Here is a 144,179-nt window from a genome sequence, read left to right as displayed (position 1 = left end):
CTTGTCACGTCCAGGAACTTTATTAACTGGATCTGTAAGTTAACTCTTTTTCAGAGAGAGGTGGTGGGGGACAGCCCCCATAAAGTCAGAGGTGTAGGTGAGACCACAAAGCAGTAAAGTAGGCAGACTCTGGTTTTGGGGGTAGGTGCTCTAGAATTTCCAGGGGGACTCCTGAGGCTCGATCCCACCTTTGCATATGCCGAGCCTCCTTCCTCATGACCTTTGCCATGGGTGGAGTTCCTCACACTGGCTCCCGGCAGTAAGTCAGACAGCCAAACACTGTATGATATTACTTACATATGAAATCTAAAAAAAAAATACAAATGAACTTTTTACAAAACAGAAACAGACCTACAGACATAGAAAACAAGCTTAAGGTTACTGAAGCGGAAAGGTGAGGGAGGGATAAATTAGGAGTATGAAATTAACAGATACACACTACTATATATAAAATAAACAAGGATTTACTTGCACAGCACCAGACCACCTGACCTGCCTCTTGAGAAACCTATATGCACGTCAGGAAGCAACAGTTAGAACTGGACATGGAACAACAGACTGGTTCCAAATAGGAAAAGGAGTACGTCAAGGCTGTATATTGTCACCCTGCTTGTTTAACTTATATGCAGAGTACATCATGAGAAATGCTGAGCTGGAGAAAGCACAGGCTGGAATCAAGATTGCCAGGAGAAATATCAATAACCTCAGATATGCAGATGACACCACCCTTATGGCAGAAAGTGAAGAGGAACTAAAGAGCCTCTTGATGAAGGTGAAAGAGGAGAGTGAATAGTTGGCTTAAAGCTCAACATTCAGAAAACGAATATCATGGCATCCAGTCCCATCACTTCATGGCAAATAGATGGGGAAACAGTGGAAACAGTGGCTGACTTTATTTTTCTGGGCTCCAAAATCACTGCAGATGGTGATTGCAATCATGAAATTAAAAACGCTTACTCCTTAGAAGGAAAAGTTATGACCAACCTAGATAGCATATTGAAAAACAGAGACATGACTTTGCCAACAAAGGTGAGTCTAGTCAAGGCTATGGTTTTTCCTGTGGTCATGTATGGATGTGAGAGTTGGACTGTGAAGAAAGCTGAGTGCCAAAGAATCAATGCTTTTGAACTGTGGTGTTGGAGAAGACTCTTGAGAGTCCCTTGGACTGCAAGGAGTCCAACCAGACCATCCTAAAGGAGATGGACCAGTCCTGGGTGTTCATTGGAAGGACAGATGTTGAAGCTGAAACTCCAATACTTTGGCCATCTGATGTGAAGAGCTAACTCACTTGAAAAGACTGATGCTGGGAAAGATTGAGGGCAGGAGGAGAAGGGGACAACAGAGGATGAGATGGTTGGATGGCATCACCGACTCAATGGACATGGGTATGGGTGAACTCCGGGAGTTGGTGATGGACAGGAAGGCCTGGCGTGCTGCAGTTCATGGGGTTGCAAAAGTCAGACACGACTGAGCAACTGAACTGAACTGAACAGGGGAAGTATATTCAGCATCTTGTAATAACCTGTAAGGGAAAAGAATCTGAGAAAGACTATATATGTAGGTATATATACCTACATATACACAGAGGAGCCTGGCAGGCTACACTCCATGGGGTCGCAAAGAATCAGGCACAATCAAATACCTGAGAAGTATATGTATGTTGTTTATTCACTAAGTCATGTCCAACTCTTATGACCCATCAGGCTCCTCTCTCCAAGGGATTTCCCAGGCAAGAATACTGGAGTGGGTTGCCATTTCCTTCTCCAGAGGTTCTTACCAACCAAGGAATCAAATCCATGTCTCCTGCACTGGCAGGCAGATTCTTTACCACTGAGCCATGAGGGAAGACAACATGTGTGTATATGTGTGTGTATATACACATATACATATATATGTGTGTGTATATATATATATATATACACCAATCATTTTGCTGTACAGCCGGAACACAATATTGTAAATCAACTATACTTCGTGTTTTTAGTTGTATTACAAAAATGACAGAATGCCCGTTACCTTCAATAGTGAAACCCTAGGTTCCTATTTTTCTTCAAAGTTGCAACCAACATCCACACATCTAAGACTGAGTAGATCATTATCATATTAGTCTAACACCATGGCAAATGGAGATTACTTTGGCAATAATGAAATAAAACAAACTTCGGCATGTAAGTCCATAATGCCTTCTCTTTCACACAGAATAGAAAAGGATTAATTTGATAAATGCTTGTCTAAGATATTAAATGGAGTTAGACACTATACAGGAACACCACAGAATCAAAAACCTTGGAACTACTTTTGACTCTAGTCTAAGGAAGATTTTCTAAGATAGTAACTTATATGGTTGCTTAGCCTCTAAAGAGAGCAAAGAATTTCTCTCCAAAAAGAATCAATTTTCTTGGATAATTTCAATTTCATTGAGGTTGATACGAATCTGGAAATTCTTGGCTATCACTTTAATTAACATTAAACTGCTAATTAAAATACATTAACATATTTCAAGTGACTGATTTTTTTTTTCTTTTTTTGCCAATAAAACTTTGTTAGCTCTTTGTTAACATCATGACTCAGCATTTACTACAGGTTTTTACCCAGAAGAAGAGAACATGTTTAGAAACAGCTATAGAATTAAAACACAATAAATAAATGGAAAATAGATGGGGAAACAGTGGAAACAGTATCAGACTATTTTGGGGGGCTCCAAAATCACTGCAGATGGTGATTACAGCCATGAAATTAAAAGACGCCTACTCCTTGGAAGGAAAGTTATGACCAACCTAGATAGCATATTCAAAAGCAGAGACATTACTTTGCCAACAAAGGTCCGTCTAGTCAAGGCTATGGTTTTTCCAGTGGTCATGTATGGATGTGAGAGTTGGACTGTGAAGAAGGCTGAGCACCGAAGAATTGATGCTTTTGAACTGTGGTGTTGGAGAAGACTCTTGAGAGTCCCTTGGACTACAGGGAGATCCCAACCAGTCCATTCTGAAGGAGATCAGCCCTGGGATTTCTTTGGAGGGAATGATGCTAAAGCTGAAGCTCCAGTACTTTGGCCACCTCATGCGAAGAGTTGTCTCACTGGAAAAGACTCTGATGCTGGGAGGGATTGGGGGCAGGAGGAGAAGGGGACAACAGAGGATGAGATGGCTGGATGGCATCACTGACTTGATGGACATGAGTCTCGGTGAACTCCGGGAGTTGGTGATGGACAGGGAGGCCTGGCGTGCTGCGATTCATGAGGTCGAGAAGAGTCGGACATGACTGAGTGACTGAACTGAACTGAACTGAAATAAATGTCCAAGTAAAAAGGCTTGGTTTGGTTTGGCCACACATCACACAGCATGTAAAATCGTAGTTCCCTGATCAGGTATCAAACCTTGGGCCCCCCAGTTTTACATCATATATTTTTTAAAATTCTTTTTAAAGGGACAGCACAGGTCTAAAGTTAAAATGCAGACAGCTTATAGGGTTCACATCCAAAATCTTTTCCATACATTATGAAAGTGTATTCTTTGGAATTTAATCCAAGTTCACTTAATTTAGTGTTCAAAAAAGAAGAGAGTAACTGACAGCTGCTTTTCCTCACTAGCAAGTTAACTTTATGATCAGCCATCACAAAAATGCCATTATTTAGATCACCACTTGTGTTACGGTTTTACACGACACACTGGTTAGAAGGGGTGGATATTTGATGAATATTTGTTTTCATCTTTGGACTATTGTGAATAATGTTTCTGTGAATGTTAACATACGAATATTTGTTTAACTGTTTTTACTTCTTTTGGATACATAACTAGTAGTAGGGTTGTTGGGTCATACAGTTATTTTCTGTTGAATCTTTTTAGAAACGGCCAAACTATTTCCCATGGCAGCGGAACCACTTTGCATTCTCACCAACAAAAGTTAAGAGGGTTTCAACTTTCCCACATCCTCGCCAACACTTGTTATTTTTCATCTTGCTTTTGGTTTCCGCTTTCAATTATAGCTATACAAGTCGATGCGAAGCAATATCTTGTTGTGGACTTTCCATTGTTTTGGTATAAAGCTTGTGTGTGTGTGTGTTTTATTCGCTCAGTCATGTCCAACTCTTTGCAACCCCGTGGAATGCAGCCCGCCAGGCTCCTATGTCCACAGGACCTCCCGGGCAAGAATACTGGAGTGGGTTGCCATCTCCTTCTCCAGGGAATCTTCCCAACCCAGGGATCGAAACTGCATCTGCTATGTCTCCTACATTGCAGGCAGATTCCTTACCACTGTCACCCAGGCAGTCATATTGTCCGAAATATTAAGACTGAATGATTCTGTATTCTATGCATATATCATATTTTAACATTTATTCCTTTATTTATTTGGCTGTGCTGGCTCTTCATGGCTGTGCAGGCTTTTCTCTAGTTGCGGCAAGCAGGGATGCTCTCAAGTTGCAGGGTCCAGGCTTCTCATTGCAGTGGCTTTTCTTGTTGTAGGGCACAACTCCATGAGGTGGGTACTACTATTTGCTCCGGTTAACAGATGAGGCAACTGGGGCACTAAGATCTCAAGTGACTTGTCCAAGCTCTATAACCAGTAAATCCCGAAGCTGTGACTCAAACCACGTGGTCTGACAGTAGAATTTATTTTATTCTTATGTTGCCAGCTGTGCCCCAAAGTATTTGAAGCCCCGAGGCCTTATAGATTGATATAAAACTGGTGAAGGTAACTTAATTACAATATAGAATTCAAATTCAGGCACTCATGCTGTGTTTAAATTATAAATGTGTGATTAGGCTTTTAGGTCTTTGTTTTTTAAGGACTGTTGTTAAGTGAATTTATTTACAAAACAGGAACAGACTCACAGACTTAGAAATAACTTATGGCTACAGGGGGTGGGGGGAAGATTGGGGGGAAGAGATAGTTTGGAAGTTTGGGATCAACATGTGTACACTGCTATATTTAAAATGGATTACCAGCAAGGACCTACTGTCTAGCACAAGGAACTCAGCTCAATGCTACATGGCAGCCTGGATGGGAGGGGAGTTTGGGGGAGAATGGATACATGTATACGCATGGCTGAGTCCCTTTGCTGTCCACCTGAAACTATCAAGACACTGTTCATTGACTCTACTCCAATATAAAATTAAAAGTTTTGTGTGTGTGTGTGTGTGTTTTTAATGACTGTCATTATATGTGACCCTGAATGCACTTCCACTTTTAGTAAGAGTAAAACACCCTTCATCCCTGCTGGGTGGGTAATGCGTGCTCAGTCATGTCTAGTTCTTTGCGACACCATGGACTGTAGCCCACCAAATTGCTCTGTCCACAGGATTTCCCAGGCAAAGAATACTGGAGTGGGTTGCCATTTCCTTCTCCAGGAGATCTTGACCCAGGAATCGAACCTGTGTCTCCTGCACTGGCAGGCAGACTCTTTACCGCTGAGCCACCTGGGCAGCCCCAGATAGGTCATGAGAGAGCTTGATGGTCAGGCTCTAGGTAGCCCAAGTGGCTTTCTGCTATCGTAATGCTGCTACCTCCTACCTGTAGGAGGCACCATTCCACTCCACCACCCAGTAAGGACAGCTCTGACACTCTGAATGTCTCCACCAACCTCGCCGCCCCTGGCCCCATAAACAGAGGCAAAATCTGAGCAGGGCAGTAAGAAACTATAACCTTTAGCTTTCCTAGTTAGACTTACTCCATCTTCCCCCAGGCCTCTGAACACTGGAAGCAAATTCCATGTCTCTGTGCAGAGGGGAAAAGAGTCCATTTCTCCTCTGCCTTTGGAACACTTAGCTTCATTGGCAGTTCCCAATTCAGCTCCAAACTGAAAGAACCTCCTCTCCTTGACCTCATAGCACATGCAAAATTTCAGGTAAAAAGAACATTCTTTTCAAACACCTCCTCATTCTACCCAAACCACAGCAATCAGTCTTCGATTGGTTAAGAAAAACTAGTTTTTCAAAAAAATGTTAAGAGTTAGTAACAAAAATCATGAACTGCTGCTAAGGATGTGATCAAGAAATACCACAATATGACAAAGAGTGACTCAGAAGGTTATATAATGTTCTAGAATCCCCCAGAGGGTTCAGAGAGCTCTGCAGCCTTTGCCCTCCTCATGCTTATCATTCCAGTCCAAATGACCAGTGTCCAGGCGGTGTTCGTGGTGTGTGGCCATCCCACCAGACAAGAGACAGCAGGCTTTGAAAGTACCATAGACATGTATACACACTGCCATGTGTAAAATAGAGAGTAGTGGGAAGCTGCTGTACAGCACAGGGAGCTCAGCTGGGTGCTCTGTGATGACCTAGAGGGGTGGGATGTGGGAAGTAGGAGGGAGGCTCACAAGGGAGAGGATATATGTATGCATATAGCCGACTCACTGTATTGTACAGCAGAAACTAACACAACATTGTAAAGCAACCATATTCCAATAAAATTAAAAAAAAATAAAGAGCAGTCTTGCCCTTCCAGCCCATCACCACCCAGAAACGAAGGACCATTCAGTGAGCATCTATGTGCCAGGCGCTTTATCAGGCATTTTTACAGACACAGCAGTAGCAACTGGATTTGAGGAGTCAGGGAGTCAGGGAGACCAAGGTGTGACACTCAAGGTCAACTCTCATCACCTGAGCAACTCCAGGCAAGGTACCTAACTACTCTGCATCTCACTTTGTATGCTAGTCACAGTTGTGTCCGGTTCTTTGTGACCCCATAGACTGTAGCCCACCAGGTTCCTCTGTCCCTGGGATTTTCCAGAGAAGCAAGAATACTGGAGTGGGTTGCCATGCACTCTTCCAGGGGATCTTCCTGACCCAGGAGTCAAACCCAGGTCTCCCACCTTGCAGGCAGATTCTTCACCATCTGAGCCACCAGGGAAGCTACATCTCACCTGCATATCTGTAAAATGTAATGGCTCAAGTCTCCTAAAGACCATGATGAGGACTGCATTACACACCACTGTCCAGGGCTCTGCACACAGCCTGGAACAGAGGGATGGCTCAGTGAGCATTCGCTATCAATAGCAGCACTGTCATTATTATTGTTCCATTAGTTCACATTCTCTCCCTAAGCAAAGTCAGAGAAAGCTCAGAATGGGAAGAACTCTAAGATCTAAGTTAGCTCTTCCCAGTTAGTCCCAAGAGACACTCTGGAATGTAAAGTGTTCCTTTCTCTTGGATGTCCCTGCCATTAGGAAGCATCAAAGCAGGCAGTAGGATTCAGTGCCTTGCTCTCGACCTTAATAAAGTCTATCGCTGCCAAAAGCATGAGTCCTTATAGTTCTTTCTAAAAGGACTTATGAAGACAGGGTTATACGCCAAATGTGGATTTATGCCCCTCACAGCAACAAAAAATGCCATTTCAATTGTTGTCACAGGTCAGGGGTGGGACTAAAATGAAAGACCAGCACCTCACTGCAAGGAAAACCAACTCCTTCCTGTTAAGGGTTTCCATCGCTAGTGAATGGATGAAAAGTCTTCTTTAAAATACCTCGTGCAAGATGGGTCTGTTGAAAACTTTTGCCCATTTTTAGAACAAAATTGGAATTGGCCTTTTATGGTGATTCAAAAGCAGGCCGATAGTATCTGCAATTATTTGCTTCTTTGCATTTATGGAATTGCTCTTCCCCCCAAAGCAGGTGGCCTGAAGCAAACTGTGCCAGCTGTTTCCAGAATAATCCATGTTTGTACATTCACTTCCCACACACACACTCGAAAAAAATCAGACAGGAACTAAACAGAAACAGGCCCATGGGAAAAACAGGTCACTGACGCATGCACCTCCTCAGCCCACGGTGGGCCAGACTTCTTGTCCTCCCTTTTTGCTCTTGGACACTTTTTTAGCTCTAGTCTTCCTTGACTCTTTGAATACTTTCTGAAGCACTTACACTGCTATGTAATGGAGACTTGACAGCTTTCTGGCAAGTGCCTCATCCCAGTCCTGGTGGCATCCTGCTCCCCAGGCTCTCCTGACATCTTTCTGCTCCTCTGTCTCCTCCTCTCTGGGTGCATCTTCCTGGCTTCCCTACTCATTTTGTTGTGTCTCCTGAGATGTCCACCTCTGTGTCCCCCTCTTCTCAGTGTGCATGAGTTGTGTTGTGTGTGTGCATGCACACACACTCAGTCATGTCCAACTCTTTGTGACTCCATGGACTGTAGTCCACCAGAGTCCACCAGTCTCCTCTGTCCATGAGATTCTCCACACAAGAATACTGGAGTGGGTTGCCATTTCCTGCTCCAGGGGACCTTCCAGAAGCTGGGATCAAACTTGTGTCGCCTGAATCTCCTGCCACGTGGATTCTTTACCACTGTGCCACCTGGATTCTTTATCACTGCGCCACCTAGGAAGCCTTGTGGTACATATAATCGCAGGGCACATATTCCTACTACTGGGAGGAATGGCATCTGAATAACACATTTTATATAGAGAGAACTCTAAAATTACAATCTTCCTTTTTTTAAAATAAAGTAGGAGCTCATGCATTTTTCAAAGGTACTTGTATGCCTCCCATAAAGCAGCTTAACATAAAGCTCTAGATCATGTGCCATTTACAAGAAGGCTGGGACACAGGCCTGCTAGACATAGCTAGCAGGAAAATTAAACTGCTATAACCATCTTGAAAGCAATTTAGCAATAATTAACAAAAAGCCATTACAGGGACTTCCCTGGGGGGTCGAGTGGTTGGGACTTCACCTTCCAATGTGGGGAGTGCGGGCTGGATCCCTGGTCCGGGACTGGGATCCTACATGGCTTGAGGCCAAAAGACTAAAGCATAAAACAGAGGCAGTGTTTTAACAGGGTCAATAAAGGCTTTAAAAAAATGGTCCACATCAAAAATAAATCTTAAAAAGAAATGCTGTTACAATGTCTGTACACTTTGATGCAACAATTCTATTTCCACATAATAATTAGGAATATATACTAATATTCTTCTTAAACAAAGCTCGATTTGAAATAGCTTGAAATGTGAAAGTAATCTAAATAGTTTGATAAACTATGGCATATCCATATAATGACACTATAAAATCTCCCAAATATCAGGAATTCCCTGGCAGTCCAGTGGTTAGAATTCTACGCTTCCATTGCAGAGGACCTGGTTTAATCCCCAATGGAGGAATTAAGATCCCAACAGTGGTGGAGAGCCAAAAAACAAATAAATAAATAAAATCTCCAAAATAAATTCTTACACAAAAAAGTTAAAAATAACGAGTAGAGTAAGACCCCAATTCTTAACATATGTATATATATTTGAACAGACATATAGAAAACAAGAGAGGGAATATGGAAAGAAGTCACACCCAATACTGATAAAGTGTCTTTCTTGGTATAAGAAAAATGGATGACTTGTATTTTACTCTTAGGGTTTTTCTATATTTTTTAAATACACTGAAACATCATGGATTACTATTATAATAGGAGGAAATAAACTTTTTAGGAAAAAGTTTAAAAACTTCTGAGAGAGGTCATATAATGAGAGGAAATAAACTTTTTAGGAAAAAGCTTAAAAAACTTCTGAGAAAAGAGAGAGGCCATATAAATAAAGATAATATAGTAACTATTCTCCTAGAACTTGTAACTCCAGTAAGTTATATGTTACATGTAAGAAAACCATAAAGGAACTTCCCAAGTGGCTCAGCAGTAAAGAATCCACCTGGCAGTACAGGAGACAGAGCTTCAATCTCTGAGTCAGGAACATCCCCTGGAGAAGAAAAGGGCAACCCACTCCAGTATTCCTGCCTGGAGAATTCCATGGACAGAAGAGTCTGGTGGGCTACAGCCCATGGGGTCATAAAAGTGTCAGACATGACTCAGCAACTAAAACAACAGCAAAGAGCGTTATAAGAAGTTGTAGATAAGAAAAGTTCATGCCCCGAGACTATTTGAAATGGAATATGTATTTCAGAAGAGACGTATTTGATTTAACAGACTTTAAACCCCACTTGAGGTTGGTCTAGGGATAAACATCTAAGGGGAGATGTCTCACCACAACTCTAAGTAGGGAAGATAATAGCACCTGGCTGACTTCAGAATTTGTCTAGAATTAGCTCAACTTTCTCCAATGAAGTGAGATACAAAGTGTAAAGATGGAAACGCTGCCTTTGGAATTAGAGTAACGTTGTTCATTGTCTACCCACCCACTGACTAGCTGGCTAGGTTTATAGAAATGACTCAGCAACCTTAAACCTCAGAGATTTTTTAAATTAGTGAAATGAAGATAACTCCTACTTCACACAATCTAAATAAAGAAATCAGTGGATTCTTATTGTCCATAATTCCCTATTTGTGATTTCCCTGCCAGCTAAAATTTATTTGGAACCTCAAAACAATACCCACATGACTTTTCCTGATCATTTGTGAATATGCCCTAAGCAGGAAACATTTTGAGGTACAACCCACACATTCAGGCTAAGGTGGAATAAGTAACTAAGACTGTGAACAAATGTCTTTTCCATGGTCTATTTAAGGCCATGCTTTTCACATTTTTGTGCTCTTTGTTAGTAATTTCACCATTTAAACTGGCCACCTAGAATGGAAATTGAAGAACAGCCACTATGGAGAACAGTACAGAGTTTCCTTCAAAAACTAAAAATATAGTAGCCAAAGGATCCAGCTACTGGGTTTATATCCCCAAAAGATGAACACACTAACTCAAAATGATACATTTTGAACATATAAGTGGAAAAACTGTGACCCAATGTTCACAGCAACACTATTAACAATAACCAAGACATCAAAGCCACCTAAGTGTCCATCAACAGATGAATGGATAAGATTCCATACACAGTGGAATATTGCTTAGCCATAAAAAAGAACAAAATATTATAAAAGGAATCCAAATTGGAAAAGAAGAAGTAAAACTCTCACTATTTGCAGATGACATGATCCTCTACATAGAAAACCCTAAAGATTCCACCAGAAAATTACTAGAAATAATCAATGACTACAGTAAAGTTGCAGGATATAAAATCAACACACAGAAATCCCTTGCATTCCTATACACTAATAATGAGAAAACAGAAAGAGAAATTAAGGAAACAATTCCATTCACCATTGCAACGGAAAGAATAAAATACTTAGGAATATATCTACCTAAAGAAACTAAAGACCTATATATAGAAACCTATAAAACACTGGTGAAAGAAATCAAAGAGGACACTAATAGATGGAGAAATATACCATGTTCATGGATTGGAAGAATCAATATAGTGAAAATGAGTATACTACCCAAAGCAATTTATAGATTCAACGCAATCCCTATCAAGCTACCAACAGTATTCTTCACAGAGCTAGAACAAATAATTTCACAATTTGTATGGAAATACAAAAAACCTCGATTAGCCAAAGCGATCTTGAGAAAGAAGAATGGAACTGGAGGAATCAACCTACCTGACTTCAGGCTCTACTACAAAGCCACAGTTATCAAGACAGTATGGTACTGGCACAAAGACAGAAATATTGATCAATGGAATAAAATAGAAAGCCCAGAGATAAATCCACGCACATATAGACACCTTATCTTTGACAAAGGAGGCAAGAATATACAATGGATTAAAGACAATCTCTTTAACAAGTGGTGCTGGGAAATCTGGTCAACCACTTGTAAAAGAATGAAACTGGACCACTTTCTAACACCATACACAAAAATAAACTCAAAATGGATTAAAGATCTAAACGTAAGACCAGAAACTAGAAAACTCCTAGAGGAGAACATAGGCAAAACACTCTCCGACATACATCACAGCAGGATCCTCTATGACCCACCTCCCAGAATATTAGAAATAAAAGCAAAAATAAACAAATGGGACCTAATTAACCTTAAAAGCTTCTGCACATCAAAGGAAACTATTAGCAAGGTGAAAAGACAGCCTTCAGAATGGGAGAAAATAATAGCAAATGAAGCAACCGACAAACAACTAATCTCAAAAATATACAAGCAACTCCTACAGCTCAACTCCAGAAAAATAAACGACCCAATCAAAAAATGGGCCAAAGAACTAAATAGACATTTCTCCAAAGAAGACATACAGATGGCTAACAAACACATGAAAAGATGCTCAACATCACTCATTATCAGAGAAATGTAAATGAAAACTACTATGAGGTACCATTTCACACCAGTCAGAATGGCTGCGATCCAAAAGTCTACAAATAATAAATGCTGGAGAGGGTGTGGAGAAAAGGGACCCCTCTTACACTGTTGGTGGGAATGCAAACTAGTACAGCCACTATGGAGAACAGTGTGGAGATTCCTTAAAAAACTGGAAATAGAACTGCCTTATGATTCAGCAATCCCACTGCTGGGCATACACACTGAGGAAACCAGAAGGGAAAGAGACACGTGTACCCCAATGTTCATCGCAGCACTGTTTATAATAGCCAAGACATGGAAGCAACCTAGATGTCCATCAGCAGATGAATGGATAAGAAAGCAGTGGTACATATACACAATGGAGTATTACTCAGCCATTAAAAAGAATACATTTGAATCAGTTCTAATGAGGTGGATGAAACTGGAGCCTATTATACAGAGTGAAGTAAGCCAGAAGGAAAAACATAAATACAGTATACTAACGCATATATATGGAATTTAGAAAGATGGTAACAATAACCCGGTGTATGAGACAGCAAAAGAGACACTGATGTATAGAACAGTCTTATGGACTCTGTGGGAGAGGGAGAGGGTGGGAAGATTTGGGAGAATGGCAATGAAACATGTAAAATATTATGTAGGAAACGAGTTGCCAGTCCAGGTTCGATGCACGATGCTGGATGCTTGGGGCTGGTGCACTGGGACGGCCCAGAGGGATGGTATGGGGAGGGAGGAGGGAGGAGGGTTCGGGATGGGGAACACATGTATACCTGTGGCGGATTCATTTTGATATTTGGCAAAACTAATACAATTATGTAAAGTTTAAAAATAAAATAAAATTAGAAAAAAAAACAAACAAACAACCTTGATCTGAAACACACACACACACACACACAAAAAAGAACAAAATATTGCCATTTGTGCCACAGGGATGGACCTAGAGATTATTATATTAAGTGAAGTCGATTGAGAAACACAAATACCATATATTATTTACCTGTGGAATCTAAAAAAAAAAAAAAAATCAACTTATTTACAAAACAGAAACAGAGTCACAGATACAGAAAACAAACTTATGGTTATCAAAGGGGAAAGCGGGGGAAATAAATTAGAAGCATGAAATTAACAGATACAAACTACTATTTATTTTTTTTAATTTATCGATTTATTTATTTTGGAGGCTAATTACTTTACAATATTGTATTGGTTTTGCCATACATTGACATGAATCCACCACGGGTGTACATGTGTTCCCCATCCTGAACCCCTCTCCCACCTCCCTCCCCATCCCATCCCTCTGGGTCATCCCAGTGCACCAGCCCCGAGCACCCTGTCTCATGCATCGAACCTGGACTGGCAATCCTTTATATACATGTTTCAATGCCATTCTTCGAAATCATCCCACCCTCACCCTCTGCCACAGAGTCCAAAAGACTGTTCTATACATCTGTATCTCTTTTGCTGTCTCGCATACAGGGTTATGGTTACCATCTTTCTAAATTCCATATATATGCATTAGTATACTATATTGGTGTTTTTCCTTCTGGCTTACTTCACTCTGTATAATAGGCTCCAGTTTCATCCACCTCATTAGAACTGATTCAAATGTATTCTTTTTAATGGCTGAGTAATACTCCATTGTGTATATGTACCACTGCTTTCTTATCCATTCATCTGCTGATGGACATCTAGGTTGCTTCCATGTCCTGGCTATTATAAACAGTGCTGCGATGAACACTGGGGTACACGTGTCTCTTTCCCTTCTGGTTTCTTCAGTGTGTATGCCCAGCAGTGGGATTGCTGAATCATAAGGCAGTTCTATTTCCAGTTTTTTAAGGAATCTCCACACTGTTCTCCATAGTGGCTGTACTAGTTTGCATTCCCACCAACAGTGTAAGAGGGTTCCCTTTTGTCCACACCCTCTCCAGCATTTATTGCTTGTAGACTTTTGGATCGCAGCCATTCTGGCTGGCGTGAAATGGTACCTCATAGTGGTTTTGATTTGCATTTCTCTGGTAATGAGTGATGTTGAGCATCTTTTCATGTGTTTGTTAGCCATCTGTATGTCTTCTTTGGAGAAATGTCTATTTAGTTCTTTGGCCCATTTTTTGATTGGGTCATTTATTTTTCTGGAATTGAGCTGTAGAAGTTGCTTGTATATTTTTGAGACTAAATATTTGTCAGTTGCTTCATTTGCTATTTTCTCCCATTCTGAAGGCTGTCTTTTCACCTTGCTTATAGTTTCCTTTGTTGTGCAGAAGCTTTTAAATTTAATTAGGTCCCATTTATTTTTGCTTTTATTTCCAATATTCTGGGAAGTGGGTCATAGAAGATCCTGCTGTGGTTTATGTCAGAGAGTGTTTTGCCTATGTTCTCCTCTAGGAGTTTTCTAGTTTCTGGTCTTACGTTGAGATCTTTAATCCATTTTGAGTTTATTTTTGTGTATGGTGTTAGAAAGTGTTCTAGTTTCATTCTTTTACAAATGGTTGACCAGTTTTCCCAGCACCACTTGTTAAAGAGATTGTCTTTAATCCATTGTATATTCTTGCCTCCTTTGTCGAAGATAAGGTGTCCATAGGCACGTGGATTTATCTCTGAGCTTTCTATTTTGTTCCATTGATCTATATTTCTGTCTTTGTGCCAGTACCATACTGTCTTGATAACTGTGGCTTTGTAGTAAAGACTGAAGTCAGGCAGGTTGATTCCTCCAGTTCCATTCTTCTTTCTCAAGATTGCTTTGGCTATTTGAGGTTTTTTGTGTTTCCATACAAATTGTGAAATTATTTGTTCTAGCTCTGTGAAAAATACCACTGGTAGCTTGATAGGCATTGCACTGAATCTACAGATTGCTTTGGGTAGTATACTCATTTTCACTATATTGATTCTTCCAATCCATGAACACGGTATATTTCTCCATCTATTTGTATCCTCTTTGATTTCTTTCACCAGTGTTTTATAGTTTTCTATATATAGGTCTTTTGTTTCTTTAGGTAGATATATTCCTAAGTATTTTATTCTTTCCATTGCAATGGTGAATGGAATTGTTTCCTTAATTTCTCTTTCTGTTTTCTCATTGTTAGTATATAGGAATGCAAGAGATTTCTGTGTGTTGATTTTATATCCTACAAATTTACTATATTCATTGATTAGCTCTAGTAATTTTCTGGTGGAGTCTTTAGGGTTTTCTATGTAGAGGATCATGTCATCTGCAAACAGTAAGAGTTTTACTTCTTCTTTTCCAATCTGGATTCCTTTCATTTCTTTTTCTGCTCTGATTGCTATGGCCAAAACTTCCAAAACTATGTTGAACAGTAATGGTGAAAGTGGGCACCCTTGTCTTGTTCCTGACTTTAGGGGAAATGCTTTCAATTTTTCACCATTGAGGATAATGTTTGCTGTGGGTTTGTCATATATAGCTTTTATTCTGTTGAGGTATGTTCCTTCTATCCCTGCTTTCTGGAGGGTTTTTACCATAAATGGATGTTGAATTTTGTCAAAGGCTTTCTCTGCATGTATTGAGATAATCATATGGTTTTTATTATATAAATAAGCATTCACTGTACAGCACAGGAACTGTATGCAATACATTGTAATCAACTGTATTCAATATCTTATAATCATCTTGTACAGATCTAAAGCTGTACACCAAACCTAACACAATACTGTACATAAGCTATAGTTAAATTAAAAACACAATATTTTACATCAGCTATAAATAAAAATAATGAATTAATTAAATTAAATTAAATGGCCAGCTAGTGTAGTGCTGAAGTGTCACCTAGTACAAGAAAGCTGTGATGTGCCTTAAGGGAAAAATACATGTGTTAGATAAGTTTCATGGAGACATGAGTTACAGTGCTGCTGGCTGGAATGTTAATGCCTCAACAATATATGTTAAATAAGGTGTTTTTAGACAGAAATACATATAAAATGAGATGACATGTATTGATTAACTGATCAAAAACTGCATGACCAGAGGCTTCCAGGAACCTAACCTTGTATCTCCCCTAGAAGCAGTGTTGTTGCTAATGTGTTAGCCACCCAGTCCTCTTTGCAACTTCATGGACTATAGCCTGCCAGACTCCTCTGTCAACTGAATTTTCCAGGTAAGAATAGTGGAGTGGGTTGCCATTTCCTTCTCCAGGGGATCTTCCTAACCCACGGATCAAACCCACATCTCCTGCATTACAGGCAGATTCTTGGCTATCTGAGCCACTCTATATGTGTCTATCAGTTGACAAAAAATGTATGACCAGAGCTTCCTAGGAACCTAAACTTGTAGTTCCCCCCAGGAGCAATGCTGTGGTATATGTGAATTTACTGTTCACAGAAACCTTATAAAGACCATAACTACCACAAATAATGAGAACCAACTGAAGATAGGATTGGCTCATGCTTTCTACAAATATCATCTTAAATGCATCATGAGCTAGACTTAACACAATATCTAGGTGAAGAAAAATGGGTAATAAATATCTGTTGAATAAACTTAACGTTGCCTTAAATAGAAATAACAAATGTCATAATACATCTGTTTTTAATCCAACATTTACATACACTTTCTGAAAAACCTCAAGCATAATAACTTTATAAACTTCCTTTTTCTGGGCTATCTTTGTTTGCAATGGCAATTAAACCTCCATTTCTTACGAGCCAATCCAACACTTTGATAACCAAATATTCTTACAGAGGAGAACATCCAAAACAGCTTCACAATTACATCCTGCCCTAAAGGTAATTGCTGATTCTCCCTGAGGAGAGCTTTCTATTCATTTAAGTTATTTTTTCAAAAGGCATTTAGTTTTTCTTCAGCCCAATCTATTCTCCTGCAGAGGGATACAATTGCAATGTCCTTTTCATTCACTGATGGAAGTACAATGATTCTACAACACTCAATATCCATATTTCCAAAAGAAAGGGAAGAAGGAAACAAACTGTTTAAAGAGAAAAGGAAATATCCATGACCTCAATCTAACCATGATGAAACATCAGAAAAATTCAAACTGAGGCACATTCTACAAAATACCAGTACCCTTGAAAAGTTTCAAAGTGACAAAAGACAGAGGAGTTGCCACAGACTTGAGAAGACTAAGGAGGAAGGACATGTAAATGTATGATCCTAGGTTGGGTCTGAAAACAGAAAAAGACATCGGTGGAAAACTGAAGAAATATGAATAATGTCTTTAGCGTAGTTAAGAATATTGTATCAGTGTCATTTCTTAGCTTTGCCAGTTACATCTCAGTTATGTTTAGTCTTAACATTACAGGAAATCAGGTGAAAACTATGAGAAATCTCTGTAGTCACTTTGCAATTCATCCCTGAGTCTAAAATTAAATTTGAAAAAACATTTTGAAAGAGAGAGAGAGAGGAGAGAGTAAGAGAAGAAAGAGATGGCTCATCCTATAGTCCAAGTATAAATGTTGAGTTGAAGCCAGGATGGGGAGGAGGGAGGGACCGACTAATAGTTACTCTGATTAATCGGGCAAGTTCCCTGGAGCCCATAGTGGCCCGTCATTTTCTGAAAGAACTGACCAGAAGTAGTTCCTTACTAATATGACACGGGAAGCCACTTTCTCCAGAGCCCTTAACTTCCTGTCCCCCAGAAGATTTCTCCAGGCACCCTGAGTGCTAAGACATGTTCTGGACTGGAATGATCCAGACAGAGGAGAGACATGGAAAGCTGGAACTCTGCAAATTCAGGGCACTTTGGGAACCTGTATCTCCCCTGAAACTGTAACATACAAGGCTCTTCATGGCCTGGCAGTGTTTCTCCTGGGCATGAACTCTATGTCAGAAGGATAAGTGTCTTCAGATGTCCTGAGAAAACAGAGGCCCTTAAGCCCCAGTATCATCCCATCACAGGACCTTGACGATTCTGGTTCTTTAATCATCACAGGCTACAATTTCCCCCAAGTTCTTTTGAAAGTCTGTTGCTGTGTAAACCTTTGCCTTGGTGTGATTACTAAAATTCACAATGGACATGATCCAAAGAGAGGGTAGGGAACTACACAGTCCCTTCCTGAAAATATATCAAAGCTGGAAAGTGTTCATCTGCAATACTGGGAAATTTCTTAATTTTCATGAGTTATATGAGCCCTGATGCTGGGAAAGATTTGAAGGTAGGAGGAGAAGGGGACGACAGAGGATGAGATGGTTGGATGGCATCACTGACTCAATGGAGATGAGTTTGGGTAAACTCCGGGAGTTTGGACAAGGGTGACGGACAAGGAGGCCTGGCGTGCTGCAGTCCATGGGCTCGCAAGGAGTTGGACACGACTGAGCAACTGAACTGAACTGAACTGATATGAGCCAGTCTTTCCTGACAGTCAGCTCGTGAGTAAAAGGCACTGATCCCTGAGACTAGAGATCTGACTGTCCATGGGGCATCTTTCCAACTTTGGAACCATCTTCATGATCATAACCTACATCTAGCCAGGAAACAGGAGAGCTCAGAGCTATACACCAAGGTCAGTCTATCAGATGCAGGAAGAAATCCAAAATACTTGCCCGAGTGTCTGTTCATGAGATTCTCCAGGCAAGAATACTGGAGTGTGTGGCCATACCCTCCTCTAGAGGATCTTCCCAACCCAGGAATCAAACCCAGGTTTCCTGTATTGCAGGTGGTCTTTACCATCTGAGCTACCAGGGAAGCCCAGGAAATAGCAGAGCTCAGAGCTACACCAAGGTCAGTCTATCAGATGCAAGAAATCCAAATACTTGCTTAAGAGTGTCACACTTCCATTCCCCAGAAAATTTCAAGGCCATAGACTTTGAGTCTGCTTGGAAGAAATGCTTAAATTCTGGGATACATCGAGGCATAGATGGCCCAAATGTCACGGCAGTGATGACAGGGTAGAACTGTAACACAGTAGCAGTAATAATAATGATGGGGACTTCTCTGGTGGGCCAGTGGTTAGGAATCCACCTTGCAATGCAAGGGACACAGGTTTGATTCCTGCTCGGTGAACGAAGATCCCACATGCCACAAAGGAACTAAGCCCCTACTCCACAACTACTCAGCACGCACGCTCCAGAGCGGGCACACCACAACTAGAGCTCATTCGCCAAAACTAGAGAGTTGGTGCATCACAACAGAAGGTCCCATGCGATGCAACAAAGATCCCGTGTGCCACAACTAGCACCCAATGCAGCCAAATAAATATTAAAAAAAGAATGATGGTAACAAAAATGCCAACATTTACTGAGCATGTACTATGTTCTAGGCACTGTATTACACACTTGATGTGTGTTATCTCATATAATCCTCTCCATAACCTTCTGAGGTCAACTTGATTATTGTCTGCCATTTGAATGTAAAGCAACTAAGGCTTTATGAGATTAATAAACAGTCAATGATCGCAGAGCTAGTAAATGAAGCAAATGAACAAGACTGCTGTGACCCAAAGACTACCAGCTTAACCACTACACTGCACTGAACATTGTGTCCATGATAAACTCCAGGGTATCCTGTCAACCTAATTTCTGTACCAACACGGCCTCTATAAGATGCTTCTGGGAAGAGTGAAATGCTGAGAAACCAGCTTTGGTCCCTTCCCACTCCCTTCTGCCTCCCCACAGACACATCTTACTCAGGCACAGAGGCTTCACTCCTGAAGCCGTCTGTACAGCCCAAGAGGCTTTGACTCACAAGGGAGTTTCCTACCCAGTGTTTGAACGCTCCCTGGTCCTCAGGAAAAGCTCTCCTCTAGCTGATAGGGGAAAGAGCCAGGAATAAGGCCTGTTTTCTGATCCTACCTCTGTCCCTAACCATCTCCTTGGTCTTTATTAAATCTCTATTTCTGTGGGTTTACCTCTGGGTGCATGTTTCACATTTACTTCATGGAGATGTTTCAAGACAGAATTTATCTTCTCAAGAGGGAGGGGATATGTGTATACATACAGCTGATTCACTTTGCTATACAGCAGAAACACAACATTGCAAAGCAATCATACTTTAATAAAAAAAATTATCTGGGCATGAAAATACTTATTACTAAACCAAAGTGATTTAATACTGAAAAATCCTGAGAGTTTAGAGTCACTCTTGGGGATGTAAAAGTCATCTCACTGCTATATCACATATCTATATCACAGCCTCACATTACAGATGAGGCTCACCATCTACATTACAGATACCACCCAGTCTCTTTAGCGGAATCACTGTCACAGCTGCAGGCGGGCTGGCAGTGTGGCATGGTTTTTTTTGGTAAATTTCCTCTGGCTCTCCAAGTGATTCTGTTGAGTTCATCCATCAAAAAACTCTACATCCCCTGCCATAGATGGTAGACATATCACCCAAGATGACCAATCCAAAAAAATGTATCTTCCTCACTGCTGAACAGCCCAAGAAGGGTTCACCCAAGTCCCTTCTGACAGATTGACATGAATTTCTCTGTTGCACTTTGATCCCAAGCTGTAAGCATGCATATGGCCACTGGGGATGTGTTGCCATAGAGAAAGCCTAAGAATAAAACAGAGTAGTGAAAAGTAACACTTATCACTGAGAGACATGTGAGACAGACAGACAGACTGTGATGGAAATAGCAACAGAGAGCTGATGAGTTGGGTTGAACCCCTGGATTCAGCTATGTCTGAAACCAGACCTATCACTTGAAGTTCTCAGTTAAATAAACCAAAAATGCCTCCTTGTATATTTGGTATTTGGTTTGTGTACGGAATTGTCTCTCACTTGCAATGTATTAATTCAGTCCTAACATACATTACAATGTCATTAATACCACTGTCTCCTTCTAAGTCCTTTTCATTTATTTTTAACTGTTGAGAAAGTAGAAAAGTATACAATAGTAACTTTTCTCTTACAAAATAGAGAATCATTATTTTTCACGGACTAGCAGTTCTAAAGTTGAACGGGAAAAATTACAGTAGTATGTTTGGGAAGTTAAAATAATAAGCTAAAAATGCCCAGATGTTTTTAGCTTCAGAAATAGTAATAATATTACACATAAATTAAATGTGCATTTTAAAACCACATTTAATCTAGAAAACTGTGTGTGTGTGTGTGTGTGTGTACGTGTGAACGTGCTAAGTCACTTTAGTCGTGTCTGACTCTTTGTAACTCTATGGACTGTAAACTGCCAGGCTCCTCTGTCCATGGGATTCTCCAGGCAAGGATACTGGAGGGGGTTGCCATGCCCTCCTCCAGGGGATCTTCCTGACCCAGGGATCGAACCCGTGCCTCTTACGTCTCCTACACTGGCAGGTGTGTTCTTACCACTAGCGCCACGTGGGAAGCCCGTGTATGTGTATATGTACCTATGAATGACTTCCAGCGCCTCGCCCCTAAATGCAAGACTCATCTGTCCATTTGCCAACTGGATATCTCCTCTATGATGTCACTAGGCATCCAGTGTCAAAAAAACAATTCTGGATCCCTCTGCAAAACCCGATCCTCTTCAGAGCTTTCTTTTTCAATAAAAATCTTTAATTAACCTAAATTACAAGCTGGCTAAGGTATAATCTTCAAGTTATTCTTGATTCCATTCCTTCTTTCACCTCACATCTAGTCAATCAACAAATTCTGTTGTTTCTGCTTGAAAACATATCCTGAATCCAACTACTTCTATCTCCACCACTATGAGCCCGGCCCAACCCACACCACCTCTCCTGTGGGTCACTGCCACAGTCTCTTAACTGGGATTTCTGCCTTTACTCACAACCCCTTCAAGCTGCTTGCTCATACAGTAGCCAGAGGTATAATTTTTAAAATATAAATCTTATCATGTCACACCTGTTTAGAACCACCCTCCTCCCACCCACCATGGCTTCCCATTACATTCAGAAGAAAAGCCCGAGTATTTATCATCATCTGCATGATGATTTGGCCCCTTGCAACCTATAATGTCATCTTTATTACTGCTTACCTCATTCATTCTGCTCGAGTAGCAATCACTACATTATAGCCAGCATGCACCCACAGCAGTGCCTTTGCACTTCCTATTTCTTCTGTCTAGAATGCTCTAGCCCTCAGCTATCCTCACGGCTTGTTTCCTCTCTTCATTCAGGTCTTCACTCAAATGCCACCTCAACCAAGAAAACTTCTTGGCAGCCTGAGCAAATGCACCTCTCCTTTCAGAGGTGGCATTAAATTTCCCAACCTCCACCATAAGAGTAGGCTGCATGAGTGACTTGTTCCTGAAGAATAGAGTATGGAAAGTGAAAAAATAATAATTTCACTGCAGAAAAACCTGGCAATCACCACCAGAACACAAAGATCAAGGTTAATATCCCAGCACTAAGTCATGCTGACAGTGTGGCATGGTTTTTTTTGGTAAATTTCTGGCTCTCCAAGTGATTCTGTTGAGTTCATCCATCAAAAAGCTCTACATCCCCTGCCATAGATGGTAGACATATCACCCAAGATGACCAATCCAAAAAAATGTATCTTCGTCACAGGAATGTGAGGAATGTACCTTATGATAGGATGTGATGAAACAGGCATCTGGCCTCCATGGTATTCTTCCCAAACACCCACCTTCCCAATCAAACCGTGAGAAAACATCAGACAAACCCAAAGTGGGAGATATTCCACAAAATATCTGACCAGTACTCTTGAAAATGTCATGGTCGTGAAAAAAATAAGACTGAAAAACTGCTACATGTTATAGGCAACTAAAGATACATGAAGATTAAATGCAATGTGATACCCTGGACTAGATCCTAGAACAGAAAGAGGACATTTGTGGGAAAACTAGTGAAATCTAAATAAAGTCTGAAGTTTAGCTGACAGTGATGTACTAATGTTAGTTTCTTAGTTGTTACACATGGACCACAATGAGGCAAATGTTACATGGGAGACACGGGAATTTTCTGTACCACCTTTGCAAGTTCTCTGTAAATGCAAAATTGTTCCAAAATAAACGTCTGCTGCTGCTGCTAAGTCGCTTCAGTCGTGTCTGACTCTGTGCGACCCCATAGACGGCAGCCCACCAGGCTCCCCCATCCCTGGGATTCTCCAGGCAAGAACACTGGAGTGGGTTGCCATTTCCTTCTCCAATGCATGAAAGTGAAAAGTGAAAGTGAAGTCACTCAATCGTGCCCAACTCTTAGCGACCCCATGGACTGCAGCCCACCAGGCTCCTCCGTCCATGGGATTTTCCAGGCAAGAGTACTGGAGTGGGGTGCCATTTCCTCTAAATGGACAAGGAGAATGAATAGGCAAATCATTAAAGAAATACATATGATCAGAAATCTATGGGGACTTCCCTGGTGGTCCAGGGGTTAAGACCTCTTTCAGTGTAGGTAGTACCAGTTCGATCCCTGGTTGGGGAGTTAAGGCCTCACGTGGCTCGTAGCCAAAAAACCAAGACATGAAGCAGAAGCAATATTGTAACAAACTCAATAAAGACTTTTAAAATGGTCCACATTTTTAAAAAATCTTTAAAAAAAACTATGAAATTATGTACAAAAAAATACAGATAATCAAAGACATTTAAATAATAATAATGAGTTTTCACCCATCAGAATGACGATGATTTTCAAAAAGAATGATACCTAAAGTTCCTTAAAAGTGAGTGGATTATGAGTGACTTATTTTTCCCTCTACAAAGCTTTTGTATTTTCTGATTTTCTGCAATGAAAATGCATAATTCTGATTATGGGAAGCATACAAATCTTTTTAAAGAAAAAATTCAATACCAAAAATATATAATTTGCCAATAGAATCTAATGTCTTTATCAAATACATACCTCAATTCATTCCCCAAGGGAAAAAGCAAGTATTCAATATAATAAATAATAATTATTGAACACTTACAATGTGCCAGACACTGTGAAAAAAACAGTACATAAGCATGGGATCATTTGATTCTGCTGCTGCTGCTGCTGCTAAGTCGCTTCAGTTGTGTCCAACTCTGTGCGACCCCATAGACGGCAGCCCACCAGGCTCCCTCGTCCCTGGGATTCTCCAGGCAAAAGTACTGGAGTGGGTTGCCATTGCCTTCTGATGATAGTTCTATAAAGCAGATACTCTTATGATCATCTACATTTCAAGGAAGAGAAGCCTAAAGTGTAACCTTGCTAGATTATTCATTACAACAATGGCTGTCCCACTTGCCATGCCTCCCTGAGTCTAGGGCCTGGCACCGCCCCTCCCAAAGTGACTCTGGGTTTGGCCATCGCCCTTGTTTGAGCCAACAAGATATAAAGCACACACTGCAAATAGAGGATCTCCCTCTCTCTTTCTGCTTTTGAAATCTTGCCTCAATGTTAAAAAAATTCCCAGCCACTGAAGATTCAAGGTCAGCCAACAGCCACCACCAACCACCAGACATGGGAGAGAAGTCAGTTGAGACCATCCAGCTTCTGGTGAGCACTCACGTGATTTTAGCCATGGTAAGGGACCCCAGGTGAGAGAAGCCAAAGATCCACCAAGCTGAGCCCAGAACACATACATTCATGAGCAAATAAAATGCTTGTTTCAAACCACCAAGTTTGGGAATAGTTTGTTCTCCAGAAATAGACAACTAGTCACCTTATGAGAATTTGTTCTTTCTAGTTTATACCTGAAGAATCTAAGACACAGTAATTTGTCTAGTATGTGGCAGAGCCAGGCTTCACAGAGACATAGTAACTCATTTTTGGGGTGTTTTTTTTTTTGGCCACACCATGCAGCACCCAAGATCTTAGTACCTCAACCAGGTATGAGTCCACATCCCCTGCATTGGAAAGGCAGAATCTAACTACGGGACTGCCAGGGAAGTCAGGGACATAGTAATTTTAATTTTAAAAGTCAGCATTCTTTCACTCTGTACTGATCCTCTCATCACTCAATTTAGTAAAGTTTAAAAATGAGCAATTACAATTGAAGTATTGCAAAAGGGGGTTGTTTCAGTAATCTATGATACAGATACAACAGATGATATAAGAAAGTATCACTAATGACAGAATGGAAGGTAGTTATGCTTCTAGCCATATAAATCTATTGTTGAGATGAGAAGATAATGAAAGCTCACTTTTGCTGGGTGTTACTATGTGTCAGGCATTATTCTTGGAGTTTTTTACATTCTCTATTTCATTTGCTGTTCATGACAACTCTGTGGATAGACTGTAAATTATTCTCATTGATTATTATTCTCAATTATTTCAGGTCCTCATTTCCTTAAAAATAAGGAAATAGATTCAAAGTAATTAAACAACTTGCTGAAGGTCACAGAGCTAACAAGTGGCAAAGCTGAGATGCAAACCCAGGGTCTCCAAAGTCCAAGGCCAGGTTCCTAACCACATCATGCTGTTCTTACCACGATGTGTTTTTCTGTGAGAAAGATCAGATTACAAAAACAATAGGTGCTTCCATTTTGGTAACAGAAAAGAAAGGGTGGGTGGTCGTGGCGTGGATTTACATAGGCACAGAAAAGAATACGAAGGAACTTCTAAACATCAGTGTCATAAACATCTAAACATCAGTGTCAACAGCAGTGACTCCTGAGTGGCTTGTGAGTGACTTATTTTCTTCTATACTGTTTTCTGTATTTTCTGATTTCTGAAGTAAAAATTTATAACTCTGATTATAGGTAACAGACAATTCTTTTTAAACAAAAAATGCAATACTGCAATATTTAAAAATAAGAGATTTACAAATTCACAGAATAACTATCAAGTCCCACATGACCATGTAAAGAAATACAAACAGTTTTGTACCTATGTCTGGTGCCAGATGTTAACCAGACTTATTTTGGTGAACTCTTTGCAATATATACAAATTTGGAATCATTGTACTATATACCTGAAACCAATATAATGTCATATATCAACTATACTTCATTTTTAAAAAAGAAAATATGGTACAAACTAAAACAATCAATTAAAGTAATTCATCAGTTGCAATAATTAACTAATCTTTTTTCACCAAATGGGCATCTTTTAAATGTCAATTCTAAGTGCATGCTAGGGTTCTGGATGCTATCTTCAGCTGCTGTCACTGGGAACATTATTGACAGAACCTTTCTGGAATTAAATTTAGCAATATATATCAAGAAATAATTTGTATCACATGAAACAATGAAGTACTACTTAAAAGGCAACAAATTGGAAAAAAAACCTAAGTCTGAAGATAAGAGAATGGCTCAAAAGGTAATGCAATGTTCATCTAATAGGAAGGAATGTAGCCATTAATTCTTAATTAATATAGCCATTAATCTTGTTTTCAGAAAATATTTGATAACATTCATTATCCCATATTGCTTTACTTATCATATTAAAGAGTAGAATACTGGTAAATATCAATATAATTCACATGGAAGTGAATATGTGTATATGCATGTGTAAATGCCCTCCCCAAAAGACCTTTGAAATTAAATACACAAAATTTAAAGCATTATCTCTGATAGATAACTTCAATTTTCTGCTGCAGAGCTGTCAAGCACCCATGATAAGCCCATGTTGAAAGCAGTGGATACTAAGAGGCACAGGGGTTACTTACATTCAAGGTCAGGCTCTCTGGGCCAGTTGTGGGTCTGGGCAGCCACTGCAAACTTGACTCCTGGCACATGGAAGACCACCACAGGGGCCAGGGCTGGGAGAAACTGTGTGCATGAGCAGAGCCGCCGTGCAGTTAGAGAACCCACATACTGAAATTCTCAAGAAAGGGAACTCACAAAGCTGCAGGTATTTCAGGGGAGTCAGATGTACACTGGATCCCCAGTCAGAGCACAGAAGGGTCTTCTCAAGCTGCTTTGGCTTGTAAGTCATTTTGGAATCGGACCTGTTAAAGAATAGCGCCCTTAGCACCTGCCACTGATACGTGGACCAGTTCAGTCCGTTCAGGCCAGTCGTGTCTGACTCTCTGCGACCCCATGAACCGCAGCACGCCAGGCCTCCCTGTCCATCACCAACTCCCGGAGTTCACTCAGACTCACGTCCATCGAGTCAGTGATGCCATCCAGCCATCTCATCCTCTGTCGTCCCCTTCTGCTCCTGCCCCCAATCCCTCCCAGCATCAGAGTCTTTTCCAATGAGTCAATTCTTTGCATGAGGTGGCCAAAGTACTAGTATTTCAGCTTCAGCATCAGTCCTTCCAATGAACACCCAGGACTGATCTCCTTTAGGATGGACTGGTTGGATCTCCTTGCAGTCCAAGGGCCTCTCAAGAGTCTTCTCCAGCTCTCTATTCGACCCCAGAGGAGTAAGTGTTCGCGTTCTTGTTTTCCTGGCAGCAGGCCTCCGCGATTTCCAGAACAAACGCCCTGAATCTCGTGCCCAGGCAAGACTGCCTGGACCTTCCAGGCAGACAGAGAAGGATCAGGCTTCGCAGCCTCTGTTCTGACAAAGGCAGGACTTTGGTAAATGTCCAGACTCCAAAGTCTGGACTAGAGCTGTTCCCCGTGGCGCATGTTCTTGCCCAGAAGCAGCAGTTTGCAAAAAATCAGGAGGTGTCAGCAGGCAAGGATGAAGATGGACGAGGTGGAGAGAGAGTACAATCCCAGGTAGCAGAATTGTAAACAAATGCAGGCCTGAGAAATAGCCTGCTGACCTTTGCTAAAGTGTATAGCAACAGCAGAATTCAGACAAGACTCCTGGAGGAACAGCAGCTATTCTCAATCTATGGTAATGAAAGCCACTGAGCAAAGACAATTGAGCAAAGAAGACAGAAGGAGCCTGGGAACTTCATGGCATTCTTGACCAGTGGTGCCAGCCCTGGATGATTGACCTCAGGACCTCTTGTTAAATGATATATGCAAACTCCTTTCTGTTTAACCCACTGCAGTAAAATGTTCTTTTGCAGTGAATCAAATTCTAACTGATGATATGGCTAATGTGTGTTAGTACCTGCTTTGGGCCAGTGGACTTCTAAGAATTTTTATGTACTAACTTTTTTTTAAGCACATATATATTTTTAAATTTATTTATTTTTTAATTGAAGGATAATTGCTTTATGTACTAATGTTTTTAATCCACACAGTGAATGACTTTATGAGATAGATGAAAGGAGCAAGCAGCATTAGTCTCACCTGGAAATTTGTTAGAAATGCAGGTTCGGAGGCCTGACCCCAGACCTCCTCAGGCAGAATCTCTGGGAACAGGGCCCACAGTCTGTGTTTTAACAAACCCTCCAGGTGATTCTAGCATCTACTGAAGTTTGACAATTTTATAGAGTATTTTTACTGTCCCCATTTTACAGGTAAGTAGACTGAGCTGAATTTCAGTCACTTGCCCAATGTCACACAACTAGTAAGACTAACTCCTAAGTCTGTGTTTATAGCCACTATGTGACATCACATGTTAAGAATTCCTGCTCTAGAGTAGTAGCCTTCAAAATCTGAAAGCATACCCCTTTGAAAAATTATGTACCCCTTGTACATTTTTAGATCAGCATCTAAAAATTTCAAATCATAAGTTCAAATAGTTGTAAAGAATGTGATTCCCAGTACATTGCAACTTGTGGCATTTTAAAAATGTGTACTCTTCTAAACAAATCTAAATACCGTAGTGAATATTTGGTTAATGGACTATCATCTATTAAAAAAAATAAATTTTCTTTAACATTTGACATTTTATATCCTCTCTTTTGTATTTGAACTTGTATTTTCACTCCCCAACTCCACAAAAATACATTGTATTGTAACATGGTTGTTTTTTTATCTACTCTGTTGTACTTCCTCTCTGTATGACTATATAGCTTTGAGTTAACAATGTTTCCTGCATTGTTATTGCAGTTTTTATTACAGCAAATCACTGTGAGTGTATTAATATCTTGATAAATTATAAACATAAAATAAAATTGAATTGCAAACTCAAAAAAAAAAAAAAAGTTTTCTCCACCACAGTTCAAAAGCATCAATTCTTCGGCGCTCAGCTTTCTCCACTAGATCACCCCAAATCATAACATCACATCTTGAATGCAGCCACAGTAATCAGAATCTTCCATTGAGTACCTCTAATCTGCCAAGCCACCTCATAGGAGGAGCAGAGGAGACCTCAGATCCTTTCAGAAAGACGCAGAGCTACCTCTGAGTCAGTGTTGTTATCTCATCCATACAAATAAATGAACAAGCCAGGATTCAAATTGTCAGACTGCAAAGCCCAGGATAAATTTTAACCTGGGCTTTCAATCTTCTCCCCATCTGCTCCCTATTAAGATCGTGGAAGGAAAGCACTGTACGGATACTTGCATACAGTGTGGGCTTAACCTAATGGAGTGGATGAACTCATGGGTCTGATGGCAATTCCTAAGTTTGATCCAAATTAACTAAATCTTGACTTGTAGTCCAAACTATTACTTGTTAATTTTTAGCCCCACTTCATTACCAAAACACAGCTTAAAAAATGCATAAAGTGTAGCCCAATAAAATGAGTTAGAAGTAGATGATAAAGATAAGTGAACACAGATGGGGGCACAAAAAGGTGCCAAGATTGATGCTAAGACAAAATCACAAAACACAATGTCCTTCTATGTACTTGAGTGCTCATTCTTTTGTAAACTTACATGACATTTTAGAGTTCTGCCAATAAAACTCCAAGTCACATGATTTACCACCTAGTACCTGCTGCTGCCGCTGCTAAGCGACCCCATAGACGGCAGCCCACCAGGCTCCCCCATCCCTGGGATTCTCCAGGCAAGAACACTGGAGTGGGTTGCCATTTCCTTCTCCAATGCATGAAAGTGAAACGTGAAAGTGAAGTCGCTCAGTCATGTCCGACTCTTAGCGACCCCATGGACTGCAGTCTACCAGGCTCCTCCATCCATGGGATTTTCCAGGCAAGAGCACTGGAGTGGGGTGCCATTGCCTTCTCCACCTAGTACCTAGTTACATTCTAAAAAGACAGGTCAGCTTTGGTATAAGTTGCTTTAAGTGAACACTTATCACAGGTCAGAAAAGTTTAGTAATTCAGAATTGCTTTTAGAAACTAAGACATTAGCATGAATTGTGGATCAAAAGACAGTGAGGGACTCATAACACCAGTGTTCCGACTTCTCTATCATACAGGTTGTGGTCACCAGTGCCCACAGGGGATAAAGATTTAATTTAAAATCGGGTAAATGTTAAATTCACCACCTACAGCCTCTATCATATGCTACAACTTTCATTCCCCAAAATAATGATGGAAATGTGCTATCTAGAACAATGATAGAACAGTATACAGCAGTCATAAACATATGGCACTCAACATTTATGGTGTTTAATGCTATTAAGATATTAATAATATCTTGAAAAGTGACTTAACTGATAGGAAACAGAAAACAAATGCAGATGTTCATTTGCACTTTGAAGAGTTATCAATGAACTACACTGCATATCACAGAGCACAAGTAAGTACTTACTTGGAAGCAAGGATTTTTCACTTTAAGATAAAGTCCTAAGATTCAAACATGGTACCCTCTTATGCCAAGAGAGCAAGAAAAAAGGTTTAGAGCAGACGTGTTGCTGTTGTTGTTTAGTCGCTCAGTTGTGTCAGATTCTTTGTGAGCCCATGGACTATATATAGCCCATCAGGCTCCTCTGGCCATGGGCTTTCCCACACAAGAATACTGGACTGGATTGCCTTTTCCTCCTCCAGGGGATCCTCCCAACCCAGGGATCAAATGTGCACCTCCTGCATTGGCAGGTGGATCCTTTACCACTGAGCCACCTGGGAAGCCCAAAGGGATGTGTAAAGAGCTAGAAAAACATTACTCTGGGGTGTTTCTGTGAGCACTTTTTCCAGAAGAGATTATCATCTGAATCAGTAAAACTGAGTGATGATCACCTCTCACCCCTGCAGGTGGCCATTGCCCAATCTGTTGAGCGCCTGGATAGAACAGAAAGGTGGAGGAAGGACAAACTTGCTCTGTGTATGCCAAGACATTCATCTTCTCCTGCCCTCAAACATCAGCCTCCAGATTCCTGAGGCTTTGGTCTCAGACTGGATTCCACCATTGGCTTTCCTGGTTCTCCAGCTTGCAGACAGCAGATCATGAGATAGCCTCCATAACTGTATGAGCCAATTCCTACAAGAATCTTCTCATCTGTCTCCAGCTCTATCTCTTGTCTGTATTTCTCTCTCTTACTTCTATCTCAAGCTCTTAACTCCATCTCTATCTCTCTTTTCTCTATCTCTATTTATCTCCATCTCTAATCTCTACTTCTTGTTGTTCAGTTGCTAAGTCTTGTTCAGCTCTTTGTGACCCCATGGACTGCAGCATGCCAGGCTTCCCTGTCCTTCACCATCTCCCAGAGTTTGCTCAAACTCATGCCCATTGAGTCAGTGATGCCATCCAACTATCTCATTCTCTGTCGCCCCCTTCTCCTCCTGCCCTCAATCTTTCCCAGCATCAGCATCTTTTCCAATGAATCAGCTCTTTGCATCAGGTGACCAAAGTATTGGAGCTTCAGCGTCAGTCCTTCCAATGAATATTTCAGGTTGATCTCCTTTAGGATGGACTGGTTGGATCTCCTTGCAGTCCAAGGGACTCTTAAGAGTCTTCTCCAGCACCACAGTTCAAAAGAATCAATTCTTCGGTGCTCAGCTTTCTTTATTGTCCAACTCTCACATCTGTATGTGACCACTGGAGAAATCATAGCTTTGACTATCTCTACCTCTCTCTCTCTCTATCTCTGTGCATCTCTATCTCTACTTCTACCTCAGTCTGTATATCTATATCTCCTATTGGTTCTATTTCTCTGGAGAACCCTAACTAAAACACTCAAAAACAAACTGGATCTTGTATGCATAACTGACTCACTTTGCTGTACAGCAGAAACTAACACATTATAAATCAACTGTACTGCAATAAAAAATATAAGTAAAAAAAAAACAACAACACTGGATTTCACAGATTTCTCAGATGCTCTTCCCCAGTTATAATCCTCAAATTTGGCTCACATAAAAATTTCCAATTCCTACTCCAAAAAAAAAAAAAAACCATACTAGAAATTGATATTTGGAAACAGTTGGATCTGTACTATGCAATATGGTAAATTCTAGTCTTGTGTGGCTATTTCACTTTAAGTGCAAATGACTTTAGATGAAATAAAATTTAAAATTTAGTTCCTCAGCCACGTTAGCCACATGTTTAAGTGCTTAACAGCCACATGTGTCTAGTGGCCACCATATTGGACAGCGTGGAAGTAAATTTCCATTACCACAGGAAGCTCTATGGAGCAGGTTGAGTTGGTTCAACTGAGATGGTTCAGTTACCAAGCATGAATTTAAAGAATAAACTATCAAGTTCACTCCACTTTAAAACAAATCAAAAAGCGAAATCTTACACTGTCATCTGTAAAACTCCAGCCACCTTTGCTCAGGGGGAAAAAAACAAGCAAGGGTCAGGACGACATGAAACCCATTAAGAAAAGCAGCTTACATTCCTTCTTCCCAGCAAAGAGCAGTACAGCTCAGCCTCAAATGGAACCTGACATTAATGGGCTAAAAGAGAGAGATGGGTAACAGAGACCAACTGAAGCTAAACGGAACATGCCCCAGACTCGGCATGCTTCATTCCAAAGGCATTCTTAACTGTTATCAGTCTATCTCGTGACCTGATGAGGAAACTAATACCAGTGAGAAAGTGTCTAGGTAATGGGGAGCATCATTCTATGTCTGGCTCTCTCTAGAACACTCAACTCTTACACAAGCAACAACAGCCAAAAAAAGAAAAAAGAATGTATTAGTCAGGGTTCTCCAGAAAAACAGAACCCAAAGGAGACAGATAGGCAGACAGATATAAAGATAAAAAGATAGATATAGATAGAATTATATACAATTTTAATTTTATATTATAATTTATTGTTAGAGAGGATTTCTTTTAAGGAGTAGGGGCATGAGATTGGGAGGACTGGCACATCTGAATCCACAAGGCAGGCCCGCAGACTGGAACCCCAGGGAAAGCTGATATTGTACTTTTGAGTTTGCAGACAGTCTGAAGGCCAAATTCCTTCTTCTTTGTCAGGCCTCAGGCTTCTCATGCAAGACCTTCAACTTATTGGATGAAGCCTGCCCACATAGAGAAAACATCTACTTGACTCAAAGGCTACTGATTTAAATGTCCCATCTGAAAAACACCTTCACAGAAATATCTAGACTAGTGTTTGTCCCAACAGCTGGGCATCACAGCCTAGCTAACAAAGGAAATTAACCATTACAGGAGCACAGAGGTGATCAAACCTTTGGCTCCAGGTGCCTAGCATTTAAAGGCTACCTACCCAGAGTCCCTGATGGCTCAGCTGGTAAAGAATCTGCCTGCAGTATGGGAGACCTGGGTTGGGAAGATCCCCTGGAGAAGGGAACAGCTACACACTCCAGTTTTCTGGCCTGGAGAATTCCATGGAGTATGTATAGTCCATGGGGTGGCAAAGAGTGGGACATGACTGAGCAACTTTCACTTCACTTTCTACCCAGATCCTTTCCTTGCTTCTTTCCTCCAACTCAGCAGCCACATCAGTGGAAACTACAATGATATTGATGTTGTAATAAAAGCAGGCTGAGCTGTGAGGACCACTTGTCACCAGTCCCACTTAAGTTTGCTGACAAAGTCACCATGAGCCTTCAGAATGGGACACCTGATGTCAACCCTGAAATTGTTCCAGGACAAGGGAAGAGTGGAAAGCGTTGGCATTTCTCTCTTCCCCAAACTCTCCCTTGCTGAGGCCCACCTAAGATACTGAAAATTGAAACTGCATGTCACTTATTATATGATCCGGAGAAGGCAATGGCACCCCACTCCAGTACTCTTGCTTGGAAAACCCATGAACGGAGGAGCCTGTTAGGCTGCAATCCATGGGGTCGCTAAGAGTCGGACACGACTGAGCGACATCACTTTCACTTTTCGCTTTCATGCATTGGAGAAGGAAATGGCAACCCACTCCAGTGTTCTTGCCTGGAGAATCCCAGGGACGAGGGAGCCTGGTGGGCTGCCATCTATGGGGTTGCACAGAGTCGGAAACAACTGAAGTGACTTAGCATATTATATGATCACTTGGGAAATCTGGAAAATAAATGAGATGTTTGTCAACTATGCTGAATATTTCAAAAAACATGCATGGCTCAAAGGGAAAAGGGGCTTTCATTAAAAGAGCCTTTCTAACCTGCTAAAAACAACTTGAATTTTTCCCTGGATTTGGTAGGTGGAGAAGGTAATTTGCTCATCTTCTAGGAAAAGGAAAAAAAAATTCTTTCAGACCATGGATTTCATGGTCTATGAAAGATTATCAGTTTATACTCCCACTAGAAAGTTCCTTCTGCCTTTCATTATTCCTAACTTTCTATTCAGAACTGATGTATATATATCCTGCAGTGGTGTTATCTGAGTGAGAAGAAATTAAGTTATAAATGTATAGAAAGCCTTCCTCCTCACAAATGATATTAAATATTGAGGGAGAAGGTTTATGGATTGATTTCTTTTAGTACTTATTTCAAACTCTAATCATAAACTTTGTCAGTCACAGGTACTAATATCCAACTATACAACTTGGAATCCAACTGCAGCTCTCTGCCATTGTCTTGGCATAATCCTTGGGGTGTTTTTTTCCTAAGCATTTTGGTCAGAGACAGAGCCCCCCTTGGAATATCACAAGCCACATTATCTGCAGCTGCTTATTCCACAAGACACCACTAAAATCCATGATTACCAGTTTCTCTCAGTTGTTGGTGAGAAAAGATTAGCAAAAACACAATTATTTAAATCCATAAAAATATCAACTTATTTCCACTCCATGCAGACTTTGAAAGATTCCATGGACCAAATGCCTCCATAACTGGGTTTCATGGGAAGTAGAAGGATTCTATATGATTAAAGGGACTTGGTTTCCACAGTCAATGTAAGTTCAAGGAACTAGTAAATTCATTCATATGGGGTGAAAAATTAGAGTGAGAATATGTCCCTTCTACAACTTGGTCTTCTACCCACCTTTCCACACTCTAGAGTTACCTCTTGCTACCCTTACCTACCCTGTCTTAAAATCCCACCTTCTCAAATTCATCCTCCCCTTTGAATTAATCCAATCTATTCCCATTTATTAGACTCATCAAAAGTCTCATTTGAAGAACCTAGAAAAAGCAGTATAGATGTTCTTATTTGCAAAGCAGAAAGAGAGACAAGGATGTAGAGAACAAATGTATGGATGCCAAGGGGAGAAGGGGGGGTAGGAATTGGGAGGTTAGGATTGACACATACACACTATTAATACTACGTATAAAATAGGGGCTTCCCCAGTGGCTCAGCGGGTACAGAATCCACATGCAGTGCAGGAAACACAGGAGATGCAAGCTTGATCCCTGGGTTGGGCAGATCACCTAGAGGAGGAAATGGCAACCTGCTCCAGGATTCCTGCCTGAAAAACCTCATGGACAGAGGAGCCTGGCAGGTTAGAGTCTAGAGAGTTGCAAAGAGTCGGGCACAACTGAGCGACTAAACACACACATAAAACAGATAACTAATGAAACCTAATATACAGCACAAGGAACTTGGCTGAATGCTCTGTGGTGGCCTGAACGAGGACGAGGTCCAAAAGGGAGGGGATATGTGTGTGGCTGGTTCATTTTGCTGTACAGTAGAATCTAACACAACATCGTAAAGCAAAGTTAATTTTTTTTTTAAATCCCATCTGCTAGGTACTTACCATTCAAATCTCACATCTTTCATAAGCCTTCTAGTTCACTTCTCTAAGCACTGAGAACTTATTAACCTCTCCACCTCCGTACTCTCAGAATGCCTTCACCAGAATTAAAGCCTTCAAACATTTCAGACTGGGGTTCCTCATGTATCTTTCTCATTATTTGTGAGCTCTGATTCAAAAATTTACTGTGTATCATTTTTCTAGCATTTAACACAACCATATGCCCAAATAAACGGTGTGTTTATTTCAACAGAATGGGAGAGAAAGGAATGGAAGTAGTTCTAAGGGATAGCTTTGCAGGACCAGGTTGAGTTGCCAAAACAGCTTTTCTGAAGGTCCAGGAATTCTGTAATATAATACAATGTCTTTAGGCCATGGGACCCTAAAAACAGGGGACAAAATGTCCTTAGAGAAACTGGCACAGAGAAGTAGAAAAGGACAGAGTGTCCAGTAAAGGGGATACTTTAGCAAAAATCAAGGTATACTCACTCTTCTGGAACTGTCTTAAATTCCTTCTTTTTGCAAGAAGAATCTCCCAACTCTGCCTCTGAATCTTCCCCCATCAAGGTGAACTATGACTCCCTGCCGCCACCCCAACACCACAGACCACAATAACAGAGTAAGTGCATTTAAAGCTCCTCCGTACACACTTCCACCTTCCATTCCCTGTACCTTGCGAGGGCAGTTTTCCTCATTTTATAGATGAAGAAAGAGAATCACAGAGATTCAGTCATTTTCCTGAGGTCCCATAGGCAGTTTATGGCAGAGCTGGGACTGTCAGCCAGGTCTTTTTTATCCGTTTGAGAGCTGGAGTTGCCGTCTACCCTCCCACTTTATAGGAGTAAGATTACCAAGCCTTGACTACAACTGAACCTTTGGGGGTTGCAGAGGGGAGAGTAGCAAGCAGTTCCAGCTGTGGAAGCATGGGGCTCAAGCAAGGCAAGGTGAGGAGGGAAGAGGGTGAGCCCTGAGGCTGCAGTTTATTGTATGTGGGAAGTTCAGAAGCAGAACCTTCCTCTAGCAGCATAAACTTTGTTCTATTCAGTTACGAGAAACCCTTCAAAGAGAAGCAGTAATTCAAGTCAAGTTCAAGGAAAGGACTCTTATTCCTGCTGACAGGCTGGGATGAGAGAGCGCTTGTGACCCACTCAGGAGTCATAGGTCCAGTTAGGGTGGAAAGGATGAGAAAGGAAAAGTCAGGATCCTTTGAGCCCTGAAAATATGCAAACTTGAGACATCGGATCTTCAGAGACAGTGCAAATACCTCCTTGACTAAAGTCCATGACATTCAGCCACAGGCTGAAGTCGCCACTTCTCATGGATAAGAGCTGCTGACAAGGATGCCGAATTCAATGTTGTGACATTTTATGGCAATTAACCCAACACCCATGGTTATATATTAATGATAGGCTGGATAGAAAAGATGGTCCACAACTCAGGGCAAGTTTCTTTAAGAAAACTTTTTGACTCTTTGACATTTGGTATGAAGCCAACATTAACATATTAAGTCAACACTGAACTAATGCAAAAGATACATCTAGTAATGAGAGGAAAAAAGCAAACCAAGATGATGGAAAGAGATAATTTTAAATGGAGATAGAAAATAAGCAAATCTCTATAAATATGAACATCTGCTTCTCATAAAAAGATTTTACATTTTAACATAGGTTGTATGAGTACTAATTTATAAATTTATTTTAAAAATTATTCCATCTTGCTTCAGTAGGTTTAAGATATGCAAAAAGAATTTGAAATTATAAAAGTGTATGTGTATATACACACACACACATATATATACATACATATATACCTATATCAGAGAAGACAGTGGCACCCCACGCCACTCTTGCCTGGAAAATCCCATGGACGGAGGAGCCTGGTGGGCTGCAGTCCATGGGATTGCTAAGAGTCGGACACGGCTGAGCGACTTCACTTTCCCTTTTCACTTTCATGCACTGGAGAAGGAAATGGCAACCCACTCCAGTGTTCTTGCCTGGAGAATTCCAGGGACGACGGAGCCTGGTGGGCTGCCATTTATGTGGCCGCACAGAGTCGGACACGACTGAAGCAACTTAGCTTAGCATACCTATATACACATGCATATATACATACACACACACACACACACACACATGTATATATATACACATGCACATGCTACATGGCTTCCCTTGTAGCTCAGTTGGTAAAGAATCTGCCTGGAGTGCAGGAGACCTGGGTTCAATCCCTGGGTTGGGAAGATCCCCTGGAGAAGGAAATGGCAACCCACTCCAGTACCCTCGCCCGGAAAATCTCATGGACGGAGGAGACTTGTGGGCTGCAGTACATGGGATCACAAATAGTTGGGCACGACTGAGCAACTAACACTTACTTACTTACATGTATATATACTTTCCTTTAAGATACTGGCAAAGACTCATAAATCTTAAGCAGGTTGTGAACTTTGAGTTCACTAGGCTATACAGAATAATAATTTAGCTAAAGAAACAAATTTTAAATGTCCATCAACAAAGGAATGGATTAAGATGACGTGGTACATATATACAAGAGAAGATTACTCAGCCATAAAAAGGAACGAAGTTGGGCCATTTGCAGAGATGTAGATGGATCCAGAGCCTGTCACACAGAGTGAAGTAAGTCATAAAAAGAGAAACAAATATTGTATATTAATGCATGTATGTGGAATCTAGAAAAATGGTATAGATGATCTTACTTGCAAAGCAGCATAGAGACACTTATGTAGAGATCAAACATAGGGATACCAAAGGGGATAGAAAGGCGGGTGGGTTGGATGAATTGGGAGATGGGATTGACATATATAGACTGTACTTATATTATATATAAAATAGAAACTTCACAACACTGTAAAGCAACTATACTCCAATAAAAATTAACTTTAAAAAATAAATAAATTTCGAGAGGAATGAATGACTGTGCTGATCAGGGAATTTTCTCCTGGCTGATCCAAAAAGCTACAGGGAAAGACTGAAAGTGGGAGCTGTCCTCACTCCCTCCCACACTCACAGCTCCCAGATGTCAGCCACCAGGAAGTGAAGTGAAAAAGAAAAAGACTCAGTAGAGGGGTCCCTGGAGAGCTGGAGACCATGAGTAATTCAAAGAACCAAACAGAAAAACCACTTCCTCCTTTCCTGATGTAGAGGAAGAAATTTAAGACTTGGTTACAGCATTGCTATAGAGTGTGTGCACATGTATGTTCTAATGCAAACTTAAATCAAGTTCCAAATGACTGTCAGATAAGCAGAACTTAGAAGCCTAGTTTTGACTCTGAGGAAAAATCCAAAAGAACTGTATTTTATCTGAAGAAGTAAATCCATTATTATTTATGTATTATGATTTCTTGCCTAATTAAAAGAGGTAGGGGGATTTCATATAGCTTTTTGCTAAAGTCAGGCATAAATACTGTTTGAAGAGAAATTAAAACCAGAAAAGGAGTAAGAAACAAGTATCCTAACCACAAAGGATAATACGGTTACTGTGACTGAACTCCACGCCTGGCCCCAAGCTTCTTGGCAGTCAAGACCAAAAGGAAAACACAGTGAGTTATACAGTGCCAATGAAGGAAAGCATACAAATGCTTCAAGGGGGAAAACCTTTGTTTCTGGTAATAAATTTTCCAAAAAGCATTCATCACTAAATTAAACAATAATTGATAACAGTTGAGGTCTTGCGGAAGGAGCTTGCATTTGTATTTCTGAAAGAGAGCTATTTTTTATTGTGGCATAAATGTATTATTCATCTCTTACTTATGAGAGGTTAATATGTCTGTGACTGATGCTACAATTAATTGTATACCTATACAAAAATGTCTAAGATCATGGACAATATGTTAAAAGTCTCTCTCAGTTTTTTTAATTAGCAAACTTTACCATTTCAATCAAAGCCAAATGCCAGTCCATGGTGGCATCCAGTAGAATTGGTTTTAATCTTCAAATCTACTAAGAGAACAAGGCACCATCTCTAGCTTCATGAGTGAGTGAGCATTCTCGTCCCAATGGGATTTTTAAATAGCTTGGATATCTTACTATAGTCCACAGTTTTTTTGAGTACAGTGGGTTTGTTCTCATTTTGATATCAGAAGTGGCAGAATGGTTTTCTGCTTCTGCCTTGGAATGACGAAGACAAGTGTCTTCACCAAAGCATAACACTGACACATGGAAAAGGGTTATAGAAAAGATTAAGAAGTGGAAAACAAAGTCTCAAAACAAGAGACAAAACAGGAAGGTCAAATATCAAGGGAAAGAGTGTCAGCTATGAAGGACACAAGAAATACTTGCAGGTGGATTTTCAAGGAATAGGGAAATTTTAGAAAGGATTGAAAGTCGCTGAAAATCTGCTTTAAAAGCAGAACTCATGAACGAATAGGAAGAAAAACTTACAAAGACTATAGACATTTTGGAGATCCAAGGGGTTACTTAAGAGTTCAAGGGGCCTTATTCTAGAATATATATCAAGTGTAAGAACAGAAATAATCACATCCACATGGGGATTTAAAGCCTGTGACTATTTCTAGCAGAACTGAACAAAGTGTAAAGAAGAGGGTAGACAGGATAGGAGATTCGGTACAGAAATAAGAAGAGAGAAGGATGACCTACAGAGCAGCAGCATAGAAGGGCCGGTAGAAAGAGGCTGGGCTGGGAGATGACGCACTTGGACGTGACCTTTCCTTTACCACTCACTGGCCTGTCATGTGAGTCAAGTTACAAAACTTCTCCAAGCATCACATTCTTCATTCATAAAAATAAGGATAAGAACAGAGTTATCAGGCAAGGTAGGTGGCATCATACAAAAAACACCGAGCATAGTGCCCTCCACAAAGACTGCTGCTGCTGCTGCTAAGTCGCTTCAGTCGTGTCCGACTCTGGGACCCCATAGACAGCAGCCCACCAGGCTCCCCCGTCCCTGGGATTCTCCAGGCAAGAACACTGGAGTGGCTTGCCATTTCCTTCTCCAATGCATGAAAGTGAAAAGTCAAAGTGAAGTCGCTCAGTCATGTCCGACTCTTAGCGACCCCATGGACTGCAGCCTACCAGGCTCCTCTGTCCATGGGATTTTCCAGGCAAGAGTACTGGGGTGGGGTGCCATTGCCTTCTCTGCCACAAAGACTACTGAGGCATTTACAGGAACTGGAGCTGGCGGATAGAGAAAGAGTCAGAGGTAAAAAAGGAAGGATGGCGGAGAGAGAAGGGGAGGATGAGAGAGGGAGTGGGGAGGGAAGGGAGGAGGGGAAAGGAAGGAGACCCAGAGGAAGAAACGAAGGATGGAAGGAAACGAGGGAAGGAGGAAACAGAAAGAGGGAGAGAGGAAGGAAAAGAGGCAGGAAGGGAGAAAGAGAGAAAGAAAGGCGAGGGAAGAGGAAGAAGGAAGCAAAGAAAGAGAAGAATCTCTACTCAGGGAGCCTGGAAAGAAATACAGACTGCCAAGTAAAATAGCAAAGAAAGCCCATGCTGTTATACACCACTGGACGGAGTATATTGGAATAGCTATGCCTCAGAGACCATGGTCCATGGGGTCGCATAGAGTCGGACACGACTGAAGTGACTGAGCAAGCAAGGTGCCTCAGAGATGACTGAGTTCAACTCCAATTTCATAGAGAGTTAAGTCATGTCCAACTCTTTGTGACCCCATGGACTATACAGTCCATGGAATTCTCCAGCCAGAATACTGGAGTGGGTAACCATTCCCTTCACCAGGAGATCTTCCCAACCCAGGGATCGAACTCAGGTCACCCACATGGCAAGCAGATTCTTTACCAGCTGAGCCACCATGGAAGCCCACAGGTAGTTAAACCGATGCCCAAAGTGGTTCTATCTCAAGATCTCACTGTGAGTGTGCAATATATCTCTTCTCCGGGGGAAAAAAACCTATTATACTCATTTTAGAAAGTTAATGTCAGGCAAGGTTGGGTGATTATTTACAATCATAAACAGGGGATGAGCATAGCCCTGGCTGACCTACATTTCCAAAATTTATTGCCTGAATTTTTTTACTTGCTTTTGGCGTAGTCACTTGAAGACATTCTCCTAAATTTAATGAATAGTGTCTCCAATTCTATGTAAGTATAAATCTAAAGAACCTATTGTACATTTTATTCATTATAAGACCGCCAAGACTGAGCATGTTGCTCTTTGGAGTAAATAATTATTACCTCTTTGTTACTGTAACCACTGTCTCTGAAGACAATTTAGCCCAGACATGTCAATTAATACCAGAATCATTAGTTCTTGGCAGCCAGTGCCCCTTGATACCTTCTTCCTTATTCTAGCCAAATCCTAGCAGCTATAATAACAGAGATCCTTTTCAGTGTCCTGTATCCCTGGTTGTTATTTTTAAATTGTAGCTAGAAAGTGTATTTCTGAAAGATTAAAAAAAAACAAACAACTTTTGTTTTGAAAAAAAATTATATATCCCAGCCAATGAAGCCTATTGTTGAATACTTGTAGGGAATATAGGAACATGTTTCAGTTCTTTCTTTCATTGTTTCAAAGTCCAAACTAAAAAGTCACTAAAAAAAATACTCATTGGAATGGGATTTTGGTTTGTTTATTTTTAACATCAGCATATGCCCCAGGATCTACTCAGGTTGAGTTCATCTTAGGAAAATGGTAGAGGGACTTGGTTCTACCTTTTAATCAGATTTCACTTGGTGACCACTATCAATCTCCTTTCAGTGATCAGACATCAGCTAAATTTTTAGACTCTTACATCTTTACAGGAAAGTATCAGGCAGATCCCCTCATTTCCTGAAGAAGCTTAGCATCTAAAAGGGGAGATAATACTTAAAAAGTTTAAAAGATGATCCCACAAGTTGGTAAACATATTAAAATTTTTATTGAGTTCTAAAAGCAAAGATAATTACCAACACAAGAAAAGACATCATTCTGTCAGTTACTAAATGTATGTGTGCATGCTCAGTCACTTCAGTCATGTCTGACTCTTTGTGACCCCACGGACTGAAGCCTTCAAGGCTTCTCTGTCCATAGGATTTCCCAGGCAAGCATTCTGAAACAGGTTGCCATCTCCTCCTCCAGAGGGTCTTCCCAGTCTCCTGCAGCTCCTGCATTGGCAGATGGATTATTTACCATTGAGCCACTTGGGAAGACCAATTACTAAATGAGTAATTATTAAATGCATAATGTAGTCAATAAATGCTGAGTTGAGAGGGGTAAGACGCTCAAAGAAGACCTACTTTCTCATCATGTCATCATCATCATTATCAAAATCACCGTCATCACCATGTATCTAACACGAAAACTGCTTATCATGTGCCACTGGCTAGTTTGAGTACTTTATGCACACTACCTCATTTAGTTTCTACAACAACTTATGAGATCAGTGATATTATCTTCATGTACAGATGAGGAAAGTGAAGCTCAGAAAGGTTAAGTGACTTGTCCAAGATCACACAATTAGTAAGTACCAGAGTCGGACACGACTGAGCGACTTCACTTTCACTTTTCCCTTTCATGCACTGGAGAAGGAAATGGCAACCCACTCCAGTGTTCTTGCCTGGAGAATCCCAGGGACGGGGGAGCCTGGTGGGCTGCCGTCTATGGGGTCGCACAGAGTCGGACACGACTGACGTTACTTAGCAGCAGCAGCAGGAGCAGAGCTGAGACTTGAATCCACACATTCTGGCTTCACAGTGTAAACCCAAAGGAAGTAAGGTTTGATCTAGGTCTTGAAGGATTGATAAGACTTCACTAAATGAGGAGGAGACTGAAGGGGGAAAGTATGTGCAAAATCAAAAAGCCGAGAAAACTCAGTCCACCAAAGTGGAGAAATATGATTGGAGAGTTGTTTTTAACAACAACAAAACCTCTGAGACTTTTGAGCAAGAAACAGAAAAACCAAAATGACATTTTAGGAAGATAACTCTGACAATAATGTGCTAGATGGATTCAAACAGCTAAAGGACTGGTTGACAGCCCTTCATTATAAGTCAGGTTTGCGGGTATAAAGACTTGGACAAGCAGTAATGAGAAGAAAGAAATGAATGAGAACCATTTCAACAAGAAGTGTCGATCTCAGACACTGAATGAGCCTAAGGGGTCAGAGGAAATGGAGACCCAAGATGGCTCTGAATTCAACCTGGACAAATAGAAATATGGTGTCATTCTGATAAATTTGGAGAGTTGATTTTACAAAGACAAGAATGAACTGAATTGATAATTTCCCTGAAGTCTGGTTTTCCTACACAACTCAGTTCTTTATTGCATTACTTCTGTCTCTGACACGCCATGTTTCTGTTCCCCAAGGCTTAGTCTTTGATCCTCTTGTCTGCTTTCCCATCCTTTACCCTACATTTTCACGATCACTCTGACAGAAGTGTGATAGAAGATCATCCTTCTCACAATCACTCTGAAGGTTTGGATAGGTTTTCACAGGGACAGTTGTGATAATATGGATTGCCTAAAATATTTTGCTCCCCCTTTGCGTGAAGATGGTCTGAAAGTCTGGCATACCCTGTAGCCTGCACACTTCAGGATAGCACCCTTGCTGAGATCTCTACTTGTGTCCAGCTTTGAATTCAGAGGATTTGGCCTGGCTGAATGATGCCTCTAGAATATTGTCATGTTTGCCTTAACGATATTTCCAAACAAGCTGTGATCAGAATGCCTAAAAGTGGACAAAGATTTGAGATTTGTGTACCCTTTTGTGCCTGCTTGCTAGTAAATGTTGCACATGTGTTCAGATGTGTTCCAGAACTTGCTTTCACTGTAATCGGGTAGTGAGGTGGTGAAGGCACGGCAAAACCTTTCTGGCCTCTCTTGATGGCTCTACCCAAAGGAACAGAATAATCATACATAACCAATTAGTCTGGGCTAGTTCATATTCTGTGGATTTAAGAGAGAACAAGGGAAAACAGAAACTGGAGACAGTACGTCCTGACAATTCTTTCAAGACATTTTGTAAATGAAACAGAGATTTAGGACCATGATGTGGTCAGGCTGGTACAGGGGAGAACGGGGTAGTGAAGTCAAGAAAGATTATTGCATTCTTTCTGAGTCGTCAATAAAGTAATCCTCCTTTCTAACTTCTTAAAAAAATATTTTCCCAATACACGAAAAGTATCACAAATAAAAGTAATTGAGAGCATGTGATGCTCAAAGGTGTTCTAAGTTAATTCACATCTTAATAATTATCGTCTATATTTGAATGTGCACATATGTGATCTATTTATTATCCCAAAGAGTTTGGCAAATTAAGCAGTTTATTTAGACCAATAAAATCAGTTTTTAAGCTTTTAACATTTTAACCACTGAGAAAGAGGACAGTCTTGGGCTTTCCAGAAGGCATCTGTTATTCTGTTCCATTTCTGTGGAATGCCATTCCCCTTCAACCACCACAAACAAACTTTCAACAGTATTTGTTCTTTGGAGCATTTTGTTTCCATAACTTCAGGTCACAGGAAGGTTGGACAGAAGAGAGGGACTTCTTGTTAACGAATCCTTCTCTTTTTCCAAAGGCTTAACCCTGATCCATTAGAATGCTTGATTTTCTTCTACAATAAATATACCCCAAGGTTATTTTCCTTGGTGAATTAGCTGGGCACAAATGAATCCTGAATTTTCATGGCCTGACTTCAATTTTTTTTTTCTTTTACAATTCTCTGCCTGGCAGAATTCTCAGGTTGAAGACTGATTCACACATATGGCCAGATTGGGTGTTCTGATTAAAAGAATGAGTCTCTTCAGCTGATGCTAGTAATTGTAAGGAACTAACCATGGAAAGTCTATTCTATCTATTACAATATCTATTCTAGAGAAAAGACTTAGCCAGCCAAAATAAATTAAGTACATTTAGACAAGGCACATTCTAAACATTTCTAACCCACTATCCAGATGTTTCTATGAAAACATCTCCAAATTGGTTCCTTTTGGGAAGCATAATTTTGAAACACTGAAGAAAACAAATGTCCATTTTTCAACAGATCTAATAAACTGTTCAACTTTATTAAACAGGGAACTTATTATTATGCATTTTTCTTCCTATACAAAAGGTCTCATTTTCGTAATCAAAAAATAATAAATACTTGAGTTCAAGTTGTCCTCCACTTGAAGAAAGCCATGAATTTTATCGATCTTAAAAATCCATCTTCGAAGAGATATCATTGGCAAGGTATGAGGACATTAATAACTGACACATTTATTTAGCTTTGATTTCTTAAAGGAACTTCACATTCATTCTTTCACAACCTATGCAATACAATAGGGATGGGCAGGCATTATCATTACCATTTTGCAAATGGGTAAACTGAGGTTCAGAAATTTAAGGGACTTACTCGAGGTCCCAAAGCTTGGAACACTAAAGGCAAAACACAATTATATGACTTCAAACTCCAACTCCACAGCTTTTTATGACATCACTTATGTCTTGTTTGAGTATCTGAGAAGACACTGAATCTACCAGTACAGTCCCTATTTCCAACAGGTTTCATAACAACAATTTCTCAGCTGATTTACTGACTGAATTCCATATGGGTCTTTCTGAAGAGATTACTATAAAGATCATAGCATCTATAGTTTAAAAAAATTTCAGCCACAAAGCTTGTAATGCTCAAATAAGTTGATGGATCAAACATAATAAGGAGTCTAAAGATTCAGAAGTGATTAAAATAAATATTTCTAGTTAATACTGCATTCATACTATAATGTTAAATAATTTTTTTAACTCTAATATTAACTCCTCAACAGTTAGAAAGAGGGAAGGAAAAAGTGTATGTTTGTTTAAAAGGAGACTGAATAAGGTCTAATAAAGTCATAAACAATTGCTATACAGAGCTCACAAAGTTTTCAGTTCAAGGTGGCAGAAGAAACACATATGTTTACTCTTTATTCCTTCCCAAATAGGACATTTCACCCCAAAACAATGAATTTCACCTTTTTCGCAAGCACACATGGAACCTTCTCCAGGACAGATCACATCCTGGGCCATAAATCTAGCCTTGGTAAATTCAAAAAACCTGAAATCATTCCAAGCATCTTTTCTGACCACAATGCAATAAGATTAGATATCAATTACAGGAGAAAAAATATTAAAAATTCCAACATATGGAGGCTGAATAACACGCTGTTGAATAACCAACAAATCACAGAATAAATCAAAAAATGCATAGAAACGAATGAAAATGAAAACACAACAACCCAAAACCTATGGGACACTGTAAAAGCAGTGCTAAGGGGAAAGTTCATAGCAATACAGGCATACCTCAAGAACCAAGAAAAAAGTCAAATAAATAACCTAACTCTACACCTAAAGCAACTAGAAAAGGAAGAAATGAACAAGCCCAGGTTAGTAGAAGGAAAGAAATCTTTAAAATTAGGGCAGAAATAAATGCAAAAGAAACAAAGGAGACCATAGAAAAAATCAACAAAGCCAAAAGCTTGTTGTTTGAAAGGATAAATAAAATTGACAAACCATTAGTCAGACTCATCAAGAAACAAAAGAAGTTCTTTTTAAAGAATAAACCCCTAACAGCAATGGAAACAAGAAATAATATAATCAGTAGACCAGCAACTTTGAGGAAATAAAAAGCAGATGAGATCAGACTGACGGAAAATCCAACCAGAGAAAACTGTAACACACAGTAGGTGTGGGAAAGACAGCCGTGAAAGAGACATTCAGCTCTAAGGACTTGTCACAGAGAAACTGCAAGTTCTGAAGCCACAACTGAGAGGGGCAGAGTGGATGACAAGGAGATTATCAAGACAAGCAACCGAAGAAACACCGATAGAACAGGTGAGCCAGGGGTGGCCCTGAAGCTCCCTATCTATGGAAATTTTCTGGCTGGGTATTGCTTCCACAGGATCTGACTGAGAAGGGCTCCCAGCACAGGGCATGAAATGGAAGCATAGCCAAGGCTGGGTTGCCATTCCCTTCCCCAGGGGATCTTCCTGATCCAGGGATCAAACCTGGGTCCCTGCATTGCAGGCAGATTCTTTATAGCCCGAGCCACCAGGGAAGCCCAGAGGTAACTCCAGACACCCACAATGGACACACACACACACACACACACATGAAAGGAAGCAACTTCCACACCCAAATATTTCTTGCCCTGGAAATCCTGGGGTCTCGGCCTGAACAGCTGCTCCCAGTATGTAGTCTAGAAGAAAGCATGTCTGCTTACACAGAAATTTTAAAATTCTCAATGAAATGCTATGTTCCTAGAAAACAAATATACACAGTTCCAGGAGAAATTGTAAACCCAAACTAGATAATAATTTGGGGGCAAATTAAGTACATATGTGTGATCCCAAAAGGGTACTGGGTCCAGACCATTTTATGGGTGAATTTGTCACACACACACACACACACACAAAAACCCAATAAATTCTATGTGATTTAAATTGCCCCTTGACATTTAAAAAGAGAATAGCCTCCTAACTCATTCTGTGAGGCTGGCACAAATACATACACAAATATACTAAATGCTACTACTGGGTTCTCTGGGCCATGCCTATCTTGCCAATGATCATATTTAGCATTTTTAATGCTGAATATACATGTTATAGGAGAAGGAAATCGCAACCTACTCTAGTACCCTTGCCTGGAAAATCCCATGGATGGAGAAGCCTGGTAGGTTACAGTCCATGGCATTGCAGAGTCGGACCTGACTGAGCATACATATTAAGAGACCCAATATCCATTCTATTACCACACTCACCACTTCTCTTTGTGAGCCTCATCTACTCTACTTAAACTTTTTAGACAAATTAGCTCCTCTAGGCATCTGAGTTTATAGTTCTTACCATAAACTAATTTCACGTGTGGACGGTAATTTTAAATTCTTTCTAAAATATTAGCAAATTAAGACTATCTTAATTCTTTTACTAGAGTAAAAAGAATAGAGCCTCGTAACTAAATACAGCTTTACAAGGCCTCATTTATCATTGGAAACTTAATTCACAGAACTCACTCTGTTAACATAATAAAGAACCATTTGATGGATGGATGCACGCACACAACCCTGAACACTTTATATCCTTTCCTGACTCTTTCATAATTCTTAGTAAGTTAAGAATAGAAGGAAACTATTTGAAAACCATTACATTGATAAAAGAATGTATCTGAAACATGGGGCAAACAACATTCTTAAGGGTACAAGATAAGAAAGAATTAAGAAAAAGACAAATCGTCACTATTACTCAAACTTATCTTGAAGTTACTAGACAAGAAAGGAAATGAAGCATAAATATCAGAAAGAAAATAGAAGTCTATGAATAGTTATAGTTCAAGATAATCAATTGAAAATTATTGGAACTAATAGAGAGTTTCCTGAGGGATCAAGATGTAAGATACATCAAATAATTACATTACCATAAAGCAACAATACTATTCAATGAAATTTAAAAATCATATTTATAATAATTTAAATATTCATATATTTAAGAAAAACCAAAAGCTGTAAGAAAATGTTTAAATATTTCTGAGAAACTTTTTCAAAAGTCTGAATAAATATCAAAATGCATAAATAACTATATCATTATTCTTTTATACATAGGACTATCCTATTGGTAAAAGTATCAATTTTTGGCAAATCAATAGCTACAAATTCCATGTGACTCTGATAAACATCCAAACTATTTTTAATGGAACTTGAAGAGCTGATTTTAAAGTTTATTTGTAAATATGACCAGAAAAAGAACTTAATGTTGAAAAGAACAATTGAGACATTTTTCCCTAGCAAATAATAAAATGAACTATAAAATATGAATTAAAACAGAATTCATAATAAAAATATGTGGAGATGACACAGTAATAAAGAAGCCTGCCCATGCAGGAGACCCAGGTTCAGCTCCTAGGCAGGGAAGATCCCCTGGAGGAGGAAATAGCAACCCACTCCAGTGTTCTTGCCTGGAGAATCCCAGGGACGGGGAAGCCTAATGGGCTGCCGTCTATGGGGTCGCACAGAGTCGGACACGACTGAGGCGACTTAGCAGCAGCAGCAGGAAAAGAAAACACTTGTACTTGAAAACATGTGGACCAAGATTTCTCAGCTGACATTATGGAAATCTGCGGCATCTAATCCTCGGTTGTGGGCATGTCCCTGTGCATTTTAGGATGTTTAGCAGCATCCCTGGCTTCTACCCAGGCCAGAAAAATATTTTTTATAAATAAATCAGAGCACCTTTCTCCCTCATTCAAAATTCCCCAATGACTTCCCATTCAGTTCAGTCGCTCGGTCGTGTCCAACTCTTTGCGACCCCATGAACCACAGCATGCCAGGCCTCCCTGTCCATCACCAGCTCCCGGAGTTCACTCATACCCATGTCCATTGAGTTGGTGATGCCATCCAGCCATCTCATCCTCTGTTGTCCCCTTCTCCAGACCTTTGTTGACAAAGTAATGTCTCTGCTTTTTAATATGCTGTCTAGTTTGGTCATAATTTTCCTTCCAAGGAGTAAGCGTCTTTTAATTTCATGCCTGCAATCACCTTCTGCAGTGATTTTGAAGCCCCCAAAAATAAAGTCAGCCACTGTTTCCACTGTTTCCCCACCTATTTTTTTTCCCCATCTATATCCCATGAAGTCATGGGACCAGATGCCATGATCTTCGTTTTCTGATTGTTGAGCTTTAAGCCAACTTTTTCACTCTCCTCTTTCACTTCCATCAAGCAGCTTTTTAGTTCCTCTTCACTTTCTACCATAAGGGTGGTGTCATCTGCATATCTGAGGTTATTGACATTTCTCCTGGCAATCTTGATTCCAGCTTGTGCTTCCTCCAGCCCAGCATTTCTCATGATGTACTCTGCATGGAAGTTAAATAAGCAGGGAGACAATATACAGCCTTGACGTACTCCTTTTCCTATTTGGAACCAGTCTGTTGTTCCATGTCCAGTTCTAACTGTTGCTTCCTAACCTGCATACAGGTTTCTCAAGAGGCAGGTCAGGTGGTCTGGTATTCCCATCTCTTTCAGAATTTTCCACAATTTATTGTGATCCACGCAGTCAAAGGCTTTGGCATAGTCAATAAAGCAGAAATAGATGTTTTCCTGGAATTCTCTTGCTTTTTCGATGACTTATTACTTTACAGTAAATTCCAAGTTCTCCTCTGCTCCATAGCTGCCAGAAGAATACGCCACACAGGTCTCCAACCCTAGACGCCCACAGAACTCTTCTCCCCACTCACCCACCTTCACGGCTGTGAAACCAGAAAGGTCTCCGGACACCACCAAATGTCCCCTTGGGGGCAAAATTACCTCTAGCTGAGGACCACTACTGTGAACAACTGAAATCAAGTCTCTGCCTCCTCAGGGTCTGAAGAACGCCCCCCGGTGGGTCTGGCCTCATTGCATGAGTATTGTTAACACTCATCTCTGACCCTCCCTTTGTATTGCCTGGACTTCTGACACTGCACCCTCATGGGTCACTCGCCCAGAGTCCAGGACCAGAAACAAGTTTCATCCCTTCTCTTTTCCTCAAATCTCCATCATTCTCCATCCTCATGTTCAACTAATGGCTTTACTTCCTATTTTACTGAGAAAATAGAGGCCACTTTAAAATACCTTTCTCATCTTTCTATTACAAATTCTACCAGCATTCATGTGGCTGTACCTCTACACTCAACCTTTCCTCTTACCAGAGTGGGTGATCCCTCCCTGCTCCTAGCTACACTCACATAATGAGAGGTAGCACACACATTAATTTTCTAACCATTAATAATTCACATTTGCCACCATTAAAGTATATGCAATACTTTAATCAAGATACTACCTTATTCCAGTTGTAGAACTATTGTGATAATGCTCCATTTTTTATATCTGATTTTATAGCCTGGTAACATTATTTATAGATATCAATAAAGTGTGAGGAAACTTGATATCTGATAGCTATTGACAAAGTGTTTGGAGGCCCAGTGTCTTTCAAAGAATGGATGACTCCATCCATCTGGTATCAAGCAACCACATTTATAACTTTGAATAAATTGAGGATGTTGATGCAAGTAAAGGTGAAAGTCATTGGGTGTTATTTTTAAGAACAATTCAGTGAGAAAAAAATATGAAAGCATTTTGTCAGGTTTTTTATTGAGAACCTACTATACTGCTTCTGGACTAGCTCTAAGGTAAGTGGAAGTCTCAGTAAGGTAAGTAACCTCAAAGGTTAACTTTTTCTACTTGGGGGGAACAGGATATCCTTACAATGATTCACCTTATGGTGCAGTTTCCCAAGATACTCCGGTAAGAAAATAAGATTTCCCTATTCCTGTCCCACTTTTCTTATAGGGATGCTATGAGACTTCAAAAATGTTGGTTATATATTCAATTTTAAAAAGTTAAGTGAATTAAATGCAAACTGTTACCCACTTCAAAAAATTTCACTCCCAACCCTGGAAATATCCCATCCTAACATAGGCAGAATGATTGCTCTACATTGCTCTGTAAGCTCCTTTAGCTTATAAAATTTGCAGAACCAGGGACTATTATATTCTTTTCCATTATAAAGCCTAAATAAGGGGGAGGGAGGAAGGAATATAATTAAATAAGCATTTAAGTAATCTAGAAGACAGAGGAAATGGACACATTCTAACTCCTGGAGTGATGAGTATAAATGAAGTCAGCTGGCCACATCTGGAAAGAGCTCACAGGTGAGGTGAGTCAGAGGTTGTGATGGAAGAATGACTGTGTTTCTGAAAAGGACCTGGGAGGGTGCTCTGGTCATGGTGGGTGGCAAGTGCCAAGGCTAGACATCAGGACAGGGCGGAATTGGAGAGCCTTGCTGGAGAGTTGTCAAATATATTTGTCCAACTAAATTCAGAGAACATGTAGGCTCTAAAGTTAGTGCCTATGGAGTAACACATTAAGTGAAATAAGTCAAAGACAAATATCATGATATCACTTATATGTGAATTTTTTAAATGACACAAATGAACAATAGACTCACAGACACAGAAAAAAAACTTATGGTTACCAAAGAGGAAACGGAGGGCAAGTGGGGGGAAATACATTAGGGATTAACACATACACACTGCTGCTGCTGCTGTTGCTGCTGAGTCGCTCCAGTCGTGTCCAACTCTGTGCAACTCCACGGACGGCAGCCCACCAGGCTCCCCCGTCCCTGGGATTCTCCAGGCAAGAACACTGGAGTGAGCTGCCATTTCCTTCTCCAATGCATGTGCGTGAAAAGTGAAAGTGAAGTCGCTCAGTCGTGTCCGACTCTTCGCGACCCCATGGACTGCAGCCTACCAGGCTCCTCCGTCCATGGGATTTTCCAAGCAAGAGTACTGGAATGGGGTGCCATCGCCTTCTCCCATATACACACTATTACATATAAAATAGATCACCAACAAAGACCTACTGTATAGCACAGGAAACCATACTCAGTATTTTGTAATAACCTATAAGGGAAAAGAATCTGAAAAAGAACAGATATATACATATATATTTATAACAATCACTTTGTTATACACCTGAAACTAACACATTGTAAATCAACCATATTTCAATTCTTTTAATGGTTAAAAATAAAGCTTAAAAAAAAGGTAGGGCCTGACCTGTAACAAATTATAAATATAGACTAGTAGGATTTCAGTTTGCAAGGCTGTGGAGAGATAAGACAAGCAACAAGGTGTTTAAGTTTTCCATAGTTCAAGGTAGAAAATAGTGAAATACTGACAGTGTCCTGGCAAGAGAGTGTACGTGTGGCTAAATGTGGTTCTAAGGATGTAAAGTTGGCTCTGAATAAAGACAGGAAGAGGGGATGGAGTGGAGTCATTTATACAACTCTTAAGTTAGTTCCTACCTAGTATCAAGAAAAAAAATTTTTTTTAATGTTTTGGGGAAATATTACCATGTCCCAAAAATGAAAAAAAGAACATCTCCAATGATAAAGTAGGCAATGGCTCAACATAAAAGAGCTTAAAATGCTCTTTTTTAAAAAAATGTCTAAAATGTAATATCCTGGAGGCATGATATATTTTTTTTAATCTTAGGTGGACAGAAATCACAAAACTAGAGCATGAATAAAGTTTCCCTGTAGTGACTAACAGCAACACAGTCCAGCTAAGATGGTGAATAATAACATCACCACATCCTCGAGACTCAGCTAATACCAGCATTTCCTAACATTACTTAACCACAGAACACTTTGTCAATAATAAAATGTTGATGAAACACCAGCCTAGAAGATAGTCTGCACACTTGACTAAAAGGGGACAGCAAAACAGAAGTGCTTCAGGAAGATCTCAAGATGGAATTCATACATTTGAAAAGAAACATTTAAGGAAATCACAAATGAATTCAATACAAAAAGATTCTTACGGGACTTCTCTGGTGGGCTTGTGGTTGAGACTGTGCCTTCCATTGCAGGGGGCGTATCCCACATACCACAGGGAAAAAAACAACCCAAAAACATAAAACAGAAGCAATACTGTAACAAATTCAATGAAGATTTTTTAAATGGTCCACATCAAAAAATCTTTAAAAGAAGAAAAAGTTCTTATAGTTGAGAAATAATCAAATATTTAGACACGAAGCTTATAATGTCTGTGATTTTTAAATATTTCCACAGAAATAAAATATTTCCACAGAAGCACATGCACTCGTGAAGCACGTAAAGCAAAGGGCAGTACATGAAGCAGCAGGTAGGAGCAGACCCTGGGGTGCGGGGCTTCCATGCTGCCATTTAGACCCTGAGTGCACATATGAGATGCAGTCATGGCAAATATCGTATATTAATGCATATATATGGCATCTAGAAAGAGAGTACTGATGATCCCACTTGCCAGGCAGCAAAGGAAACACATCTTGGACACAGTGGGGGAAGGAGAGGGTGGGATGATAAGAGAGCATAGCACTGAAACATATGCATTACTATATGTAAAGTAGGCAGCCAGTGGGAGCTTGCTGTATGTTCCAGGGAACCCAAAGCCAGTGCTCTGTGGGGCCGATTCATGTTGCTGTATGGCAAAAACCATCACAGTATTGTAAAGTAATTATCCTCTAATTAAAAAAAATTATATATATATATATAAAGTTGAAGTCATAGGGGAATTGTATCTCCTCTAAAATGCCTATGTTAAACTCCTAACCCCAATAACTGCATTTGGGGACAGGGCTTTTAAAGTGTTAATTAAGGCAAAACGAGATCATGTGGTGGGCCCTAAACAAATAGAATTAGTGTCCTTGTAGAACATTAAGACTAAAAACAAACATGAACTCACATAAGCAAAGACCGTATGAAGACACAGCAAGAAGGCTGCCATCTACAAGGCAAAGAGAGAGGAAATCTCAGAGCAAACCAAACCTACTAACACCTTGATCTCAGACTTACAGCTCCCAGAACTGTGAGAAGTCAATTTCTGTTGCTGAAGTCACTCAGTCTGCGGTATTTTGTTACAGCACCCCCAGCAAATGAATACAGGTATCTGCCCAAAAATATTCAAATCAGAGAGCTGTCAACAAATGTCCTTGAGATGCTGTCTAATCCACCCATTCTCCTTTAGGCAAAGCCACCTCTAAGTCTTCCAGTTGAGGGATAAAAAGTGCCTGGGAAGGAGACCTCATTCATGGAAGATGGCTGAGCTGTTGGTAATGGCACATTGAGAAAATTTTGAACTCTATATTTTAAGCTCTATAAAGCACAAAATCCACCATCAGTTTTGGACATCTAAGTTGTAGTCCTAAAGCCCTGGTTGACAAATTAATATGAAAAACATTGGAAAGCTATGTTACAGAACTCTGCATTAAACATTACTTAAAATCATCAATAAATATACATGAAAAGCCAGAAGTCTTTATTTTTGTTCTTGTATTTTTTTTGTTTCATTCTTTACATTTAAATTCTTGATTCATCTGGTATTTATTTAGCAAATGAAACAGAGGTAAAGCCCATCCCTAATGTTTAGTCATTCCTCAGATAGTCTTTTTCCCACTGACCAATGTCCTTGAGATGCTGTTACCACTGAGACTTCTGGAGTCAGACTGCCTGGCTTAAATACTTACCAGTGATGGCTTCAGGTAACACTGTAAAATCAAGATAGTAATTGTGCCTATCAGAGAGTCAAAAAAAAAAATAATCTGAGAAAGGGTTCCAGTAGTTGACATGTAAGCCCTCAACAGACGTGAGCTACTATGATTATATTAAGCACTCATACATACACAGCAGTTTATTTCTGGATTCTATATTCTGTTGACTGGTAACTCTCCCACATCTATGTGAGCCAGCCATTAACACTCCATAACCCAACTCCCTGCCCCACCTAAAAGCTCCTCTTCCCTCATTTTGAAACCAAGGAGGACATGTGGGGCTGCTGGGCACAAAGGTCTTTCTGTGTCCCTCATTTCCTTTTTAGACACACTGTGCAGCTTACAGGATCTTAGTTCCCCAACCAGGGATTGAACCCAGGCTCTGCAGTGAAAGCACCAAGTCCTAACCACTGGTCCGCCAGAGAATTCCCTCCAATTTCTTGATTATAGGAAATAGGCGTCCTTCAGCCTCCATGACCTTCCCTGAGTTCCAGTGAGCGGGTTCAAACAGTTGCTAATCAGGGAAGGGAGGCGATGAGGAGACAAGGGGGGAACAATCAAGAAACAATGGTGCAGGACTTCCTTGGTGGCTCAGTGGTAAAGAATCTACCTGCCAATGCAGAGGACATGGGTTCCATCCCTGCTCCGGGCAGATTCTACATTCCTCAGAGCAACTAAGTCCCTGCACTGTAGCTACTGAACCCACACTAGAGGCCATGCTCTGCAACAAGAGGACCCACTGCAATGAAAAACCTGAGCGCCACAACTAGAGACAGCCCGAGTGTGGCAACGAAGACCCAGGGCAGCCAAGAATAAAGGAAGAAACAATAGGTCAGGCTTGGGGCAAGGCCCTGGGTCCCCCTCAAAGGATACACAGAACTCTACCTTCGAGCTGTTTTGCAGATACTGAAACCCCCACCAGGTGGGAGAAGTTAACTGTGTGCTGCCCACAAGCACAGAGACCCCAGACCAGTTGGAACCAGAGGTTGATGATGCTGACTCCCATTTACCGACCACCAACCAATCAGAAGAAGGTCCAGGAGCTAGTCTCAATCACGCCTTCTTTGATCCATTACAATAAAGGCTCCTCACTACCCCCTCCAGGTGGGGACACACAGTCTTGACAGCGTTAACCCGCTGTGGCCCATTTTGTGTGGCAAAGCAAAAAAAAAAAAAGCTATTCTTTTCTACTTCACTCAAAACTCTGTCTCTGAGGTTTCATTCTGTGTCAGGGTACCGAAGTTAGATTCAGCATCCATTTCATCAAAAAATGTCTTATCTCAACTGCCTTTCTAATTGTAACTAGAGCCTGAAACTGTGAACCTGGGTGAGGTCTGGCTGGAACTAAGCCCCTGCTTCACAAGAGAGCAAGAATCAAAATCCAATCAAGGAATCAAACACAGGTAGGGGAAGGGGCCGGGTTGGGGGCAGGGGGTGATGATCAAGTTCTCCTACCTGATTTTCTGGAAGGTCTCAGCCCTCACCATATAACTGAGGTTCTCGGTACATGTCTTCCTACTCTAGCTTGCAGCTAGGCAAAGTCATTCACCTTGGTACCCCAGTGGGCCCTGAACTAGGGGTCACAAGCTTGAAGATCTGGAGCCACCGGCGTGGGGAAGGATTCCTATCTGGGCCTGGGTCCTGACCTGGCCATTTCCTCTTGGCTGACGGTGGGCAGGAGACTTCTAGACCTCTGAAATGTGCAGGGTCCAGAACAATGGCAGGCAAGACAGGACCGCCAACAGAGCCCTCAGAGAAGACGGCGGGAAAGGCGGCAGGGAGGAGAAACGAGGGACTGGGAAGCAACCCTGAGACCTTGTCTAGGGGAGGAGCCAAGGGAGAGCCGCTTCCTGCTCAACTGCGCAGGCGTGACTCTGGTGCCTGAAAGCCAGTGCGGTCCCTGGGCCGTGTGTTCTCTTCAGCTCCAAGCATCCTTGCTGTGCCCCAGTACTCCCATACTTCACTGATCGCTTGCTTCTCCTGCCCTAACCTGCTCACATCCTGTTCATGCGTGTTAAGTCGCTTCAGTCGTGTCCAACTCTTTGTAACCTTATGGACTGTAGCCCGCCAGGCTCGCCTTTCCATGAGGTTCCCCAGGCAAAATACTGGAGTGAGTAGCCATTTCCTTTCCCAGGAGACCTTCCCGACCCAGGGATCAAACCTGGGTCTTTGACATCTCCTGCATTGGCAGGCGGGTTCTTTACCACCAGCGCCACTTGGGAAGACCACTTGCCTCCTACCTCTCTCCATGATTGCTTCTTTCCTTTTTTTAAGTTTTTAAATTTTATATTGGGGCATCATTGATTTATGGGCTTCCCTGGTAGCTCAGGGGTAAAGAATCTACCTGAGATGCAGAAGACGTGAATTTGATCCCTGGATCAGGAAGATCCCCTGGAGGAGGAAATGGCAACCCACTCCAGTATTCTTGCCTGGGAAATCCCATGGACAGAGGAGCCTGACAGGCTACAGTCCATGGGGTCACAAAAGAATCAGACACTACTTAGCAACTATCCAACAACATAATTGATTTACTATGTTGTGTTAGTTTCAGGTGTACAGTAAAGTGATTGTTAAACAAATACATATATCTATTCTTTTTTAAATTCTTTTCCCACTTAGGTTATTATAGAATATTCAGTAGGATTCCCTGTGCTACACAAGAGGGCCTTGTGATGATCTATTTTATATATAATAGTGTGTACATGTTCATGCCAAACTCCTGATTTATCCCTCCCCACAACCTCTCCCCTTTGGTAACCATGAATGTGTTTTCTTAGTCTGTGTTCTGTTGTGTAGATAAGTTCATGTGTATCCTTTTTTTTTTTTCTAGATTCCACAAATACGCTGTCTTTCTCTGCCATAGATCCATCCGTGTTGCTGCAAACGGCACTATTTCATTTGTTTTAATGGCTAATATTCCATTTTGTGTGTGTGTGTGTCATACATATATAATACATATAAATACACACCACATCTTCTTCATCCATTCATCTGTCGATGGACGTTTAGGTTGCTTTAACTCAGCATTCAGATAAAGCCACGGAAAACATCTTCACTTTTTAAAAATGTAAATTAGAAATTACGAAAAGGCTTTGCTTCAAGCTTTGCTTTACATGCAGACTTCCTTGTCACTTGTTCCCCTCCATATAAAAGTAGAAATGGAACTATTTCCCAAGAAAATTATTTTCCAAAAGTTACCAGTCTTGAAAAAAAGCTTAATGTAGCACACGCTAATTGTAGATGGTGTTGATTTTTCCTCCACCTATTACAAAAATAAACGTAACAAAAAGACTTATACTCGCTGCTTAGCAATGTTTTCGCATGTCTTTCTGCACTGTTTCTAATTACTAAGCTATTTTGAATGTGTGTAAAGCAGAAAAATTTCCCTAAAGGCTCGATGTGGCAGCCTTAGAACAATATCCCCCTTATTGCCCATCTCCGTGACCCGTCTCCACTCTTCATTCCCTTTGACCTCTCTTGACCACTCATTCATTCCTGAAACTCTCTTCTTTCTCTGTGCCACCAACACTGCCCTTCTCTGGTTCTTTCTCGGGTATTCTCTCCGTTTGACAAGCTTCTTACTGAATGTTTGGTACGAAGCTCGTCCTTGTTTCTTTGCCCTTTTCTTTTACACATTGTCCAAGTGAAATGCATCCAACTTTTGGCTTCAGTTACTGATTACTATAGTTTTATTTCAAGCCTGAAGCTCCCATATGCCCTTAGATTCAAGCTGTTTAAAAACTGAATTTCTATTCTTCCCACATAAACTCCACTTGCCCCATCAAACCTGGTTTCCCTTTCCAGGCACCCTAATGGATTCACTGTCCGTCTTTTTCACCTGGTCACTTTGCTTACATGTATTCTAGGGCTCCTTTCAAGTGATCACAGCAGAGTTCAGTGGTTGTGATAGAGGCTGTTGGGTTCACAGAGACAAAACTATTTACTAGACATCACTTTACAGAGAATGTTTCCCAGCCCCTTATCTAAGGATATCTAAGACCCAGATAGGTCTAATCCTAACACTAACTGGATTGTTTTTAAGCTGATTGCATAACTTTTCCCCAGTAGACTCAAGACTTCTTTAGGATAGGGTCCTATCTTATTTGTTGTTACTTTTTCAAATCTCTGTTCCTAGCTGAACCTAATACAGTTTTTGCTCAATAAATATTGATGAACAGTTCTGAAGTCCCTCCAGGAAATTTTAGGGTCATTTTTTAGACTCTTCTCACTTCATCCTATAGATCCTATCTGCACTCCTTCATCAAAAAAAAAAAAAAAATTCTGGGTTGCATTAGCTGGTTTGCACAAATGACTAGTGTAATTTCCTTTCTCTTTTTCCATGTCATTGTCTAGTCTTCTTCAATACTGACTCTGGGGCTTGTGTCACTTGCTTTGGCCAATAGATTAATAACAAACATGAAGTTCTTGAAAAGTACTTGTTCATTGGGGCTTACCCTTCCTCGCTGCCCTGGGAACCCTGATACCACTAGATGAATGGGCCAGGAAAGCCTGCTGGATGATGAAAGACACATGACCCTAGTAACTAACCCCTTACTCCAGCCAAGAGCCAAATATGTGAGCAAGGCCATCTAATGCTAGCTGACGGCAGATATGTGAGCACACTCCACTGCATGAAGGAGCCTAGGCAAGACCAACAAAAGGAACCACCCAGATGACCGAGCCCACATTTCTGATGTACAAAATCTTGAGCTAGGAAACCATTGTTGCTTTCAGCCAATATGTCTTTGGTAAGGGGAGGGGGAAGGATTTGTTTATACAGCATAAGCAGCATAAGCTAGCTGCTACACCAGTCTTCTTCATTTTAAATGTCTCCAGGACTTTTGCCTTAAACATTACCTCCAAACCACCAAAGCAGTGTCCATTACCACTTTATTCTCTACCTCCATGCTTCACACTAAGATACACCAACCTAACCTGTCTTCTTGCCCCTATGCTATGCTATGCTATGCTAAGTCACTTCAGTCGTGTCTGACTCTGTGCGACTCCATGGATTGCAGCCTACCAGGCTCCTCCGTCCATGGGATTTTCCAGGCAAGAGTACTGGAGTGGGGTGCCGTTGCCTTCTTGCCCCTAGTTACTATTAAGACATGTAAAACACATTTGCCAAATTAATCTTCCTAAAACTTTTATTTCACATATCCTGATCAATGATAAATAAGGACATCTTTTTCCTAAACACAAGGTCCATTTTATCTCCTGAATATCTATTTTTATATTCAAAATATCCATTTTGATCCTAAAGCCAAGGAGCTTATACAATAAGCTCCATGCAAAAGGAATTGTAGAATTATAAAGCATCAAAAAGCCTAAAGTTAATATGATTTTACAACTTCTTGTTACATATGAGGAGACTGTCTATCCTACAACTATCCCACCATTGTTTTTGTAAGCATATAGCTTGACTGGTTTCACAGGTTCACAGCAGGAGAGAAATTTTGTCTCAGGGTGAATCATACCTTGAGTCTAGTTGTATCTTATTTAGATAATGTTTAAGTGAAACTTTTGGACCTTAGACTTAAGAATTGATGCCGGAATGAGTTAAGATTTGGGAGCTGTTGGACTAGAATGAATGTATTTTGGGAGTTTTTATTAATTTGTCTATTTATTCATTGGCCATACAGTGTGGCTTGTGGGATCTTAATTTCCCAACCAGGGACTGAACCTGGGCCCTTGGAAGTGAGCACGCAGAGTCCTAACCACTGGACCACCAGGGAAGACCAATGGATGTATTTTGCATGTGAGAAGGACATGAATTTTGGTGTGGAGTGACATGAACTGAATGTCTGTATCCTCCCCTCCATTCATATGTTAAAGACTTAGCCTCCAGTGTGACAGTGTTTGGAGATGGGGCTTTAGGAGGTAATTCAGATTAGATAAGGTCTTAAGAGTTGAGCCCTGAGGACGGGATTCAGTTCAATTCAGTCACTCAGTTGTGTCCAACTCTTTGCGACCCCATGAACTGCAGCACACCAGGCCTCCCTGTCCATCACCAATTCCCGGAGCTTACTCAAACTCATGTCCATCGAGTCGGTGATGCCATCCAACCATCTCATCCTCTGTCATCCCCTTCTCCTCCTGCCTTCAATCTTTCCCAGCATCAGGGTCTTTTCCAATGAGTCAGTTCTTCACATCAGGTGACCAAAGTATTGGAGTTTCAGCTTCAGCATCAATCCTTCCAGTGAATATTCAGGACTGATTTCCTTTAGGATGGACTGGTTGGATCTCCTTGCTGTCCAAGGGACTCTCGAGAGTCTCCTCCAACACCACGTTCAGAAGCATCAACTTTTCGGTGTTCAGCTTTCTTTATAGTCCAACTCTCACATCCAAACATGACTACTGGAAAAACCATAGCCTTGACTAGACGAACCTTTGTTGATGCTTTTTAATATGCTGCCTAGGATGGTCATAGTTTTCTATGGGATTAGTGCCCTCATAAGAAGATACCAGAGTACTCTATTTATCCATCATCTATCATCTCATTTTTTCTCTCTGCCATGTGAGGACAGAGCAAGAAGGTAGTAATCTGTAAACCAGGAAGAGAGGACTCTTACCACACCCTGACCATAATAGTCCCTGATTTTGGAATTTCAGGCCTCCAAAACAACAAAATTTCTGTTGTTTTAGCCATCTGGTTTGTGTATTTCATTGTGGCAGCCCCAGCTGACAATATCAGCATCCACAAGGCACTAACTAGTCAGGACACCAACCAATCTTTTCTGTCAATGTCAAAGTCTACCTTGTTTCCCTGTTATATATGCTGCTGCTGCTGCTAAGTCGCTTCAGTCATGTCCGACTCTGTGTGACCCCATAGATGGCAGCCCACCAGGCTTTGCCGTCCCTGGGATTCTCCAGGCAAGAACACTGGAGTGGGTTGCCATTTCCTTCTCCAATGCATGAAGGTGAAAAGTGAAAGTGAAGTCGCTCAGTCGTGTCTGACTTATTGTGCGACCCCATCGACTGTAGCCCACCAGCCTCTCCATCCATGGGATTTTCCAGGCAAGAGTACTGGAGTGGGGTGCCATCGCCTTCTCCGCCTGATATATCTAAATAACAATTAAAACCTAATTGTCTTTCCCTCTCCTGATATGAAGTTACTACATATGAGACCTGCTATTGCCTTGTATGGCCAGACCATTCAAGATGGTTGTTCTCTTGCTCTCTGCACATTCCCTGCTTGTCCACAACCTACTCACATAAGTGACCTTCTCACTTAATCAGAGACCCCAGTCAGCAAATACCTACATATTTGCCCCCTGCCTTAGTTGGTGATTTTTCTAATCTTTAGATCAGAATGGTTCCCCTACAATAATTTATCAAATGGAAGACCTCTGCCCCTTAAAGGTACCTAGATCAAGGGGCTAAGAGGGCTGTAAACCTCTGCTGGTTTCCTCGGTAACTGATGAGTCAATTCCCCTTATTAGTCTTCCTATTTGCCTCAGGAGTGAAGACTGCTGCTGTGTCCTGCCGGCTGTCTGCTCTCCACAGTGGGCTGTCACTTCAGGACACTTTGGCTTCAGACGTGTAAGATCTCCCATCTAATAAAGCCCCGATGTGTCTGTCACTGACTCTAGGCTCTTTCTTCGGTCTTAAGGCTGGGCAATACAGGGCCTGCAGGTCTGTGGGGTGCAGCCCAACACACCTCCTTTCACTAAGTCTCCTTAATTCACAGTCAGGCTTTTTGTTTGTCTTCTTTGATTACAAGTGCAACTCACAATTCTCAAGCCCATTTCAGCCTAAGGATCATTCAAGAGCCAGAGACACAGTGATGTCATGGGAGGACCCATCTTGGCCTGTCCCCACTAACAAACTCTGGAACACTTAGGCCCCTCCATCTTTTTTATTTTTAATTTCTTTTGGCCACACCACACAGCATGTGGGATCTAAGTCCCCCAACCAGGGATTGAACCCTTGCTCTCTGCCATGGAAGCACAGAGTCCTAACCACTGGACCACCAGGGAAGTCCCAGGCCACTTGCATCTTGTTAAGGATTCCTGCTGCAGTGTTGACATCATCTCTGCTGTGGATAACTATTCTCCTCCTGATTAACTCAAGGCAGCAAAGCCCCTGCCAGCTTTTACCTTGTGGCTCCTCAGATGCCACTGGTCTCCCTGACCTTAGTCCCTCTACTGTAACACATTCTGAAGTCACCCAGGTCATCACATGATGCTGCTTATTCTGCTCTACCAGACAAACAGCACACAGACAAACCAGGAAGGAACCCATGAAAGTGAAAAAAGCTACCATTTATTGCCATTACTCCCGTTACGTGCCAAGACTTCAGGTATTAATACTTTCTTCTTTTTTTTTTAACTCTAATCTTTTTCATTTCTTCTTTGGTAGTTAAAAGTAAATTCTATCTCTCCTAAGAGAATCTTGAAAAGACGAGACAATTCTTCTATATGCCTCTCAAATAATATCACTGAATAAATTAATAATTTCTTAATAACATCTAATACCTTGTGGTTATTGTTGTTCATTCACTAAGTCGTATCCGACTATTTGCAGATCCCATGGATTGCAGCATGCCAGGCCTCCCTGTCCTTCACCATCTCCCAGAGTTTGCCCAAGTTCATCCCCATTGAGTCAGTGATGCCATCCAACCATCTCATCCTCTGTCACCCTCTTCTCCTCCTACCCTCAATCTTTCCCAGCAGCAGGGTCTTTTCCCATGAGTAGGCTCTTCACATCAGATGGCCAAAGTATTGGAGCTTCAGCTCTTCCCTGTTAGCTCAGATAGTAAAGAATCTAATGCCTAGTCCAAATCTAAATTTTCCTAGTTCTCAAAAAAATGTCCTCTATAACTGGTTTATGAAAACCAGGATCCAATCCAGGACAATGTAACTCCTTTATGTTTCTAATCTAGAAAAAAAAAATCCCTTTTTTAATTGATTAATTCATTGAAGAGACAGGGTTAGTTGTCCTGTAAAATGTCATAGTTTCTGGATTTATCTATCTGCTTCTCCATGGTATATAACTTGTGTGTTCATCTTCCATCTTTCCTGGAAACAAGAATAGCTAAAGTTTTGATTCAGGTTAAACATTTTGGGCCAGATGGAATATGTCATAAGAGGACACCTAGTATCTGCTCAGCCAATCATGAGTGATGCTTGATTTTTCAGTCCTCCAGTGAGGCAACCAGCAGTTTACAAAACACCTGGGCTACATTCTGCTGCTGCTGCTGCTAAGTCGCTTCAGTCGTGTTGGACTCTGTGTGACCCCATAGACGGCGGCCCACCAGGCTCCCCCATCCCTGAGATTCTCCACGCAAGAACACTGGAGTGGGTTGCCATTTCCTTCTCCAGTGCATGAAAGTGAAAAGTGAAAGTGAAGTCCCTCAGTCATGTCCAACTCTTCACGACCCCTTGGACTGTAGCCTACCAGGTTCCTCTGTCCATGGGATTTTCCAGGCAACAGTACTGGAGTGGGGTGCCATTGCCTTCTCCAGGGCTACATTCTACCTTCAGTATATTTTGATGAGATATCCTGCAGTCTTGACCACCAGGTGCAAAACACTGTTGCAGTCAGAAAACACTTTAGAGGGACTTTCCTGGCAATTTAATGGTCACGAATCCGCCCTCCAAAGCAGGGGACAATCCCTAGTCGGGAACTAAGATCCCACATACTGCAGGGCAACTAAGCCTGAGCGTTGCAACTCCTGAGCCCCCACGTGCTACAACTAGAGAGCCCACGAGCTGCAACTCAGACCCAGTGCAGCCAAATTAAATAATCAATCATTTATTTATTTGAAAAGCAACAGTTTAGAATACTTCCTTTTGTGAATTTAGATTAAAAATGGACCTTCAACTCCCAGGGCTTGCTTTCTCGCCTCCAGACCAGTGATACTCACTGCCAACAGCAAATCTCAGCTCTGATAATGCCTAGTGCTGCTCTAACAGATTCAGGATCTGGTGTGCACTTCCCCAATCTCTCAGTCTCTCTTCTCACAACCAGCTGTCCAGCCTTTATCTCTGTGGTTCACACTGCGAGATTCAGACCCTTTATTGCAGTTCAGATTTCAGGAGCTAAGGAATTAGCAATTGTGAAATGGGTCTGCACATTTGAATCAAGGAACTTAAATTCATAAGAACATTTATCCCAAGGACACAAGAAAAGTTGCTTTTTAAGTGCTATCTTGAGTATGTCTTAATCTTCTGCAATTATTCTTCAGGAGATCAATGATAATATGACACTGAGAAAAACCATTGTAACTGCCATTACAGTAATTCTCCACTTAATGAGCAGCTTGAACCAGAAGTCTAGTGCACCTGAAAAGACTTCCTGCAACCTAGAAGATCTGCATATTGCATCCAATCCATCTTCCAGGAAAAATAAACAACCTATGGGAGCTGAGTTGAAAAACTTGGTTGAAAATATAAATTATATGTTTGTTAAAAGTATAAAGCAGAGAATACAGAAGTGGGGCAAGTATTTAAAGTCTTGGCTATGGGGAGAGGGTAGGTAATTTAAATAGCTGGTTTAAAATCCGCTGAAGTCATTTTCCCCAAAGTAAAGCAGAGAGGATGAGAAAGTAAATCTCCAAAAGCTAAGGAAGGTTTGGATTGTTCTCAGCTAGAATGAGGCAACTCCAATGTCTTACAAAGGCAGATCTATGCCAGCAATCCACATAAACATATTTGTTTGTATCTAAAGATCTTTCTCGGAGAGACAGAAAGCTCTTTAATGAACTTATAGAGCAGGTCAAAAGATAATATTATAGGTGGGAAGATTCCATCTTAATGTGAGGAAGAAATTTTTTGTTGTGGTAAAATATACATAAAATCAATTTATCATTTTAACCATTTTTAAGTGTCTGGTTGTGGCATTAAGTACAACCATTACCACTATCCACCTCCAGAACATTTTCATCATTCTATACTGAAACTCTGAAGCCCATTAAACAACAAATCCTCCTTCCCAGAGCCCCTCGTAACCACCATTCTACTTTCTGTCTCTATGATATCAACTACCTCGTAGAACTACCACCTAAATGAGGTGCAATACCTCTCCTTTTGCATTTGGCTTATTTCACTTAGCATAATGTCTTCAAGTTTCATCTATGTTGTAGCATGTATCAGAATTGTATTCCTTTATAAGCCTGAATAATATTTCATTTACATGTACATACTACATTTTATTTGTCCGTTCATCCATAGAAGGACCTGTGAATCGTTTCCATCTTTTGGCTATTGTAAATTATGCTGCTATGAATATAAGTGTATGAATATCTGTTCAAATTCCTGCTTTCAATTATTTTGGGTATATACCCCAAAATGGACTTACAGTGATTTTATGTTTAATTTTTTGAGGAACTGCTAAACTGTTTTCCACAACTACACTATTTACATTCCCACCAGCAACACACACAGGTTCCAATTTCTCCACATTATTACCAACACTTGTTGTTTTCTACTTCTTGATAATACCTATCCAAGAATTGATGCTTTTGAACTGTGGTGTTGGAGAAGACTCTTGCGAGTCCCTTGGACTGCAAGGAGATCCAACCAGTCCATTCTGAAGGAGATCAGCTCTGGGATTTCTTTGGAAGGAATGATGCTAAAGCTGAAACTCCAGTCCTTTGGCCACCTCATGCGAAGAGTTGACTCATTGGAAAAGACTCTGACGCTGGGAGGGATTGGGGGCAGGAGGAGAAGGGGACGACAGAGGATGAGATGGCTGGATGGCATCACTGACTCGATGGACGTGAGTCTCAGTGAACTCCGGGAGTTGGTGATGGACAGGGAGGCCTGGCGTGCTGCGATTCATGGGGTCGCAAAGAGTCGGACATGACTGAGCGACTGAACTGAACTGAACTGATCCTAATGAGTGTAAAGAAAAACCTTTGAATGATTAGACCTGTACCACAGCAGGATGAGCTGTCCCAGAAGGGAGGGACTGACGGATGTGCTGTACCAGAGACTGAACAGACTGACATGTTCAGTCATGCAGGTTGTGCAGACATCCAAGCGCATCTGGTCACAAGGTAAACAAAGGCTGAAAATCAACACATGTTTCACACGCCAAGGTTTGAACCCTGGTATAGGACATTTTCTTCCCTGAAAATATTGTCAGCTTGCTAAGCCATGTGCCTGAAGTGGCACCTTTTATAATGCAAATAAAGGCACTTATAAAAGCTATGAAGTATTCGGACCAACTGACTCTTCATCATGAGGAAGCTGTAGATAGAACAGATTAATGCACAGGCTAATATCCAGTCTATTGGACTAGATGACTATTAAGGTCCTTTCCAATGGTGGTTTTCTGTGGATCTCTTCTATAGTATTACAAAATGAACCTTGAATCCTTTGACACGTCTTGCCTTGAAAGGTGAAGTCGATAACCCCTTACCTTGAATCTGGGATCCATGACTGCTTCACTAATAGGAATAACTGGAATAGGAAAAGGAATTCTGCAGGAGTAACGCTGTATCAGTTTCTAAGCCCAGATTTTAAGAAACTGGCAGCTACCATTTCCTGTCTCTTGGGACACGCCTTCTTGGAACCCAGCCACCACTCTGTGAGGAAACATAAACCACTTTGTAGGGAGACACACATGGAGAAAACCCAACACTCATTACCAAGAAAGCAAACTATCTTGGAAGTGGAGCCTCCAGCCCCAATAAAGAGGATGATCTGTCCCAGCCAAACCCTGCCCAAATTGCAGATTGATGAGTAAGGTATGTTGTTTTAAACCACTACCATTTTAGGGTGATTTTTCTTTAGCTGCAGCTGATAATCAGAACAGTCTGGAATATAATGTGACCTGTGCTCCAAACTCACATTTCCACAACATGCCTTACACCAACAGTGCACTGAAGGATTCCCAGGTGAGGTCTTCCCTAAGGAGCCCTTGATTAATTTTTTTCCATAGAATGTTCTATTTTGATAATTTACTTGATATTAAACAATCAGATTATTAAATATTCTCTCATGATTTTTAGCAAGGTGTAGTTGACTTACAATATTACGTAAGTTACAAGTATATAACGCAGTGATTCACAATTTTTACAGATTATACTCCATTTAAAGTTATTATATTACCTATATTCCCTGTGCTACATATCTCTGTAGATTATTTTATACATAGCAACTTATCCTTCTTAATCCCCAACTCCTGTTTTATCTCTCCCCTCTCTCTCCCCACTGGTAACCACTAATTCATTTTCTATATCTGTGTGGTTTCTTTTTGTTATATTTATTGTTGTTTAGTCACTCAGTCATGTCTGGCTCTTTGTGATACCATGGATTATAGCCTACCAGGCTCCTCTGTCCATGGAATTTTCCAGGCAAGATTACTGGAGTGGCTTGTCATTTCCTTCTTATATTTATTAGTTTGTTTTATTCTTTAGATCCCACATGTAAGTGATCACATACAGTACTTGTCTTTCTCTGCCTTATTTCACTAAACATAATATCCTTTGAATCCATCCATGTTGCAAATGGCAAAATTTGGGGTTTTTTATGGCTTAGTAGTATTCCATAATATATATATATATGTACTTTATTAAAAAGCAGAGACATTACTTTGCCAACAAAGGTCCATCTAGTCAAAGGTATGGTTTTTCCAGTAGTCATGTATGAATGTGAGAGTTGGAACATAAAGAAGACTGAGAGCCGAAGAACTGATGCGTTTGAACTGTGGTGTTGGAGAAGACTCTTGAGAGTCCCTTGGTCTGCAATGAGATCCAACCAGTCAATCCTAAAGGAAACCAGTCCTGAATATTCATTAGAAGGACTGATGCTGAAGCTGAAGCTCCAGTACTTTGGCCACCTGATGCGAAGAGCTGACTCATTAGAAAAGAGCCTGATGCCAGGAAAGATTGAAGTCAGGAGGAGAAGGGGATGACAGAGGACAAGATGGTTGGATGGCATCACCGACTCGATAGACATGAGTTTGAGCAAGCTCTGGGAGATGGTAAAGGACAGGGGATCCTGGTGTGCTGCAGTCCATGGGCTCACAAAGAGTCAAACATGACTGACTGACTGAACAACAACAACTTCTTTATCCATTCATCTATTGATGCATACTTGCGGTGCTTCCAAATTTTGGTGATTATAAATAATGCACTGGGGTACATGTATCTTTTTGAATTAGTGTTTTCAGTTTTCTTCAGAGATATACCTAGGAGTGGAATTGCTGGCTCATATGGCAGCTCTATTTTTAGTTTTTCAAGAAATCTCCCTACTGTGTTCCATAGTGGCTGCACCAATTTACATGCCCATCAAGAGAGTATAAGGTTTCCTTTTTAAGGAGTTTTGATTTCTTTTCCTCATCTGCCTCATCTCCTCTCCCATATTCCCATTTAAGATAAAACCGTTGAAACCCACCTTCGGCAGCATCTGCACCCTCCCTGATTGGATTTCTTGAGGAATCATAGGTTTCTCAGAGCCGCCCACTGGACCCTTCCACAGTCTCTTCAGGAGCTCCTATTTTACCCTGAGCCAGTAGTATATAGCCTTCAAGGGACAACATAGACGCAAAACGTCCTTGAAACAGCTGCTGTGCACACGGGCTCCTTGTTGCTGTTCAGTTGCAAAGTTCTGCTGAACTCTTTGCCACCCGTGGACTGCAGCACACCACGGTTCCCTGTCCTTCACTATCTCTTGGAGTTTGCTCAAATTCATGTCCACTGAATGGGTGATGCAACCTAACCATCTCATCCTCTGCCGCCCCCTTCTCCTTTTGCCTTCAATCTTTCCCAGCACTTGAACTTGCTATAAACTTAAGAGGGAGCTTAGAAGCCAAGCAAAGGGGCAGGGAACGCAGAGCATAAACCGCTGGTTCCGGACCCTGACTCTCTGCAGCTGCTCCATGCAGATCAAATCTGCCTGCCACTGGGGAGGGAAAGGTTTCTCAGCAAGCCCTTCCTTAGTTCTGGGTCTCGTTTGTTAAACTACCCTCCTCCTCAACGACCGCCCCCGCACCACCACCACTTTCATTTCAGGAAGGAAATAGTTAAAAAGACTCCTGCCCTTCAGGGCCTGGGAGGGGGCGGCCGCCTAGTGCCTTATAGTGGCTGCATCCCTGGAGGGCTGGAAGGCTGGGACATTCTCGCCGCCCCAGAGTGGAGTAGATCTGGGAGCTTTGGGAGGAGAAGGGGAGCACAGACGCGAGGCGCGTTCCTTCGGAGTTTTCTTTTTCTTGAGAACCCTCGCGCGCGCGCACAGCCAGCCCTTTGGTCTGGAGATTGCGGACCAGAGGTGGAGAAGCTCCATCCCCCCTCGGTGGCTGAAGCCTGGCGGCTCGGGGAGGACCTCCCCAGAGAAGCCGTGCCCAGGAAGTTTTCCGAAGCGGAGGCAACGGTGCCACCCGGGCCGCCGCCGCGCCGGATCCCGGGACATTCGCCATTCACCTTCGCCGGCTCGGCTTCAACTTGCCCGGGCGCCGCACACAGACCGGGCAGCCGTCTGAGCCCGCGGAGCTCCACGGTCGGTGCAACTCTTTCCTCTCCGGGTCCAGAGTCGGGTGGGGGAGACACTGATGGGTCCCTGCGTAGGGAGGAGAGGGGACCTCCGAGCGTTGTCGCCCGGCGCCGGCACCTCTTGCACCGGGGCTGGCATCACCTGCCCGCGGGGGCGCGTGGCTGCGCGGGCGCCTTCCTGGGCGGGTGCACGCCCGGGAAAGTTTGGGGTTTGGGAAACTGATCCAAACCCCTCAGCCTTCCCAGGCGGGCGGCGGAGTTTTCGTCAAAAGAAAACCTGGGTCTCCCTTTTCCAGGCGTGCGAGAACTTTGTGGACCATCACGCCCGTGTCGCTGGCTTCAAAGCCCGCTTGTGAAGTTTGCCCCGCAGCCCGCTGCTCCCGCACGCCCGGGACGTGCCGAGGGTAGCCAAGGGCACCGGGTGTGAGGGGCGGATGTGTTTGGGAAAGATGTTTTTGGAGAACCCCCAGGGCAGCTACTTTGGAAACCTGCCTGTGGAGGTCTGGGCGTTTTGTTCTGTGTCCTCCTTTAAAGGACACTTGTCGCCCTTCACGTGCGGAAAACAAGGGCCGTTCCCACATAATCAGCCTCTGTTTACGCCGTCCTAATGGCGTTCCGGGTACTTGGCGGCAGAGGGGGTGGGCTGGGAGGCATATTAAAGACAGGCGTTGTCAGTCAAGAGAGTTACTAATTTCTGACTCAGTGAGCAAAACCCACCAAAGTTGGGGGGGAAACTTATTTAAAAGTTCCTAGATTATTTGTGTGTTTTTTTTTTTTTTTTCTCTTGTAGATTATTTATGGCTCCCTCGCCCCCACCCTCCGTTTTGTGTTAACTAATTGAGAAATACCTTGGCAATCATTTCATGTAAATTACCTGCTCTAAACTCATGCCATGTGGGTAAGGTTGGAATTTCCAAATCACGAATTTGGTGAACTTTGATCCGGAGAGTCCCCAGATGTGAAAAGGTTTAAGCATCAGGATAGAGTCCTCTTGCTTCATAATAGCTTTTGAACTCCAGCAGATCCTTAGACCCCAAATATGAAGAATGCTGAATCTGTAAACCAGGTTCCTCAGGTCTGAACCTGAGAGGCTTCACCAGAGCTATGACTGATGATGAGTGATGATCTGAAGCCAGGGTGACTAGGTCCATGGAGATGAGCTAAGACTCATCCTTGGAGGAACACGCAGTTCAGAGGGCTTTTTCCCTTTGGTTTTGTGTCTTTAACCCAGTGATCATATGGCAGCTTCATGCCTTTGCCAAGTATGCCTTAGTTCTGCAGCTCCGTGTGTGTACAGACAGGGCTGAGAGAGATGACTTCAGAAATGGTGGTGTCAGTGTTGGAGGAGGGAGGCAAGTGGTTTTCATGGTAGCCGGCTCACACTTTGATAAGAACCCACAGCTTTGATAAGACTCAACTCTTGCCGTAATCAGCTCACCAAGTGAACCAAAGTGCTGATATTCAAACAGTAGTGCTACTTTTGTGAACCACCTAGCCAGGTCCGTTCACAAAATATCCTCCTAGCAGACTATGATGGGCAAAGAGCCATTCCATTTCTGAGAAAGGCCTTCTTGTCTCTTACTTTGAAGAAAACTCATTAAGGTTCATTCCCATTGGGAAACTGGAAGGCATTAGTCATTAAATAGCATAAGATATTGAAGAATTTCCTTTCTTCCATCTCTGAAGAGGAGGGTGACGATGTGCTTTATTCTTGGAGCGGTGTGGAGTGGAGTCCTGATCACCACTGTGTAACTGAAATAGCGGCGTTTCATAGGTCTATCAATATTTTGTCAGATACTCCAAACTGTAATACACAAGGGGGAAAAAAAAAGCTGCATACTATTTGACTTGGTCAAAAAGTTCATTTGGGCTTTTCCATAAGCTGATACAAAAAACCCAAATAAACTTTTTGGCCAATCCAATAATTAAAATTGTCTAGGCAGAACCGTATGCCCAGTATGCTCGTAGCTTAGAAAAATTGATATCTGAATCATTTAATCAGACTGAGTCAAGTCCTATGATTAATTAGAGTGAAGGGTTATACCTGTCCTACCACTTCTTGGTCACAAAAATGTAACTTCTTCAAGGCTGTTTCCTCATGATATTCTCCCTGCCTACCTAGAGTTGTAAAGCTCAATTCAGATAACAAATAGGTGTATAATAGATTACCATAGTACGTAAACTTTTTTTTGGCCTCGTGGCATAGTTTCCTGACCAGGGATGGAACCCGTGCTCCCTGCAGTGAAATCACAGTGTCTTAACCACTGGACCACCAGGGAAGTCCCAAATGTTATTATTAATTCAGGTTCCTAGGGAAAAAATCTCTGGGGAAGGCAAAAGTATACAGTATTGCACCTTACATTTACTTTAGACCTTCTGTACATTTTTAATAAATCTTATTTCTTCATATATTGACTAAGCCCTAAGCTTTATTAATAACCAAGATAACTGTCAAACTCCTAAAAATGGTTGATATCAACGATGGATAGACTCAAAAGGACACAATTCTTAAAACTTAAATTGTGACCTGGGTGTGTTCATCATATGTACACACTATATCGTAAATGAAAGATTCACAAAAACTCACAGAAAATATCCAAAATATAAAAATGGGAAGAGCCATTTTTATATATGTTTGTTGTGTAATCACCAACCTCCCTCATTTTCCCAGCATCTTTTCTTTAAGCATTGAAGTAGAAATCTAGACTTCCTGAACAAGAAGGACCACTTGCTCTCTGCCAGTGACTAAAACAAAACAATGAAATGGTCTTTTGAAATCATATCTAAGCACCCTGCAATGCCTGTTGCTTCTTCAGAATGCTTGAAACATTGTTGAACATTTTAAGTGCTAAGTGAGTGTACAGTCTAGCAGTTAGGAGCTCAGACTCAAAGGCAGACTCACCTGCCTTGGTGTCATGGAAGGGCCACATCAACTACGGTCTTGACAAGCTACTTGACCTTCCTGAGCCTGTTTCCCTGTGTTTATAATGGAAACAGATACATAGTTCTCATGGTCATTGTATGGATGAGATGACATCACACGTGTGAAGTGCTCAATGTGGTGAATGGCTGGTCAGAATCAATGTAGCTATAAAAGATGTTTAAAGAATGTATAAAGGATATTTGGAAAATCAAATAGTACACCTGGTCTGGGAAAGTCCATTCCTCCTAGTGCTACTCATTGACAAATATTCTTATAGTAATGTCTGACAAATGGAAGAGCAAAAAATCCTGTCAGAGGATGTAGATTGGACTTCCCTGAAGGTTAAGACTTCCTGTGGTTAAGACTCCAGGCTTCCAAAGCAGGGGGCATGTATTCAATCCCTGGTCAGGGAACTAAGATCCCACATGCTGTGCAATGCCCACCCCTCCAAAAAGATGTAGATTGTACACGTTATTCATCCAGGTTTTTAGTAAAATAAATATTCTGTCTTTATCAACTATCTTATTTTTAATTGACTAAGATTGTTAAATGTATTGATGGTTTAATCACAGTTCTGATTTTCAGTGAACATAATACTTAAGAGCATCTGAGCTGCATTTTATCTCTATTTTATTAAACACACACGTGCATTTTATTTCTACATCATAGAAATAAACACACATGTTAACAGCACACATGTTGAAATACTAGATTGTTAATTATAAAATTTGGTGATTTTATGCCTTACTACTACATGACTTTCACTCAGTATGTAATGTCTTTTCCATTAGTAAATAAAATATTGTTATCTCAACTCTTGAAGATTTTCTGTACTTCAGGCTATCAGCCTAAGTGTAAGGGAGAAAAGAAAGTAACTTCTGCACTACTTAAAGGAAAAACTGTCAAGTCCTCATTCATATTATAATCTAGATGTAGATGTGTGCACGCGTGTTCAGTTGCTTCAGTCCGACTCTGTGCGACCCTATGGACTGTAGCCCTCCAGGCTCCTCTATCCATGGGACTTCCCGGGCAAGAATACTGGAGTGATTTGCCATGCCTCCTCCAGGGGATCTTCCCAACCCAGGGATTGAACCTGAGGCATCTCCTGCATCTTCTATATTGCAGGCGGACTCTTTACCACTGAGCCACCCAGGAAGCCCCAGATGTAGGTATAGCCATGGAGAAAGGTGAGAGAGACAGAGGCAGAGGCAAAGATACAGAGATATAACTTGCCCTAATAGCTCTGAGCTTGTCTGCTTTTGTTCCGCCATGGGGTAACCTGACACAGTTGTTATCTACTTACCAAATAAATCCTGCTTTTTAATTGAAGCAGTAAATTATCGACTGCAATCTTACTGGCAGCTGGATTTGTAACCAAAATCATTTTTTCTCTTTTCTTTTTCCAGGTGGAGAAAGAAAAAAAAAAAAAAGAGGGTGTCAAATCAACAGATTAAGTGACATTTCCTGAAATTTGCATCGAGATGGAAACCTTTTGGCTCAGGTTGTCCTTCTGGGTGGCTCTGGTTGGAGGTGTCATCAGTGATAACCCTGAAAGCTACAGCACAAACCTAAGCATCCATGTGGACAGTGTCGCCACTTTCCATGGGACAGAACTCAGCTTCGTGGTCACCACACATCAACCCACGAATTTGGCCCTCCCCAGCAATGGCTCAATGCACAACTATTGCCCACAACAGACTAAGATTACTTCAGCTTTCAAATACATTAACACTGTGATATCATGTACTATTTTCATCGTGGGAATGGTGGGGAATGCAACCCTGCTCAGGATCATTTACCAGAACAAGTGCATGAGGAATGGCCCCAACGCGCTGATAGCCAGCCTTGCCCTGGGAGACCTTATCTATGTGGTCATTGATCTCCCTATCAATGTATTTAAGGTAGGAAATCACCACACGTGCGTTTGCAGGTTGGAATGCATGCTCTGGTTCCGCAGTTGAGAGAGGTGCTACAGACCTTTCTGTCCTTTGGAATTTCAGTCTGTGCTTTTACTGAGAGCCATTTCTGCTGTCTTGAAACTGGGTGACATTTATAATTCTTATTATTTCTTCAATGTGACACTGATTTTCTGACTTACAGAGTATCTCAGGGATGACTCTTCAAAGTTATGGTCTTCCATGAATGGGGTTCTCATACCAGTCCTAAGCTGGCTGAGTGGATGGGCAATATGGGAAAAGAACAGTGGATGTTTTTGAGATTCCATTTCTGGGGTGAGACCTACTGAGCCCAACAAGTATTTAAAATAAATATATCTTCAGTTTTACTTACCTTTTCAGCGTGATGCTGTCTGGGAGCCAGATAGCCACAGTGTGACTTGAAATGAGAGGGCTTGTTTTATTTTGACTGGCTGATTAAAGTCAAAGGTCATGCTGGCTTCTGCAGTTATCTGGGTGACTTAGAGATAACAGGGTGCACGTGATGGTAAGCCAGTGGCGACCACGCTGAGCAGTGTTGCTAAAACCATTTAAAACAGGCATCGGTTTACTGCTGCCTCCTTCCTGGTTTCAGCTTACATTTATCGAGCACCCACTGTGTGCCTGCGTGCTCCCACTGTCCAGAGCTAGGCAGCAGGACCCAAGTTAGTGCCTGGGTAGGAGAAAATGATAACTCACCCATTGTTGGTGTGATCACCTCGCTCTCGGGACTAGTTAGTACCAAAACAACTACAGCCAAAAGGAATTAGTCATTCCATATTTGGTTTAGTGGTTGTGAGGGGAAAACTGCTGCAAGAATTCAAATGAGCTAAAATTCAAATGAAATTTCATGATCTTTGCCAGATGTTTTGGAATGTCTTTATTCCTAGCCCAGGGAAAGCACGTTCCTCAGCCTTCTTTTTTTTTTTTTTTCTTCTATGTATTATCTGAAGAAACAAAACTATTCTGAGCAAGAATACTCTGAAATATGACAAAGTGGAAAGTTTTGTCAGTTACAGACATGATTAGTTCTATGAGAAATAATAGCCTCTCGGTTTTAAGTAGATAGACTCCAACCGTGGTGAAATGACACTACCTACTAGAAAAAGCAGTGGTCTGACAACAAAGATGAAAACACTCATGAAAACTTTGAACATTACAAGGAAATAAATCATCTCACAATTATTCCGTTACACTGTTTGCCGAATTGGGGGAATTAGACAACAAAAAGTTAAAAATCACGTACCATCTCTTTCCACAGAAGGCCATGAACACATGTGTTTTCTATTTGAACTTAAAGCAGAATTTCAGAACCAGATTAGGAGGCAAAATTGTAAATAGGAGGCAAAGGTGTAAATAATTTAAACTATTTAGCATATGCTACAGAACTTAATTTTTTTTCTTTTCAAAAGTTTTTTATTTTCTCTTTGTGAAATAGTACATGTACTCAACCTAGCTTCCTCAAGACATCTCTTTAGTAAGAGATTAAAAAATGTTGACATGACTTATTCACAATCATGGTGTGGATTATTAAATAAATGTTGATTATTCACATTTATACAGCTAGTTAACCAACCCATATGGCTCAGGAAAACAACAGAACTGTCTCTGAATTAATAGGCACATCAGTATCTGCTGAGAAGGAGACTTATCTCTTGGAGGTGCTCCCTGCCATTCACCAGACTAAACTTCATTTCTAGTCCATAATAACATTTTAAGTCAGATCACATGGAATATCTCCAAATTTGGTGAAAATTCAAATAAAGCTTTGTTTTACATTCATACAGCAATGCGTGAAAACTAGCACTTCCTTATTTGACCTTATAAGTCTTCCATCTTGGGAATCCAGTACTTTATACTGCTGTTTTCAACAGTGTGGACAGTTTGATGTGTTTCTTTGTTGTGGGAGTACTTTTGTATAATTCCTGCTTTTCTAAAACTCATGTAATGAGTCATTTAACCAACAGTTATTTTACCAAGTAAATCTTTGGGGTTAAAAAAAAAAAAATTACTCTTTAGTCATTTCAGTCTTCTTTTCAGGGGAAAAGAGAAAAGCCCTGGAGTGAGCATAAAAGTCTCACAATATTCAAGAGTTATACTTCCTCCTGGCAGTCCTCTTGTCTAGGCTAGGAAACCATAAGATGTTACTGTTTCTCTGATTTCTGCCTGAGAGAGTCAAGAGAATTCCTTCTAAGCAAGCTGCCTCTTGCTGTAAGAGTCTGATGCCTTGAAGTCTCACACATCAGACCTATGGATTCCTCTGACCATGCGAGCTGTCTCTGTATTTCAGGGCAAAATAGTAGCCATCCAATCTCACTGTACCATTATGTTTACAAACCAGTGAAAAGTGCACAGACTTGAAGAACATTCTGTTAAAGGGATGCATGAAGCTTCTTTATCTCCCCTGCTATTAGAATTAGGTTGAAAGAAGAATGGTTGAAAGGACGAGCCTGTTCTTCAAAGAAAGATAAGTTTTCAAATCTCACAGGTCATTGTGTTTAAGAGTTCCACCAGTTGCTTTTCAGACTCAGTTCTAAGGTGTCTCCAGAGGGCAAACATTGCGTTGAGTTGGGTTAGAATCAGAATAAGTGAAAGCAGTGAACAGGCGGCAAGCTGGACCTGCTGATTAGACTATTACAATAAAAAGGAGAGTGCGTGACAAAGTGTTCTTTCTATTCGCATTTTGTTATCTTTCTTTCACTTTGAAAGACCTTGCACTGAAACTGTTCCATGTATTGATGTACTGGAAGTGCAGTGCAGCCAGCCTCAGACAACTAGGCTGTTTCTGTTCAGTCATCATCCCATGCAGCTGGTGTTGGGTGGCTTGGGATGCTCTGTGGGCATGGAACAGGCGTTCACTACACATCTGAATTTCCAGGTTTCCTTGTTGATGTCTGTTGTGTCAGGATTTCTTCCTCCAGGCTGTAATGGATGTTGCTTGCGCTTATCACGTGCTTCTCTGCTCGGACACCCCCAAGAGCTCCTGCTGCTTCCTCCTAACACGTATGTGCAGCTCTTGTCCGAATGCCTCACTCCCCCTAAGTAACGTTCTCCGCCCTGAGGCTGGATATAGTCACCGAATTGCCTCTGCTGAAGCATGTACAAATCCTGAACTTAAAAATGAATTAGGTCTTAAGTTATATACATTGCATGGAGAAGAAATAACCCAAAAAGTGAAGAGAAATTCCTCTGGCCTTGTTTACACTCGTGTGAGTACACACACACACACACACACACACATTACCTGATAGTAAAAATCAGACTGAGACAATAAACTATAAAGTAGAAGGAACCAAAGGATGCAAATAAATGCCAATTACCTTGTTGCCTTTCAAATGGCAGTGTTGAAGAAATGCTATTATTTATCAAGGGATTACCCTAATTTTGAATTGTACAAAAAAAAAATGTATCATTAGCTTCATGAGGAGACTGACAAAAATAGGAGAGAGGAGAGAAAAGGAGTTAGTAGACCCTTTCAAATAGTCACACTTATAACCAAACTGATGATGGATTCAATCTGTCAAGAATTACACTATCTGATATCCTGATTTTTCAAGGAAGGCAAAAACGTAGCAAAATAGATCAATCTGTATATAAAATATTTACATTCATTACAATGACAAAACAAAGCATTGTATCTGTGTTTCGAATCCAAAAATACCCCCTAAAGACTCAATGACAATGTAGATTAGAAGTATAGAATCTAATAATTATATATATATTTTTTAATGAGTCATTTATGCCAACTTTAGGGAGAGAGGTTTTAAACTTGAATAGAGTGGAAACCCTAAAAGTGATGTTGGTGCATGGGTGGGCCAAAGCTTGGTATCATGTGCTCACAGTTCAGTCGCTCAGTCGTGTCCGACTCTTTGTGACCCCATGGACTGCAGCACGCCAGTCTTCCCTGTCCATCACCAACTCCCAGAGCTTACGCAAACCCATTCCATCGAGTCGGTGATGCCATGTGCTTTCAGGATAACAGTTAACTCAGAGGTGCACACAGATATGCCCATAAGCCATTGCACCTCAGCCTCTTAAGTAGAAACAGGAGTGTGGGGAAATATATGTCGGAAGGAAGCAGAATGGAGAGGATGAATGAGAATGGCAGCCACAGGAAGAGGGAAGCAGCTGAGCCCAGGGACTTGGCATGGAAATGTCATCACAGGGGGAGCTGGAACCAGTGGCGTCATAGACAATACTGTGGGTGAGTAACGGCTCCATGTAGCAGGCAGGGTAAGGCAGATCTCTGAGAACAAGCTAGGCAGCCAGGGACCTACCCAGTAATTAGTTGTTGACTAATTGCGTCCACTCCAAGCAACCACCTCTTCCTGAGGACAACAATGAAAAATAAACAAATACAATTTCTGTATGAAATTATCAAGGATATTTTGCAATGAAAAGCCAAGGTTCCCAATATGTTGCTCTGGCAGAGGATCTGAGCAATGTGGAAACCAGAGACGTTCGCACAAAGCCAGTTTATCTCCATCTTCACACAGACTTTGACATCTTGTGCAACTGGAATCCATCTTGTTTGGGCAGCCATACAAGAGTTGTTTCCGGACACCTCACATCACCAGGGCAATATCTGTGTTGGACACAAATTGCCGCAGCATATAAAGCATATGCCTCAAACATAGAACCTGTGCAATAAGTGCTTTTCAATGCGATTTAACAAAACCATGTCAAAATGATGTGATTAAAATTAACTTCTTTTTTTCCCACTGAAGTAGAGTTGATTGACAAGGTTGTGTTAATTTCTGCTGTACAGCAAAGTGATTCAGTCATACAGATATATCCTTTTTCATCTTCTTCCCCATTATGGTTTTTCACCGGATATTGAATCTAGTTCCCTGTGCTGTATAGTAGGGCCTTGTTGTTTATCCATCCTATCGATAAGAGTTTGCATCTCCTAATCCCAAACTCCCAACCCTTCCTCTCCCACCCTGCCTCCCCCTTGGCAATCGCAAGTCTGTCCTCTATGTCTGTGGGTCTCTTTCTCTTTCATAGATAAGTAAAAAATATAGGAACACTTCACAGATTTGCATGTCATCCTCGCCCAGGGGCCATGCTAATAACTGTATTGTTCCAGTTTTAGTATATGTGCTGCTGAAATGAGCACCAAAACACACTTCTAATCTGATTTTTCTGAGATCTTCAAATTAAAATATTGATGATGATAAGGACGATGATGTTAATCTGTCAGAGGGAGTCTTCATTTACAAACAAGGCACAGTATATTCTCTATGGTCTACACATACTACTCCCCCAAGCTGATCAAATTACCCACCACTGCATATATAATCATGATGTTTGCCTTTTACTCATCATCAAGCAGATAAAAACAGGCCTTTCTCATATATTCCAGTAATAGCACTATAATCATAAAATTAGGTATTCCTTAAATTTTCAGAAAGAGAACGTGTCCCTTCACTGAGCTTTCTGTCTCCTTGTTTGGTACCCCATACCCCAGCTCATCATGTCATGTTAGGTGTCTCTGACTCGGCCTCATCTCTCCATGCTTCTTTCTCATCTACTCCTCTTTATCCAGCTAACCAAGCTAAGCAAGATGATCCTTCTACCTGAAGTATTCTCCCTCATGCCTCCTCTGGTTTATTCCACTGTATTCCTCAGATCCCAGCTGCAGCATCTCTTTGTGTGGCAAGCATGCCTGACCTAGACTGGGTCAGGGCCTCTCTCCTGGGCTCCTAGGACACTCTCTGTTAACCCTGTAAGAGCACAGAACACACACTCTATTGTCTCTGTCAATTCCCTTGCCTGTCTGCCCCTCCTAGACTGCAGGTCCCCTGAGGCATGCTGCCATCATTCTCATTTATCATGGTTTCTCACACCACATCCAACAGTGTGCCCAGTTTCAAAACTACTTGATGAATGAGCAAAATAAGAAAAATGTACTGTATTTTGTCTCTATAAGAATGTTTTTCTCCCATGCAATTCCAGATCTAAAGACAGGCTTGCTTTTTGAATTTATTGAATCTCTACTATTCCCCTGCAAACCAGGATAGCTCAAAGTCCATAAATCTAGGAGAGAAATATATGCACTATCACAGGATCGTTTTCCCTTTGTCTTTAGAGGTCAAGAGTTCTTTTTCTATGGTTCTGGCATTATATTGTTTAATTTCGTCTCTCTTGAGTGGTGTAACCAATTAAAGAATCTCGTTTCAAGATTTCTGTGCAATACACAGTCCTTCAGCATAGTTGTAATTGTGGTTTCGACTGAAATATTCAACCTACAAGTGATTTGGAGTATCAAAATGAACATTCATATCATCAAACATTTTATTTGCTCTTTAGAGAACAGGAAACAGATTGATTTTCTGGCATGGCTGAGACACAGGAAGATTGTAAAAGTTCATTATGCTAACTAGCTGACCTAAGGGTATATGTACATATTAAATGACAGAGTGATAAATTTATTACCCAATTTGCTGTTTATTATAAGGAAGTTGCTGTCTGAAAAGGCTTCAGAACCCTCTCCAACTCTACCTCCCCTTCTGACTTTTCGTTTCCTGTGTCTGGGAATCTCATTGCTTTCTCTCATGGTCCTGTTAAGTAATTATTCTCATGTGAGGTTACTCAGCTAACCCTCAGCATTTGGCTCACAGCAGTTATTCCCGTTTCGGTGATGGGGGATGGAAACCACGCATCACGGCAGGATTGTTCCCAGGGCTGAGAGATGCTTTCAGTCTCCTTCTCACTGGGAAGGTGTTGGGACGTTCAGAACATTGTGACTGATACTTCTCCATCAAACAGGACAGATCATGGAAGAGGCTGCTGTGTTCTAAACTGAAAGAGTGATGCATAAATGCTTTACTTTTGAGAAAAGAATTTTCTCATACACACTGTGTGTGTGTATGTTGCGGTAATTCCATCATTCTGTGCAGTAAAAGCAGATGTCCTGGCTATTATATTCTGAAATATTTCTAGAGTGTCTTTCTCCCATGAGTTGCTAGCATGGGGAGTGTCATTTCTTTATTATCATACAAATTTTACACAGTTTGTATATAGAGTGTATAAACTAAAATGAAAGAGGATTGGGGTATGAAGTTTCTGTCTCTGAAGCTGATTTGAAGGCTAGAGTGGTTAAATAAGGAATGTTCTTAAGAAACTCTGTCAAAATAAATTTGATACACAGCCAGAAATTCTACAACTGCTTTCTGGATCTACCATAATCTCTTGGGAGCTGGAATTATTGCTTTCTATAGCTACCATTTTATTTTTAGCTAGGTCTAGTTTTTCTTGGAAAAACTTTCCTACATTATAAAGGTAATAGTTGATATTAAACTGTAATAGAACTGAATGTAAGTCTTATTCAGTGTTACTATTTGATAGCCTTATTTTCAAATTTGAACATCAAATTTTACAAAACCACATGCTCTAAAATGTTTATTTAAATTTGGGAGGTTTGACGTCTTCATGTTCCTGAACTCAAGAAGCAAAAATCAAGTGTGCCCTCAAATTTAGTATTATTTTTGTGAATGTGCAAATTTAAATTTCTCGAGAATTTAGAATTTAAAACTTCTCCAAAAGTTTCATCAGCATCATTTGCCATCATGACTTACTTGGCAAATAGGATAGACAACAGAAGCTACTCAAATCATGCTTCTCATAACACTTAAACATGGGAGTCCTATAATTTTAGATCGAGTTTTATACTAGAAAGTAATGGAGGTGGGCAACTGTTGGCCATTTGGTTACTCAGTTACATCAGATCTCTCTTCTCTAAATATCCTTTATCTATTCATTCATACATATTTATTGAGCTCCTCCTATATGTCAGTTATTGGGGAAATAGCAGTGAACAAAAACAATCCTTGTCCTCAAGGAATTTACAATCTAGTAGAAGAACAAGACAGCGATCAAGTGAAGTATGTGAAATAGCAGCTAAGGAGAAAAGCAAAACAGAGAAGAGGAGTAAAAGGAGGGGGAGGAGTGGGTAAAGAAGAACTCAGGAGAAGGCGATGCTGAATGAAAGCTAAAACTTACAGGAGCAAACCATGCCACTGTCTATAAAGAAAGAGCATCCAGCCAGTGGGAATGGCAAGTGCAAAGGCCCTGGGGTGGGCATGTGCCCAGAGGGTCAACAGAGCAGCAAGGAAGCCGTGGTGGCTGATTGGAAGGGAGAGAATAGTAACACGTGATGTCACAGAAATACTGGGGTGGGGTAAGCGATGCAGGGAAGCAGATAACATAGGGGTTAGCAATAGATGACCTTTTAATTTATTGTCCAAACCAAGATGCTTTGAGGGTAAAAGGAGACACTATCAATAATTGCATCTGGACAATAGGCATAAACCAAGCCTGTCCTGAGAAAAGTAGGAAGCCTAGTCACCCTACCTATACACCTTTATAAAACCTTTAGCTTCTTTCTGTGAATGAGATAGGAAACTTTTAGAAGGTTATGAACAGATGAGTGACATGATCTATTTTACATTTTAACAAGAACTTGCTGGCTACTGGGTTGAGAAGCATTTCCTAAATCAATGAAAGAAAAATATACACTGAAAATACATTATGTGAACCAGTTTATAGGGCTTCCCTGATGGTCCAGTCAGCAAAGAAGCTGCCTGCGATGCCAGAGAGGTGGGTTTGACCCCTGGGTCGGGGAAGATCCCCTGGGGAAGAAAATGGCAACCTGCTCCAGTATTCTTGTCTGGAAAATCCCATGGACAGAGGAGTCTGGTGGGTCACAGTCCACGGTTCACAGAGTTGGACACGACTGAGCAACTAAACCAGCACCACCATACCAATTTATAACAGGAGAATACTGCCCCCTAAAGCTTAATTAGTGTTTACTCTGTACCAAGCTAACTCATTGGATCCTCACAGCAAACTTATTGCACTGCTATGGCCTGAAAATGAAGAGACTGAGGCACAGTGTTTAAAGAAAGTTCTCAAGATCACACAGCCAGCAAGTTGCAGAGCCAGGATCAGGATCCAGTCTGATCACAGAGGCCATGCTCTCAGCTAAGCCGCCACACTGTTTCTCTTCCATATGCCTCATAAGGCAAAGTTGATAGTCATCCAGATGTCAGCCCTAGCACAGAAATAAATTTTCAAAGACTGTGTTCAAAAATAGCCATTCCCCTTTCTTTCCTGCATTAAATCCAATATTTCTTAAGTTGTTTATTTAGGACAGAAGTCGCACACTACAAAGGAAGGATGTATACGAAACAGAGATTGCTCTCCAGAATAGCATTTGTGTTCTAAGTCTTGCAGATTGCATTGGAACATCTGGTAAACAGATTTTTGTATTCTATACTCATTGTCATGTTGGTGAGATCAACTGACAGAAGGAAGCCAGAAAATAAAAATAAATAAACTGTAAAAAAAAAAAAAAAGGTTAAGTCCTTTGATGATCTGATTGCTTAGACATATATATCTGCTCAGAGGAACATTTTTTGCCAAACTGATGTCTCATCCAGTTATTACAGGAAAGGCTAGGCAATTTGTAGGCAAGAGACAGAAACATGAGTGTCTATGGCTATCCCACAGTTCCAGGTGGGATATGAACACCTGGTTTTATTGATAAAACTAAATGTTGTATTTCTAGACCTTCCTCCCCAGAAGTTTACCAAATGCATAAGAATTAAAAGAGAATATGAAAGAATAATGAATGACATTTGGGGATATGTCTCAAATTATATTTAAAAAGAAGCTAGAAATAAAATGCCTGGGAATAAACTTAACCAAGGGGGTAAAAGACCTATACTCTGAAAACTGTAAAACACTGATGAAGGAAATTGAACATGATACAAAGAAATATAAAGATACTTCATGCTCTTCAATTGGAAGAATTAATATTGTTAAAATGGCCATACTACAGAAAACAATCTCCAAATTTAGTGTAATTCTTATCGAAATACCATGACATTTTTCACAGAACTAAACAAATAATTCTAAAATTTGTATGGAACCACAAAAGATCCAAATTTCCAAAGCCATCTTAGAAAAAAGAGCAAAACTGGAAGTATCACCCTTCCTGACTACAGACAGTTCAGTTCAGTCGCTCATTCGTGTCTGACTCTTTGCCACCCCATGGACTGCAGCACACCAGGCCTCCCTGTCCATCACCAACTCCCAGAGTTTACTCAAACTCATGTCCATCGAGTCAGTGATGTCATCCAACCATCTCATCCTCTGTCATCCCCTTCTCCTCCTGCCTTAAATCTTTCCCAGCATCAGGGTCTTTTCCAATGAGTCAGTTCTCATCAGGCACCCAAAGTATTGGAGTTTCAGCTTCAGCATCAGTCCTTCCAATGAATATTCAGGACTGATTTCCTTTAAGATGGACTGGATCTCCTTGCAGTCCAAGGGACTCTCAAGAGTCTTCTCCAACACCACAGTTCAAAAGCATCAATTCTTCAGCACTCAGCTTTCTTTATAGTCCAACTGTCATATCCATACATGACTACTAGAAAAACCATAGCTTTGACTAGATGGACCTTTGTTGGCAAAGTAATATCTCTGCTTTTTAATATGCTGTCTAGATTGGTCATAGCTTTTCTTCCAAGGAGCAAGTGTCTTTTAATTTCACGGCTGTGTCACCATCTGCAATGATTTTGGAGCCCCAAAAAATAAAGTCTGTCACTGTTTCCACTGTTTCCCATCTATTTGCCATGAAGCGATGGTACCAGATGCCATGATCTTAGTTTTCTGAATGTTGCGTTTTAGGCCAACTTTTTCACTCTCCTCTTTCACTTTCATCAAGAGGCTCTTTAGTTCTTCTTTGCTTTCTGCCATAAGGGTGGTGTCATCTGCATATCTGAAGTTTTTGATATTTCTCCCAGCAATCTTGATTCCAGCTTGTGCTTCTTCCAGCCCAGAGTTTCTCATGATGTACTCTGCATATAAGTTAAATAAGCAGGGTGACAATATATAGTCTTGACGTACACCTTTCCCTATTTGGAACCAGTCTGTTGTTCCATGTCCAGTTCTAACTGTTGCTTCCTGACCTGCATATAGATTTCTTAAGAGGTAGGTCAGGTGGTCTGGTATTCCCATCTCTTGAAGAATTTTCCACAGTTTATTGTGATCCACACAGTCAAAGGCTTTGGCATAGTCAATAAAGCAGACATAGATGTTTTTCTGGAACTCTCTTGCTTTTTCAATGATCCAGCGGATGTTGGCAATTTGATCTCTGGTTCCTCTGCCTTTTCTAAATCCAGCTTGAACATCTGGAAGTTCATGTTGGAGAATTTTGAGCATTACTTGGAGAATTTTAAGCATTTGAATGCAGAGTTCCAAAGAATAGCAAGGAGAGATAAGGAAGCCTTCCTCAGTGATCAATGCAAAGAAATAGAGGAAAACAATAAAATGGGAAAAACTAGAGATCTTTTCAAGAAAATTAGAGATACCAAGGGAACATATCATGCCAAAATGGGCACAATAAAGGGTAGAAATGGTATGGACCTAACAGAAGCAGAAGATATTAGGAAGAGATGGCAAGAATACACAGAAGAACTATACAGAAAAGATCTTCATGACTCAGATAATCACGATGGTGTGATCACTCACCTAGAGCCAGACATCCTGGAATGTGAAGTCAAGTGGGCCTTAGGAAGCATCACTACAAACAAATCTAGTGGTGGTGATAGAATTCCAGTTGAGCTATTTCAAATTCTTAAAAGATCATGCTGTGAAAGTGCTGCACTCAATATGCCAGCAAATTTGGAAAACTCGGCAGTGGCCACAGGACTGGAAAAGGTCAGTTTTCTTTCCAATCCCAAAGAAAGGCAATGCCAAAGAATGCTCAAACTACCACACAGACTATATATAAACCTACAGTAAACAAAATACACAGTCCTGGCGCAAAAGCAGCCACATAATTGATCAATGGAACAGAATGGGGATACGAGAAATAAACCCATGCACACTCTCTTCATTAAGTAGTGCTGAGAACTGGATGGCTACATTTCCTTATACCATATACAAGAAAGAAAAATCACTCCAAATGAATTAAAGACCTAAATGTAAGGCTATGGTTTTTCCAGTGGTCATGTATGGATGTGAGAGTTGGACTGTGAAGAAGGCTGAGCGCTGAAGAATTGATGCTTTTGAACTGTGGTGTTGGAGAAGACTCTTGAGAGTCCCTTGGACTGCAAGGAGATCCAACCAGTCCATTCTGAAGGAGATCAGCCCTGGGATTTCTTTGGAAGGAATGATGCTAAAGCTGAAACTCCAATACTTTGGCCACCTCATGAGAAGAGTTGACTCATTGGAAAAGACTCTGATGCTGGGAGGGATTGGGGGCAGGAGGAGAAGGGGACGACAGAGGATGAGATGGCTGGATGGCATCACTGACTCGATAGACGTGAGTCTGAGTGAATTCTGGGAGTTGGTGATGGACAGGGAGGCCTGACGTGCTGTGATTCATGGGGTTGCAAAGAGTGGACATGACTGAGTGACTGAACTGAACTGAACTGAAGACCAGAAACCATAAAATTACCAGAAGAGAACATAGAACACTCTTGAACAAAAATCATAACAATATGTCTTTGGATCTGTCTCATAAGGCAAAAGAAATAAAAACAAAGATGAATAAATGAGACCTAAATAAATTTAAAAGCTTTTGCATAGCAGAGGAAACCATCAACAAACCAAAAAGGCAACCTAAAAAAATAGGACAAAATTATTGTAAATGATATGACTAACAGGGCTTAATATTCAAAATAAACAGTTTGTAGAATCAGTATCAAAGAAAATTAAACAACCCAATCAAAAAATGGCCAAAGACCTGAATATACATTTTTCCAAAGACAACATACATATGGCTAACAGGCACATAAAACAATAACTTGACTAATTATTAGAGAACTGCAAATCAAAATAATAATGAGATATCACCCCACACCTGTCAGAAGAGCTATCATCGAAAAGTTGACAAATAACATAGCGAGGATATGGAAGAAAGGGAACCCTTGTACACTGTTGGTGGGAATGTGAATTGGTGTAGCCACTGTGGAAAGCAGTGTGAAAGTTCCTCAAAAAACTAAAAATAGAAATATCAAATGATGCATTCTTGGGTACATATCTAGGAAAAAATGAAAATACTAATTTGAAAAGATACATGCAACCCCATTGTTCATAGCAGCATTATTTACAATAGCCAATATGTGGAAGTAGATGAATGTACAAAGATGTGGTATATTCCTACAATGGAATATTACTCAGCTATAAATAAAGAATGAAATTCTGCCATTTGCAGCAACATGGTGGACCTAAAGAATATTATGCTTTATGAAGTAAGTCAGACAGAGAAAGGCAAATCCTATATGATACAATTTATTTGAGGAATCTAAAAAATAAAGCAAATGGACATGTATTGCAAAACAGAAAAAGGCTCACAGATATAGACAACAAACTACTGGTTACCATTGGTTTAGGGGAGTTAGTGTAGGAGATTAAGAGATACACGCTACTGCATATAAAGTAAAGAAGTATATATTGTACAGCACATGGAATCACAGCCACTATCTTGCAGTGACTTTAGTGGAGTATAATCTATAAAAACACTGAATCACTATGCTGTACACCTGAAACTAATATGATATTGTAAAGCAACTATAAGTAAGTAAAGTCGCTCAGTCGTGTCCAACTCTTTGCGACCCCATGGACTGTAGCCTACCAGGCTCCTCCCTCCATGGGATTCTCCAGGCAAGAGTACTGAAGTGGGGTGCCATTTCCTTCTCCAGGGGATCTTCCCGACCCAGGGATCGAACCCAGGTCTCCTGCATTCCAGGCAGACGCTTTAACCTCTGAGCCACCAGGGAAGCTATAGTTCAATATAAAATAAAAATAAGCTAGAAATTCTCAATTTTTAAAAATTTACATATGAAATTTAATGAAGTGATTTCGTTAAGTCTGAAGCTATTTGAATAGGAACTTTATTAATATCCCTAAATTTGTTTTTTTTTTTTTTATTTTTATTGAAATATAGTTGACTTACAATATTCAGGTGTACAGCAAAGTGATTCAGGTCTTTTTTACATTCTCTTCCATTATAGATTATCCTGTGCTATACAGTAGGTCTTTGTTGGTTGGTTATCTGTTTTATATAGTGGTATATATATTTTACAGAGAAGGCAATGGCATCCCACTCCAGTACTCTTGCCTGGAAAATCCAATGGATGGAGGAGCCTGGTGGGCTACAGTCCATGGGGTCGCTAAGAGTCGGACACGACTGAGCGACTTCACTTTCACTTTTCACTTTCACGCATTGGAGAAGAAAATGGCAACCCACTCCAGTGTTCTTGCCTGGAGAATCCCAGGGATGGGGGAGCCTGGTGGGCTGCCGTCTGTGGGGTCGCACAGAGTCGGACACGACTGAAGCGACTTAGCAGCAGCATATATATTTTAATCCCAAACTCCTAATTTACCCCTCCCCCTGCTTCCCTATGGTAACCATAAATTCGTTGTCTATGTCTGTGAGTCTATTTCTGTTTTGTGAATAAGTTGACTTGAACCATTTTTTTGGATTCCACATGTATCATATGGTATTTGTCTTTGTCTGGCTTACTTGACTTAGTATGATCATCTCTAATATCCCTAACTTTAAAAGCAACAAGTAAAGCTAACAATATTGAGCATGTCCAACATATCCAGAATCATTCATTTCAAGATATAAAAAGTAAGGGCGCATATGTCTTTGCCAAATATTGAATAACGTACTATGCCCCAATCCCGCATGAGTTTTATGTCACATAAAGCAATTCTATAGAATATCTGCCTTAAAAAGAATATGTGAACTTTTAACTTAGTTTCAAAAACAAAAATGTCTAGAATACTCCAGAATCTCTAATTTTGTGTCATGTATATCACAAATGCTGTGTGTCTCTGCCTATTTCCTTCGTTTCCACAAATTTGATGTTCTTATAAAAGCTAAACCTATGAAAATTAAGGTAGTGTTATATCATTTAAGAGCCATAATACTTTATAAACTTTTTAACATTTTACTGAAGTATAACATACATGCAGGAATAAAAATGCACATAAGTGTCAGCTCTGTGAATTTTCACCAAATGAACTTGATCCTGTGGACCCAGGATCAAGAATTAGAACATTACCTGCACCCAGAAGTCCCTCAGTCACTAACTTTCCAAACTCCCAAGGCAACCACTTTCCTGACTTCTAACAGCATGAATTTGTTTTCCTACTTTTGTGTTTTATATAAATGGAACCATACGGTAAATATTCTTTCCTGTCTGACTTCCTTTGATCAACATGATGTTTGTGAGAGTAACCCATGCTGTTGGGTTTAGCTGTAGCTCATTCGTTCTCGTTATTGTATAGCACGTCACTGCCTGAATATATCACAATTTATTTATTCATTCTACTTAAATAGGCATTTAAATAGCTTCCAATTTTGAGCTCATACAAATAGTGTGAACATATATATTGCTGAAATATATATAGAGAGAGATATAAAGACAACATCTTATACATTTGTATATACTTAAACATCAACATATATATCTGGATACTAGATATGCTTTAAATATAACACTTGAGCATAATCCTTTTATATTTTGATCAGAATTTTAGAGAGCCACCAGGGCATGTACAGGGAACTAGGCAGAATTTCCTAGGCAGAATTCTTTTCTAAACACTTTAAAGACTTGTGTGGCTTATGTCCGAACTTTGTTCATTATAATTCTTCTTGGCATTTCAGGCAAATCCACTATCTGCCTTCATATTGGATAATCCCCAAATCAATTCACACATTTACTAAGTGTCTACAAAAAGCACAAAGAAATCTGGGACAGACATGCCTCTGAGTGGCTGGCATTCCATGTTGAGGATACAAACATATATTCCATGAAGTTAGCCTGACTGCCAGGGGAATTTTATATTCCACTGTTTTGTTAAAATTTGGAGGATCACTGAACACAATTTTACTGGGGAAAAAAATTACATTTTGAATGTAAAACACCTATTTTCTTTAAAAACAGAGAAACTGTCATTTCTCCTTCTCCTAAAGTAATATATACATCTATACCAAAATTAATCAAATTACTCCCCAGAGACACAAAGATAAAATTAGGTTTCAAGCCTTTTCCATTAATGCTACAGCTAATGGTCATTTATTTTAAAACTTTACAACGCCCCATGAAACACAGATTAAAAAGCACTGATTTCAGACAGTAAATGTTATGAGAGTTTAAGTTAGATTGATGAAATTTTCCAGACAATCTCTCTGAGGTTATTTTTGTTAAATGACATATTTGGGGTATGCCAGTTGCTTGGTAAAACTTGGAGGTTTAGTTGTAATCGGGTTGCCACATTATTCTAAGACAAGATTGGTAAGAGAGGGTTGTTACAGAAATTTACCAAATTGTAGCATATAAAGACAGATCTATTAATAAAAGAAAATCTTCCTAATATCAACACCCAAATTTGCATTGCAACATCCCTAGAGAAAAATTTTATTTATCAAAACCACTGACTAGATTTTAAATGGAACACAGCAGTGGTCTTACAAGGCACTTAATACATCCTCCCAAGAAGGTATTCAGAACTGCGTGAACACTGGGTTTTACAGTCTTATGATCATGCTTTTAACTTTAAAGGTAGATGATTGGTTGAGACTTTTCCTGCTTTTTGGTCTGAGCAAATAGTTAGCCTCACAGTAATATTTTTATTGGTTTTATGGTGTAACCTTAAAATTGCTTCCAGCTCCTGGATTACCATAAAGAAGGGAAGTAAATCCACAGGGAGTCTGGAAGCATGAAGGTGATATTCCAGGGCCTAACTTGCAAACAGTGAGTGGTCACCACTTCAGCTTAATCCTGTCTGATTCTCTGACCCAGGCATGGGTTAACTACACCATGAACCAAATCTGGCCCAAAGCCTATTTTTGTAAATAAAATTTTATTGGAACACAGCCATACCCATTGCTTACATAAATGGTTTCAACAGATACCAGAGGATCTGCAAAGCCTAAAATATTTACTATCTAACAAAATGCTTTTGAACTGTGGTGTTGGAGAAGACTCTTGAGAGTCCCTTGGACTGCAAGGAGATCCAACCAGTCCATTCTGAAGGAGATCAGCCCTGGGATTTCTTTGGAAGGAATGCTGAAGCTAAAACTCCAGTACTTTGGCCACCTCATGCGAAGAGTTGACTCATTGGAAAAGACTCTGATGCTGGGAGGGATTGGAGGCAGAAGGAGAAGGGGACGACAGAGGATGAGATGGCTGGATGGCATCACTGACTCGATGGACGTGAGTCTGAGTGAACTCCGGGAGTTGGTGATGGACAGGGAGGCCTGGCGTGCTGCGATTCATGGGGTCACAAAGAGTTGGACACAACTGAGTGACTGAACTGAACTTAACCATTTATAGAAAAGTTTATCAACCCCTGCAGCATCTCACCAACTGCCCTGGCCCTGCCTTTCATCTCTGTCTCTCATCCTCCCCCATTTTGTCCCATAGCAGGTCAGAGCTCAAGAACTGAACCTCAGAATATGAGTAAGCCTTCATAACCTTTGCTATTCTTAAGTGACTGATGCCCACAACCACCAAAATAGTAGATGGCATGATCCCAAGAGATCAAAGTACATTTCTTTTTTAAAATAGTTTTGTGACTGATCTGAAATAAATCACTGATCTTTCAAATCACTATCTTTTTTCAAGATTTTTTTTCCTTAATATGGACCACTTTTAAAGTCGTTACTGAATTTTGTTACAGTATTGCTTCTGTTTTCGTTTTTTGACCACGAAGCACATGGGATTTTAGCTCCCCAGCCAGGGACTGAACCCACACCCCTTGCATTAGAAGGCAAAATCTTAACCACTGGACAACCAGGGAAATTCCTTCAAGTCATCATCTTTGTATGAAGAAATAAAGATGGGCCATCTCATGGAATCCCATTAAGGACAGTGACACATAGTCAGCCTGTTCCTGAGGTGACTGCTGACATAAATGAGTCGAACAACCCAGGGCTATTACCTTCCCTCTGTCTTCCCCATTTATGTTAGCAAACTTCCAAACTTAGTTTCCTGGAAGGTCTTAGCAACTGGGTATCCATCAAACCTTTTGGACAAAACTGTATGTTTTCTGATCAAAATTGAAGAAGTTTTCAATTCTTTGTCACACACTTAGAGACATTCATTCCATTGTCTTTCAAGCAATAGGTTGCAGCTCTGAACCAAGGGACTTAATCTTCAAGCAGCAATTCATGTTGCAGTTAAAAAAGAAAAAGAACAAAACAAAGACGTAGTTTCCATTCATTTCAGGGAAATTTCACACAGAAGAAAAAAAGAGAGGTACTCTCCAGAGATCTTAAAGATAAAAGCTTTACATACTTAAAATTATTTGATCTGAAAAATCACTGCATTTTATATTTCTTTGATAGACCAGTTAAACTTTATGGTCATAATTAAACATAGATGAATTTCTATCTCTGGGCTATAAAATTCAAGGAATATTTATTTGATAATGGGCAGAACTATTCCAGTAGAACTATTCCAAACCCTAAAAGATGATGCCATCAAGGTATTGCATTCAATATGTCAGCAAATCCGGAAGACCCAGCAGTGGCTACAGGACTGGAAAAGGTCAACATCCGAATTTCCAAGAAGCATAGTACTAACAAATGTGCTAACCATCAGACAATTGCACTCCCATGCTAGTAAGGTCATGCTTAAAGTCTTGCATGCTAGGCTTCAGCATTGTGAGAACCAAGAACTTCCAGATGTCCAAGCTGGGTTTAGAAACAAAGAGAAACCAGAGATCAAATTGCCAACAGTCGGTGGATCATGGAGAAAGCAAGGGAATGCCAGAAAAATATCTCGACCTCTGTTTCATCAACTATGCCAAAGCCTTTGACTGTGTGGATCAAAATAAACTGGGGAAGCTCTTAAAGAGATGGGAATACCAGACCATCTTACCTGTCTCCTGAGAAACCTGTGTGCAGGTCAAGAAGCAACAGTTAGAACCCTGTTAGGAACAATTGATTGGTTCAAGATTGAGAAAGGAGTACGACAGGGCTGTCTGCTGTCACTCTGTTTGTTTAATGTATACACTGAGCACATCATGAGAAATGCCGGGCTGGATGAGTTACAAGCTGGAATCAAGATAGGCAGGAGAAACATCAACAACCTCAGATACGCGGATGATACCAATTTGTGGCAGAAATCAAAGAGGAACTAAAGAACCTCTTGATGAGGGTGAAGGAGGAGAGTGAAAGAGCTGGCTTAAAACCAAATATTAAAAAAACTAAGATTATGGCATCTGGCCCCACTACCTCTTGGCAAATAGAGGGAAAAGGTGAAAGAAGTGACAGATTGCCTCTTCTTGGGTTCTAAAAGTGCCACGGATGGTGACTGCAGCCATGAAATCAGAAGACGTTTGCTTCTTGGTAGGAAAGCTATGACAAACCTAGACAATGTTTTGAAAAGCAGAGACATTACTCCTCCAACAAAAGTTCGTATAGTCAAGGCTATGGTCTTCCCAGTGGTCACATACAGTTTTGACAACTGGACCGAAAAGAAGGCAGAGTGCCAAAGAATTGATGCTTTCAAAGTGTGGTGCTAGAGAAGACCCCTGAGAGTTTCTTGGACTGCAAGGAAATCAAACCAGTCAATCTTAAGGGAAATCAACCTTGAATACTTATCGGAAGGACTGATGCGGGAGCTGAAACTCCAGTTTTTTTGGTCATCTGATGCGAATAGCTGACTCATTAATTGTAAAAGTCCCTGATGCTGGGAAAGATTTGAGGGGAGAAGCAGAAGAGGGCATCAGAGGATGAGATGGCTGGATGGCATCGCTCATGCAATGAACATGAACTTGGGCAAACTCCAGGAGATGGTGAGGGGCAGGGAGGCCTGGCGTGCTGCAGTCCATGTCACAGAGAGTCGGACACAGCTGGGTGACTGAACGACAGCAATGGACAGAAAGGCCTGTCACAGACAAAGGGGAAGCTGGGGAAACATACAAGACCTATCCATGTTCCTTCTTTTTTAAAACTGTGTATGTATCTATGTGATTTTGTGGCACAGGTATTATCTGTATACAACAACCTTTAAAAATTATTGGGGAAGGAAAGGGGAGCTACAGGGGATGGGAGGAAGAAGACAGAGTTGGGTGATGGAGATTCATCCTTGAGACCCCACTGTTAGCCACTGTGTAATTCAGCAGTCACACTAAGACTTTCGGATATGTGTAAGAAAGGAGGGAAGTGAAGGAAGGAAGAAGAGAGGGAGGGAGCCTAGACTCTCAGAATGTTGAGGTATCAACGTTTGTAGTTCCAATTATGTGAACCAGAACTTGGAGCTATTTATAATTTTACAGACACCAATCCAGCAGGCAATAGAATATAGGCAGTCTCTCAGCTGATGGGCCCAATTCTACCTCTACTGTGGTTTTGAAATTTTTTACTTGTTTGCAGTAACTGTGATGAACTCTGATGAAGTGATAAATATTTAGTTTGTGGAAATGGCCCAGAAGAAAAAGCTGGTACTAGAATTGAACATGTCTAATAAAATGTTATTTCTTAGCTAGAGACTGGAGAGAAGCAGGTGATTTAGGACTTAACATCCGTCATTTGGGGCTTTCCAGGTGACTGACTGGGTAAAGAATCTGCCTGCAATGCAGGAGACTCAGGAGAAATGAGAACCAAACGGGGGAGCAGTTTGCAGGGAAGATCCCCTGCAACCCACTCCAGTATTCTCACCTGAAAAAAATCCCATGGACAGAGGAGCCTGGTGGGCTACGGTCCACAAGGTCACAAAGAGTTGGACACAACTGAGCGACTAAGCACTCATAGCAAAGAGTTCTTACGCTTGACACCAAAAGCACAATCTAGAAAACAGATAAACAAGACCCCATCAAAATTTAAAACATTCACTCAGCAAAAGACCTTCTTAAGAGGATGGAAAAATCATCAACACGATGGAAAAACAAACTACAGATTGGGAGAAAATATTTTCAATCAGCATATCTAATTAAAGGAGTAGTTTCTAGAATTTATTAACAACTGTCTAAATTCAACAACAACAGCAAAAAACTTTCAAACAGGGACTTCCCTTGTGATCCAGTGGTTAAGAATCTACCTTCCAATGCAGGGGACAAGGTTTGAATCCCTGGTCAGGGAACTAAGATCCCACAGGCAGCAGATAAACTAAGCCCATGAGCCACAATTACTGAACCTGTGCACCACAAGTAGAGAAAACCCACGTATCACAACTAAGACCCAACATAGCAAAATAAATAAATAACTTTTTAAAGATTAATATTTTTTAAAATCCAGGCAGAAAATGAGCAAAAAAAAATGAATAGAAATTTTACTGAAGAAGATATGAAGATGGTCAATAAAGACATGAAAAGATGTTCAACATTATTAGCCATTCAATTCAGTTCAGTTCAGTCGCTCAGTTGTGTCCAACTCTTTGTAACCCCGTGAATCCAGCACACCAGGCCTCCCTGTCCATCAGCAGCTCCCAGAGTTTACTCAGACTCATGTCCATCGAGTCAGTGATGCCATCCAGCCATCGCATCCTCTGTTGTCCCCTTCTCCTCCTGCCCCCAATCCCTCCCAGCATCAGAGTCTTTTCCAATGAGTCAACTCTTTGCATGAGGTGGCCAAAATATTGGAGTTTCAGCTTTAGCATCAGTCCTTCCAATGAACACCCAGGACTGATCTCCTTCAGGATGGACTGGTTGGATCTCCTTGCAGTCCAAGGGACTCTCAAGAGTCTTCTCCAACACCACAGTTCAAAAGCATCAATTCTTCGGCACTCAGCTTTCTTCACAGTCCAACTCTCACATCCATACATGACCACTGGAAAAACTATAGCCTGGACTAGACGGACTTTTGTTGGTAAAGTAATGTCTCTGCTTTTTAATATGCTGTCTAGGTTGGTCATAATTTTCCTTCCAAGGAGTAAGCGTCTTTTAATTTCATGGCTGCAGTCACCATCTGCAGTGATTTTGGAGCCCAAAAAAACAAAGTCTGCCACTGTTTTCACTGTTTCCCCATCTATTTGCCATGAAGTGATGAGACTGGATGCCATGATCTTAGTTTTCTGACTGTTGAGCTTTAAGCCAGCTTTTTCACTCTCCTCTTTCACTTTCATCAAGAGGCTTTTTAGCCCTTCTTCACTTTCTGCCATAAGGGTTAGGGAAACGCAAAATTGAAACCACAGTGAGATATCACTACATACCTAAGAGAATGCATAAAATGAAAACTCTTAATAGTAGCAAAGATGAGGAAAAATTGGGTCATTCATACCTTGTTGGTAAGAATGAGAAATTGTAGAAGCACTCTAGAAAAGAGTTTGAAAGTTCGTTATAAGACTGAACATGCAATTACCATAAGACTCAGCAATTGCTCTCTTGGGCATTTATCCCAAAGAAATGAAAATTATGTTCATGCAAAAACTTTTTCAGGCATGTTCATGGTAGCTTTATTTATAATAGCCTGAACCCCAAAACAACCCAAATGTTTTTCAATGGGTAAGTGATTAAGCAAACTATGGTACATCCATTCCATAGAGTACGACTCAGGGATTACAAAAAGAACAGGCTATTGATAGACACAGCAACTTGGATAAATCTCAAGGGAACCATGCTGAGTGAGGGGGAAAAACCCAGCTTCAAAATATTACATACTATGATTCCGTTTAATTCCATTCATCTTGAACTGACAGAATTATTGAGATGGAGTGCAGATTAATGGTTGCCAGGGATGAGGGAGTTCAAGAGAGAGGGCAAAGGAGTGTGCTTTTTATAATCACACTTATGAGGTCATTATCAAGGATCCTTGTGGTCATGAATTTGTTCATATCTTGACTGGAGGTCAATACACAAAAATTGTATAAATACCAACAAATGAGTACAGTGGAGACATCTGAATATCACTGGATCACATCAATATCAAAAAATGGTTGTACCAGTTTACATTCCCACCAGCATTATATGAGGGTTCCAATTTCTCCACGTCCTCTCTAACATTTATTATTGTCAGTCTTTCTTATTATAGCCATTTTAGTGATGTGTAGTCGTATCTCACTGTGGCTTTAATGTACATTTCCTTTAATGATGAATTATGTTGAGCACTTTTTATTTTCATGTACCTAGCTATTTGTATTTCTACACTGGTGAAATGTCTATTTAGGCCTTTTACTCATTTTAACTATTATATTTTTTAATTGTAGGAGTTCTTTATCTTTTTTAACTGTAGTTTTCATGTTATTGTTGTTTTACTTATTTTTTAATAGAGTGAAGTTGATTTATCACACACATGTCTGACAATGGACAAAATGTTGTTTATATGAAACATCATAGATTAAAAATACATAGTATTTATATTTTAATAGATAATATTTATCCTGGACAGGAGTCCTTCATCAGATATATGATTTGCAAATATTTTCCCACTCTGTGGCTTTTCTTTTCATTTTATAAATGTAGCTTTTCAAGAGCAAAGTTTTTAAATTTTTATTAAATCCGATTTATCAAATGTTTCCTTTGTGGATCACATGTCTGGTGTCATATCTATGAAATCTTTGCCTCAGCCCAGATCACAAAAAAATCTTTTAATTTTTTTCTGACAATATTACAATTTTAGCCCTTAATTTAGATCTGTAATCACAATTAATGTTTTTGCAGTATATAAGGTAAGCATCTAAGTTCATTTTTTTGCATAGGCATATCCAGTTGTTCCAATGCCATTTGCTAACAAGACTGTCCTTTCCCTACTGAATTACCTTGGCACCTTTGTTAAAATTCAATTGATAATAAATATAAGGGTTTATTTGTCTTTTCTTTCTTAGTCCAGTGACCTGTGTGTCTACTGTTGTGCCATCCTGTCTTGATTACTGTAGTTTATAGGAAGTTTTTAAACAGGTACTGTAAGTCCTGCTGCTGCTGCTGCTAAGTCGCTCAGTCGTGTCCGACTCTGCGACCCCAAGGACTGCAGCCTACCAGGCTCCTCCATCCATGGGATTTTCTGGGCAACAGTACTGGAGTGGGGTGCCATTGCCTTCTCCACTATAAGTCCTACTTTGTTCTTTTTTCTCCTCCAAAAGAAAATTTTGGCTATTCTAGGTCCTTTACATTTCTATACAAATTTTAAGATCAACTTGCTAATTTCTTTGAATTTACATAGGGATTGTATTGACTCTTTGGATGAATTTAGAGAATATTGCCATCTTAACAATGCTGATCCTTCCAATCCATATAATAATAAACATTTATTTAGACCTTTTATTTATCTAGTATTTGGCAGCTTTCAGCATACGTGTCTTATACTGCTTTAGTTAAATTTATTCCTTATATTTTAAGTATTTTCTTCTTTTTTGATGCAGTTTTGAATGGAATTGTCTCAATTTCATATTTGTATTTTTCATTTCTAGAATAATAAATTGGTTGTATATATGAAAATGCAACAAATATTTGTCTATTGCCATTGTGGCCTAGGACCTGGCTGGAGTCTTCACCATTACTTTTGCAGCAGAAGCTTTTTTCCCTGCTAGTGTGCGATGGGTAAGAATACAGCCAGTGTGAGAACAGTTGGTGCCATTGCTTGATGCACGCTAAAGCACCAACAGTTTTACCCACTGTCACTTTTGCACCAACAGTGCACAAGTCAACCGGTGGAAAAGGCAGTCATCTCTGTTTTCCTGATCTTGCAAATGCTATGGAAGGTTCGCCTGAACCTTGAAAGGGAATGTCCAGGGCTCCAAGGACAGCGCTTAGAGAACCACTGACCTAGATGATCTGTAAGCACCTGTCCCAGTCTAAAATGCTGTCTTTTTTCAGATCTAAGATAAATATAATTTACCAAACTTGCAATAACATTTGCTTAAGTGACTGATTTTCATGAGTCAAATCCTTACACAATTGCTGCATGTAGAAAAATGTGCCCAGTCTTTTGAGAGAGATTAAAAGGAAATAGAACTTTGGCCCTGAATGTCAAAGAAAAAGCCTCTCTCAGCACTCAAGTGTCTATGAAAGGAAACCCAGCGTCACTGTAGGCTAATGACATTAGACCCCAAATTTGTATGTTTTCTGTTCTAGGCAGCACTGAAAATAAACAAAATGCTTATAGTGGAAATATAGCATGTGTCAAATATCAAGACTGAGAGGTAAAACTAGGTCAAACTCTGTTATTCTTGACGCATACAGTTTAGTATTGTCTCATTTCCAAATGTCTGGAAAAAAGACAAAGTAGGATCAAGCTAATTTTCAAGGTTTTTTAAATCCTTAATTTTACACTATGATTTATAACAAGCCCTTAACTAGAAGCTTAAAATAGCCATTTACCTACTATTTTTTCCTGCATTTTACAGTATGGTGCCTATTATATTCTCTGGGCAAATTTTCCATGTATTTTAACTTCTCCCTGGAGAGGAATAAAATACTATTTATATCGTCAAGGTAAATAAACAGTCTCTGGGCTTCATCTATGGGATAACATAATATCTGACATCCTTCATCTTTTGGGGCGGAAAAAGGACCAAAAAAGCAAAAAGAACTAAAGAAAAAGGCAAAAAGCACTAAAAAGAAAAATGCAAAAGGGACTAAAATATTCATGGTTGGGAAGAATAAAAGAGAAATTGGGAAAACAAAATTAACCATATAAATTAAGGGAGAGACTTTCCTAGCGGTCCAGAAGTTGAGAATCCATGTTTCCGCTGCAAGGAGCGCAGGCCTGACCCCTGGTCGGGGGACTAGATCCCACTTGCTGCATGGTGCAGCCATAAATAAATGAATATATATATATATATATATATATATAAAATAAAGTGAAGGGAGGGGTTGAGGTTAGACTAGGTCAGGGATAAATGGAGCTGATAATAGTTTCAGAGAAACCAGTTACGGATTGGAGTTGTGATTTTTTTTTTTTTTAAATCATGCGATCCAAGAGCTGGCAGAGAATTTAGAGATAAGAAATATTGGGCCAGAACAAGATTATACAGCAGAGGAGGAAGCCACAGCCCAGAGATTTTCGACAGGGCTAGAGCTAGAAGCCAGAATTTCTCCTTCCCTGCAGTATGCCATCTTTCCCTCTTCTAATACTTTAGTGGGTGAAGATGCATGCCATTCTTGAGGGAAGCATGACAGTTACATGACTCAGACATCTTGAACATGTCTTCCTAATTCACTTTATGCCTCAGCTATTGCAAATTATGAAGTCTTATTTGCCAACGAATTTCTGTTATTAAGTATTCAAAATCACCTCAACCTTGTTTACTGTGATACATCACCTTTAGCATCAACCATTTTCTTTGTTCTCCACAAGACACTTATGATATCATTTTCTTCACACCACATACCATATCTTAGTTGGGTCATTGTTTCCATCGACACAGGATAATTGTGAACATGTGACATACTTTACAATGAAGAACTAACCCCAGTTCTTAAGATTTTACACATTACATCATTCAATATGCTGCATGCTCTAAAATATGCCACTGGTTTTTGCTTTTTCCTACTTATTACCACCTTCCTGGTAAGTTTTCTGGGACTACTACCTAAATCTACATGTAGTAATCTCTGCCGGTTATTTCATTTTGTTTTGTTCTGCTTCATTTTCACCTTCATGTTCTAGTAAGTACTAGAATGGCACCCCACTCCAGTACTCTTGCCTGGAAAATCCCATGGACAGAGGAGCCTGGTAGACTGCAGTCCATGGGGTCGTGAAGAGTCGGACACGACTGAGCGACTTCACTTTCACTTTTCACATTCATGCATTGGAGAAGGAAATGGCAACCTACTCCAGTGTTCTTGCCTGGAGAATCCCAGGAACGGGGGAGCCTGGTGGGCTGCCGTCTGTGGGGTCGCACAGAGTTAGACACGACTGAAGTGACTTAGCAGCAGCAGCAGCAGCAGCAGCATGTGCTACCATAGAGAGTGCTTAAGATAAACAATAACATTTTTTCAATAAGTTTTGAGTCTTATTGTGTGTCCAGGTCAGAGCACTTATTTTCTATAATTAACTATAATTCTATAATTTCTATATTTTCTCCATTCAGGAAAAATCGACTTCATTCTTTCCAACGTAAAGCTTCTCTCCATTATGAATTAAATCATAAAGTACTGACAGTAAACTGTACAACCTTGATATTGAGTACTTCTCACTTTTCTTTTTTAGAGAAGTTTAATTCTTCTCCATCCAATGATCCTTTGGTTTTAGATATACTGAAAAAGTGGAAGTCTGATAGGTTCTAGATTCTAGATTCTAAATCAATAGATTCTAGATTGGCATCCTTACAGCAGAGTTATCAAAGAGAGATATTTCTTTTCATCCCCAGCCTCTGAGAATGAAACCCTTGGGTGACTGAGATTCTTGGAGATACTAAGCCCATATCTTGGGTGAACCATCTTTCCTCTAATGAAATAACCTTCCTGGGTTTGGAATTTTGTTTTAAAAATGTTTTTTCCTCTTTTTTATTCTCTCCTTCACCTGGTTATTAACATCTATGTATTTCAGATTCTAAAAAGTGAAGACCCCTCAGCCAAAACCAAAACACTGAATATTGAACAGTTAAATAGATGGATAGCAGGTAGTAGCAACAACTTCAAGTTTCTGATCTATGTGCAGAGTAGCTGGAGCAGTTCCTCAAAATCCATGTTTACAGGCACTCCCAGTTACGATCTTCGATGAGTCAGGCCCTGTTCTAAGGGGCTCTGATTTCCTACCCACATCAACCATATATGGCGCAGGCTCTCTTTCATCTCTGGTTTTCACTGAGAAACACTTCTATCGCATGAGTCATGTGGGTCCAAGGCCTTCATCTGCTGAGCTGCTGCAGCATGCCGCTTGCAGCTCCCTTAGGGACCATCGCATCTGTTCCTCTTCTGGGTAGACAACTCCTGGTCAGTGGGGCCCTTTGTGCCCGTGGGGTCTGCCACCACCCTGCACCTGGTAGCCGGGATGACCCTCCTTCACAGTCTCACTGGAAAAAGCAGACACAAAGCAGAGACTGATAAGGATAGGCTGTGCAAATAGCTCCCATTGCCAGATACTTACTTCTGCTAAGCACTTTCTCTGGATCATCTCTTCTGTCTCCCACAGTAAACTGGCAAGGTAGCTGCCATCACCGTTTCCGTTTTCTAGAGGAGGAAACTGAGACGCGTGAGGTTAACCAAGGTCATGTGCCAAGGTCATGTGATCTGGAATATAGAGGAGCTGGGATTTGGTCCAACCCAGGAAGTTGAACCTCAGGGCCCACACTCTTTATAATGCTAAGCCGCCTTCTCTCATTCAAAGGAGTGCTTCTCCGTTCCCCCTTACCCTCCACCCCCAGCCCTCATCACAGAGAGCACCCAGCACCAGAGTCGGGAACGTTTATGGAGTTTCTGCTCTGTGTCTGTCGTGCTCTCCAAATTCTAGGGCTGGCCAGGAGGTATGAGAACCCTGACAAAGGAAAAATCGTAAGAGTAGGGCAGAAGCCATTGGTTTTGCTCTATTGATTTGATTTAATTTCATTTGACTTCTGTGAAAATTCTGCCTCAATCCTGAAGCAATTAAAGCCTCAGGGAAGAACAAAATTCATTCTCAGTCACGCACAGTGATTTATTTCATTACAACCAATTTGAGATTTGCAACAGCCCAAAAACATGTTCTCATGAAAGGCCTCGGCATCACAGGCTTTATTACCATGCCAGTCTGTAGTGTCAGAAGATGTAGAACATCTTTACTGCTGGTTCGATGATGTACCAACTTCTAGAATACCTCCCAGCCCCACTCCCAGAAAGGAAAAACCTCAGAACCCTACTTTTTAAAGACTATACCTGGTTCACCATGTCCAACTTCAAATGACCTGAGTAATCCATGTTGAGGGAAAGAAAACATTTTATTTACTTTGAGGTTCCCAGCTATTACAAACTGTACTCATAAATCTCTCATTCCTCCCTAGGATGGGTGGAGTGGGACGAATGGAAGCAGGAGAAGCCGCCAGCCTCACTGGACGGGCTGGAAGGGAAATTAGCACAGAGAAAAAGGCATCCCTGGCTTTACTTATCCCATTAATAAGATGTCATGACAATAACAAAGATAATGTCCAAATAGTGGCATTAACATCTGCAATGGATTTTAAAAGGGGGGATGAATTAATTTTTATTATCCTTTTCTTCATGGTCATGAATAATCAGTATGTTTCGGTTTATAATTACAAACTATAGCAGTTCAGAATAACTAACATCTGTGCAGTGTACATTCAGTGTGTGAAGTTCCGGCCCTCCAGATGATTCTGATGGCAGCCAAAGCTTGAGAACAAGTACACTGAAGTAGTGAGTCTCAACCTTGGCTCTACGTTGGCACCACCTGGAAGCTTTAAAAATTCCTGGACATGGAGGAGAGAAAGCGGCAAGTAAGATGGAAGAGGAGGAGGTCACTGAGGATTGGGGCGAGGGTTGGGGTGACCCACCAAGGGCTCAGAGTCATAAGTCAGACAGTGCCGCTCGGCCACTTGGGGTAAAGCCACTGCCAGCAATAATAGTTTATCGTGTTCATTAATTCATTATTTGGGGATGTCAAAACACAAATGAGAACTCCCGACCACCCATGCTCAAGTGCATGTCTTCATCATGTAAAACCAAGTTCCATTTGGGAAAAAAAAAGCAAAACTGCTGACCTTGTGTCCCAACTCAAGAGACTAGGGGGCTTCCCCAGTGGCTCAGCGGTAAAGAATTCACCTGCAATGCAGAAGTGAGTTCAATCCCTGGGTGGGGAAGATCCCCTGAAGAAAGGGCTCAACAACCCACTCCAGTACCCTTGCCTGGAGAATCTCATGGACAGAGGAGCCTGATTGGCTATGGCCCATGGGGTCGCAAAGACTGAAGTGACTATACACACCAGAGATTCTGATTTCATTGGCCTAGGACAGGATTTTCAGTCTAAGCACCATTGACATTCTGGGCTAGATAATTGTTCACTGGAGCACCTGGCCTGTGCATTGGATGTTTGGCGGTATCCTTGGCCTCTGCCCCCAGATGTTAATAGCCTCCCAACAAGCTGTAAAAACCAAAAATATCACAAGATGTTGTCAAATGTCCCCTGAAGGACAAGATCACCCCAGGATGAAGAGCAGTTGTCTAAAGGCATAGCCTAGACACTGGGATTTTTAAAAGCTTCTTCAGTCATTCTGATGTACAGCCAAGACTAAGAACCACTCATCAGGAGGGTTTGTATTAATAAGTGGCTTTGTGTGTGCAATGATGAATAATAGAACAATAAAATTGTGTGTAAAGTAAAAAAAAAATCAACGTGTGTGGAAGACTCAGGCAATCTGCCCATAAGTAAAGGACAAGGGCTTTAGGGCACAGATTTCACAGCAAGCTTTTGGCGCCTTACATTTTTGCTTACCTTCTGGTTGTCAGGTATGTTCCAGAAAACTGACATAAACAGGTACCCTGCATTTATCTAAAAGGTCACAATCACATAGAAATTGCTTTGTGCTAAGTATAGTAGTGGCTGGACAGCCTGCTTTGGGACCTACTCATTCTAAAAACAGGGTGCTTATCAGTGGATCATGTGGTACGTGTAGTTAGGTAAATCTGTGTCAATGGGTTAAAAAAAATGCAGCCTGTCAATTGCTTTTTTGATGTATTTCTAATGCAGACATTGTATTTCAAGTGGGTGTACCTTATAGAAGATATTGAGTATTTATAGGACACTTATAAAGGGAAAAAATTACTTCTCTGGAAACAGAGGAAAATAGAAAAAAATCCCAGAGAAGGCAATGGCAACCTTCTCTAGTACTCTTGCCTGGAAATTCCCATGGGCGGAGGAGCCTGGTAGGCTGCAATCCATGGGGTCGCTAAGAGTCCTACACGACTGAGCGACTTCACTTTCACTTTTCACTTTCATGCATTGGAGAAGGAAATGGCAACCCACTCCAGTGTTCTTGCCTGGAGAATCCCAGGGACAGCGGAGCCTGGTGGGCTGCCGTCTATGGGGTCGCTCAGAGTCGGACACAACTGAAGCGATTTAGCAGCAGCAGAAAAAAATCTATTGCATTTATTTTTAAAACTTTTTATTTTATATTGGAGTATAGCCAGTTAGCAATGTCATGATAGTTTTAGGTGGACAGCAAAGGGACTCCGCCTTTGGATCCTTTACATGGATATACATGTATCCATTCTCCTCCAGACTCCCCTCCCATTCTCCTCCACACTCCTCCTCCCCATCCCATCACATAACATTGAGCAGAGTTCCCTGCGCTATATAAGTAGGTTCTTGCTGGTTATCCATTTTAAATATCGTAGTGTGTACATGTCGATCCCAAACTCCCTAACTATCCCTTCCGCTGTCCTTCCTCTGTGGTCATTTTCTAAGTCTGTGAGTCTCTTTCTGTTTTGTAAATAAATTCGTTTGCATCATTTCTTTTTAGATTTGGCACATAAGGGATTTCATATGATAGTTCTTCTCCATCTCACTTTTTTCACTCCGTACGACAACCTCTAGTTCCGTCCATGTCGTGCAGCCTGTCAATTTCATAATGTTGATTTTGACACCATCCAAATCAGCCACACAAATACAGAACTTCTACACTAATTGTGCTGTTTGCTGCTGCTAAGTCGCTTCAGTAGTGTCCGACTCTGCAACCCCATAGACGGCAGCCCACCAGGCTCCCCCGTCCCTGGGATCCTCCAGGCAAGAACACTGGAGGGGGTTGCCATTTCCTTCTCCAATGCATGAAAGTGAAAAGTGAAAGGGAAGTCGCTCAGTCGTGTCTGACTCTTAGCGTTAGTAGTGCTTTAATTTTCAGGTTGAGATCAGGACTTTAACTACTTTTTGACTGAAGAAAATTACCCTGTACTAGAACCACACCAGGGTTCCTAAAACGAAATCCATACTCGGCAGATTGCCCTCTGCTGCCTCAGTGGCCCTGGACTATTCCTCTGCGCCCACCTGAGTGCTCGGTTGGACCACAGGCCGGGCGTCCTCTCAGGCGCTGCGCTGTGCCTCTCATCCAGCTGCACAGTCTCAGCGAGAGCAAGGGGAGGGCTCCCCACGCAGAATCTGGCAGCTCCTCGCCGCTGCGGACTTTTCAGCAGAGCTCTGATCTCCCGCCTCCTCCAACAACTAGTTGAAACAGCGCCTTGTTTGTTTCCACATAAAGAGTGGAAATACGACTTCCGGATACTGTTAAACAACGTTTAAATAGTAAACTTTAAGATGATTGCGTTTTCTGAGGCAAAGTGGTACTGTCAGATTTCAAAATGTGAAAGTTATTTCCCTGAATTAGTGAATTGAAATCATTCATTGCTTCAACACCTACAGGGTACTAGGTACCGTGTGATGCTCCTGGAAGTTATAAATATGAGGGTTACATAAAAGCACAGACCCTTTTATGCAAAAATAAGCTATGACTGCTCCAAGGTGCCAGATTAACCCTTGAACCAATCAGACTTGTTAATTTGTCAGACTGGTTTGGTTTTTCTTTCATTAAATTGTTCATAACTTGTTAATGGTAATGAAATCAACTAGTTCTTTTACCATGGTCTGTTTATCCTAAGCAGTTCTTTATCTTTTCCTAGTCTAGTCTAAATTGTTTTCCTCAACGTGCTTTTAAAAATCAAAACCTTTTAATTAAGTAATAGAACCAGTTCTCAGAAATCTGCTGTAGGAAAAAAAGATCATAATAGACTGCTGAAAGGTATTATTTCCATATGCTCTCATTTTTTTTTTAAATGGCACATCTTTTATGTACAGAGGGAGTTTTCTGGAAGAAAACACACTTTATAATTAACTATGATTGCCTTTGGGCAGAGAATTTAGAGTTCTTGAATAGAAGGGTGACTTCCTTTTCATTATATAAGTTTTTATACAGCTTAACTTTTGCAATTTTAAATACTGTATTTCCCATTTTATATGCTAGTAAATAACAGAAAGTGTGCATTTCCAGTAACCTTTCTTAAGCTCCAAAATAACTCCTCTAAATAAGAGAAAAATAGGTGAGCTACCCTCTATGTCTCTTTGCCTTCCTTTTGTACATGTTTTCTTGCTAAGGCAGAGCGGTCTGAAAGGAGTCTTTGAGTATAAAATACTCCAACATTGGTTCCGTGAAAGAGGTTAACAGGCAGATCCTACCTGAGGTTGAATAGGTAAGGTCATGACAACCCACTTCAGTATTCTTGCCTGGAGACTCCCATGGACAGAGGAGCCTGGTGGGCTACAATCCGTAGGGTCAGACACGACTGAAGCAACTCAGCATAGCACAGTACAGTTAATCAAGGCCTGCTTAAGAAAGCTGCTTTAACCAGAAAGAGAAGTTGCCGGCAGGCAGGGACCTAATTTCCTGTTGGCATCATTACAATAGTCACTGTCCATACATCCCTTGAGAATAAAGTGTGGATGTACATCAGGGGTGTCTACACTGTGATTGGACCTAAAATTTTTTTCCAATGATTTCTTTCATTCACCTCTGTCTATAATTCCCAAGAAGAATCAATGCTGGCAAAGAAAAAAAAAAAAGAACAAAAATAACCAAACACTCATTTGTGTCAACAAAAAACAGTTCTGTGATCTGTTTAGTGCCCATCAATGGTGGCTCAGCAGTAAAGAATCCACTTTACTGCTTTACTTGCAATGTGGGAGATGCAGGTTCAATCCCTGGGTCAGGAAGGTCCCCTGAAGAAGGAAATGGCAACCCACTCCTGTATTCTTGCCTGAAGAATCCCATGGACAGAGGAGCCTGGAGGGCTACAGTCCATGGGGTCACAGAAGAGTCAGACACAACGACTAAACAGTAACAGTTCTATGGTGTTAGAGAAGACTCTTGAGAGTCCCTTGGACTGCAAGGAGATCCAACCAGTCCATCCTAAAGGAGATCAGTCCTGGGTGTTCATCGGAAGGACTGATGCTGAAGCTGAAACTCCAAAACTTTGGCCACCTGATGTGAAGAGCTGACTCATTAGAAAAGACCCTGATGCTGGGAAAGATTGAGGGCAGGAGGAGAAGGGGACGACAGAGGATGAGATGGTTGGATGGCATCACCGACTCAATGGACATGGGTTTGGGTGAACTCTGGGAGTTGGTGATGGACAGGGAGGCCTGGCGTGCTGTGGTTTATGGGGTCGCAAAGGGTCGGACACAACTGAGCGACTGAACTGAACTGATATCTTCCTCTTGAGCTCTTCCTTTCCTCCTAACCCTAATTAAGAGTTTAAGTAAGCATTGCTGTTGTCTCGTGTTGTTGTTGCACTCAGTGTGTCTGACTGTTCGCAACCCTATGGACTGTAGCCCTCCAGGCTCTTCAGCCCATAGAATTTTCCAGGCAAGAGTACTAGAGTGGGTAGCCATTCCCTTCTCCTGGGGAATCTTCCCAACCCAGGGATCAAACCCAACTCTCCTATGTCTCTTGCATTGGCAGGCAGATTCTTTACCATCAGCCCCACCTGGGAAGCCCAAAATCTTTTTCGGTTGAGACTGGAAGAGCCTGAAACCATGCGCTGTGGGGTTTTCCAGATCATGTTCCTTAGCCCCTGTTACTTAGACTTTCACAGGATTTCAGAGTCTCCCTTGTTAAAGCCAGAAACATCCTTTTCTCTTGTTGTTGGATGTATGAGTTGGAAAATTTGTTCACATGGATTTCAGGATCCTCTGTCTCCAGGAATGAACCAACCATCCAACCATAACAGTTCAACTGTTTCAAACCTTATCCTATAACAATTCCTACATGTTTAATTTAAATTTATTTATTTTAACTGAAATAAGCCAGAAAGAAATACACCAATACAGTATACTAATGCATATATATGGAATTTAGAAAGATGGTAACAATAACCCTACATGTTTAAATTACATCTCTCTAGTCTTTACTGGAGAATTACTGTTGTGGAACAAAATACTAAATTCTCATCCTATAAAAATTAATTTTCAGGTCTTCTTTTTAGGGGGTGATTCATCCCAGAAATAAGGTTTTGTGTCTTTACTTGCATCAGGCCCTAATAACTAGCAATCAGCAATGGTATAATTATTTTTTAGCTTCATGAGAACTGAAAGTGTTTAGGGAAGTGTTTCTGTGAAGAGTTCACTGGTTGTCCTTGGACAAGAGTTTATATGGAAATTCTAAGAAGACACCAAGCAAAACCAGTAAGAATGAGAGGGAAAAAATCCCTGAGACAGGACTGAAGGAAAAGGGCTTTCAGAAAACAATACAGAAAAAGGGGGGAAATATGTTTAAAAGTCATACAGGGTCTTAGCCATAAAGAATATAATTACAGAGAGAGCCCTATGTTATTAAATTTTCAAAATGCATACGTTCTGATTTTGTATTTCTGGAGTGACAGTTTCCCAGCCTCTTTCCATGGACTCATATCAATGATGACACCAGCCGTGAAATTAATCCTCAATATTTTAGACATGGTAGAACAACATTGGAAGGTCAACTTAGAGTTAGTATGGCAATGGGTGCTTTGAAAAAAAAGAAAATTTTGTCAAATTAGCATGGTATTATTTCCTATTGAGTAGAGTAAGTTTAAGTTCTGAGTCACTAAGCAAACATTAGAAAGGAAATCAATGCCATTTTTACTCTTGAAAAGACATCATATATTCAGTGGGGACTTCCTCCCTCTATTTACATAGCTACGCTGTTATTTAAGTCCATGCTTCTAGTACAATACCTAAGTAGATGAATACCAGCAGCTCACAGAGGACTTGTGTTCTTGCTACTTATCACAGCCACTAGAGTGTCATCACTTTCTCCTTAGAATTTCAAAGATTTCAAATTGTCAACATGGAAGAATAGACATTCCTGCAAGCGCTACAAACAGGTCACAGTAACCACATTTTCCCATGTGATAAAGAGAAATCTGAGCCTAAACAAACATCACTGGTGTCATCCCTGCTAAAGCAAGGCAGCCTGTTAAGCATGGAGGAAAGCGTGAGTTCCAAGTGATTTTAGGTGTTAGCCAGTTGACAAAGCCAGTATATCCTAAACCACTTCATTTTCCCAGTATTCTCCATAACATCTTGTTCAGAAATTTGGCTGCTTGTCAGGAGTGAATATAATCTCCCAATGCCACTGGTTGAAAATGACTCATTTAACTCATGACTTTGTAAGAACTGATCAAAGATGACTTCCTGCTTCTTGGTTAAACTGTCATCCAAACCCCCACCTGTTGCTCCTCTGAACAGTGGGCCACGTGACCACTTCCTATAAGATCAAAGATTTATCTCTTGTTATTATATTTATCATTCTCCGCATCTTTCAGGGTTAGAAAAACTTGCTGCAGCATTAAAATATGAAAAGATAATGACGATGATAATCTCCTGCTATCACTCCAACTGAAAAGCATCACCAATGATAAAATTTAGAAGTTCAGAAGTGTGATTAGAAATGTGTGTCCAAGTGTTCCGTGCTGGCTCTGCCATTTGTCTTACACGCTTTTTCCCTTTTTCAGCTGCTGGCTGGGCGCTGGCCTTTTGAACAAAATGACTTTGGCGTTTTCCTCTGCAAGTTGTTCCCCTTTTTGCAGAAGTCCTCAGTGGGGATCACCGTCCTTAATCTCTGCGCCCTAAGCGTTGACAGGTAATGTGGCTCTTTCTCCTCACTCTTTTGTTGGGTTTAGAACAGTATTTTTCTCAGAAAGAAGAGAACTCAAGGAGTTTTGAGAGTGGATGCCCAGGACAGTGGTTCATTGGTTCCCAGGAATTAAACTATTATCAATCTTGCTGTACTGTTCAGAATTATTTTCCACAGTTGCTGATTACTAGCCATCTTTGGTTTAGGCAAACTTGCATCTAGACCATTTTGCCAACTATATCCATTTGACATCCTTATGGCGATGAGCTATCAAGGAAGCCCAAGGAATATGTTAGATGGAATGAACTTTGGAAAAGGAAATTCTAGGACATCCAAACTCTATATTTTCAGTGGTAGATTTCTCATTGGAAACAAAAAGAAGATATGGCTCAATTATATTTCTAAAGCTTGATTCCTTGAACTGAATAATGAGTACTCAGAATTATATTCTAATCTATGCTTGAAAGTCTTCCTAAAAAGAAAACAATAGAAGTGCCTTTTCATCCAGCTCTGAAAAACCCATCAAGTGTCTCAAAGTCTTTCCAGAATTCTTCTCAAACATGGATGTCAAGACTTCTTTAAAGAGGTCTTTCTAAATTCCATGAATTTCTAGAAGGTATTTTATATGTCTTCTAATTTTCATAGTGGGAATTTTATAAAAAAATGAAATTAGGAACTCTGGTGCTCTTTTATATTGAATACAGCCCTTTGAGGGCTTCCCAGGTAGCAACCTGACTGCCAATGCAGGAGACATAAGAAATATAGGTTCAATCCCTGGAGCAGGAAGATCCCTTGGAGGAGGACATGGCAACCCACTCCGATATTCTTGCCTGGAGAATCCCATGGACAGAGGCGCCTGACGAGCTATGGTCCATAGAGTCACAAAGAGTTGGACATGACTGAAGCAACTTAGCATGCACGCATAATCCTTAGCAAACGCTGTTTAATGGCCTACTTAAGTGGTTTACCTACAATTTAGAAGAGGTCTTCATTTTTCCTTTCACACTTTAACAATCACTTTATCAGAGCACCCAAGTCCCATCAACATAGAAATAAAAGGCCCACTTTCTTAAAGAACAGTGTAAGTGTTTACGGATATTCTGTTATTTATCATTTACAATTAATTTTCAGGACCAAAACTTTTATTGTTAAACCATAAAGATATTCATTCCATTGGTAGTAGAAAACTATAATGATATCCTTATTATAAATGTATGGTTATAGTAATTGTGAAACACTAAACAAAATGTTTAGTGGTATTATTAAAAATAAATTTATTGCTGAAATCAAAACAAAGAACATTTCATTAGCATTTAAGTTGCAGTAAGGTATTGACAAAAATGATAAACAGAGCAATGGTAAAAACAAAGATCATAAATAAAATCATGAATAATTAGGATTCACAGTGATTCTCAGGAAAACCTGAGGTCTACATAGGTTTCTTCTGCATCACATCAAATGTTAAAGGCTGTTGCATACAAATATTTACATACCATAAGTAGCCACTGTATCACTTCAACTTAACGAATAACTGTTACTTGTGATGATGTCTCAAAATATGAGCAAATAATCTGGATTTTATTCACTAGTGAATTCTCACTCTGCTGTTCCCACTCCTAGCACCCCAATAACATCATTTTTAGATAATACAGTACTTATGAGATGTAAAATAATCATGACAATTTTTTAAAAAATTGTGTTTCCTATATGCAAATTCTTCCTACATCATATTCTTAAGTGTTATAAAACTACAATTGTGAAACAATGTGGTATACACCCATAAATACATTGACAAGTCAATGGGGGAAACAGAAACAGGTTTCAAAGTGTACAAGAATATAATATAGGCTGAAGTCACTTGGATTGTAACAAGAAAAGGGAAGATTCATCAACAAACAGTGCTATGTACCATCTGGGGGAAAAACATGTTAAAGGCTTATCTTGTGCTACATATCAATAATATTAGTTGCAATGACTCAGCTCAGTTCAGTCGCTCAGTCGCGTCCAACTCTTTGCAACCCCATGGACTGCAGCACACAAGCCCTCCCTGTCCATCATCAGCTCCCGGAGTTTACTCAAACTCATGTTCATTGAGTCAGTGATGCCATCCAACCATCTCATCATCTGTCATCCCCTTCTCCTCCTGCCCTCAATCTTTCCCAGCATCATGGTCTTTTCAAATGAGTCAGCTGTTTGCATCAGGTGGCCAAAATATTGGAGCTTCAGCTTCAACATCAGTCCTTTCAATGAACACTCAGGACTGATCTCCTTTAGGATGGATTGGTTGAATCTCCATGCAGTCCAAGGGACTCTCAAGAGTCTTCTCCAACACCACAGTTCAAAAGCATCAATTCTTCGATGCTCAGCTTTCTTCACAGTCCAACTCTCACATCCATACATGACCACTGGAAAAACTATAGCCTTGACTAGACGTACCTTTGTCGGCAAAGTAATGTCTCTGCTTTTTAATAGGCTGTCTAGGTTGGTCATAACTTTCCTTCTAAGGAGTAAGTGTCTTTTTATTTCATGGCTGCAATCACCATCTGCAGTGATTTTGGAGCCCAAAAAAATAAAGTCTGCCACTAATTCCACTGTTTCTCCATCTATTTGCCATGAAGTGATGAGACTGGATGCCATGATCTTAGTTTCCTGAATGTTGAGCTTTAAGCCAGCTTTTTCACTCTCCTCTTTCTCTTGCATCAAGAGGCTCTTTAGTTCTTCTTCACTTTCTGCCATAGAGTAGTGTCATCTGCATATCTGAGGTTAGTGATATTTCTCCCAGCAATCTTGATTCCAGCTTGTGCTTCTTCCCGCCCAGCATTTCTCGTGATGTATTCTGCATATAAGTTAAATAAGCAGGGTGACAATATACAGCCTTGACGTACTCCTTTTCCTATTTGGAACCAGTCTGTTGTTACAATTATTACCATTTGTTAAGTATTAGTGTGTACCAGGCCCTGTTAAAAATACTTCTCAGAAATTATTTTATTTAATGCTTATCACGGATTTCTTTGGAAGGAATGATGCTAAAGCTGAAACTCCAGTACTTTGGCCACCTCATGCGAAGAGTTGACTCATTGGAAAAGACTCTGATGCTGGGAGGGATTGGGGGCAGGAGGAGAAGGGGACGACAGAGGATGAGATGGCTGGATGGCATCACTGACTCGATGGACGTGAGTCTGAGTGAACTCCGGGAGTTGGTGATGGACAGAGAGGCCTGGCGTGCTGGGGTTCGTGGGGTCGCAAAGAGACACGACTGAGCGACTGAACTGAACTGAACTGAACACCTGTGATGGTGCTATAGTTATCCCCACTTTACAGGTGAGGAAGCTGAAGTTGCAAGAGCTTAATCAAGGTCACTCATCTACTAAGTTTTGGAGCCAGTCATCAAATAAAAGTAGTGTGTGTTCTTAAACACTATGTTTAAGCATGCAGAAACTCAAACCATCAGGCAGTAGAAGAAAATAAACCAGCGTCTTTTTGGTCTCTAGAAAAGGAAGACTTTTTAAACCTAAAAAGGATGGTAGAAAATCTGAGTAAAACTATAAATGCATTTTAGGACATAAAATTTTAAAAGAAGATCACACATTCATAAAATTAAAAACCAAATAAAGCAATAATCTGGGGAATATACTTGCAGCAAAACTGCATGTTAATATTCTTGGTATTTAAAGAATCCATACAATTGGTAGTTAAAATCGTAATACTTTCATATTAAAAGGTATGAGTATAAAAATCACCAAAGAAAAAATCAAATTTAAGAGAAATTCTCGTTAAAAAGCATACTTCTCTGGTAATGATGGAAACTTGAACAGCCCCTCCAGAAAGTAAAGTCCTACAAGTGCTTTTGTGTTCTTTTTTTTAATTTATTTATTTATTGACTCTGCTAGGTCTTTGTTGCTGTGTGCAGGCTTCTCTTACTGCTGAGGACAGGCCCTAGGGCACTCAGACTTCCGTAGTTGCAATTCCCAGGCTCTAGAGCACAGGCTCAATAGTTGTGGCTCACAGGCTTAGTTGCTGCTAATGGATTCTCATCCACTGAGCCATTAGGGAAATCCTGCTTTTGCCTTCTGACCCAATAATTACAATTTTTAGAATAAACCCTATGGAAATGATCCAAAATTTGAACAAAGAAATTAGGTACATAAATGAGCCAATTTACAGAAAATGTTGAAAGCAACATTTTAGGGAAAAGGATAGGGATGTTAAATGCAATTTAAATGTGTAGGTTTATGAATATAAAATTCCTTGAAAGTAATATGATCAGTATTATTAGTAGTTATGTCAGGGGATAGAATAGTGGGTTTTCATCATATTATTAGTAGTTGTTCTATTAATACAAGCAGAAAAAAGTTCTGAAAGTTTATTGAGTTTTATTATCTGTGACCAGTTTTCCTTATTTACTTCACGCTATTCTTTACATTTAGTTTTTCTCATTTGCCCAGCTCATTCCTATGACTTTTATTTTATATTAACACTAATTTCCTATGACTCTAGCTCTAAAACACAAATGTATATAGGCCTTGTGTGGAGAAATACATGTACATACTCAGCTCAGAGGTATTTCCACACCTACACTTGCCTTTACAAAAGCACCATCAAATTTGGGAAAATAGCATTTTATTTTAAAACTTGCTCTTTATTTAGAAAATTTCCCAAACTTTATGTTAAAAACTAGCATGATAACAAGTTCTGGGAAAGAGCCACTCAGTGTTCTAAGAAAACTGCACCTCTGAGGAAACATCTAACCAAATCCAGAAAAGAGCAGCCTATGACCCAAGAATGAGAAACAGGAGAAAGAAGGCAAGGAAGATGCTTGGCTTCTATAAATAGTAAAATCTTTTAAAGGCAGCTGGGCATAGTCCTCTGAGAAGAGAGACATTGATGAAAAGAGAGACCAAGGAGAGGAAAATAATTTGCTTGGTTTGATAAGAAATAGAGGCAACTTTTCATCTCTACAGTATATTTTCGTGTTACAAAATTTACAATATGTGCTCTAAATAGTGTTATGTGCTATAGTTTAGTGGTCCCTTTTATGGTTCATATGAATCTTAATATAGAAAATATACATTTTTTTTCTTGGGACTTCCTTGGAAATTGGGTTCAATTCCTGCTCAGGGAACTAAGATCCCACATGCCACGAGTCACAGCCAAAAAAAAGAAAAGTATAAAAAATTAATTTTTTTCTTGATTGAAAAATATTTTAGGGCACTTATTCCTCAGTGATATACTATATCATGAATTATCCCTACATTGAGAAGCGTAAGTCATCATTTAGTTCAACAGAACAATTGGAGAGAAGAGTATGAGGTACAGACGTGAAGAATCAGGCCTGGCTGCTGTTCTTTAGAGTATCAATGGGTGTGAACATGTGGACATGGGAACCAGGAAGAATGAAATGCACAAGGGAGATATTCGTGCAGTGGGATCCCCAAAAGTCCCAAGTCATCAAAAACTTCCAGTTTCTTCCTTATTTCATCTTGTTCTGCCCTCTCTCAGGGGACAATATTGCTTCAGCATCCCCAGTATAAACCCTACCTATAAAAAAGAAAAATACCCTACCTGTAGATAGGAGGGAGAAGGGAGCTGGGAGGAGATGATGGGGGGAGGAAATGGAAGGACTGGGTCATAGACTCCTAGTTCTGGTGGAGGTTCACCTCAACCACACCCTTTCCTCTCCTATCTCATGCAGGGAGAAAAATTAACTCAATGGTTCAATCACAAGTTATCAGTTATGTATCAAATAAAATGTCCTTGGTTTGAAAAAAAAAGAAAGAATACCAAGCATCTCTTTCATTAAGACTTGCTCTTAGTTGTTTGTTTTTTATTTTATTTGTTTGGCTTCATCAGATCTTATTTGCAACATGGGGGATCTTTAGTTTCAGCATGGGAACATTTGACTGTGGCATGTGGGATTCAACTCCCCGACCAGGGTCCAATCGGGACCCCCTGCACTGGGAGCATGGTGTCTTAGCCACTGGATCACCAGGGAAGTCCCTAGTCTCAGTTTTAGATCAAAGAGATGAACCATTTTAAAATTCCACTTTCTCAAAAATCTGCCTTAATCCAGGTTTTTCCCTGGTAATCAATTCACCATCCTGTGTTCCCTCAGTCCTTTCTTTATAAATTGTTGCATTTCCCTTGGTACTGACTCATCTTTGAGATCTGTATGGAAGGAATCTTTTTTGACATTTCTATGTCAAAAGCTTTCACACTGTAAAATGAATCATTCACAGTTCATTCCTGAAAATTAGATACCATTTGCTTTGCATCTTGATTTGGTTGCATTATATTCTACTAAAAATAAGAAAATTTCTTCCTTTAAAAAAAAAAAAAAAGCAAGGAGTAAAAAGAGGGAAATTGGATTCTGTTATGAAACAATTTGCAATTTAGGAATCTCTGCTTTCCTTTTATGAGCCGAATCAAATTATGGCCCAGGAAGAGTCTGTGATTTTTTTTTTTTTTATATGTTGCTTTTGAGGGAAAATAACGGGAGTAACTGGGCTCAGTAGTAAAGAATCCACCTAACAAAGCAGATGTGGGTTTGATCCCTGAGTCAGGAAGATCCCCTGGAGAAGGAAACAGCAATCCACTCCAAGGTACTTGCCGGGATAATCCCACGAACAGAGGAGCCTGGAGAGCTACAGTCCACAGAGTTGCGAGGAGTTGGACACAATTTATCAACTAAACAACAATTCATCCAAGCTCTATACGATTTATTACTTCATTGATTACTTAGTGAATACTAATACCGTGGGGTCAAAAAAAAAAAAAGGCCTACTTTTCTCAGTCTAGGTGTTTGGTTACCTTTCTCAGTCTAGGTGTTTGGTTTTGGTTTTTTCTTTTAATATTTATTTACTTATTTGGCTGCCCAGGTCTTGGTTGCTGCATGTGGGGTGGATGGGGGATCAAAACCGGGCCCCTTGCATTTGAAGCGCAGAGCCTCAGCTACTGGACCACCAGGGAAGCCCCCTCCCTAGAGGTTTTTTTAATCTAAATAAGGTAAACAAAACAGAAAAAGCTTATCACTTATACCAGCCATTACCAATAATTTGAATAAGTATTCTCACATGCTTTAAGTGGCAAGCACTCTATGTTTTAGGGAAAAAAACTCTTTGTTTTAGGGAAAAAAGGAGGGGCTGGGATTGGAAAGAGGAATTAAATGCTATTCTTTGTAAGGTTAACCGTCATGTTTAAAGTGGGAAATGATGGGGGTCAGACCAGTAAAGAGGTCTGGTTACAGCTCCAAACTGTAGTTAAAAGCTGCCTGGGAAAGGAAGCTATAAAAAGATAAAACTCCTTTAACAGCTACTCCAGATGATGTGTAATTAGATACCTGGGAAAGTTGCAAGGATCCATTAATAAGGAAACTTTGATTTGCGTCAGTTCCTCATCCCTCATTTCAAGTAGTTACTCGGTGGTTTCTGTGATAGTCTCAAAGATTGACCATAACTCAAGAAGCATGGAAGTGATTTTCTAAAACACTTCATTTTTACTTAGGCTTGGTCTTGGTTTCTCTTTTTTTCTCCTGTGCTTTGATTTTTCTTTCACCCTGCATGTAATGGGTTTTCCTTGTGGCTCCTAGGAAGTGGTAAAGAATCCACCTACCAATGCAGGAGATGTAGGTTTGATTCTTGGGTCAAGAATGTCTCCTGGAGAAGGAAATGGCAACCCGCTCTAGTATTCTCGCCTGGGAAATCCCATGGACAGAGGAGCCTGGCCGGCTACAGTTCATAGGGTTGCAAAGAGTTGAACGCAACTTAGGGACTAAATGACTAAAGCGTAAAAAGTGTGTGTCGTGCAACTCAGGATCTCATTTTGGAGTCTGTTCCCCACTGCACAGTTTTTCACTCTTTTAATTCTCTTGTCAAGATCAGGTGACTGGTTAATCTTGCTGCCTCATTTTTCTTTAGTAAGAAACTACCCCCAAATTGAGTAGTTTAGAACAATCATCATTTTCTTACAGTCTGACCATGTTGTGGGGCAGAAATTGGGGCGGTTCTTCCACTCCTTGTTACTCTGACTGGGGTCTCCTGGTGGCTTTCAGGTGGCTCCTGAGCTTGTTTCATGGTTCCAAGACTCACATGACTGGCCCTTTGATAGGAACAACTAGACACGTGAGATTAGTGGAGCACGTCTCCCTCTCCACGAGCCCAGGGCTGCTCAACACTGCTCCAGCCAGCTCGGAGCTCCAGGGTAGAACCTGCTGCTCAGAGGAGAGGACAGGTGTGAAACTGAAAAAGCATGATTCCAGCAAAGCAGCCACAGGCCAGCCCAGATGACACACCCAACCAAAGAAGTGTCCAAATATCTGCAGCTAGATTCCACATGTATTCATTCAGTTCAGTTCAGTTCAGTTCAGTCATTCAGTCATGTCCGACTCTTTGCAACCCCATGAACCACAGCACGCCAGGCCTCCCTGTCCATCACCAACTCCCAGAGTTCACTCAGACTCACCTCCACCGAGTCGGTGATGCCATCCAGCCATCTCATCCTCTGTCGTCCCCTTCTCCTCCTGCCCCCAATCCCTCCCAGCATCAGAGTCTTTTCCAGTGAGTCAACTCTTTGCATGAGGTGGCCAAAGTACTGGAGTTTCAGCTTTAGCATCATTCCTTCCAAAGAACACCCAGGACTGATCTCCTAAAGGAATGGACAGGTTGGATCTCCTTGCAGTCCAAGGGACTCTCAAGAGTCTTCTCCAACACCACAGTTTAAAAGCATCAATTCTTCGGCGCTCAGCTTTCTTCACAGTCCAACTCTCACATCCATACATGAGCACAGGAAAAACCATAGCCTTGACTAGACAGACCTTTGTTGGCAAAGTAATGTCTCTGCTTTTTAATATGTTATCTAAGTAGTTTAAATGATACTAAAGCCATAAGAATAGATGAGATTACTAGGAGAGAGAAGTTAGATAGAAAGGGGGTCCAAGGGCTACAGAGAAATCCAGTACTAAGAATTTGAGGCATGGGCATGGTCCAGCCAAGGAGATGAGATGAAGTGACCAGTCCCATCAGCAAGAGGAAAACCAGCAGAAGATGGTCTAAACCAAGTGAAGAAAGCATTTCAAAGAGGAGGAATTATTTCCAGAATATTATTTGTTTGCAGTTGGCTCCACACTTGCAGATTTTCAATGACAGTGTCATATATCATATATATACACACCAACTAGATTGAAGGCCATTTATAGTCACACCTAATAAGAACATATTATGTGTTATGTGTTATGTTTTTCTCTCCAGAGAGAAATCATTTTTGGAACATTCAGTATTTCTTATTCTCCACATCTTTCTCCGCCTCTGTCATCACAAATGATTATTTGTAATTGCTTTTGTTTTCTCAAGGAACAAGATCAGTGTGATTAAAAATGGAAAACATTCTAATTCTTTGTCCTGAGGGTTAAGGAAGGAGCAGACTGATTATGAATCATTTGCTCAACTAGATATGAAAAATTACTTCTACTTATTTTTAAATGTTGAATTTACATTGGATTATAGATATGTAATATTCTGGCAACTCATTGGCATGTTACAGAATGAAGCTGCTCTGTGAATATATTCATCATTAGAACATATAGACCACATTTTCTTACTAAACCACCTTCTGTCTCCAATCCTGCCTAAGAAATCTGGCTTTCTGGCTCTCTTAAAAGATAAAGTGTTTTATTTACATCACCTTTCCTGATAAGAAAAAGGGAGAAGAAATAGATAAAATTTATCAGCAGCCTCAAGATATAGACATCCCGTCTCCATTCCTTTGAGCTTTTACTGGACATCAGCCTGCCAGTCTAATAAGGCAGCAAAGTCAACAGAAGTAGAAAGCAAAATATATTGCAGTCTTTATTCCACTGGTAATAACCATAAATTTTAAAATGCAATGTTGGCTATATCGTAAAAGGATTTTCTTGGTCTGTTTGCATAGCTGTATTTTATCCCATTCTGGACTAGTCTAGACTTTTTCAGAGATTCTCATTGTACACCAATCTTATTTACCCTAAAAATCTTTTGCAAAACATTTCTCCATCAAATTGAGCTATATACATGCCAAGTGGCATCATTGTGTGTACCAAACTATAGGTTCTAACCTACAGTGAAGAACGAGGTAGCGGAATTCCTAGGAGTTGTGTTTTCACACATGTACTTTTTAGATGCAGTGGGACAGAACACTAACTGTAAGTGATCAAGGGCTCATTTCAGTGGCGATGGGTATCTTGTATCTTGCCTTGGTATTGCTGACTGTCGTTCCCATCGAGTTGCCTGGCCTGCAAACCCACGTGCACCTGTCTCCAAAGCCTTGGTCTGTTTTACGGCCTTCTTCTGGCACTCTCTAATGAAAGCTATAAAAAGAAAATGTTTCCTTTCCATTACAACAGCAGCAAAAATTTCGAGAATGAAGCCACAAAAGTACTGCACCACATCCCAGGTCCTTCCTTAACTGTAAATCTGAGAGCAGTTAGCACCAGACCATCACATCAGGTCAAAGAGCACAGTTTCTGAAACCAAACGTTCTTTAGACTTAACATTTAAATCTGATTATTATGATAAAATATTAAGGTAAGAAGTAAGGTGAACACAATTTCTTAATGCCAGTTGGTGTTTTGATTGGCAAAATTGTTCAGTTACATTTATATCCTGCACTTCTGGATGAACCATCTTTTTTATATTAAACTATAAACCCTAAAGATTGGGAACCAAGGTATATTTAGTTCAGTTTTACATAGTCTGGCACCAGGCCACATGGGAGAGCTATAGTTCTTCTTTTACATTTTTAAGTATTATGATTTTGTTATTGTTCAGTTGCTCAACCATGTCCAACTCTTTGCAACTCCATGGACTGTAGCACGCCAGGCTTACCTGTCCTTCACCATCTCCCAGAGTTTGCTCAAACTCATGTCCATTGAGTCAGCCATCCAACCATCTTGTCCTCTGTCGTCCCCTTCTCCTCCTGCCTTCAATCTTTCCCAGCATCAAGGTCTTTTCTAATGAGTCAGTTCTTCGCATCAGGTGGCCAAAGTATTGAGCTTCAGTTTCAGCATCAGTCCTTCTAATGAAAATCAGGATTGATTTCCTTTAGGATTGACTGGTTGGATCTCCCTGCAGTCCAAGGGACTCTCAAGAGTCTTCTCCAGCACCACCGTTCAAAAACATCAATTCTTCGGTGCTCAGTCCACTTTATGGTTCAATGCTCACATCCATACATGACTACTGGAAAAACATAGCTTTCACTTACGGACCTTTGTCAGCAAAATAATGTCTCTGATTTTTAATACGCTGTCTGGGTTTGTCATAGCTTTTCTTCCTAGGAGCAAGCATCTTTTAATTTTGTGGCTGCAGTCACCATCTGCAGTGATTTTGGAGCCCAAGAAAATAAAGTCTGTCACTGTTTCCATTGTTTTCCCATCTATTTGCCATGAAGTGATGGGATCAAATGCTATGATCTTAGTTTTTTGAATGTTGAGTTTTAAGCCAGCTTTTTCACGCTCCTCTTAAACCTTCATCAAGAGGCTCTTTAGTTCTCTTTGCTTTCTGCCATAATGGAGGTGTCATCTGCATAGCTGAGGTTATTGATATTTCTTCCGGCAATCTTGATTCCAGCTTGTGTTTCATTCAGCCCAGTATGTCGCATGATGTACTCTGCACAGAAGTTAAATAAGCAGGGTGACAATATGGAGCCTTGATGTACTCCTTTCCCAATTTTGAGCCAGTTCCAAAAGTTCCAAAAATAGCAAGGAGAGATAAGAAAGTCTTCCTAAGTGGGCAATGCAAGAAATAGAGGAAAACAATAGAATGGGGAAGACTAGAGAGCTCTTCAAGAAAATTAGAGATATCAAGGGAATATTTCATGCAAAGATGGGCACAATAAAAGAAATGGTATGGACCTAACAGAAGCAGAAAATGTTAAGAAGAATTAACAAGAATACACAGAAGAGCTGTACAAAAAAGATCTTAATGACCTAGATAGCCACGACAGTGTGATCACCTACCTGGAGCCAGACATCTTGGAGTGCAAAGTCAAGTATAGGCCTTAGGAAGCATCACTACGAACAAAGCTAGTGGAGGTGATGGAATTCCAGCTGAGATATTTCAAATCCTAAAAGATGATGCTGTTAAAGTGCTGCACTCAATATGCCAGCAAATTTGGAAAACTCAGCAGTGGCCACAGGACTGGAATAGGTCAGTTTTCATTCCAATCCCAAAGAAAGGCAAAGAATGTTCAAACTACCACACAATTGCACTCATTTCACATGCTAGCAAAATAATGCTCAAAATTCTCCAAGCTAGGCTTCAACAGTACCTGAACTAAGAACTTCCAGGTGTTCAAACTGGATTTAGAAAAGGCAGAGGAACCAGAGATCAAATTGCCAACATCTGTTGTCTCATCGAAAAAGCAAGAGAATTCCAGAAAAACATCTACTTCTGTTTCATTGACTACACTAAAGTGTGATGATTAAAAATATTTATTTACTAAAATGGCCACCCACTGTAACCATAATTTGAGGATCGAAGAAGGGAGAAAACAATAGAATATCTATGGTCATGATTCACTTAAAGATATCTAGATCCACTTCATATATAATATTCCAATTTTTTTTTAATATAGAAACAGAAATAAGATATTACCATAATAAATACCAGCAGTTTTCACTACCCAATTTTTCCCACAGCTTAAAAAACATAGCACACCTGTCTTAGTGGCCACATCCTAAACTCTCACGAAATTTTACTAAACCCCAAGTGAAGATCTCAGACTCAGGCCTGCCAGCCAGTTGAACCCCAAGCAGGTGGAACTTTTAATGGCCCCAACTGTTTTTCACACACATAAAATTCCTAAAAAGCCATGGTTGGTCAGTGGCCAATGGAAGGATTTTCCAGCATTTATTAATAGAAATTTTATTGAGTTGAAATAACAAAATTTCCTAACAAGTTGGTTCTATCACTCTCCTCTTTTTTTTTTTTTTCCCCCCACCAGGTACAGAGCAGTTGCCTCCTGGAGTCGTGTTCAGGGAATTGGGATTCCCTTGGTCACAGCCATTGAGATTGTCTCCATCTGGATCCTTTCTTTTATCCTGGCCATCCCTGAAGCCATCGGCTTTGTCATGGTACCTTTTGAATACAAGGGTGCACAGCACAGAACCTGTATGCTCAATGCCACGTCGAAATTCATGGAGGTATGAATAGTCTAAAGGAAATTAATTAGGGAGTGGGAGAGGTCTTCATTTACCATCAGCGAGACTTGATATCACTACACTGCCCAGTGTGATTTATGATGCTGTATGCTGCGTGTGTGCTCAGTCGTTCAGTCATAGCCGACTCTTTGCAACCCCGTGGACTGTAGCCTGCCAGGCTCCTCTGTCTGTGGGATTTTCCAAGCAAGAATACTGGAGTGGGTAGCCGTTCCCTTCTCCATGGAATCTTCCCAACCCAGGGATCAAACCCAGGTCTCATGCATTGCAGGTGGAATCTTTACTGTCTGAGCCACCAGGGAAGCCTGGTTTACTCTGTTAGTTGAGTGAAATACCGTAAGTCCCCTACAAATGAGCCCTCAAGTTGTGAACTTTCAGAGATGTGCACATGTGCCTGTAGCCAGCTGTCATACTGTTCTACGGTGCTTTTTCAAGATACTACACTGTAGGATTAAAAATATTTTCTTTATATATTTTTTTTTATATATCATTTGTTGTTTTTATATCTTATTTGTGTGAAAAGTACAATAAACCTGTTACAGTCCAGTACTATATAACTTAGCATGTTAGTTCGGTACCTAGGCTGACTTTGTCGGGCTTATGAACAAATTGGATTTATGAACGCTCTTGCGGAATGTAATTCACTCACCTATAGGAGACTTACTATATTATTCAATTACACAAAAAGTAGATGTTAAGCCAGGGCTTAGCTTCTGGACTAGAACAACTACTCTGTTTTCTCTTTTGTAACTGTAGACACCATTGCTGCTCTGTGCCAAACAACTCAGAATTCTGAAGCTGAGAGAGATTGATGTGTATACATGGAGTGCTATTTGTTTTGAGAATAAGGAACACAGCACAACAATTTCCCTCTGACAGACACGCTGACACTTATTTGATGCTCCTTTGTGAAATGCATGTTTCTCACAAGTTTTTTAAAGGTAGATATACTAATTAAAAGTAGAAGTCATTCTCATGTGTGCTTAGTTCAGATTCTAATATGATATAATATAAATTTTCAGAACTTTTTAAAAAAGCATTTTAGTGTAACAAATTCAGTTGCTGTTTATTATACCTGACCACATTAATTTTTATGACCAGCTTAATTACATAGCCTACCGTGTAAGGAAGCGTTTCAAATGCATATTTCCTCTGCAAAACTAGTCCCATGAAGACCAAGGAGAAAAACTAAGAGTAACTATTTCTATTTCTCTTAAATCAGCATAATTCAGTGCTTTGATGTAAGTTTCACAAAGTCTGGTTCCACCTTTAATCATTTACAGACAACTTACAGTATTTCTACCTTGGAAAATTCACAAAAATTAGTGGTCTTATGGTTGATCAGTTACCCTGCTTGGAAATTCTTGTTTTCAAATTAGAAGTATTCATGAACAGAGCCAAGTTGGCGACCTTAAAATTAAAGTTTTCTACTGATCTACTGACTTTTTTCACTAAGTCAACATCCACAGTGAAAAACGAACTAGGAGAAGTGCTCAGAATTTCAATTCAGTTCAGTTCAGTCACTCAGTCATGTCCTACTTTTTGCAACCCCAGGACTGCAGCACACAAGGCTTCCCTGTCCATTACCAACTCCCAGACCTTGCTCAAACTCATGTTCATTGAGTCGGTGATGCCATCCAACCATCTCATCCTCTATTGTCCCCTTCTCCTCCTGCCTTCTCCTCCTCCTGATGCCTTCCAGCATCCGGGTCTTTTCCAATGAGTCAACTCTTCGCATCAGGTGGCCAAAGTATTGGAGTTTCAGCTTCAGCATCAATCCTTCCAATGAATATTCAGGACTGATTTCTTTTAGGATGGACTGGTTGGATCTCCTTATACTCCAAGGGACTCTCAAGAGTCTTCTCCAACACCACAGTTCAATAGCATCAATTCTTTTCTGCTCAGCTTTCTTTATACTCCAACTCTCACATCCATACATGACCACTGGAAAAACCATAGCTTTGACTAGATAGACCTTTGTTGGCAAATTAATGTCTTTGCTTTTTAATATGCTGTCTAGGTTGGTCATAGCTTTTCTTCTAAGGAGCAAACATCTTTTAATTTCATGGCTGCAGTCACCATCTGTAGTGATTTTGGAGCCCCCCAAAATAAAGCCTCTCACTGTTTCCCGTGTTTCCCCATCTATTTGCCATGAAGGGATGGGATCAGATGCCATGATCTTAGTTTTCTGAATGTTGAGTTTTAAGCCAACTTTTTCACTTTTCTCTTTCACTTTCAACAAAGGCTCTTTAGTTCTTCGCTTTCTGCCATAAGGGTGGTATCATCTGCTATCTGAGGTTATTGATATTTCTCCTGTTAATCTTGATTCCAGCTTGTGCTTCATCCAGCCCAGCATTTCACATGATGTACTCTACATATAAGTCAAATAAGCAGAGCCACATATACAGCCTTGATGTACTCCTTTCCCAATTTGGAACCAGTCTATTGTTCCATGTCCAGTTCTAACTGTTGCTTCCTGACCTGCATATAGATTTCTCAGGAGGCAGGTCAGCTGGTCTGGTATTCCCATCTCTTTCAGAATTTTCCACAGTTTGTTGTGATCCACACAGTCAAAGGCTTTGGTGTAGTCAATAAAGCAGAAATAGATGTTTCTCTGGAACTCTCTTGCTTTCTCTATGATCCGACAGATGTTGGCAATTTGATCTCTGGTTCTGCTGCCTTTTCTAAATCCAGCTTGAACATCTGGAAGTTCACAGTTCACATACTGTTGAAGCCTGGCTTTTACAATTTTGAGCATTACTTTGCTAAAGTGTGAGACGAGTGCAATTGTGCAGTAGTTTGAACATTCTTTGGCATTGCCTTTCTTTGGATTGGAATGAAAACTGACCTTTTCCAGTTTCATGGCCACTGCTGAGTTTTCCAAATTTGCTGGTATATAGAGTGCAGCACTTTAACAGCACCATCTTTTAGGATTTGAAATAGCTCAACTGGAATTCTATCATCTCCACTAGCTTTGTGTGTTGTGATGCTTCCTAAGGCCCACTTGACTTTGCATTCCAGGATGTCTGGCTCTAGTCCAGTGATCACACCATCGTGGTTATCTGGGTCATGAAGATCTTTTTTGTGTAGTTCTGTGTATTCTCAGAATTTGGGCAGTGTGAATGAGCGATCTGGATACCTCTGACTAAAACGTTAGAAAAGAGGCTCCATGTAATAAGGAACTTACTGATGGATCTTGCTGGGTAAAAGGAAATAGGTTTCTTCACAAGAAAGCATGTCCTTCTTAGCAGTGAAGCTAAAAGTGGCTGCCCTTCAGGCAGGGGCGGGGATGCCTGGAGGGTTGCATAAACAGTACTGAGTTTGAACTGATAATTTTTTGGTCACACCCCTCAGCATGCAGGATCTTACATGCATGCATACTAAGTTGCTTCAGTCATTTCCAACTCTTTGTGAGCCCATGGACTTGAAGCTGCCAGGTTCCTTTGTCCTTGGGATTCTCCAGGCAAGAATACTGGAGTGGGTTGCCATTTCCTCCTCCAGGGGATCTACCCAACTAAGGGATCAAGCCCACATCTCTTACAGGTACTGCATTGGCAGGTGGGTTCTTTACCCCCAGTGCCACCTGGCTTCCCTGATGGCTCAGCCTGCAGGATCTTAGTTCCCTGACTACAGATCCCACCAGCACCCCCTGCATTGGAAGCACCAAGTCTTACCACTGGACTGCCAGGGAAGCCCCATGAACTGATGATTTTGTAGATTTCTTTTCAAGTCGAAGGTTTTAGGCTTCTCTTTCCCCCTGGTCTCTTTTTCTAATTTGATCCCCCTTCTTTTTCCAGTCTTTCCTCCTCAGCTTTGCTCTAACCTAGACTGGAGGGACCCACTCCAGTGTTCTTGCCTAGAGAATCCCAGGGATGGGGGAGCCTGGTGGGCTGCCGTCTATGGGGTCGCACAGAGTCGGACATGACTGAAGCGACTTAGCAGCAGCAGCAGCAGACTGGAGGGAGGGGTTTCCCAGGTGGTGTTAGTGGTAAAGAACCCATCTGCCAATGCAGGAGACACAAGAGACACCGGTTCAGTCCCTGAGTGGGAAAGATGCCCTGAAGTGGGCATGGCAACCACTCCAGGATTCTTGCCTGGAGAATCCCCATGGACAGAGGAGCCTGACAGGCTACAGTATATGGGGTCACAAAGAGTCGTCCACGACTGAAGTGGCTGAGGACTCACACAGACTTGGGGGAGGCCCCGCTGTACCCTTGATGTCATCAGTTCCAAAGAAATGTGTGATCCCATTCTGGACTGGCCTCTGCCATGGAAGGGGCAGGGGACTCCACCCAGTCTCCTCCAGCAAAGGCCAACTCCCAGGACCCCCACAGCTGCTTCTGGGCTTCACACCCCCACCCGCACCCAGAAGGAGGGGGTACAGAGGAAGGGGCTTCTTCAAGGAGTGTGTGCATTGTGCTTAAACGAAGAGTTCTGATTTTTTTTGTTTGTGTTTTAAGTTCAGTACTAAGATCTTTCTACAGTGGGATGTGAATAGGAAAATATTTGTATAAATAGATCTGAATACGCCAACTCCTTTGAGATTCTGCACTTAACCTGAGGCTACAATTCAGTGGTCTGTGAACTTGAAGGAAAAGGAAATTACATGTTTATTTTCACTAACTTCTAACTGAAATTTATCATTTCCTTCTAATTAACTTGGATGTAGGCAACAAATCACAGTAGTGTTTAACAGAAACATGATGTTGTTTTTTTTCACTAACATATAATCTGGAAATGTTATTTACATTCATCATTGGTTCCATATTCTGATAGAACTCATTAGATCTGTCATTTAATTTGTTAATAAACCCATATATTGTGATACTAGAATTTTCTTTTTCATATTTTTGTTAGCTATGTTTTGATGTAATTTGTTTCCATTGTATTTTATTTCATGCATTTAAAAGCATTATTCTCAACAAACTTATGGTTGCTAGAGGGGGAAGAATATGGCAAAGAGATAGTTAGGGAATTTGGGATCAACGTGTACACACTGCTATATTTAAAATGGATAACCAACAAGGACCTACTGTATAGCACATAGAACTCTGCTCAGTGTTATGTGGCAGCCTGGATGGGAGGGGAGTTTGGGGGAGAATGGATACATGTATATGCAAGGCTGAGTCCCTTCACTGTTCACCTGAAACCATCACAAAATTGTTAATCAGCTATACTCCAATATAAAATAAAATGTGTGTTTTTTTTTTTAAGTATTAGTCTCAGAAAGAATTATAGTCTTCACCAGAAATCCAAAGGGGTCCCTGACATAAAAATAGTTATGAACCCCTGCCCAGAACTTTTTTTCCTCAGGAACCATTTATAGCATATTTTAATAGACATGTTATAAATGCAGCCTACTGGGCCTCTTTCTATATTCAGAAACTCTCCAATTTTTCACAGAGCAGTGTGATTATTTTTTACTGTGGGAACTGAGATATTGCAGGAGGCTGCATTATCCTTAGTAAATAAACTATCTGGAGAAACAGCATTAGGAAAGGAAAAGCGTTCTTCCCAAGTTGGTGATTAATTTAGTGGGAGGAAGAATTTAGCTATAATTTTCGAATTTCCATTTTTATGGGGTATTACATTTTCTCCTTTAAAAAGACATAAAACTGAGTAATCCTGATATTTACAAATCCTGTCCACAGGGAGATCAGGTTCAACATGCCTTCAGATAAGCTACTCTGCCTCAATAGTTTCCAGGTGGCAAGTATTAAGAGAGAGAGGAAGGACATGGTTATTGATGGCTCACACTGGCTGGCTGAGGTCGCATAGCAGACATACCAGACAAAGGGTTAACTCCCAACAAGCAGAGCCCTACAGATAAGCCATTCACAACCTTCGCTCTTTCCAAACAAGACAGGCACGTTAAGAACACTTCACCACAACAGTCAGAAGTAAACCAGACACTAGCAAAATGCTGAGAATCACCAATAAAGATACAGATCCTTATGTCTCAAAAGGATGTTTTATGAGCTTTGAAAGGGAATTGTTTTTATTAATGAGGGTTCTTCCACTGTGTAATTCAAACCAACTTTCGTTTATTTAAAATATTAATAATTGTTAATAATTATTAAAATTATTTAATAATTTGGGTAATTTTAAACTTCTTGTAGCTGATTTACAATGTTGTGTTAATTTCTGCTATATAGTAAAGTTATTCTGTTATATATTTTCTTTTTCACATTCTTTTCCATTATGACTTATGAAAGGATATTGAATATAGTTCCCTGTGCTACAGAGTAGGACCTTATTGTTTATCCATTCTATATATAATAGTTTGCAGCTGTTAATCCAGAACTTCCAACCCATCCCTCTCCCACCTGGCCTCCCACTTGGTAACCACAAGTCTGCTCTCTGTCTATGCATCTGTTTCTGTTCCATGGATAAGTTCATTTGTGCTATATTTTAGATTCCACATAAAGTGATATCGTATGTTATTTGTCTTTCTCTGTCTAAATTACTTCACTTGGTATGATAATCTCTAGCTCCATCTTGTTGCTGCAAATGGCATTATTTCATTCTTTTTATGGCTCAGTAATATTCCATTGTATATATATATATTATATATATATAATATACATACATGGTGTGTATGTATATATATGGTGTATACTGTTGTATATTTGGTGTGTATATATATATATGTGTGTGTGTGTGTGTGTGTGTGTGTATGTATACCACATTCATCTGTCAATAGACATTTAGGTTGCTGTTATGTCTTGGCTATTGTGAATAGTACTGTCAGAATAATATTAATTCAATTTCTTTGTGTGCTGTTATAAAAAGCAACACACAGCACACAACACACAGCTAAACCAGAAACTACATGTTTGGACTTTTCAGTTTGGTTGAGTTTTGAGCACGACCTCCAAGCCCATTACCACCAGCAGAGAGCATGAATATACAAACATAGCTGTAAGCATGGAGACGTTGAAGCCACCAGAGGCTTTGTGCAGCAAACTTGCCTTATAATGCTCTTCCTCCTCTCTCCCTCCTCTCCTCTTTCCAGTTCTATCAGGATGTTAAGGACTGGTGGCTGTTCGGGTTCTACTTCTGCATGCCCCTGGTGTGCACTGCGATCTTTTACACCCTCATGACTTGTGAGATGTTAAACCGAAGGAACGGCAGCCTGAGAATTGCCCTCAGTGAGCATCTGAAACAGGTAAACCTGATAAGGTCATGACGATCTGGCCAAGACTGGTTTGTCCTTGACAATGAAAGGACTGTGGATACTGTGTTTTGCGGATTTAGCCTGATTTCCTAAAAATTAAAATGCTGTCTTACTTGTCTGTAGGCCTTGTTTTCTTTAGAGTATTGAGCATTTCTCCAGTGAAGTCAGGATCCGACCTGTGAAACACACGGCCCTGGGGGCAGGGCCCAAATAGAGAGGAACTATTCGTTAATTTTGCCAAGAGTATCTATCAAACGTGTGTTTGTGATTAGTAGTACATTAAACTGGGCTTGGAATTATGCCAGGACTATAAAAAAAAAAGAAAGAAACACATGACTTTCTCCCCAGCAGGCTTTGCAGTCTTGTTGTGGAAATAAAACACAAACATGAGATAACTGAAAAACAGAATCACAAGGTGTGGTAAAAAGTAGCTTGTGCTATAGAAAGCCAAGGAGGATATGAGATAAAGTCATGAAGAAACTGTTCATGCATGAGGAGGATTGAACTGTTCCTGATGGGGGTCTAGCTAGAACACACATGAGTACCACGCATTTGAGGAGTAGGAAAAGGAGACAGACGTCATGAGAGCAACATCTAAGGTATGACTCATGGAAAGAAATGGGATTGGGTACATAAGAAGTTGCATTTTGGAAAGCCTAAAGTCCTAGAAAAAATCTGAACCTGTCAGTAGGAGGCTATCTGTTTCTCCCAGGCAGTGAACAGGACGGATAAAGCTGTGAAGCTTCTGTTTGCTGACTCTGTGACACTGGGCAATTGCTTTCTCTCTCTGAACTTCTAGTTTTTTGAAAAATGTATAAAATAATATCTTCCCTTTAAGATATTTATTTATTTGACTGTGAGATCTAGTTTCCTGACCAGGGATCAAACCCAGGCCCCCTGTATTGTGAGTGTCTTAGCCACTGGGTCACCAGGGAGGTCCCACCTGCACTTTTCTGTACAAATACTAACTCAATTTTGAGTCTTAAATTTTTTAATGAAATGTATATAATAGTACATCAAAGGGATTATGTAATGCATGCACAGTGTCTGATAGAACCCAGCTGATACTACGTAGTCAGATACTGTTGATATATATTAATTCAAAGAGTAAAACCAAGACCGTGGGTAACTTCAGTTTCAACAAACAAGTATGTAAAGACGACCAGCCACACCAAAAGTCAATATGAGTTGTTGATGGAGCCTGGATAACTGCCCTGTGTGATTGCCATACACGAGCGCCAGTCTTCATCGGCAACTCTTTTTGCCCAGAGTACCGATTTTTTTGAGCCTCAATTCATTATCTTAAACTGGACACAATAATATATGAATCAGTATTATTATTGAGAATCAAAGGAATTAACATGCATTCACATACTTCATAAAAATCTAACTGTTATACAAATGGTAGCTATTATCCTTTATTAAAATTTAACAGGAAACTTATCTTGAGAAACTTTGGCATGACATCATCCAGGCATGAAAGTTCAGAGTACTCCAGATGTGAAACATATTAAGCTGTTATTACCTTTCATTCCTGCAATAGAGGTAACTAATTAGAATAGATTTGTGGAAAATGGTGTTTCTGAATGTCGATTTTTGCATTAGCACCACAATTGAGCCTATTCAAGCTATGAGTGACACCTGCTCTGAAAATAATTAAACAGGGATTGGGAGCAATAAGATGCTGCTGCTTCACATTTTCATAGCATTTTTTAAGTTCCCAAAGAGCATTTCCATGTCATTTTGGTATTTGATTCCTCCAAACACGCTGTGAGATAAGCTAGACAGACATGTACCCTTATTATACGGGTGTTTAAGAGACTAACGCAACCAAATGGACATTAGAATCCAAAACTTGGTCCCCATGCAGTAGACATTCCCTTGCATCCCACTCAAAGGTCGAGCAGGTTCTGACTGCAGGAGAGCAAGCCTAGCTGGGAGGGCTTTGGGGTTGGAGGGTGGCAGGGGGGCTAGCTTAGAGTGAAAACCCTACCACCCCATCCAAGTCCAACATGGCTCTTGATCCTGCTTCTGGTATGTTTTTCTAGAAATTCTCTTCACTATACCTTTATCAGTTAGGGGTTGTGTTTGGATGCTGAGTGCAGAAAATCTTCCCAGGTGGCTCAGCGGTAAAGAATCTGCCTGCCAACGCAGGAGAAGTGGGTTCAATCCCTGGGTCAGGAGGATCCTCTGGAGGAGGAAATGGCAACACTCTCCAGTATTCTTGCCTGGAGAGTCCTATGGACAGAGGAGCCTGGCAGGCTACAGTTTATGGGGTGGCAAAGAGTCAGACACAACTGAGTGACTGAGCACAAATGTGAACAGAAAACCCAAAATAACAGGGAGTAGGCCAAGTAGGGGCTTATCTGTCTCCCGTAGCTTATCTGTCTCCCGTAGCTTATCTGTCATCAGCTCAGTGGTCATGGGACTCAAGAAGCCAGGGTTCTGCTGCTGTGCTCGCCTTTCCTTTATTATTGGAAGATGGCAGCTACAGCTCTGCCCTTAGACCTCCTTTCCAGGCAGCCAGAAGGGGAAGGATACAGATCACATTAGCGTGTGTGCACCGAAGGAGTAGCCCCCATGTTTAAGTAGCTTTTCCAGAAACCCCACATGTCTATGGCATTACCACTCTGAACACGCCTGATCTCGTCAGAAACCCCACACAATGGGTTCTACCTAGCATAATCAATAAGATCTGTGTGCATGAGGAAGCCAGGCTCCTCTGCTGCCGTGACAAAATCAAGGATCTGACTGATAGTAAGGAAAACTCAGAAGGATGGATATTGATTAACCAAATAGCTGACTGTCATGTGGCAAAGTATTAATATTGTCTTTTAAAAAATTATCCTCTTGCAGACTTCCCTGGAGGTCGAGTGGTTAAGACGCCACACTTCCGTGGCACGGGGCTCGGGTTCAATCCCTGCTGAGGGAACTAAGATCCCACATGCCATGTGGCATAGCCTAAACAAATAAATAAGTTTACCCACTTTGAGGATGTGCTCCAAAGAGATAGCCTCTCCCCCAATACGCTCCTCTCTACACTTTCTGTGTACACAAAATGGCCCTTTAAAATTATCCCCCATTCCTGTGGATTAATAAATAAAGGAATCCTTTATTGTTCTCAATACAGTCAGTTTATACATTCTCTGAAGCCATAGCCAGCTAGCTAGCTAACTCAAAGATTAAAGAAATCCCAGTTCTTGGGGCTAAAGCCACAGTTTGTGACAACTGCCCTGAGATCTTTTTAAATAGCTCTATCAATCACGTGGGTTTATTGCAGGCTCCCCCTACTTAATGCTGTATGCCCTGGATTGAACCAGCCTTACCCTTCCAAATCCTGTTTTCAATCACTTTTATTTTGACATTAAGTGATCCCGGTTACAGACAAGTTGTATTTTATGTTCCCAGTTGGGCTTCCTAATGCCATTCCCTGTAATACTCAAATACAGGGCACCCAAATGACTAGCTGCAGATAGTTCGTAACATGGTTTTACTGATCCTGTGCAGACCCCAAAGCATGTAAACCTGCCACTGGAGTCAGGCCAGAATCAGCATGTCCCCGTTTTTCCAACTGTCTGTGCTGATAATTCTTTACCCTCAGGTGGCGCTAAGTGGTCAAGAACCCACCTGCAGATGTAGGCGACAAGAGACGTAGGTTTGATCCCTGGGTCAAGAAGACCCCCTGGAGAAGGAAATGGCAACCCACTCCAGTATCCTTGCCTGGAGAATCCCATGGACAGAGGAGCCTGGCGGGCTATGGTGCATAAGGTTGCAGAGTCGGCCAGAACTAAACTGACTTAGCACGCTCGCACTCTAAAATACAATAAAAAAAAATACATTATTTGCAAACAATGTATCTTTGAAAACTACCTGTCATTAAAAGAATTTTAAAAGCCAAAAAAATCCGAATGCCAGCTTTCTCCAAGATCAAGAAATGGAGAAAACACGTTGTTATTCCTTTTCCTTTTCTGTTTCGTACTCCTATTTTGTTTTCCAAACATCTTTGTAGACTTGTTCATTGTTTGGAAAATCCCATGGATGGAGGAGCCTGGTAGGCTGCAGTCCATGGGGTTGCTAAGAGTCGGGCACGACTGAGCGACTTCACTTTCACTTTTCACTTTCATGCATCGGAGGAGGAAATGGCAACCCACTCCAGTGTTCTTGCCTGGAGAATCCCAGGGACAGTGGGGCCTGGTGGGCTGCCGCCTATGGGGTCGCACAGAGTCGGACATGACTGAAATGACTTAGCAGCAGCAGCATGCCACACAGCTTACAGCATCTTAGTTCCCCAACCAGGGGAACTGGTTTCAGGCTAGATTGAACCCAGACCCTCAGCAATGAGAGCCAAGAATCCTAATCACTGGACCACCAGGGAATTTCCTAGATTTGTCCCATTTTGTTATTATGGTAGGGTCAGTCACCTTGACTAGCATGCTATCATTAATGCAGGTGAATTACCTGTTATGGAGACTTTTAACTAACCTTCCCCTCCTATGTTTGACAGACATACAAATACACAGACATACAGACCCAGTCACAGTGTTGGCTCAACCTCAGCCCGTCCTCCCCTCTGCCCACCATCGAACCTTTGACCTGGCCCTAATAACCAGCCTGAGGCTACCATGCTTCCTGGCAGCTGCCCCAAAAGAATCACTAACAACTCCTTGCTTAAGACAATTGGACTCCAAACCTTATCTATTTTTTTATTTGGCCGCACTATGCTGCATGTGGGATCTTAGTTCCCCGACCAGGGATCGAATTTATGCTTCCTGGAGCAGAAGCTCAGAGTCCTAACCACTGGACCAAGGGAGTTTCCTGGACTCCAAATCTTGATGAGGTAGAGGGTGGTGAGGTGGGCTGCTCTGGCTCTTCTTTGAGTACTCTGTCCCAATCTACTACTTGTTTTTAATTGGAGTATAATTGCTTTACTATGTCATGTGGAAACTAACACAACATTATACTACTTCCTTTTGTGTATCTCCCTTCTCTAGTAGAAAAACACTAAACTTATTGTATTTTTTTCTCTCACTTTTCTTTAGCGTCGAGAAGTGGCAAAAACAGTTTTCTGCTTGGTTGTAATTTTTGCTCTGTGCTGGTTCCCTCTTCATTTAAGCCGCATTTTGAAGAAAACCGTGTATGATGAAATGGACACGAACCGATGTGAATTACTTAGGTATGATCCTTTGTGCTCAGCAGGAAATTGAAGTTTCTCTGATCTCACATTTCTAAGACTTTTACAAAACCACCTGTTCTATACTCACGTGAGCTCTGGAAATTAAATCTTCTAAGTTGATTGTTTTTCTTTAGCTGTCACAGCCCATAACCAACCTTAAAATTTTGTGCAAGCCCTATCAATAATTTTGCTGCTCCCCTCCCGGGTTAAGCAAGTGGTGGGTATATCTGCACATGTCCTGCAGAACTGAAACTGCCATTTAAACAAGGGCTTTGAAAATAATTTTGACTGCTACCTCTGAGAAATGTCTCCTGGGCAAGAAAAATGCTTATTCTAGAGATAAATGCTAATTAGGTTTTAAAACATGATGTTCTAATTTATCTCTTCTATTTCCTTTTGCTCAAGTTTCTTGCTGCTCATGGATTACATCGGTATTAACTTGGCAACCATGAATTCATGTATCAACCCAATAGCTCTATATTTTGTGAGCAAGAAATTTAAAAATTGTTTCCAGGTAAGTATTTCTTTTAGCAAGAAGATCTTTTTCATAATAATTATTGGCATTAATGATTGATTATATGTGATGGTTGTTGCTGTTGTTGTAGTCACTCCAGTTCAGTTCAGTTCATTCACTCAGCTGTGTCCAACTCTTTGCGACCCCATGAACTGCAGCACGCCAGGCCTTCCTGTCCATCACCAACTCCCAGAGTTTACTCAAACTCATGTCCATCGAGTCAGTGATGCCATTCAGCCATCTCATCCTCTGTCGTCCCCTTCTCCTCCTGCCCCCAATCCCTCCCAGCATCAGGGTCTTTTCCAATGAGTCAACTCTTCGCATGAGGTGGCCAAAGTACTGGAGTTTCAGCTTTAGCATCAGTCCTTCCAATGAATGCCCAGGACTGATCTCCTTCAGAATGGACTGGTTGGATCTCCTTGCAGTCTAAGGGACTCTCAAGAGTCTTCTCCAACACCACAGTTCAAAAGCATCAATTCTTTGGTGCTCAACTTTCTTCACAGTCCAACTCTCACATCCATACATGACCACTGGAAAAACCATAGCCTTGACTAGACAGACCTTTGTTGGCAAAGTAATGTCTCTGTGTAGTCACTTGGTCGTGTCCAATTCTTTTGTGACCCCATGAACTGTAGCCTACCAGGCTCCTCTGTCCGTGGGATTTTTCCAGGCAAGAACGCTGGAATGGGTTAGCGTTTCCTACTCCAGGGGATCTTCCTGACCTAGGGATCAAAATTGCATCTCCTAAATTGGAAGGTGGATTCTTTTTTTTTTTTAATCGGATGGTCATTGCTTTACAATATTGTGTTGGTTTCTGCCATACATATGCCACAAGTATCCATATGTCCCTGCCCTCCTGAACCACCTGCCACCTCCCTCCCCATCCCATCTCTCTAGATTGCCACAGAGCACTGGGCTGAGCCCCCTGTGTCACACAGCAAATTCCTACCTGGCAGGCAGATTCTTTAGTGCTGAGCCACCCATAGGCAATAGTATATAATAGCAAATTCAATTGTTTTCATTTAATTAGAATTCTGTTTTTCTCTTCTGTCTTTTCTCTATTTTTATTTCTAATAGAGTATAAATGCTTTATTAGTTTCTACTGTCCAGCAACATGAATCAGTGATACATATACATTTTATATATGTATATATCTTTTATATATATATCATATATATCCCCTTTATATATATATATCCTTCCCATTTATATATATATCCCCTTTTATATATATATCCCCCTTTTATATACATATATCCCCTTTTATATATATATATATCCTTCCCATTTAGGCCACCACAGAGCGCTGAGGAGAGTTCCTGTAGATTCTCATTAGTTCTCTATTTTATACATGGTATCGGTGGTGCGTATATGCCAATCCCAATCTTCCAGTTCATCCTACCACCTCCCTGTCCCCCTTGGCATCCTTAACGTTGTTCTCTACATCTGTGTCTCTATTTCTGCTTTGTAAGCAAGTATTTTTTAAGAACAGCCAACTATGTGTATTAGATATCCCAACAGGCATGGCTCATTCCAGTTGTAAATAGCACTTTCATCAGCTGAACTTTTCAGAAGAGAAATGAAAATCACAATAGTACTTTCATCGGCTGAACTTTTCAAAAGAGAAGTGAAAATTACATTTTGTTACCCAGAAAGAGCGTCAAATTGTCAGCATAACAGAAAAGCAATATATATTCAAACAACATACTCAAAAGTTAAAATAAAAAGAATTAATTTAGTAGCATGCCAATTTAGTATCATGCTTTGAAAAGAAATATTCCAAGTTGAGCTCCAAGGCCAACAGAATAGATTAAACTTATTCATGCTTTACATAGCCTTAGACTTTTAACCATAGTCTCAATAAAACATAAACTCATTGTTAAGAAAGCTCTTGCTAAATGCTACTTAATAGTATACTTCATAATAGTCTTTTCAAGAAAAGTAAATGTTTATGGCTCTGGAAATCTGAACTAATGTAATTTAATTCAAAATCAGTTTCCTTCCGTTCTTCAGACCTCCTTGTAGCTAAGCCAACACGTGTTCTCCAGAAGTTCCAAGCACTTCTCACTGAGGTATTATTTTTCCAGTTCCTAGAGTGATTTTAGCATAGAATTAGTCCTAAGTGGAATCCGCTGATTTTGGCCAGGATGTTTAACTTCATTTTATGGTGCATATTAGGAAGAGTAGCATAGAGTTCAAGGGTGCAGGATCTGGACGTGAACAGTCTTGATTTACATCCCAGCTCTGCACTAGCTATCTAAAACCAGATCCAAGTGGGGCCACTCCTGCTTCCTCAGTTTGTCCATCAGTAAATCAGATGCTGTATCTGTATCTGTATCAGATACTGTATCTATCTCATAAGGTGGAATAAGTGGGTTCGGTGCTTGAGACAACAGAAAGTGCTTGGTATGAGTTAATCAGTATTAGGGAAAGAAGAGAGGAAAAACACAAGTGAATACCTTCATGACTCCTGCAGTCTAAAAGGAGACAGACAGATATTAACCAGAGAATCACGGGCATCAATAAAACTTGGTATGGAAGTTCTTACTGCCACACTTTGGCAGTCTTTGGGGTCATGTTTACAAGTCATGAAATGCCCTAAGAAAGATTCTGCCATAAGAAATATTGACTAAAATACAGGTCATAACAAATACATTTATGTAATCTGGAGTAAAATCAGTTGCTAATTAGTTTACATATTTTATATATAAATTAAAATTATATGTGACATGTAAATTTATATTACATATAAAATTAGTTTACATACCCCCAGAGGGTAAGGGGTGGGGGGAAATCCAGGTATGAACTCTCAGAAATTAAACACAATTTTGACTGATATTCATAAAAAGGCAGCATACCCAGGGGAAAGAGTCCAACAGAGAGAGTCCTGGGTTCTGAGTTCAGGTCTGCCTCTTCTCTAAGCCTCCCTGTTCTCATCCAGGAGGAAAATAGCACCTTCCCCCTAGGGCTGTTTAAGAGCCTCAGGTGAGGTGCCCAGTGAAGAGAGGCACACAGGCAGCGCAGTGGAGGCAGGCCAGGCGCTTCCCAGTCCCTCCCACCCACGCCCACCAAGTCATAGAGAAGTTCCCCCCACCAACACTGCCTTCCTTTCCTCTTTGACTTGGTGAATCAACTAAAACAAGAAACACAGGATCTGTCATTTTGCACTAGAATAAACCATTTAACTTGGAGAAGACTCTTGAGAGTCCCTTGGACTGCAAGGAGATCCAACCAGTCCATTCTAAAGGAGATCAGTCCTGGGTGTTCATTGGAAGGACTGATGCTAAAGCTGAAACTCCAGTATTTTGGCCACCTCATGCGAAGAGTTGACTCATTGGAAAAGACCCTGATGCTGGGAGGGATTGGGGGCAGGAGGAGAAGGGGATGACAGAGGATGAGATGGCTGGATGGCATCACTGACTCGATGGACGTGAGTCTGGGTGAACTCTGGGAGTTGGTGATGGACAGGGAGGCCTGGCGTGCTGCGATTCATGGGGTCGCAAAGAGTCGGACACGACTGAGCGACTGAACTGAACTGAAACCATTTAACTTCTCCCTAGAGATTAAAACTCCCTACTCCAGATTACTGGCAAGGCCCACACTGTCCTCAAACACCTCTGGACATTCACCCCTTGTTGGTGAGCCTCTGTTTCTGCTGGGAACAGGCTGGTGGCCCCCTCTTAATATGAGTCTGTTCCTCCTCCCAGTCTTGCCTCTGCTGCTGCTGTTACCAGTCCAAGAGCCTGATGACTTCGGTGCCCATGAATGGCACCAGCATCCAGTGGAAGAACCATGAACAAAACAACCATAACACAGAGAGGAGCAGCCACAAGGACAGTATCAACTAAACTGAAGGAACAGTTATCAGTGTGCTTCAAGCCCGACTGGAGGAAAAAATCAACACAGCACTGTTTCCCCAGGAATCTGTTCCATCCTTCTCTCACGACTCAGCCCCACCCCCTGGAAAAATGCTTTCCAAAACGTTGAAGGGTTGACTGGTTTATACCCACAAATTCAACGAATCTTACGTCTTTGATTTATCTGATTTACCTATTCTGCATGTTATATTCAGCCCTAAAAAATGGTGGGAGTTGGCAGGGGGAAAGGAGATTGTTCAGTTAAACCAGAAGGATATTTACCACCTTTCCGTGAAAATAGATTTTTTCGAGTACATGGCAAACTTTCATGGTGGTTCTGTAGAATGTTCAATAAGACCAGTCACCGTGAAAAAGTTATAGAGACTGTAACAAGATTTTTTTTTTTTTTAAGTAATTTTGGTTTTTTGGCCAAACACAGTATGAGCTGAAGTCTCCTTTATTTGAAATATAATTCAGTGCCAGTATTTTTTAACTGCACAGTAGCCTACAGATGATTTGAGCTCATTTACACATATTTTTGCCCCCCAAAACAAATAAAACGGAATTCAGGTGAGAAGTTAGGTTAGTGTTTCTCATGTCACTGGCTTATTTTTTAAAACATAAATTCTCAAGCTTCAGGAGCTTACAGGACTTTAAAGCACAGACTGATATCCATATATGGCAGTTTAATAGCTGCTATGCAAACTTTTTGGGAACCTATATTTTCTTTTTTAATGGGGTTTCATATTAGGAGATTTTGTGCCTATTCTGTTAAATTGAAAAATAATGCTTGACTCCAACAGTTCTGTTTTTCACAAGCCTAGTTTTTTAATGGAAGCATTTTATGTAAAATCAAAATACCATTTACTAAAATTTAAATGTTTGTATCGTTTAACTATGTCCAAGACTTTTGGTGAAATGCATAGAAGTCCAGAACAAACCAAGAAAGAAAGGATTGCGTATTTTCAGAGGATTTGGAAATTCTCATTGAGGTTTATTTTTGGTAATAGTAACGTGTATATGTGTGTGTGCAGATATACACATATGTATCGTGTACATATATACATGCATATACATATATACATGTATGTATATATTCCTTTGCTTCCTTTTAAAATGTTAACTGGCAGTGAGACTTTTTTGGTCATTCCTTTTCCACGGAGGAATATGGAAAACATAATTTCAAAGTGGCCAGCTGAGTTTATTGTGTCAATGAAATATAATTACTCCCAGATGCCGCCATGAACTTAAGGTTCTTCATGTCCCTGGGTTTTCAGTATGAACCTAAATGCCTTCCCTACCCACACTCCTCACATGGTCACCATTTCAAAAGGCCCGCAGTGACTTCTGCTGGGCGTTTTCCACGATGTTTACAAACTGTGATTGCAGCAGCAAATCTTTTACTGTGTGTATATAAATATATGTATATATAAACAACTGTAAATTTCTTTTAGCCAATTTTTCTATGATCGTCTCTGTGGAATGTATTCGTGTGTGTGGTATATGCATGTGGTCAGATGGTATGTATGGATTTCATGTAACCTAATATTAACGCCTCGCAGTTGTGCCAAAGCAAACACTCCAGATGGAATCTAGGTGGTTGTCCCTCACAACAACCAACCTGTCAGTTTTAATCTATCCATGTTCATAAATCTTGTGACCATGTTACCATTACAAATGGAATGTGAGAGGCCTCATGAAAAAGGATGAGCCAATGGATTTTTGACAATGGATTTGGTGTTTTGGTTGGTTGGTTAGTTGAAAAAAGCAGTATTGGGGGTTGTATTTTGCTCCTGTGCTGGAGCAAAATTCATTAAAGTCTGAAGTATTATATTGTCCCAGTCCTCAACATGGTGATGAGACTGACAAGTGGGCAAATGCTTC

General features: G+C 40.7%; 1 protein-coding gene and 1 non-coding gene across 2 annotated transcripts; one reads left to right on the top strand and one right to left on the bottom strand.

The window, feature by feature from the left end:
• The first annotated feature begins 70,663 nt into the window (after positions 1 to 70,663).
• EDNRA (endothelin receptor type A) lies at positions 70,664 to 143,751 on the top strand. The gene is given in 8 exon segments (NM_174308.2): positions 70,664 to 71,041; positions 75,364 to 75,858; positions 112,270 to 112,397; positions 125,361 to 125,559; positions 132,590 to 132,742; positions 137,791 to 137,924; positions 138,330 to 138,438; positions 142,146 to 143,751. Coding segments are annotated over 7 exon segments (1,284 nt in total). The 5' UTR covers positions 70,664 to 71,041; positions 75,364 to 75,438; the 3' UTR covers positions 142,287 to 143,751.
• Positions 80,907 to 81,010, bottom strand: LOC112442130 (U6 spliceosomal RNA). Its single transcript, XR_003030136.1, has one exon. It is a non-coding gene; the product is annotated as a U6 spliceosomal RNA (small nuclear RNA).
• Positions 143,752 to 144,179: the final 428 nt, after the last annotated feature.

This window comes from Bos taurus, chromosome 17, assembly GCF_002263795.3.
Source record: "Bos taurus isolate L1 Dominette 01449 registration number 42190680 breed Hereford chromosome 17, ARS-UCD2.0, whole genome shotgun sequence".
Lineage (NCBI taxonomy): Eukaryota > Metazoa > Chordata > Mammalia > Artiodactyla > Bovidae > Bos > Bos taurus.
The sequence above is the reverse complement of the archived record's forward strand: the minus strand, read 5'-3'. Positions and strand labels throughout refer to the sequence as shown.